This window comes from Gambusia affinis, linkage group LG02 (assembly GCF_019740435.1).
Source record: "Gambusia affinis linkage group LG02, SWU_Gaff_1.0, whole genome shotgun sequence".
NCBI classification, from domain to species: domain Eukaryota; kingdom Metazoa; phylum Chordata; class Actinopteri; order Cyprinodontiformes; family Poeciliidae; genus Gambusia; species Gambusia affinis.
The window spans coordinates 13,751,271-13,895,449 of NC_057869.1; the positions used below are offsets into that span (position 1 = coordinate 13,751,271).

Below are 144,179 nucleotides of genomic sequence, written 5' to 3' on the forward strand. Positions count from 1 at the left end.
AAATGACTTCGGTCATAATTTTGTAATTCCAAACAAGGAGGGACGAGTCCATAGTTTCCAGCCATCACAGTTAGCCTTTGTCCATTCAAGCAAGCATTCCCATAATGCCCACATGTTTCAGATGCCTTATTCTTCCTTGTTTCTTCAATTCTGTGCTTGTTTACTTTCTGAAGGGATCTCTCTGCCCTCTGTTTGCAGCTTTGCTTCCCACTGCTGTGTAGGAAACAGCCACCTTGGTTCCTGCAGACACTATTGATGATATTCAGATCTAAATCCTTTTATCTTATTGTGCTGGTATATTACTTTTTTTCTGGTCAAATTGTGCAGAAAATTGTTTTATTGTCCAAACATACTCAGTTTAATGATATGGACTTAGTAAGGATCTAGCATAAAAAGCATGTGACCAAAATGAGAAAAAGTATACGAGTAATGGAAAGTTTTAAAATATTATGCAGAATATACGTCATTGTTCTATGAAAAATAGGACTCAAAACAAATGGAATTATTTTGATATTACTGGAATTTAATAAATGAAATTGAGCTTTAGCTACATCTACAAATACAAGTAGTGGAGACTTCACCAAGTAAGGAGAATTGAATCAAAAATATGTAGTCAGGATCTTCTGGCTCTTAGAAAAGCAACCAATCTGAAACAACCCATACATGGATTTCATGTCATATAGAAACAGGAGAGTGGCAGTGTGTGATATGAAACGTTACAATTAGCACTAAAATTGTTCAATTCTTCTTGCTGATAATTTGACTGCTGAAATGCAATTTTTTTCCAAATGGATGTTAAAGCCTTATTGCTTTGAACTGTATTTCTAATTTTCAAAACTCTGCAACTGTTTTTATAATTGCTTAATAGTGTTGACTACTGCTCTGGTCTTGATTGGCTATTTATTTATAATGTCTTAGGTCTTCTTTCTTTCAATTTCTGGGGCTGTTTTTTTTTTTTTTTTTTTTTTTTTTTAGAATTGTGCAGGGTTAAATTAACTTTCTTGCTGCCAAATACATTTGTCTATAAAATACTTAATTTGATTCTGAATTTTGTAAACACACTAGAATACAGTGATTACTAAATCAATTAAAATATTAACTCCACAGTTTTTCACACATATGGGTAAGCTAATTTGAAATTTGCGTTAGTAATTTAGGAAATAACATTTTAGAAAACATCACAGCAAAGATAAATTTTCTTTGAATTTCGCCTCCAGAAAATGTGCTGGATGTGTTTGGTGCCGGACAAAAGTGCAGCTTATCCAAGCATTGTGTTTGAGACTGAACCAATGATGTGTTATCTCAACTGTGATGACCTCAGAACCATCATCAGATTTGCAATATATTGCCTTGAGATGGTTATCCCTGCTGGATATCCCTGTTCAACATCTCAACCTCAGCTCAACCTCATCTTCAAACCAATTCCTAAAACAACAATAGGGTGGACAAAAAAACCTCCAGCACTTTCTCTTCCTTCTGAGCACATATGGCCACTGCTATCTGAGTTATAGATTACAGCAGGATTTCGTCTGGGAAAGAATGAGAATGCTCTTAGCTAATCCTTGTTTTCTGTTTGTCGAGGGACAAGCATGACTGTGGAGAAAAAAAAAAAGGACCGCTGAGCTATCAAGATGAGAGCTGAACTGAGGAGCAGTTGAAGTGACAGCCGTTCAAACAAATGAATTGATTTTGACAGATCACTTTTGTGTATTGTTCTCATGTGTGCTCAATTATCTGTTGGTTTCTGGTTACTTGGCTTAAAAATTGGAACAGAACTGTGAAAAAATGCACTTTCAGATTACACTTTATGTATATTTCTTAAGATCATAGCCGACAGATCATGTTCTTGGTATATACCACACGACTGCCCTATTAAATCTCATCAAACAGCCCGTATCATGTCTTTTCTGTTTAGCCCTCCTCGAAGCTGCATGCTGCTGCGTTTATCAAGTCTGGACCAAATTCAAAATCTTCCAACAAAGTCTAAATTGGTGTAACAAGATCTGTACTTAGAGACACACGCGTGCCAAAACAAATTGCTCTAATGTTGAGAGACAGAAAAGAAAAGGGTTAGGAGGAATCTAACACCCAGGGAAGATGTAAGCCAGCAGAGGGAGGTAATCTTAGAGCTTCCATGGCCTGGAGGAGCGTACCCCCTGATGTTTAACCCAACTCAACTTGGCAGTTGACCAAATCGTGAGAACAAATGTTGTGTCTTCTTCAATTAGACACAAGTTTCTCTGTACAGCCAAAGCATGGGGGAGATTTTATGAAAAATGCAGAGTTTACATAAAAAAAAATAGCACACAGTTTTGTGGTATGTCTTAGAATTAAACTGTATTTTACGTGAACTTAATTCAATCATATCCCTCAGGTTGCAACTCATTTACAAACATCATTTGATCATTTGGCTAATGTGGCTAAAATTAATATAACCCTTTTTTAGTCTTTGCATTGCATTCAAAATGCAAACAATTTTAAGCAAATGCCATAAGTGACTTATAACAATAGTTCTACAAGAACTTTCTGAATAGACAAAGAATGAGTTTCCATGTTTCTCATTCTGTCTAGCAGCAGACATGGCAGTGAGATGGATACATCTTTGTGGTGCAGAACACAGCTGGTTGCAAATTCATCACTTACATTCATAAACCAAATACTGTATGTGTCATATCCAAGGCCAAAAACTCAAATCCATCGCCTCTCTTTAAAGCTTTTCCTTTCCTGGGTAAGCTGATATTTTAGGAAATCCCTTCCTTTGCCCACCTAAGGGATTACAAATACATAGCCCCCTCCACATAGACCTGTGTAGCCTTTATAGCGCTGCAATGTCAGAAATCTGTCCGAATTGAAAGTTTATTGCAGTGTCTTGATGATGTCTTGTGGCACAAGGCGAGGTCCTGAGGCTGTTCTGACTGTCTTAAATGTGCAAAAAAGACTGAACCTGTTACTCAGTGGTGATGACTTTTGAAGAGTCCAAAAAAGTGGCAACAAATGAAGCCATGTTTTTATAATTTCTAATTCCCACACACATCCATGATTTAAGAAACACACATTTACATTTGTATATTTCTGCATTTCTTTGTGTTGCATTACAGAATGCTCCATAGGTTTGGTCATTCACATGTAAAGCAATGAGTCTAAGAATCAGCATTTGCCGATAAACAATTTAACCTATATTATTCAAAATTAAAACCAAAATAGTAACGATTACTCCAGGTAATCTTGTGTGGAGTTGTATTAAATCCCCTTCAGCAAGTAATATTACTGTCATGAGCAAGCAGCAAAGAAATATTACTTCAGTCGTTCTTTTAGATAATGTAAGAAACCCTTTCCATTCCTGCTGTAAATGTATTTCACTCAATCATTGGAGTGCTCTGTCAAATATTGCCCCGACTATTGCTTCCCGAATAAAATGGGTTAAAACTAAGATTTCCTGTCTTGGCAGAAGTCTCAACTGAGAGCATGCCTCTGCCTGTAGAGAACCACAAAGACACATCTGCATCACAGCATTATGACACACTAACATACTACAAAACAAATTCAACCAAATGAAATGCACAGAGCTACTTGCCTTCACTGGGATGCAACAGTTGTGCTGTTAGTGTAAGTCATTAGTTTGTAGAACTAGAGTAATTAAATTAGGCTTATAAATAAGTTGCTGGAAAACCCCCGGAACTGAAAAAAAGAATATGTCATCATCAAAATTTCTAGATTAAATCCTCTTTTTTTTCAAAATCTCTCACTGAATTATCACATATAAAATCAAAAACTATATATATTATTATATTTTTTTTTTACTTTTATATTTTTCTTTTTCTTTTTAACAAATGTAAAGACATGCTACGTGGTGTGTAACATGGAGCAGGTGAAAGTCCCCTGATGCAGTTAGTGAATTAAAACATCAACATTTGAAAGCAAAAGAAGAGAAACATTTGTTGTTTGATGGGATGAACCAGAGAAATCTGAGAGGATGTTAAATCCTATTAGTCAGTGCAACAGACATTTTATTGTTTACTGCTTGTTAAATATCAAAGCTGATCAGTAATACTTACAACTACACCTTTCTCTTCCTACTTGTCACAAACAAAGGCTGTTGGGTTAGTTTAATGCCTGTAGGGATAAGGAGCATGAAAGGAATTACTACCCTGACCGTGCCACTTGACACACTCATCTCCTACTACAGGTGTGATGTCTGATATGGATGTCTGAGGAAGACAGTTTTTCTCTTTGTTCTCGTCCCCCATTATTTGGACTCTTCCAGGAAAGCTGTATGCCTCGCAATGCCAGTAAAGCTTCTTGCACAGAAGTCCCACCCCCATCCTTTGACCCGACACATCAACTGTTGCAGTTATGGTTCACGGAGCTACACAACTTTCCCAAAGACATTGTCAGCTGAAAGCATGAAAAAAAAAAAAACTAAGGTATTCATGCTGAACTTAACAAAATGATTCTACACAAGATAAACCCTACATGGTGCAATAATAATGAACAACTTGGTGTTTTGAATTGCTGAACAGCTTCTAAGCAACACATCCTAATTCTTGCTCCCTCTATATATATTGAGCAATATATATATATATATATATATATATATATATATATATATATATATATATATATATATATATATATATATATATATATATATATATTTCTTAAAAATTCTTACTTAAAGATGACTGTTTCACACTGAAGGGTACAGGAAATCTTGAGGTAGACGGATAGATTTTTTCAAAGTCACACACTAGAGTGGGGATCCCCAACATCACAGGATGTTATCTATGAACATGTAGCAGAACATCCTGCCTTCCTCTCACTACTTCACTACTTCAACACGACATTAAAGGAAAGGCACACTTAGAGGCGCTGAGGTAGTGTTCCAAAATCACGTATGCTTACATTCGTTTCCTGTGGTGTTTCAGTTTTGTTTTCTCTCCCTTTTGGGGTTCACAGATACTTTCTAGGCTTCTTGTCTTCCTTTGTTCTTATGTTTTCTCAGCTGGGGAACTCCTCCGTCTTCTGAGAAAGTGGAGCATTTCTCCTGAAAAACAGAGGTCAGTTGTGTTGCGTTTGTGTCTGACTCAATGCTCATAAGAAAGATATACCACTAATCAGAGGGATAAGGTCTCACACCTTTCTCAAGCTCCTCCTCACTCTAATTGATGGGTGTAATTTGATGGTGACAGTAACAGAGTTAGAAAGCAATTAGCGTCAGGGCCCGTCGGCACAAACACTGTGGAGAGGCTACCTGTGGGTCACATTTTAATTTGGTGAAGTGCTTAGTGCTTAGCAAAGGAGTCTGCCTTTGATATACTCAGTAGATGGTAAATCCTGTTAGTGCTAACTCCACAAACTACCCCACCAAACAATGTCCATCTAATCCACTGATTAGGAACACACTAAGAACACAACAAATTATTAGGGTGTCATCTGACTCTGGATTAAAATCCACACTTATTTGAAAAAAAAATAAAAAAATGGAAGGACAAGTAGAAATTACAAAGAGGGGAGCGAATAGGTGGAAACAGAAACCAGGCAATCATGGGAGGGGTTTAATTACGTAAAGCAACTGATTTGTGTTGTTTGTAGAAGGACTAATTGTCTTTTCCCCTGAGGAAGCTGTTCCCTAAAGCAGCATCTCCAAATTACTCTTCATACAATAAATCCTTATTGCTGGGGAATAGTGTTTTACCAACGACAAGAGAAAAAAGAGAGGAGAACCAAGGTTCATTTAAGACAATAACAGCACCACAAGGAGACTCATATTTTCACTTACATCCTCAAAAAAATAGGATAATCTGCAGTGTCTTGCGTCTTCTAATTAGGCCAGCACTGCTGATCTGGTGAGACAAAGTGCCATCCTTCTTTTTCCCTGAGGAGTTTAACATGGAGATTCCAAGCAAGATCATTGACCCATGACGACCTTTAACCTCCAATTAAATCATGTTTGATTTTCATTCACAGATCTTAGGTCAACTGGCCCAAATTTCAGGGTTTCACTGGATTTGAAAGTAACTTCTCCCTTGAGAAAAAAATTCATTTGACAGAGACTTTAGACATCCTTTTGAATGTCCAAAGTAGTACTTAGTGTTCTAGGGTGTTCAGCTTAAAACTTCTTGATGTGGTTAATAAAATTCTGCATATAAAGCATTTATTAAATATATTACACAGATACCCAACTGTACAGATCTTCATGTACTGATTGATATTTAATCCCAGTGTAATCTCTGTAAACCTTAAACTTAAAGTTTAGGTTCTGTGGTCAGTGAGCACGTAACCACAGAATTAAATTTGGTCACAAAGGTTTCCTAGAACCACTCTTGACCCAAAGTGCAAAGTCCATATTACATCTAATCTTCTGAAATCATTCAGATTCTTTTTGTTGTTGTTCTGCATGTCTAAAGTCTTTAACTATTCAGATAGACTGTAATCCTGTGGAAGTCAACTTGGTCATTTTCTAAAAATAGAAAATATTTGAACTCTGAAAAACAAAACAATCCAGTTGTGAGTTAATCTGTTATCCCACAACATGGTGTAATAATAATGAACAATTTGCTTAGAAGCTGCTCAGCAATTCAAAACACCAAGAGAGTTTGAGCACTATGGGTTGCTCCTTGACAGATTATTTTATGTTTTATATTTGTTTATGTTTGGTCGATATTTATTTTTAATAAAAATCAATGGTATGGTCTATTTTGATTAAAGAAATTCAACAGCTCTCTGTTACCCTCCATCCATCCATCCATTTTCTGTTCACCCTTGTCCCTAATGGGGTCAGGAGGGTTGCTGGTTCCAATCTCCAACTACGTTCCGGGCGAGAGGCGGGGTCACCCTGGACAGGTCGCCAGTCTGTCGCAGGGCAACACAGAGACATACAAGACAAACAACCATTCACACACACACTCACACCTAGGGAGAATTTAGAGAGCCCAATTAACCTGACAGTCATGTTTTTGGACTGTGGGAGGAAGCCGAAGAACCCAGAGAGAACCCACCATGCACAGGGAGAACATGCAAACTCCATGCAGAAAGACCCCCGGCCGGGAATCGAACCCAGGACCTTCTTGCTGCAAACTCCATGCAGAAAGACCCCCGGCCGGGAATCGGACCCAGGACCTTCTTGCTGCAAGGCAACAGCTCTACCAACTGCACCACTGTGCAGCCCTACCTATAACCCTCCTTTTTATATTTAATTCCATGGATGTACTTGAACATGAACACATGTACTCACAAGTAAAGACGTCTTGTAGCTCTCATCCTAAACTACTCATCCCAGCTATTGCATTTCATATCGCTGGGGTCCGAGCACCAAAACTCTAATTCACTCTAATCCACATAAATCTTTCTAACAGCATCTTTGTTCCATGTGAGTCTCTCCAGACTGAATTTACTGTGAAGCCAGTCCTGCACCATCATTGGCTCAGCCACTCAGCAAAGACAAAACCACCATTCAACATAATAGAAAATAAAACATAAAATTGCGCTGTGATTAAACTACATTTGAAGTGTGTGACCATAACTATAACATTTCAATAAAACAGGGGGAAAGTTCCTATCTATGAAGCATGGTGTTCATATTGTGGGATTGCTGCAGGATGGATGGAATTGGGGAAAATTTCAGCAAACTATATTGCTGACAGTGATATGATAGTGATATCTGAGGAAAGTGATTATATATATATATACTTTCATGAATTGCTAGAGGGTAACTTTTGATTTTGTATTCATGAAGATAATGATATTGTGAAATTAAATCATGTTTTAAGTGAAAGGGAAACAAAGAAATAAATGTTTTAAGAAAATCAACATTTTAAAGAGAAACATGACACTAACATAGACATGTTTACCACTTCAGGTAAAGCAGCTATTGCTTGTTTTGTTTTCTTTTCCACCTAAATCAAAGTACGCACCTAAGTCACATATTCAAGTAATCAATATGTTTGAGGATGGCTGAACTTTGGTTATTTGCTATGTTATTTCAATTATCTATGAGTATGACTATTAATGAACACGTGCAATCCAGTACACACAACTTCAAGATGTACATGTCCAATCTTCTTCCTTGTTCCAATAAGTGCTGGACGTAGATTTTGTGGATGAAAATGAAAACATAAGTTATGCAAGGCTTCAGATTGGTGATAAGCCAGTAATAACTAGGGCGTTTAAACTGGTTGGATTTGTGAAAATTCTATCTGCACAGACAGAGCCAAACCTCTGGCCCGCGCTAAACCAAACAAAAGAGGTGGGAAAGAAAAGACCAGAGAAATCACCAAAGATTGCACAATGACTCATTGTATGTTCGTCATGTATGAATGTGACTATGCAAAAACAGAGACGTGAGCCGTGCCAGCATTTTCTCTTTCTCTTTGACACATGTGTCTGCAAACAATGAAAACACTCCCCTTGTTTTTAAATAATTATTGGAGAAAGTGATTAAATGCTTCTTTTATCTAATCAATATAATTTGAACTACATGTCATAAAGCACAATAAATCATCGTGATGGTTAAAAACCTAGAATCTCCCTTTGTTTTAATGCAGAAGACAACACAAACTATAACTACATTTGATTCAATCTACACTTCATTAAATAAGTATAACATTCAAAGTAATGGTCTTTAATGGATATATTCTACTGTGGCCATATATCTGAGGTTTGTCTGTGAGTCTGCAGACATGTGAGTCTAACTGGCAAAGTAACAATATTTCCAGCCTAGACTAATGTCTTTACCAGCCAGATGCAGCCTGAATGGAGTGCAACAGGAAACACATAGCTGTCATCAAGACATGCTCCTGTGGCCAGGGGTTCAGATGACAAAAAAAAAAAAGATGCTTAATTTATGCATTGAATGAGCTTTCATGATTCCTGAGAAGCCTTCCAAGTCACAGTCCTAAAATTAGTGGACTTATAGTTGTTTTTTTTTCTCTTTCGGTAGGAGCGAGTTGAAATAAATAAATAAATAAAAAGGCAACATATTTTGAGCAGCGCTGTGTCTCAACTTCAGCTTTACATGGAGTGAGAGTAGTTTTCACAGATGGAGAACAAATGTTCTTTTCAGGGTGAGTTACACAAGACTGTGCTCGAGCACAGCCCGGCAGTCAGCTCACTTTGCTGCAAATGCTTTTGAAAAGCAGCCACCAGCGAACGTGCTCATGGCAAACATTACTTGTTCAATTGATTTGTGATGCAATGCACCGAGAAGATCGGGATTTGTGTTTGCTTTATTGCATTTTTCACTTTGTTTGCAGCTAAGCACTTGCCAAATCATTTTACACATTGATCAGAATTGATCAAAGAAGCTGAAGCATGGCCTACTTAAATGGGAACTAATCAGCCTCGATGTTTCAACATCATCACCCTTACCTCATTTGAAGAAGCTGGAGTTGTTGTAGCAGCGATTTTATATGCAAGGCCTAAATACGCAGTAAATCAGACCCACAAGGAATCTTTGTTTTAAGGAATCACTTACAACAGCACAACTGTGCCAGGTCAAAATGTACTGTTTGCAAAGGAATATTACCACTTGTTAAACAGACTTTAACAAACAAACTTCAGTCCAGATTATTAGCACATAATTACGTGGTGCACATAATGCTTTGTGTGCTACAAGTAAGCATTTCTGCCGGTAACTTTCTGAAAGTATCCAATTTGTGTACAAAGACTTTATCAACTAAGGACCATGACACCCACTCAGCTTATACCTTGTGTACCATCGGAGACTAAAGTGTTAGAAAGGTTTCATTATTTTCATTTCATTCTATTAGCAACTTTTCACTCAATTTTCCTTCTATTTTAATAAGTCAAACAAACTTGTGTTTCCATATGTGTTGTGAAAGTGTGTCTTTCATATTTTGTTGTCAGTCAGTGTGTGGGGTACTTGGTAAAAAGATGGTACACTTTTATGAAAGTTTATATGTCAAACATGTTGGTTTTGGCTGCCATGGATTTGAGCTAGCAGTCTCTGCAAATAAATGTAAATGTGCAAAGGTTCGTAGGTAACTCGTTTGTTTGCACAACAAAAGCAGGAGGGCAATGAGCCTGGAGGCCTGCATAGATATGTGCAGGCTTATTAGCTCCAGATATTTTTTCACCAGAAAATAAAAATCAAGATCTTGTTTTTTCAAGACCCATTTGCTCCCAACAAACAGATGTTGTCTTGAGATCTTGCTTCAAAATTTCCAAAAAATGCTTCCACCCCCCTCTGCAATCCTAAAATACAATCTAATTTGTGAAATGCACCAGAACCTCGTACAAAACACTCTTACTGTGAGCTGTGGGCAAATCACTAAGTTTTACCTTAAAATCATATCACAAATAGGTGAGGGTATTTATGCAAAATTTATTGAGACCTGTGCTGCTGTTGCAGTTGTTCCACTAATGTGCAAACATTAAATGACTGAGAACTCTTTAATGAATGAGTTAAGAATAATAAGATTGCAGTGGGAGCAGAGGAGAAAAGGAGACAGAGGAATGAGAGTTGCCCTTGTGTGTGAACACTATTGCCATTGTGTTTGCGAGTAGGTGTTTCAGTCTAGATTGGTGGGCCCAGTGCTGTAATTGTTGATTGGAATGTCAGGCAAGTTAGAAGATGTGTTTCGGACTACTGGGAGTTATTGTCCGTGAGCGCTCCAACGTCAGGATTCTGGGGTCACAAACTCCAATTTAGTTTATAGCCTTTTATTGGGCAATTTAGTGTCTGTGTGACCATGGGAAGTGCATTCAGAAAACACTGAGACATTTAACAAGTAGTATGACTGCTATGGACATACAATAACCATGTCACAGCTTGTCTGGAGAAAAAAAAAAAAAGCTAATTCTTGTTCACTGCCTTATGCCACATCCCTCTGTATGTAAGAATGTGTACATTTAAATAAATTCCCAAAGTGGCAACCTCATTTAGGGCATTTATGTCACAGAGATGTACAGTGGTTCTTAGGCAAGATCATTAATGTCAGCTGCCTATTATTATAATAACTAGGGTTAGGGTAGGGCTAGCCTTTGCTCAACTGCACATGTTCAGAGGAAAACCCTTTAAGTCGCACCACACCTGCCTTTTTTAAACATAACCTCATTATCCACTCTGTAATCTATGGCTCCTAAATAACATCTCCCTTTAGAAAGCAACATTGTGAGACTTCCTCAGTTTCTACCGTCTTTCCCGTTTCATTAGGAATCACTCAGCACTTCAGAGGAACATTCAATTACACCCCATTGGTAATTAAATGTTCCTCAAATGAGTTAATTTAAATCATCTTAATTTGGACTTCAGTTGGGATTTTATTGCAGAGCTCAAATGAACATTAAACGCAACACCCACTGGGAATGTTTGAAGGGCTAGGCTCACAATTACAGTCAGATGACATTTTAACCGTCTTAGCTGCATACCAACTGAGAAGACACCATTATCAAAAGGTGATTCAGACTCCAGCTTTAAAACATACAACAGCCCATATTGTTAACAGCACAGTGTCATAGGTCATGTAAGTTTATAAGGGAGAGATGATCAGATGATTCACATTATTGCATAACAATGGAGCCATAATGTGTTGTTTAGTCTTTTTACAATTAGAGCAAATGTGACAGAACCTCTGGTTATGTATAGTTAACATTAGGAGATTTTGTCTGAATTTAGGAACAAAAGAATCAGAGAACATTTTTGCAGTTGTGACCAAGGTTTTCAACGGAAAGCTTGAAATTATAAAAAGACTGAGATGTTATTACCGATTCTTTAATTTTATGTGTTATATTGTTGTATTGCATACAGAATAGCAAATATTGAAAAAGAAAAGAAGGTGTTTAATTCACAAAATGATGTAGAAAACACTAAAATGTCTCTTCCATTTTTCTAATGGTAATTAGGTGTCTTTTATAATAAATAGTACACATATCAGATGTAGGATTAAATATAAGTTACTGCTGGAATGTAGGATACTTTAAACTGTAGTCTTTAAGTATTACTTTTGGAATTGGACACACATTTTACATGCATTCAATTGAATTTTAATCTCTGCGAAATAGTAGTGTGTGTCAAAAAGGCCACTTCCACAATGGTCCACCCCTTTGCACTTCACAATTATGGAAGCAATGTCAAAGTCTTGCTGAAATAACTGGAAATAATTTACTCTGATTGTAAAACTTTAGTTTTAAATGGGGGTTCATATTCTCAACTGTTGTGTAGGAAAAGGTCAGATTACTGTTGTGTTAATATAATAATAATTTGATTATTACATCAAATCATTTGGTAGTCTGATGACCAAACCCATAAGATCATGACAAAAAGATATTACACTCTTTGAATTCATAAACCACAAATTCTACCATGTCATTCTTTATTAAACAAAAATGAAGCTGGGGTGCTGTGGTGGCGCAGGGGATAAGCACAACCCACATATGGAGGCCTTAGTCCTCGATGTGGCCGTCGCAGGTTTGATTCCCGGCCTGGTGACCTTTGCCGCATGTCTCTCCCCTCTCTCATTACCCACTTTCCTGTCAATTCACTATCAAATAAAGGCCTCTGGAGCCAAAAAGAAAAAAAAAATGAAGCCAAAATGTAAACATTTGTAAAAACTAAATAAAAACTACCCCAAAATTCTGAGATACAATAGAGCTCCCACTGAGAGGCCTATTAAAGTAGTATATACCTTCTGCTTGGCAAGCTGTCTGAATCTGAACATTTCAGATTTTTCTTAACCTTAAGAGATTAAAATCTCAGAAGAACATGTTTGTTCTTGTAAAAGTAACATTAGATCTTTATGTGCAAATACCTACTAAATCTTAAATTTGATATGTGTACATACATTAATGCTAATGAAGGGGAATATCTGACCAAAGAGGTAAGTAGTAATGTTGTCTCCTATAGAAGGTCAGGAACCAAAATGTTTCATAATATTTTAACCTAAAGAAGTGAAGAAGTCTTTCCCTCTGGCCTTTCTCTTTCTTCTTTTGCTCTGCTCTAACTAGCTTGCTGACTCTGTAATTGTGAATACCACAGTTTATTGTTACTGTAAGATCCAGGTGACAATAGCCCAAGGGCTTCACCAGAGACTTACCAGAAACTTGAGCAGAGTATGATTAGTTCTGAAAACATAACTGTAAAAGTGAAGGGCACATAACATCCCGAATAATATAAACTGAAATGTACCTTCAGAAAATTCTCCATTGTCAAACACATGAATTTACTGCAGCATTTCTGCCATACTCAGCAATGACACTGCAATATTTTAAAAATACACAGTACAACTGTGAGATTGTTTGTTTTGTTTTTTTTTCCCCTGGAAGATTCACACCTCTGATATGTTTTAACCTAAAATCCTATTAAGATTTGAATAACCAGTATGTGTGAATGCATTACACAAAGATACATGCATAAAGCCAGAGTTCCAGGGTCACTCTAGAGCATTGCATGCATTCAGTTAAAGATGAAAGTCTAAGTTGTGTGAAACCATCACAGAGAAAACTTGGAAAGCTATCCAACAGTTAATATATCATTTACTTGCAGTACATATTAACTTTACACATGACAGTAAACCAATACATTATGTTCATGTGAATGTAATTATGGCTAATATGCAAACCTTTCTGCCAGCTCTTGTGCAATATTGACCAGTCTTGTTCGATTACTGAACATGAGGTGAACAGTATAGTACACATTTACAAACCTCAAAACAGCAATTTGAAATTTGTTATTTGATTTAACAAATATTCATTTTGGAGGGGATTGATATTAAACCTTGAAACTCTGTGCCACCCTAGTGTGGAGTGTCACAGCCTAGAAAACGTGCTACACACAGGACTGTAACACTGGTTCACTGTTGCCCATTCAGCCTCTGAGTTGATCCTGCTTGAGTTAAACACCAGCACTCTTCTCTCACATAACTCCCATCAGCTGCAGGTGACTAAATATTTTCCATCGGTCTCAAGGAGGCCATCCAAAATCAACCTCAGTCTACAGATGTGATCTCCTCCTGACCTTGTTTTGTCTGCGCTGTCCTCTATTGCACCCTTCTGAGCCTCACCCTCCTTCCGACTAATGGATTAAGGTAATTATGGCATGGCTGTGCCCACATTCTGTTGGTAGGGTGAAAATTGATATTCCAGTTTTGCTGTTCTCACCGGACTGTTGATGAAATTGCACTAGGCTTGAGCAATACCACAATTTCTTGTCTGTAAAGATGTAAAGCATGGCTTGTATTTGTGCACTTTGATTTTATTATCAAGAATAATACTCAGAATAAGGCTGTGACTTCCTTTTACCAACTATGTGCTGGCAGGGAGCTATCAGCTGTGAGGAATGTAAAAAAAAAACTTGAAAAGAATTACCTTATCAAGTCTCAGCTAGAACTGAGCAACCCCCACAACCTGCATCCACGCAAACACCATCTGAAAAACAGAAAACATCTCAGTGAACTCTGATCAGGCTACTTGATTCACCTTTATCAGTCAACAACGCAGAGGGATTCCAGTTAAGGTTGCACTAATAAACTAATGAATGCTACTCCTTGTGCTATTTCAAAAAGCTGGAGAATCACCTGCACAATTCCTAAAAAGAGAATTCAGAACAAATGAAAGCTGATACATTTAGATTTTGGTTCCCATTTCATACTGGTAAAATGCATTTAAGATATAACCGAAAGGATTTTACCAATTTGTTAGAAAATTTGATTGTTAGAAAACCGGAGATGGAAGCAATATTAAGTGTGTTGCAGTGTATCACCATCGACTGACTGGGTCTTGAAAAATGTTCTTTGAAAAAAACTTAAAATCATATCTTGTCTCTCTGTGCTTTTTAGATTCCTGTATGCACCCTTTTAATAGTAGGCTCAATCATACATGTGAATGGTGCCAGTTTCTTTTAAGAAGATTCTTCATCTATTCATGAACCATAAGCCCTATACCAGTCCTTTGTGGTTAAGTGTATTTAAACTTAATTCCTCTAGTTCTTTTGCCTTTAAAATTTCTGGAAACTTTGTTCTATCGATGTTTTTGTTGATTTAGGGTGAGTGTAAAACATACCTCAGGTACAACATACAGGGCAGAAATATCCACAGCCCTTCAACTTCTCTGTGGATCAAATTCTGTACAATCATAAAAATAAAAAAAATGAAGGAATACTTTAAAGTGTTTCTCTCTGAATCTATGCATGACAGTATGAAGAGAAAGGGCACACAGAGATATGCTCTGCAGAAAAAAAAAAGTCCCATACTGTCTCATGACCCTGTTGTACACAAGTCAATTAGAAGTTGGAAGACCTCTGAACTGAGATAAAGTTCAGTGTGCTGGAGATCTTTTTATGACACCTAAAGCAACGCCTGGGCTAGAACTCAGATAAAGTGATTTTTTTATTTTTTATTTTTTTTTTTTATTACACTCGCACATCATAACAGTTTGAACCGAACACCGGGGTCACTAGCATTCATTTCTTTGGACATGACGTCTTGGACATTAAACCTTCTAGCAGGACTCATCTTAAGTTCACAAGGGAATGTCGCTGTATCTTCTAAAAATATGCATAGAAATGTATCTTATATATGTGTGTGTATGCGTGTGCTTCTAATTATGTCTAAGAACACATGTTTCATGTTCTTTCTAATCGCTTTCTTTCTCCTTGCAACTTGTGCATAGAACTGCCTGAGAGGAATGCTTACATGACCAAAAGGTGGCAGTGTTGAGTTTTGCAATTTTGTTCATAGCGGAGACGGGACAAACCTCCGAGTTCATTCGTCATATTATTTACATGACAAATTCATATTTAGCGCTCAGACGAAGACTTGTATCCGAGGACCGTTGACGGTTAATGTGTGGTGCGACATGTAGATGTAATTGAGAAAAAATATTTAAAAAAACAAACAAACCATATATTAAACAAATCTTAAAAAGGACTGTAATATATGTGCAGAAAAGATACACTAAAATAGAAAAGTGTATTTCTATTTTAGTGAAACGATCCGAAAAAATCTATCTATCTATCTATCTATCTATCTATCTATCTATCTATCTATCTATCTATCTATCTATCTATCTATCTATCTATCTATCTATCTATCTATCTATCTATCTATCTATCTATCTATCTATCTATCTATCTATCTATCTATCTATCTATCTATCTATCTATCTATCTATCTATACTTTTCATTTAAATGTTAGCATATAAAACTTTCTTGTGGTCCGTATGTCATATATAGTTTTGATGCATGGAAAACACTTTATTTAATAACTAAAATACTGAGTTATTAAACAAAGTTCAATCGTTGAAGCCAAAGAGAGTAAGTCGGGCTGACAGACAGCTGGTGGCCTCTGTCAGTTGAGAAAAGTTTGTTTCTGAGCGCTTCTGATATGTTAATTAGCTCTGCGAGTGTGCGACCCTATTGGCTCTTCGTCCGAGTCAATTTCCCGTTTCCAGCCTTACGTCAGGGCGGCTACAATGCTCTTAAACTCATCTGCTGTGTGATCCCAGTAAAAAATCGTCCCACTAGGTACTCGGCGGCATCAAACGTGCGAGACCGACTCTCGGCTTGTTTCCCCCTACACCGTTCTCCGCTCGCGCAATGTGTTCCTGAAGAAGGCGTAAAGTGTTAAATGTTTGAAACACAAAACCACCGTGTTTCACATGCTGAAAGAGGACTCCGCTACTCGTGCGCGCGGCACTGCTGCGTCTGTGCAATAGACTCCGCAAAGAAAAAACTCCTCTCGCACGCCTGCAACTCCGTGGCTGCGCAGAAAGGACGCTGCGAAACCTCGTTTTTTCAAGTTTCAAGACAAACGCTTAAAAAATCAAACTGGCTCACGTCTTTCCCAACCAGCCCAGTTTGACAGCTGCTCTTCACCCCGCTTGGAGGACTGTCAGCAGCAGCAAGAGGATGGCATCAGAGCTGGCAATGAGCAACTCCGACCTGCCCACCAGTCCCTTGGCCATGGAATATGTTAATGACTTCGATCTGATGAAGTTTGAAGTGAAAAAGGAGCCGGTGGAGCCCGATCGCAACATCAGCCAGTGCAGTCGCCTTATCGCCGGGGGATCCTTGTCTTCCACCCCGATGAGCACGCCTTGCAGCTCGGTGCCCCCTTCCCCAAGCTTCTCGGCGCCCAGTCCGGGCTCGGGGAGCGAGCAGAAGACACACATAGAGGATTTCTACTGGATGTCCGGTTATCAACAGCAGTTGAATCCAGAGGCGCTGGGCTTCAGCCCCGAAGACGCTGTCGAGGCGCTCATCAACAGCAGTCACCAGCTCCAGTCCTTCGATGGCTACGCTAGGGGCCAGCAGTTTACTGGCGCGGCCGGGACAGGAGGTTCCATGGCCGGGGAAGAGATGGGCTCCGCCGCAGCCGTGGTGTCAGCTGTGATCGCTGCGGCAGCTGCCCAGAACGGGGCGCAACACCACCACCACCATCACCACCACCACAACGGTAGTCACCACCAGGCACCCGGCGTTCAGTCCAACGGCACTTCTGGGACGAATCACCCTCACATGCGCCTGGACGATCGGTTCTCAGACGAGCAGCTGGTGACCATGTCGGTGCGGGAGCTCAACCGGCAGCTGCGGGGGGTCAGCAAGGAAGAGGTGATCCGACTGAAGCAGAAGAGGAGGACCCTAAAGAACAGAGGCTACGCTCAGTCATGCCGGTTCAAGCGGGTTCAGCAGCGGCACGTCCTGGAGGGGGAGAAAACGCAACTCATGCAGCAGGTCGAGCACCTAAAGCAAGAAATCTCCAGGCTGGTCCGGGAGAGGGACGCGTACAAGGAAAAGTATGAGAAGCTCATCAGCAACGGCTTCAGAGAAAATGGATCCAGCAGTGACAACAACCCTTCATCCCCGGAGTTTTTCATGTGAGTCTCAAACTTATCGCGAAAAAAAAAAAAGTCACCCCTCCGAAAAGTTTTGGTTATGAAACCTTTTTTAATTATCTTTTTTTTTTTTTTTTTTTGCGCAAAGCCAAATAGACAAAGAACTTATTTTGTCAAGTTTTTTTTATGATTTTATACTTTTTTGTTCTTGTTTTTTCCCCTCTTTGTTTAAAGAAGCAATTCCCTCAAGTCTGTGACTGTTTAGATGTGGAGTTTTTTTTTATTATTATTTTGGACAGGCATTATGAGGAAACTTTCATCCATTGTTCTTTGTTTTTGTTCTTTTATTATTAGCTGTATATAGCACATACGATGTCTGTCAGGCTCTTTTTCCACCGCTGTTCATAAGGTTTGCAGTGCTCTTTTTTTTTCTTTTCTTTTTTTTTTTGAAAGTTGACTCAACGTCCCGCTGTTCATAAAGTGTGCATGCATGCATCAAGCATACTGCTATGAAGTTTATCAGTGTTTCCTTTTACAACATTTTACTTTTAATTCAATGTACAGGTCCCTGTCAAAGCTGCAAACGGGCTATTTTTTATTATTATTTTTATTTGTTATTTTATTTACCAAACTTGGAGGATCGCAAGCTTGCCATTTGACGCCACCTCATCTCATGCGTTTGTTTCTCATTGTGTTGAACAACGAAAATGACTGTACTTTCATCACAAACTATCCATTGTTTTAAAGAAATTTGCTATTGAACTGCCCTGCATGCTGGACATGTATGGTTTTCCTTTCTTTATTTTTGTGCTTGAAGATGTTCTCTTTGTTCCTCTTTCTTTATATTTGGTCGGATGACTCCAGCATGTCATTCATAACTCCATCTTGGCCTCACTTTTTTGGGACGAACGCAAAAAAGTGACAGGACTCCCCCCATCCTCCCCTTTAAACGTATACAAGTGCATTTCAGCTGTGTTGAAGTGCTCCACCATCGACTGTCATTGTAGGCTGCAGAAAGTGCGCACAGCATTACCTGATGGAACTTTTGTCGGCGGAGATCCTGCAGCGAGAGGACGCAAAAAAAAAAAAAAAAAAAAAAAAGACTTCACAATTATAAGCAAATCACCAGTCCAGTCTCTGGAAGCCTAGTCTGTTGCTATAAGACTTTGTTATTTAAATATAGCTATACCATTGTGCATATGTCAATAATTTGAATAATTTTCAATACGTAATTTAATTCTAAAGTTTTGTGATGTAAGTTGCAAACAACAACAGGTTGAAACACAGATTGCCAAAGCGAGGAGAGGTTGTTTTGAAAAAAAAAAAGGACAAAAAAAATCGTTAAGAAAAAATTGGCTACGCTCCAGTTTATAAAGTGAGCAGCATTGTCCAGTTCAGAAACTGCTTTTGCAGCATGCATTAATAAACTGAAGTGTGCGCTTTGATTTCACCCACATATTTAATTATTATTATTATTTTTTATTTTACAGTAATATTTAAAATGATAAAAGTGCATAAAAATACAATTTGAAAAGAAAAAGAAAAAAAATTGTTTAATTGTTATTGTTGAAGGCGAAGTGACTTGCAATATTCTTTCGAGAAATGTGTCTCTTTCAAACTGACGTACTGAACTGCACTAAAAAAAAAAGAAAAAAAGATTTCGCCTATCGCTATGTGGGAGTCAGGGAAATAAAGAAGTTCATCTGGACAGCTCTCATAAAGATAAGATTGACACCCTGTTACGACTTAATCGTAACGCTTTAATGTTTAATGATCAGGTCGGAAGAGAATGTTGTTTGTCTTTAAACAAAGTCAATATTTGCAAAGCAATAACTAATTATTATAATTATAATAATAATTATTATTATTCTAATCGATGATGTCTGGACATTGTTGGATCTTCAGGGATTGTTACCCTGCATGTACAAAAACGAAAGCACCATTCGCTAATGAATCTTAGAAATATGTTAATTATTCTTTTTTTTCTTATACATAGTATATATATAAAAATATATATATAAATATTTTGCTGTGCAAAATTATACCACTCACTAACCTTATGTGATGTTCATATGTGCTCGTTTTTTTTTCCATTTCATACAATTAAAAGATATGCAATAAACGTATGTAACTGTCTTCATTAAGTTTCTCATCTTTTTCTCTTTTGATTTGTCTAGAGACGTTTTGTCTTCGTGACTGAAGCATTCATTATGGAAATTATAAACAAGCTGATGTGCCACATTGACTATTTAGTTTCAACTTTTTCTTTCTTAACTATTTAATATATTTTTTTTTATCCCACTAACAATTAAATGACTGGTCATGCCAAAACAGTGGTGAAAAGTTTCCAAAATATTTTGAAGCTATGAGCTTAAATGTATAAAATAAGATTTTGGACAGTAGCTTAGACTGATAGAGGCCATACCTTCTAATGCATGTGAGATACTGTAATCTGGATTATCCCAGTTGATTATAATAATTTTTTCCCCCTATGACAAGTTTAATGTCTTTTTTTAGCTCACGTAAATCATATTTCCCACACGTCTACCTTCAAATTTTAACAAAAAATAAATCTTCCCACTGTATAACACAGCTTTGTTCCCATTTGGGTTTCATATTCTGATTTTACATGTTCTATATGAAACCATTTCCCACCATCTCTATCTAAAACTGATTATAGGGTTTATTTAGCTGACAGTTTCTGTTAATTTTATTGAAAACTGTGATGAGTGTGTGCGCGTGCGAGAGTGTGTTTGCAGGCTTTCTAATAGTTTTTGAGCGTGTTCCTGTGTGTAAAGCTTGTGCCAGCATGTGTTTATATGGGTATGGATTCAAACGTGGGTGTATTTCCCTGAATGAGAGTTTTAATTGCATTTCTACATGCAAGTTCCTAGTGGTTTTGCATGTTTCAGATTTGCACCTCACTTTTGTTCTTTCTCATTGTCCTGTTTGCCTCTGTGCGGCATCCTCGCTTTAGAGCATTTGTCAGTGGCGTGTCATCGTTCGGCCTACCCAGTTTCGCTCAGCCTTGCTCTGTTAGTCAGTGGGTCTGATTGTTGGCCTCATGCGGACGTGCTCAGGTCGACGGGTTTCAATGAGGGCACAGCTGTGACAAGCATGTGAGTTGGCGCACGAGAAGGTATCAGTATAAGTCAACTGCTGTGGTGAGCAGGAAAACTTCTGCACTTCTCAACTAAATCTTTTGCCTTTTTTCTTCTTTTTTTTTTACTGCTGTTTATACATCTTTGGTTAACCTCTTTCAACATAGCTATTTTACTGCACCATAGTGATAACTGAAAATGCTTGTCTTCTGAAACACAAGATGAAAAGTGCTTTTGTAAGTTCTGGTACGAGGAGTAGCCTCTTGGGCATCTTGTTTCACCGTTCCAGAACAATCTGTTTTTCAAAACAGGAAAACCAATGCGCCAAAATACATTTTGAAGAAACACTCAGGGCTTCAGAGGACAGATTCATAAAAAGTGAACCACACTCTCAGTGTTAATAAAGCACTTAATTATCTAATTTTGTTCAGACAGTAGATTTTGCAGGTATACATTTATTACTGAAATTACACAGAGACAAAGAGATAAAAGTCAAACTACACCACCTGCAGATGATGATGCACTTACACACCTCCCCAAAAAACAGGGAGGGGAGGAAAAAGGCATTTTTAACCCACCACTTGTATCCCACTTGAGACGTGTGCTGCTGCTGCTGTGGTGGCTGATTTGCCCCGAGTGAGTGGAGAGGCTGAGACAATAGTCGGTCTTGGGCTGAATTAAATGATTTTGCTGATGATTAATAGTGGTGTGGGCCACTGGCTCCTGCGATGTAGAGATGATAAATCGTGAGTGCAGCTCCGTGCAGCTGTACCCGTTTTGGGTCTTAGCATGCACACACCATGCAATTTACAACCAAGCTGCTCTCCTTCTTCCTCAATTTATCTAATTACATCTATTTGATCTAAGCAGTAGTGCTGCTGTATTTTGATGTTTCATATTAAAGACAACACTAAACTAAATTACTTCAGGGAGATTAACTCTTTGTTATTTATTTATTTATTTTTTTACCCTTTTCTATTTTACATCTGTGTTTGACATTTCAGAGACAAAATTCGTTTTGGCCAGATGTTTGGCTTCACTCTGCTGAATGCCAGGCATTTTTGTGGCACGGCTTTTTAAGTCCCTTGAGTGGTATGTAAAAAAATAAAAGAAAATGCTTTAAAGTTAATTCTTCATTGTAGATTTTATTTTTTTTAAATCTATTTTTAGCCCTTTCCTCATTAGAATAGATACCGTAAATGGAGTCAAACTAAAGGGGCACGATGTGAAAGCTACCCAATATCTGAGTCAAGACAAAACTACTTGTCAAAAGATGCTGCCTTTTTAACTCTGGTACCTGTGCACTGTGGTTACATTTGTAATAAACTGATAGATACTCCAGAGTTGTGCCCATGTAAAACTTTGGTGCTTTGTGGGCTGACTCTACAAGATGCAGCGCAACGTTCACTGATGTAACCGTAGGTCAGTTGACAGAATAAAACTTCAAAGCTGGTTCTAGACGTGAAATATTGTACGGTTAAGATTGCACTGAAAGGAATGAAACAAATCTTTGCATTGCTGCAAAGATTAGTAATTTTGGCCTGTGTGAGATGCTGATTGGTGCTTGTGCAGACAAGTACAACGTGGATGTGTGCGTAAACTTATTTAGGTGTCTCTGCATGCGTGTAGCTGTCTCTCTTTCGGACAAAAGGATGAACAGAGGTCAGAAGTTACAGTGCACAAGGCTGCTCTCAAAGTCATTAGAGTAATCCTAACCCTGGGGACCTCATTCTCATTTCCTCTGCTCAGACCCCACTGAGTGAAATATGCATGCACATCCAACATGGAAGACAGAAAATTCAAACATTCCTGTCAAATTGCTATACATTTCCCAGACAGTTAAAAAAATCAACCTTTTAAAGCATTTTCTAAGTATAAACCACATTTTAAATAGCTTATTTGTGAAGCTTATTTGTGAGAGTAAAGCTAGTATTACGTGGATAATCTCCTCCATGAGGATGGTGGCATTAAGACAACTGTCCAACTTTTACTCAGTTTGGTAAAGGCAGAAGGGTCTTGATGGTTACTTCTATCCTCATTTCTATGCTTTTTCTCAACAGAAACAGTGTCACTGTCAAGTACAGGAAGAACATTGAGGATAACTTCATGCTAATCATACTGTATTCCATTTCCACCTTATGGATCCATCACAATCCTCTATAAATGAGGCCCCCACCACGTCTTTTCAGAGTAAAACAGAAGAAAGCAAAATCATTTTCCCTCCTTTCAAATTGGCAGTAAACCACACTTACTGACTTGAACTTTTGTGTGTCTTGTTTCACACTTTAATGGGGCTTAATCAAGACAACTATGAAATGTAGTACAATTAAGAACAAAAAACATCAGAGCAATTGCAGTTGTGCAATTTCTAGTAATGTTCTGAGTAATAACAATAAAGAAATGTTTTTTTGTCTTGTTCATGAGAAAAGGCATACCACAAAAAAGATTCCAGTAGATGTTCACATGGTTACCAGTGACACCAGACAATCCAACAAGACAGCAGTTACACTGATCACTGGCCTACTCTGTGTTTGAGCAGCCATAAAGACAAAAATAATTCAAAGACTTTCAGTCATTCAATGAATTTCAGGCATCAGTTAACATCTGTGACCGATCATCAGAGTTGACTTTGCACTTTGTACACCTTCTTCCTTTGTGGCAGAAAGCACATCTCAAATAGATATTAGGAGGAAATGCGTGGTGTCATTAGAGAATTGTCCTTGAAAGACTTGCTGCCGGTTATGTTGGTAATGAGGTGGTATAGCCACTTGAAGGGATAATTTTATATGTCTGTAAATAGACCCAGACTAGAAGCCTGTGACTCAAACAAATGCAAGATTATCTTTCAACCGTAGCGACACCATGGCTGATAAAATAACACAAAGATAAAAATATGATTTTAAAATAGTAGATAAATAGATAGATAGATAGATAGATAGATAGATAGATAGATAGATAGATAGATAGATAGATAGATAGATAGATAGATAGATAGATAGATAGATAGATAGATAGATAGATAGATAGATAGATAGATAGATAGATAGATAGATAGATAGATAGATAGATAGATAGATAGATAGATAGATAGATAAATAGATAGATAGATAGATTACAGTATTTGTTACAACATTGTTGACGGATTTGAACATTTTAGTAACTCAATCCACTAAGATAAATACTTTATATTGAATAATTACACACACACTCTGAAGTTTTCACTTTTGATAACTTACAGGTAAGATAAACATGGCATTTTACATTAGAATTCAGAAGACCAATAATTTATTAAAAGTCTGTTAATTACCTACTTTTAATCTGACAAGTGAACCTCATCACAGTTCATATCCTAATTTCTGAAATGTGAATGCATATATCTATGTCAGATTTAGTGGAAAAATACACAGCATTCCAAATGAGACATTTTAAATATTCCTATAAATGTTTACACCTGAATTTAAAGGTTGTATCTAAGCAATGTTAACCAAAGTGAGCATCCCCTTTTTAAATATACTTCTAATTCTTTAATTTATTTTTTGTGAATTTCACATCACATTCTTATGTTTCACTATCATAGTGGAGCATTTATATTGCTTTTCTGCAGCTTCTTTTTACTTTTGTAGAAATTAATTATGTGCTATTTATTTGAAAGTCTAATGTTTTCAAATTTCCTTCACTGCAGTGAACTGGCTAAATATTTCCACTGCTGTCACTTTTCAGGGCATTTTAAAAGGGACCCTGTTTGGCATACCAGAAAGTTACACTCATGCTTTCACATCTGTAGCAACATTTATAGAGGTTATAAATAACTGTGTTTAATCCCACTTTACACAACCTGCTCACCTCTGTGTAATTTACTGGTGAGCTTGAATGTAAGCTTCAGTCACAAGTTATTAGAAAAATTAAATCAAATCCCCTGCATAGAAAAAGCACTAGATGTTAAGAACAATGACATGTAATTTCTCAAAATAAGCAGAATTAAAAACCTTTTTACCTTTTCTCTGATGAAGTACTGCACATGTATTTTTGCCTCTTTTTTTTGCATTTCAGGGTCTTGATGCATGAGCTATGCCTGTAGAATCTATTTGCATGCAAATTTTTACATTTCCCCACGCCATCTATGATACATGCACTGTTTTCCAGCAGACAGACATGGAGAGAGTGAATCTCAGTCATAATGGCTCGACTTGTTCCTTTGTGATTGTTTGTGTGGGTCGGCATGTGCACTGAGCAGGATGGTAGAAGGAAGAGACTGAAATCGGCACTGAAGGTGACACAATGTGTGTTTGTATTTAAATTAATGTATCCATGCTGATATGTTGTGTTCAATCTTATCTGCTTCTTTAGGTCGTCAAGAAAATTCCTCCATCTGTGATTTCACGCCCCTTCTTCTTTGCCCTGGGTTCTTTGAGGTAAATTTCCCTCCTTTACATTCTTTTATTTTCCTTTTAGTCCTAATTTAGCTCAAATTTAAAAAAAAAACACTATTTGAATTACTATAAATCTAAAAACTAATTTTCTAACATTTAGATATTTTTCATGTATTGTCTTACAGGTAAATTGTTTATGCTTTTTTGTTTCACTTAATAAAAAAGAGCACATTTATTTTATTTAAAGTAAATTCTTAATGGAAAACCTTTTGGATTTTGGCAAAATCCGTCTCTGATGTGTTTCACAGTTCAGAAAATAACAATGTACAATCATGTATGCAGTCCTCCATTTGAGTTCACAAAAAAAAAAAAACACACATTCACAGACAACACAGTTGTAAAATTTCTGCCATGCTTGATGAAGAGTGTAGCCAGCAGATTATAGCCACCATTCAAATGTAAATTAAATATTAAGATTTTCTCTTTTGTCTCGGACAACAAGAGAGCGGAAGAGTGAAGAATGGGTTGCTGTGGCTGAAATCAATGCTGTGAGAAAGAGACTGTGTGTAGCTAACCCGATTGTTCCTTTACTGATTTCACTTAGCCATGAGACACAAGCATGACAGGATGTTAGCTTAGGCATGACTTTTCACTGAAAGTGCAGCGATCTTCTATATTAAAGGTTTGTATCTATTCTCAGTTTGTGAACTTCAGTTTAGTGAAGAACACAATTTGTGTGTTAGTTTAAATTTTTTATTTTTTATTTTTTTTACTTTGTAAACAACCATCATTCCTTTCACGCTTTCCACCAGATCTTATTTCAGACATGTAAACATTTATACAGCTACATTTAGACTGTTGATGAATTATGAATGTCATAATTTATTACTTCAGTTATGTCAATTCTAAATAAATATTAAAATTTAAACAAAGAAAAAAGAAGTCATTGATGCATTGCATTTAAGTGTAAATTTAGACATAATTTTGTTTCAGTTACCAGTGAGAAAACGAGAAGGAAGAGTGGTACTCAGTGACTTGTGTTGCTATAATTAGCAATGCAAGTCAGTAATTATTCATTTATCATCATCTTTTTTTGCATGGATTTAAACAATGTGGGAATATATCAACAAACTAGGTGGTTAAACAGCATTATGCCTGTGACTAATTTAACTTCTGACGCTATCACATTCATTTATACACGCGTCTATTCCATTTTAGAAATCTCACTTTTCTTGTTTGAATCTTGACCGTATCAAGTGTAACACTTGATTTTCCGGCAACTTTCAATATGAATGCACAGTGTCTTCATTGATGTTATGCTTTGTTTCAAATCAAACGGCCTAAATACATTACACACATAAACATGTTTGTGTTTCTACTGATTTCTTCAGAGACTAGATGCATAAAGTGATCGTGCACAAATATATCACATCCTGTTTTACACACTCACTGATAATTATAAAGACCGATGCTAACTGATATTTTTAAAGAAAATAGAAAAATAAATTGCATCTGTGTTCAGACTTATTGAATATAAATGCTTCACATAATTTAGGTGGAGTACAGCTAAGAAAAGCGGTGAACAGAGTAGAGGGAACAGAATTGCATACTAAAGCTTATCACAGCTCTTGCTTTTTTTCCCCCTCATTGTTACCTGAAATAAAAGCAATTTGTCGCAAGATTTTATTTTTTTTTTCCCACTGTTGAGGGAAAGTTTGAATCTGTGTTGACACAAGAGGAGTTTTAGCTGAGACGTTGCTTTAGAGTTGCTGCAACTATTTTTGTAGTGCGTTATGGACTGGGTCCACCAGCTGATCTCAGAGCTAAAAGCTTAACCTGGCACATCACCTTGAATCCTTTAGTGCATGAACAGAAATAAAAACGAGATTGATGGAGTGCAGCTAGTAGACAGACGTGAGATATTATTGTACACTCCATTTTGAGTAGTTTCTTTAGCCTACTTCCCTTTCTGCTGATTATGGGTCACTATAATCTCCCCCACAAATGGTTTGATCTGGAGTTAAAATAACACTGTTAAAATCAGTAATAATAATTTACTCATAAGTTAGAAATTATTATTTTTTCTCTCTTACCTTTGTACCATTTGTTTTCTGAATTCAAACTTCAAAAATGAATGTAATTTTTCCTCATTCAACAAGAATTTAAAAATTACATTCTGCAAGATTGTTTCATCTCTTCAAGTTGTTCTCACTGTTGCATACTTTTTAGAAACATCATGAATTCAATGTAGCGTTATTCTTTAATTGCTAAAAATGGGAGCACAAATTAGGCTTTTGTGAATAAACAAAATTTGACAAAAATGTTAATTATATGCAGGGGTGAGACTTGGTGTATGAGGTCATCGGTTGGAGTTTCATTCTGTCTACATGTTGGAAAGTTCTTGGGAAAGGGATTGACTGAAAGGAAGAAACACTAACAATATGTGATGTCACTTTGCGGCGTATTTGTGAAGAAAATATCAACTTTGGACACTTATGTGAAAAGGGGCAATTTATGTATCTATTTAAAATTTAACCACAATTTCAAGGTTTACAAAGAACAGAAAAAGATTAAATGATGTTGTATTCCATAGAATCTGAACTCCATACACAGATTGTTGTAACAGAAATAACAGAAATATTCCTCTCACAACACATAAAAAGATGGCACACTTCTCAACCTTAATTGTCATCATTTTGTCTTAAATGAAAGAAAAAAATCCTTTGGTTACTGTAGCGGTGCTAGATCTTGAAATAAGTGTGTTGGATTTCATGCCTTTTTTTTTGTCGTGGTAAATTTCTCCACAAAATCTATGGTGGTGCAACTTTCACTTACAGTAGGAGTAAACTCTCCATGCCCAATGTGAAAAAACTTGCCTTGTTCGAAATTGCTCCCCAATCAGTTAAGTGTAAATATAGAGTACTGCTCCCAAGTGTACCTCTAAAATTACCCAAGTGAGATTTATATTTCTGTCTATGTAATGAGTTAACAATGCCTGAGTCATGACAGGAAGGGAGACAGTGTGGAGACGAGTGTCCATGTGCAAGTATTTGTACTGAGCATTATTTACATGATTGTGTCCACGTGGGGTGTGGGATTAGTGGCTGGCCTTACTCCAGATTCACTTTACTTCAGAAGGTGGGGGGGGGGGCAGGACAAAAGCCATCCAGGATGACAAGGACAAATCTTCTTTAGATTAAGTGTTTTAAGTGCTGTGATCTCCCCGCCCCCACCTCGAAGTCATCAATGTGAATTAGGTGCCCTCTGGTCACTGCTAAGGGGTGTTGAATATAAACAATGCCAAGAGAACGGATGTTAAACGAATGAAAGTGGAAAACCATGAGTGTGTCTATCTTAGTCTGCCCCATAAATCTCACATTCCCAGCCGTGCTGCTGCACTGCTCTGATGCAGCGCTTTGACAACCTTTCATCTGAGCCAAGACAGAACAAAAACAGTGTGGTTTCGTCTGTCTAGTTGGCAGAGACCTTCTCCAAAGCGGATGCATCGGGGTATAGCCATCCCTTTGTTTTATTGAGATCCATGCATATTAGAAGCAAGGTTGGGTGGAGGTGGGCTGAATAGCTGATGTACAATCTGACCACATAGCTCCAGGAGGACAGGTTGAGAAATGTACATGGAGATCCAGGTGTCCTTGCCTTGGGAAAGAGCGTCCTGACTCCATCCTAGAAAACTGAGACCCCACCAGTGTCACTGTGTCACCATAGCTCCGCTCCTCCAGCTCGAGAACAAAAGTTAGGACTGGAGAAATATACAGGTATACAGTGGTGTGAAGCTGTCAACCTATTTCACCTGCCACTGGTTTAGTGTGTGTTATAAAGGCAGACTCACCAAGGGGGGTTGCCACACCAAGCAAAGGGACTGTAGACTTCAGAGCCCAGCAGGGAGTTGAAAAATCCAGAATTTGCTGACAAAGATATAACTCCAGGTGCACATGCACTGTAGGAAAGAGACTTTGGAATAGGAAACTGAACACAAATATAGATACATGCAAATTTTTTGGGTTAGAAAATGTACAAGCTTGTGATCACATTGGCATACAATACGAGGAACACACTGGTTCAGTTGTGAAAAAGCAGTGCATGTGATAACAATTGGATTTAAACTTATGAAACAATAAAAGCCAGGCACCACATGTCACCAAAAGAGAATTTTGTGTCTTTAGAAGTTTTTTTTCCTGTCAGTGTAGTCAGTTTATACATGTTGTAAATTAAATCCTACGCATGTTTCCAAAATGCTTACCACATGGCTGCATGCTAACAGTTATGGTTCCTCTAAGACATTTTTATTACAGGATGCTCTATTTCTGGGTGCCAGGATGTTGGTCTCAGTCATTGAGGGCAGATGAAATCGATCCAGATTGACCTGTCATGTGAAGGAGAAAATGAATGAGGTAGAGGAGAGGAATGCAAAGACCACTACAGAGTAAAGGGGCAGCGCAGAAGTATAAAAAACACCCTCTTGCCTCCATATGGGTCAAAAGTCAAGGGATGATTTATTCAAGACTGGGTGTTACACCTCCTACCCCCTCTTTCTTCTTCTTTGCTCCACCTGCCTCTTGGAAAGGAGTGAGAAACTGGAGACTGCTCAGGAGGAGATGACTATATTTAGCCTTGGTGACCGAAGACACTGTGGTCTAAGTTTAAAGTTTAAAATGCAGACATCCATGTTCAGTCAAATGAATCAGTTTTTGCATTTAGAGGCAACAGAGTATATAGTCTCATGTTCATTCAAATCAAATTCTGAAACAACTTCAAAACTTTAAATGCATTACTTTTTTTAGGCATCACACTAAACTGACCTATGTGTAACCTTGATCAGTATTTCAAAAGATTAAGCTCCTGGGATCAGGAGTACAGAACTTCAAAACATAAAACCTGAATTCTAAATTTAAGTGTGAATGCAATAATGGTTGGGAAAAACAATAAAGGAGAAAGCAGAAAGAGAGAGTTACAGCTTAATGTCACAGAGGAGAGGAATTAGATTTAGTCTCAGTTTGGACTGAGCTCCACTTTGTTAATTATTTTCCTGTGGCAGTGATCTCAGCATGGTGCTACTTTCTCACTTGGTGACGAAAGACTCAGTGGCAAGTGCTTAGTCAGCCCTACTCTGGGGTGTGAGATGCTGCGGGGTCTTTGGTGGACTATAGGGGAGGAAGAGCAGTATGGAACCACAACCATGGCAAGGTGAATTCCTGTAGATTAGGGCAGGGCCATCTAGCGTGAGAAAGCTGGGTAAAAGAAATGGCATTTAGTGCAATGACCAAGATTTGTTTTGGTTTTATCTTATTCTGTGTAATCATAAGTGACGATATTGGAATTATACTACATCATGCTTTTTTTAATAGATTGATTGCTAGGGGATGGCCCATGGATCTCGGCAAAAGCTGGTTTTGTCAACTCATAACTGGTAATTAAACTGATTTTCCTGAAACTATTTAGGATATTCATCTATTTGTTGGTATCTTTCTTTGAGATTGAAGGAAACATATCTTACTCAAATTGCTCTTTATGCAGGCTGCAATGACAAACGCCCAGCTTCTCCTCCTCCTTAGGATTTCTAGCTATCCCCCAAATGCTTATAATCCTTCTGTTCTTGTTCTTTCTAACCAGCGTCACTTTCTCAAACCCTCCCTCCGCCTCACACTGCACCTGCTTCCCTCCTTCTCTCCGTTCCCTCTCCAAACGTCACTTTTCCCCTGCTTTCCTCCCCTGCTTTATTCTCCCCCTCGTTAGCTTGATGAATGGCTTCACTGCAGGGAAAGTGCTGATTTTCATTCCTCTGTCTGATTTCTGCTGGCTGTTATTAATTTCAAACACTCTGAGAAAAGCAAGTGAGTCAATAAATAAGGAAATGAACACACTTCATTCTGCCATACTGCAGCCCTCACAGTCATTTACTCAGGTTGTGGGTGCTCATTGCAGGCCAGGTTTGCATTTGCACTGATAGAGTTCAGCATCACTCTTGAATCCAAATATGTTTTTTCTATTTTCTACACTGAAAGTAAAAATGGCAAAATATCAGATGCTTCTGGAACATTTTTAGTGTCTTGCTTTAAAAGATACAACTGAATGGAAACCAAATTGTACATAGTAAGTTGCTGATAGGAGCATCCTTCATAGTTCACTGTACTGGGCTATTCAAGAGATTTAAACAGAAAGTGGCAAAGGGAAGAAATATGGGAAATAAGAGAAGCATAAAGAAGTAGCAGCTTAGCAATGTTATTGCTGGGCATTAAACAATGCTGTCCATGGAGTGTGGATGGGACAGCAAGTCTAAGTGCACATTACTTACATCCAGGCCTAATGCATTGTTCTGGCTTGTTAACAATAGACACAAACAGCCTTTGAGAACAATACAATTATTTGATTCTCTTGCTGCCAGGAGAAAATCCTTGTAATGCTTCTTTTTATTCTTCGTTTCATGTATGTATGCAGTTGAACTGCTAAAGGTGTTGAATCATACGTAGCATTTTAAGCATTTATGTGCAGAAAAAAGATTAACAAGAGCAAGTGTTATCACTGTAATTACTGTTTAATTACACTACACACAAAGTAAAAAAAAAAAAAAAAAAAACATCTCAAATTTCCTTTCTAGGCATCTTATACTGCACCATAGGTAATATATTCAGTTTTACTGGGCTGGTAATCCTTTCAAAGCATGTCCAAAAGCATAGCAAAACAAGTGAGACATTGATGTCATTGTAAAAATCAGTTTAATCTCTAAGTTATATTAAATATGTCACTTCCTTCATCCATCTGTACATCCAGCATAAATGGTGAATCCCAAATTATTCACACCACTGAGAGATTTAGATTCAGAATATTTCCAGTCAATCCAGAAGTTTGTTTAGGAAGTGGAAAAGGGATCTCAAATTCAATTCTCTTCCATTTTCTAATCATAACTAATCAAAATCTACTGGGGGTACGGATAATTTAGGTATGTAGTGGGACATCATAAACAGTACACAAACAGTCCAGCCATTTGTGGGTTGTTGCATGTCAGCGACTCCAAACATAATTTGATAACAGACATGTTCAGCAGCCTTTACTGTCTTAGAAGTATCGTCACGGTAACCAACAAATAAGAAATCTGAATGAAAACCAAAATCCTCTTGTCAATTATTTAATGGAAGTTTATGATCGTGCCAAAGAGGGAACAAAGCAAAAAAAAAAAAAATAAAAAAAAAAAAAAGAGTCTTCTAGAAAGTATTTATGCTTGCATGAGTTTTTATGAGCTTTGTACACTTTGTACTCTATTCTTTAGAACAGCATCTTGATTTACTTTCACACAAATTATTATTTGCATACACAAACTACTATTAGTGGGCTTTTTGGACAACTTAGATGCATTTCCAGCTGTGAAAATGCCTTTCCAACATTAAATGTCCCTTTGTGAGGGGCTTGTGCAGTGGAAGAAGATCAGACTGAACTGAATCCATATTCTTTTGAAAATTTCACTCATGTGTGAATTGTTCTGGTAAAACAAATTACCAGACGTGTAAGTAGTTTTACATGAATGAAACAATACAGATGAGTTAAAAAGGATGTGAGAGATCCATTTCTAAACAATAACAGGCTCTGATCCAAAACATTTCATGGTTGGAAAGTATGTTAAAAATGATAGAATTATTGTATTTTCTTCAGAAAATCACAAATCCACATAAAACAGATTCAATATTAAGTGATTATGTAGACTATTCAAAGCAGAATTAAATTCCCACTTGTAAATATGTTGGGCATTTCTGTTTAAAAATGCCATACACAAAACAATGTGCAGCTCATAAGCCATCAGACAATGGTCACATTTTGTTGCTTCTATAAATAAAATAAAATCTATGTGATAGCCCAACAGAAATCGTGAGAATTTGTGAAGTGGAATAAAATAATACATATATTTTTCAAAATTCTTTATAAAAAAAAAAAAAAAGAAAAGTGTGCTATGCAAGTGTGTTTAACCTATTTTACTATCAAATCTATTCTGAGCAACTTCCTTCTGAAGTTAACTAAATAGTAAATTTGGAAGAGTGGCAAGAAGAGAGCTCCTTTTAGAAAGTCATGAGAATTTAATTTAAGTTTAAGTGTCATCTATCATCATAAATGCTTATTGCAGTGAAAACACTAACACTTTGCCTGAGCTTGAAAGGTCACTTTAACAGAAAAAACATGGCAGTGGCAGCATAATGATGTGGGGAAGGTGATGGGAAGTTAGTGAGAGTTGATGTGAAAATGGATGCAGCTAAAAATAAAAAATAAAGAGCATCCTTGTAAAAAATTTGTTACAGGCTGCACAAGACTTAGGGCGGGGCAGAAGTTACTAATATCAGCCATACTTTTCAGAATTTAACAGTAACCCCAGTACAAGCATGTGGACCTCTGAAATAAGTTAGATAACTTTGCAAGGCTGAACAATGACTGACACAATGTAAAAGAAGCCACAAGAAATCCATTACCTCCCAATAACCCATTGTTAGACATCAGTGCAAACAAGTCATTTTATCGGTTTCAATCTGAAAAACACTGCAAATTTGTAATATAGTGCATAATAAAGGGGGATATTAAATCCATCACTGTTACTAACCAGAATTACATGTAAGGTGGAAATAATGAACATTTAGTGCGGGTAGAGCTGGTGCAAATTATATCTAATGAGTTAAATATGTGGAGCCCAAGAGCAGTGTGTTTCACTTCAGTACAGATGCTCTGTTCTACCATCCTAGATGAGTTACACAAGGCATCTGTTGCGGTTTGATAATTTATTGGCTATCAAACTCTTAAAGCCATGCCCATTTTATGCCTTAGATTTCCTAATGTTTTATGTCCAACTTTAAAAAAATAATAATAATAATCCAGACTGAGCTTATGGTAGCAGTGTGAGGTAAAGAGGGAGAGGAGAACAGAGGGGAGCCAGTATTACTGCAGTTGTAGCTGTAAGGGTAGTGGAGCCTGCATGTCTGCTTCATGGCTCTGTAAGCGCAGACATAACTATTGTGTTTACAAGGCTGACTTGCTCTTACTGTTAAATTATTGAGGTGGGGGCAAGTTAAAGTAGGAGGAACAAAATGAGGGGGCTGGGGGAAGTAAATATTTGTTCCTCTCCCTCATAGTTCTGGTTAACCAGACTGAGGAATGCTCTTTGAGTTTTATAATTACAGAGTGTGCTGCAGTGTCACCCTCGGAGAGAACATGGCCTCAGAGACCTGAGAGAGCAGAGCTTTCTGTAGACAGTATAGAGAGTGGGTCTTGAAAGTGTTAGAATTTCAGAAATGGTACACTGCTACACTTCGCCACTGACAAAGTGGCATGTTTTGTTCATGCGCATATTGCACCCTTTGCCTTGAGCATGGACAGAAACGACGACTATAAATCATGTTTGTCTTCATCTTCTCCATGGCTAATTGAGGTTACCTTACAATCATCCAAAAAGTCAGGTTTTTGCCCTACTGATTTCACTTCAGACATTCCCAATCATGCCACACTTACTGTTGTATTTATTTTGTTTTATGTATTGTAAATTAATAACTATTTCCCTTATACTTAATTGAATTGCCTTTTACATAACCTTATTAGGGTAAAGGTTTTGGATGTTCTTTCATAAGCATCTCAAACATAGTACAATCAATCCAATAAGGATGTCAGTATGATATTGAAATCAAATTCATTCAAAGTCTGATTGCAATTCTGACTAAGATGTTAAGCTTATAAAAAAACTAAAAAAAACAAAACAAAACAAAAAAAAACATGTTTTCCCTCAGTATACAATGAAAAAGCTAGTTAAACAAAGAAGAATGAAGCTCTGGCCATGGCATCAGAAGTTCAGTCATGTATTGTTTTGTTTTTTTTACCATATGCTCTCCAACTACAAAGTAAAGAGATAAAAAAAACAAAAACCAACAATGTTAGAGTATATTTTCAACAGATGGCATGGTGCAACAATATTATTTATAAAAAGTGCCTTGAACTGGTGCCAATATTTAATGCCCACGGAAGATAATGAGTAATTTAATGGAGATGTGTGTAAATACGTTTATGTACATTTTCCAATGTCGCAGTGTATCAGACCTCTCCTAGTCACTTTTCCAGAGCCTTGGTATGTTGGCTCTGTTTTCAGAAAACTGTATCTTCTTTCTCACATGACAGTGCTGCTCATTTATTGAGCACATATAACAGCTTCAGTGCTTTCAAAGCTCCCCAGTTATTTTTTCCTCCTTCTTCCTCTCTTTGACCTGGTCTTTAAAGGAGAATGATGAGTTCACAGCTGATAGTGTCTGGTTGCGAGGAGCGGAGAACAGTATAGGATGACATTATCGGAAGTGGCTGCATATAGATGCAAAGAGAAAAAAAAAAGAGACACAAATAGAGGGAGAATACTATGGTGCACATCTCTGGGTATAAACTTCTGTCTACTTGGATTACATTAATGACCCCTGACGAACCATAATAACACAGATGCATAGCATTGAATTCGAGCCACAGCCAAAGGAATGACAGTGTTTGAGCTCAAGTTTGACTTACTGCAATCATAGTTTTGTCATGAAATAAATAATCACTAGTTATATATATATATATATATATATATATATATATATATATATATATATATATATATATACATATATAGATATATATATATATATATATATATACGTGTGTGTGTGTGTGTGTGTGTGTGTGGAATAAAATTAAAGAAAATGTAACACACAGTGAAACCCAGCATTCCAAAATTGCTATTAGTGACAGGAATGTGAAAGGGGAATGATGGAAGGGGACAAATCTCTTCCTCCGTCCCTGCAGCTAAAGTAAAATACTTGTGGTGACGGGTTGTGACAGCCTAGGGAGTGAGGGAGCAGGAGGGGAGTGTTACGCCAAAATCCCCAGAAAAAAATAAGAGAGGAGGGAAGATTAATTTAGGATGAGCTGCCATGAGTATGCACTCGAAGAAAATCTACCTCTCTTGTCTTTCTCACTTTTTGCACAGAAGCTCATGTCACTGCCTTTTTTTCCCCTCTTCTGACACAAATGCTTTGGTTAATAGATATTTAGTGTATAAATTCTTTTAGAAATTCTCCACTCACGACATTATCATAATGACATAGTCAATAATTATAACTACTGGTTCTCAGGCAGGGTCCCCTGGGTCAAAACTAGACATACGTCAAACACGTATGTCACACCAGAATTAGATGCACACCGGAGAAGCAGACTGACTCTCATTTCCTTCCCTCGTCTCTTGATAGTATCCCTAATAGACCTCTCTCCCAGTGGCACACTGCTATTGCAACACTCACCTACTATTGCTTTAATGAGATATCTCTGCTGTTTTCTGTATTTCTGGGTGTGTGTGTGCGCGTGTGTCTGCGTGTGTGTAGGGGTGTGCGCTGTTACATCTGTGTGTGCTTGAGGAAGAAAGATGTTAGTGATCCTTGTTGCCCTGTTTATCTCCACCCTTCTGTTGAAGTGGAGGGAGGTCAGAGGCAGGGCCGCCTGTATCCATCTCCATTCCCACGGCTGCCGTCTCACGAGTGCAGCGGTCATAGGAGGATGTAAAGAGTATGGATTTTTTTCTCACCCTCTCTCCACTCACCAAAGCAGGAAGATTAGACAGAAGATGAGCGCAGCCTGGATGCTTTCATAGCACAACACTACAAACATTTGACCCACACTGGGTCGGATGGAGCACATTAAATACGTGCAAGCACACATACGTGCACACGCAGATCAAATACAAGAAATTTTATTTTGTGTTGTATTGTATTGTTTGCAGCTGGGTTCATTTTTGCATGTTTGACACTGAAATCATGCACTCTGCTGCAACTACGAACTGCATTAAATTGTTTTAACGACCACAGACCAACCAGGTTCATTCCTTATCAAAATCAAATTGGTTTTATAGTGTAGCAATACAAGATAAATAACTCTCCTGAAGATTAATTCTTAACATTTTCAGATATTTCAAACTACATTCATAAATATAGAGATAAGATTGCCTTAAATTTTAATGATTATTATTTATTTTAAAAGTATGCATGGAAAATCCATCATTTTACTAAAGGTACTGGAGAAAGATTTTACTTAAACAAAGCCGTTTACACACAAACTCAAATTTGACAGGGTTGAGTGGTTGGGGTCGAACGGCATAACAATGAATTAACAAATGGTATAAGACACATTATAATAAAGTAACCATATGATGTAGAAGCAAACTGGATCCATCAAATGTTCGAGATATGTCTGTATTTTCTATATTTGCACACTTTGTTTCTGTTTTGATGCAATCTGCAGAGGTGTTTTGCAACATGTGAAAATGTTATGATTCTTTTCACTTTTTTTAGATATTCTTATGAGATATCATGATGGATCTTATTAAATACAGGCCAAAACCTGAAGTTTCTTTCCCATCAAAATTAAAAAAAGAAGGAGAAACAGCCTTTTAGGTCTTACACTCAGTGTGGTATTCATGCCTCACAATGTTCGTTGAATCCCCAAAGAAATTAGTTTTGCTCTTTGACCATTTCTTTGTCTTAAGCCAGATGTAAAAAACATAATAGCGCTGCTTTTTTGTTCACTGTCAGATAGAGTGCCCATAAAAAATTATTCACCTGCTTGGGTTTGTTACCCTTTTATTGCTTTTACAAATCAGATCATCAAATGTGTCTTATTTAACATTTTAAATAACATTTTAAAAGTAAAAAATTTAATAAATTAGACATATTTAAAAAAAAAACAACAACCTTAAATGTCAAAGTACAAACTGTTTTCCACAAAATGATGACCATTATATGCTAATATTTAACATAAAATAAGTAATTGCATATACATTCAACCCCCGTAGGTCAGTATTTACGAGGTGCACTTTTGGCTGCAATCACAGCTCATAATCTGTGTGTATAGATCTCAATCAAGCTTGGACATCTCAGCACTGCAATTCCACTCCATTTTTGCTTTCAAAACTTTTCAAACTCTGTCAGTTTAGGTGGGGATCAGATGAACAGCTCTTCTCAGGTCCTGCCACAAATTCTCTATGGGACTGAGGTCTGGGCTTTGACTGTGCCACTCCTGAAGTTCCACCATGTTGTCATCAAACCATTTATTTGCAACTTTAGTTGGATGCTTCGAGTTGTTGTCTTGCTGGTGAATCAACGTTCTCTGAATAAATAGAGTGCTTTATAGATTTTCCTTCCTATCTTTCCAAGCCTAGTCTGTGGCAGAGAAGAATCCCCTCAGCATTACTCTCCCACTGCCATGTTTCATGATGCGTAATGGTGTGTTTGCAATGATTTACATTATTGATCAGTTTTAGGTCTGATGAGACCAAAAAATTCAATTTAGTCTCATCAGCTCAAAGCACTTTCTTCCACTTGGTCATGGAGTCTCCTTTTGTCAAACTCTAGTGGAGCCTTGATATGCGTTTACGTCAGCAGTGACTTTCTTGTTGTTACTCTTCCATAAAGCTTTGAATGGTGAAAAACCCGTTCAATGGATCTTGTTTGCAGACTCTCTCAACTCTCAGCTACTGAAGCTTGTAGCTCTGTTAGTGTAGCCCTGTGTCCTGCTGGCCTCTCACACTGGTCTCCTTCTTGGACTGTCATTCGGTTTGTGAAGATGGCCTGATCAAGGTATAAATTGGTCCATTTTTTTTTTTCCTGACTTATACTTTTCAATAGCATAGCACAAAGATTTAGAACAATCAGAGAGCAGATTTTGAGCAGATTCATGGTCACATGCATACTTAAATATTAAACTCCCCCTGTAAAATTCTGGTCCAGTGCAGAAGGGGAACATGTCACTGGAACCTTCTGTTTTATTTATTTTTGGGTTTTTTTGATTACGTGGAATTAAAATGTGATTTTCCTTCATGCCAATTATGATTTCCTCCTCTTCCAAACTTGTGAGCTTGTAATAGTCATTCCTCTCGGCCATGATTGTTGTGTTTACTATGCTGTTGTAAATCACAGGGAAAAACTCCACGACCTTACTGAAGCGGGACGGAGAGCTCAGCAGATCCTGTAGTCCGTGAAAAGTTTGTGCAAAAACCACGACACAACAATTTGACTTTGGGCAAACCATGCTGGACCCTTAAAGATTAACCTACAACCAGTAAGAACATTCCCTGCCAGCGCATTGCCATGAACACAAAATGCAAATTTACTTCAAAGCACAAAAAAAAAGAAGTTTTTTGGGAAAATGAAATATGCACTGAGTTGTAGGAAGAGGCCTACGATGTCCTTTACCCCCAGGTTAAGAGATGCAGAAATGCATGCTATGCACACAAAGAAACAGGATGATGAAATCCAAACCTAGCTGGTTTCACTTAAAATTAAAAATGACTTGTGTTAATCAAAATAGGTCTTAGCCATCTAGGTTCAAGAAAATAGACTATTCTGTTCTCCTCCTACTCCTTCCTCTGTTCATTCCACATCAGAGGCCGCAATGACTAAGAAATTGCATCAATAACTGAACTTCCTTCATACAGTTAAATACAGATTAAACTTTTTAAAAAAAGGCAAAAAACAAATGTTCACACATTAAGAAACTGTTTGACAAACAGGTCAATGACGCTCTGCATCTTAAGCTGAACATCAAGACAGTTGTGGCATATCAAGGGTGATTATCTGACGCTCATAAAGAGAATGCTGTAAAATATGTCATTGTATGTTTTTCATTCTCTGTTCTTAATTTCTTAGATTTAAGTCCACTTTTTGTTTTCCAAAGTCTGTACTTGAAAATGTTGCTTAAAAAAGCCACACTAGATGAAAGAGAGAAGCACACACAGAGAAAGTGTGGGTGTCCTGCAAAATGAAACTGAACCCTAACGTTATTTGTATTTTTAGAGTTTTCAAACCCCAGAATAGCAGAAGATAAAACTCACGATACTTGTGTGGGCAGAGGTTTGACAAAAAGACATGCTTAAGTTCTTCAGGCCAGAGAGAAAGAATCGGTGAGAAAATTGTAAATGTTAGAAATCATGCAGGCTTGCTTTGAAACCAGATCTGTTGAAAACACAAATGACTGTGGACTACCTTAACAGCGTGTAAAACCGTACTCGTTGCTTTTACAATTGGATATACTTTTGCATGAGTCAACCTTGCCTACTGAACAACTGGATCACATGAAATGTTATAAAGGATAAAAAAATTAGTACACAAGACGAAAAAGGATAAGAAAACATACATGGTCATTTCCATGTATATCAAATACAAAGTTTACATAGGTACACATGGCTAGTTTTACTTTATAAATAAACTTATGACTAACTTTAATTTTGATCTAATGGAATGAATGTGATGACTAAGCTAGATAAAATAACCAATCGTGATATTTTGAAGTGTATCTGTTTCTTTTGTTTGTACACGGGGAAAGGTTTATGCCTAGAGCAAGGTGGAAGTGCATTTTTATCTTATAGGAGATTTGTTTGTGCTTTTTTTTTGTGTTTTTGTAGACACACAGAGGGCAACATTCCAGTGAACGCTAGGTGGGTACAGTGACATAAGCAGGGCACAGTGCCCCTTCCATACACGATGCTCTCGCAACACCTACATATGGAGAGGTCAAGGTCGGACATTGTTCCCACACACATCTTATTTTGCGCTGAAAAGCATTCACGTAGGAATACTGGCTATGCACCATCTTTTATTTTGAAGATGGCTTCACTTGCAACATTCCTTTGCATTGTCATTGTGTATGCTATTTAGGGTGAATGCATTTCTTCCCCCAACTGTGAGCAGCTACAGTACGTCTGGTTCCACACACTTGGCAGCATCCTGCACACACACTGTGTGAGTGCTGTAAATAGCCAGAGTGTGTCGTGCATCTCTGCTGTGTTTGGACCTATTTTAGAGCTGACACAGGAAACAGGGCCATTCTGACAGCCACCCTGCCAGCCGGTACAGCACACAGCAGCCCCAAAACCTTCTGTCTCTCTCTGTATCTCTGTCTCTCTCTCTCACACACACATTCACATGCACATGCACGGGCACGCCCGCACAAATGAGTGTGTGAATTCCCAAACACAAACAGGCGTGCAAGCGGACCAGATTTCTGCATGTTAACAACTTATCTGTGCTTTATCCCCTTAATATACTTGAATAAATCTGTTCAATTTCTTTCTCAACTCCCCAGAAATGTCCTTTGTAAACCTTCCATTTTGTCTTTAGAGTTGTCCAGTTCCATCATTGCTGTAAGGGGAAGAGAAGAATTTACCTGTTTCTGAGTGAAATTTCACTGCATAATAATAACTCTGGCAGGGAGGAGCTCAATTACCCAAGACACAGGTTTCTTCTCTCATCTGCATGAGGCAGCTGGAGACCAAGTTAATTTAGAGTTAATTTATGTGTGTAGCTAGTTTTGCTTCTTTAGTTTTTTCTTTTTCTGTCCACCAAACTGGTGTAATTAAATATAGCATCTTCATAGTTCATCTAATGTGTAAATAGTTTGGCACAGTAAGTAATATAGAAGCAAAAAGTGAATGGGTTTAAACCTAAATTAAGCTGTATTGCAGTGATATGACAGTGCTGGCTCATTTAGGGACTGTTAGCATACAGACATAAATGCCTCTTCAAAAGAGGGAGCACAAACCTCTCTTATTTAGGGCGAAAGATAAATTCTGCAGACTGCCTCTGCCTTCGCAATGTAATTATGCTCACAGCAATGTCCCTTTACAGCCTGCCTAACATTCGGAAATTATCTCCTTGGAATGAAGTCCAATTAATTTTGGCACCTACAAAGCTTACCTGTGCACAGAAAAGCTGTAATGACACTTAGAAATTGGCTCTTGCAGTAATAGTTTATAAATAACGCGAACGGTGAGGCAACTGTGCGCTACATGATACAGACAAATGTCGATTTTCTTTCTGTACTTTTTGAAAACATGCACACAAACATTCACACACTTTACTTTAGTGTTACAAAAATAAACTTCAGTTCAGTTTGTCAAAAGGTGGACGTTTTTTTTAATTACCCAAAGGAAATAGGCTATAGGTCCTCCTTATGGCCTTTTATTTCTTTGACATTTATAGAAAATGTATTAAAAAATATATATATATATAGACATGTTTAGATGCCTTGTTAAAGTATCCATAAACCTTTAACTTTTTGCAGTAATGGATTACATAGTTTCAATATGTTTTATAAAAATCTAAAATGTCTGCTTTTCATGTGGGATGTAACTATGGAGAAAAAACAGAAACAGAAGCAAGTTGCTGGAGCAGAAACTGAGGGGAAAAAACCTAAAAATAATCAATTTCCAAAATAAAAGGACTTTGGTGTTCTTGCCAAAATATAATTAGTCACAGAGAAACCAGCCATTTTTTTAAAATATCAGTGTTAGAAGTTTTTAAATGGTAGATTTTGTTCTTGAATTTAACTTGTTTATAGAATAAATCTAATCCAGTTTAGGGTGTGAACTTTTAGCTCAGTAATTATAACTGGCTTTGTTTGGCTATTCACAAGTGTTTGTTACTAGTTTTGGCCAAAAAGATGAAGGTTAATTTAACGTGGCTAATTTGCATCACCAACACATCATCCAACCCCACACTAGTAACGGATCCTTGGAAATAGAGACCCCAGCCCAGGTCCATTTATGGGTCTGGGACAAATGCTCACCTATACGAACTATGGAATCCAAAGATCAGTTCACGCCACATGAATTGATCTTGTGGCATGAATTAATTAATTAAATTAAAGTTATTAATTTAATTAAATTAAGAATTAATTATTCTTAATTAAATTTAGGTTTGGACTTTGACTGAGCCACCCTAACACATATGCTTAAATCTTAGTAATTTTGTTGTAATTACCAGGCTGAAAACTGAGCCTTTAACAGGTTTTCATTCTGTTTTGACTTCTATTTAGCTCCATCTACCTTTCCATCAACTCTAGCTATTTTCTCAGTTCCTGCTGATGAAAAATATCTTCACAGCTCAAGTGCTGTCATGACCATGTTTTATTACATGATGATACTTTCAAGGTGATGTGCAGTAATAAGTCTCAAATAGTGCTACATATGCAGGAAATAAAGTTAAAGTTTAGTTTTAAAAGCTCAGAAATTGTGTGCAAGAATTAAGTGTAAGCCAGGTATCTGACACATATTTGTAAACTGTAGGTAGAGACAGTGGTGTGCGGTCAGGGGAGGCAGGTGAGGTAGTGCGTTGCGTCACCTGTAATCCTGACAAGTAAAATACGTACATGATCCAAACAGGGATGTGAGAAAATTAATTTGTCTTTTTCTTTGCTCCATATATATTATTTTTTATTAGTGGTATTCTAATTTTTATGGTTGAAAAAGCTGAATTCTTGCAAATACATGGTAGAAGTACGGGGAGAGGCAGTGCAGTGTTGTGTCTCACCTCTGGTGACGCTGTGTCACACATAGTGACTGAAGCCGACAGTTGGGGTGTTCCTATCACTGTCTCTCTTAATATCACCAATATAATTGCTTAATTATACAGTCTACATTAGTGTTCCACAGTCCAATATATTTTATGAATGTGAGTGACATATTTAGTCTTTCTGATCGGCTGTACAATGAAAATGTGTAGGGTGAGGCAGAAAGTACCGTACCTCACTGATGCTGGTGCTGAGCACCATAAGAACAAAAGGGAACAGGTGCATTTCTTCTACGCATTGAAAAGACTGAAAATAATATTTAAAAAATACAAGTCGTTCAATACCATGCTTCTCCCGAGCGGTCGTCACCATTAAAGCTGCCAGGTTTCCAAATATTAAAGGAAAATGAGAAACAAGCATGGGCATTTTTGCACAACAGAGTGACAGAGATAGTGGTTGAGAGGGAGCTTATCTTTACAACTGATCTTACTAAAAACAGAAAAGTCTGTAAAAGGAAACAGTGGTCTTTTCGGGCCAGTGGCATATTTTGCCACACCACAGTAGCTCTCTATTGTAGGGCACTCTGTGATGAGTCAGCGCTTTTGTAGAACAGCAACTTTAGTTTTTGTCCCTGGGAGTCTGGATGTTTTGTACAGAACTACTACACAGTCACAAGTCATTCATAAATTATCTTTCACACCAGAAATATACAACTATTTCTTTCATCATTATTGTAAATATTGTACAGGCTTTTCACCTGGTTTGTTCTTATTTTAAGGACTTGAATTAATTTAACTGATTTGAAAAATTATTTCACTAAACTTGTGGCCTTTTAAATATCCAGTGTTTAGGTTTTGTTGGTATCTAGTGGTACAGCTACACAATATGAATAGACAAATATCTCAGTCTCACCCTCTCATCTCCCAACTGGTAGTATCAGTTTTGGTGACTATGACAACACAAAACAGTCGCCCAGAATTGGATATTCAATTACCCTTTGATAACCTACTGACACAAACTGAAAGAGGAAGATTTTATACAGAGATAACTTATGTGAGCTAAATACTTGTCTGCCATTTCTCTTCATAAGGACACTAATTAAAAGGAAATCAAATACAAATTTTTATGGTTGCCTTCCCATCAGCTGCAAGGGAGTCAAGCATTTTTACCAATTATAGGGAAAATTATTAGCAGGGATCCCATGTCCTCACATTCTGGTTCTTGGATTAGCTAAAATGCTTTTTGAAAGTAATGGCTTATCTGATATCCATAAAATCCAGTGTTACACAAAAGCATTCTTTTGCTTGATTAAGCTAGAAAAATCGCGTTGGGTGCAACTGGGTGCTCTGAGATCTTTCAGCTGCATGTTATAGGTTGAAAAAAATTTGTCACTTTTTTCTGGAATTGAAAGGATTCAAGCGTAAAGTCCCCTGATCTCAAACATAATTGTGCACTGATTAGACTGCCTTTGCTCCATCAAAGTTCTAAGCAATGCTGGTTCTATCAGTTCTATCAGTGTTAGGTTATATACAGGTGCTGCTGTTAAATGGTACAATTTATCCACTTTCAAAATTAATATTCAAAGATTTTTATTGGCAACATCTATGTGTCAATTCTCATTTGTGTAATTGCACATAGCATATCATTGACCAGTGTCTTGCTGCATGAACACCAACTATTTAGCTTTGCAATATGGTACATATATGGCAGAGGAGTGGTGTACTGGAATGTGAGCTTGGCAGACTGTGGCTACGCTATTAGCAAGCGCTAACAGTTTTATTATTAGAAAATAAACTGTGCGCTGCAAAACTGTGAATGTTATTAACACCTCGCCATCTGGGGCTGACAGCTGTGTTCAGCCGTCACCATGGTTGAACTGCTAAAGTCAGTATCTGAAATCTCCGGGCCTTATCTGCAGCACTTTCATTCTGTGTGTATCTGTCAGTGTGTGTTCTCCTCTTTCTCTCGTTATCTCTCTTTCTTCCTCTCGCTGTTTTTCTTGCAGATGCAATGATAACGAGCGAGTTAAAACTTTTTATTTCACAATTTCTCACGCACATACAGTGAACAGGCAGCAGAAGCATTTACTGCTTTTTATTGTTTAATTGTATCATGTATGTGGTCTGTGGGACATTCTGTTGGTTTTGCAAAGCTATGTTTTATTAGAGTAAGTCAATTTAGACTTCCTAAAATCAGTTTTCTTCTTTATTTGTGCAGAAGCTTTCTATAAAGTTTTTTTTTTAATTATTATCCAGACCTTTCTTTAATGGTGCAAATACAATGCAAACATGCTTCATAAAAGATAAATATTGTATTTAACCACCAGTGTCTGACTTACTGTATGTGTTTATCTCTGAAGTTACTTTCTTAGGCATGTCCTCTATAGTGTTTCTGCAGGGATTATTTAAGTTTTTATTCTTCATGTGTTTTTTTTTTTTTATCCCCCATCAACCAGCTCTTCAAAAGCCATCATCAAAACCCTCCCACTCCACTCCACTCCTTGGCTTCTCATCTTTAACAATAATCCTTTTTCTAAAGAAATGCCAAAACAAATGGACACATTTAATTGTAGACACTGCAGAAAAAAGAATCATTCTTTCTTTGTCTTTGTCTAGACCTGTAGAAAATACTTTTCTCTCCTTAAACAGGCCAAATGTTTCATCACCCATGCTCCAGCTAATCTACATGGATACTTACCTTCTTTTAGATTTAGGTACATTGCAACCAAGCAGCATGAAGGACTCTGGATGGCACAGTAATCTATTTCACATGTAGCTGCACAGAGTTAGTGCACCAGCAGAGAAATAGCATGCTTTCAGTTTCACTTCTTGTCTTTTTCATTACTCCATGGTTACCCAGTGTCTAAAACTATTTATCTATCTGTTTCCTCACTGTCTGCTTGGTTTAAACCAAATCAGACTTTTTTTTTTTTTCAATTAAGAAACAGCTTGAAGATAAGAAAATATGTTTCTCTTGAAATGGATAGGAACCTTTAGAGAAGTAGAGCAAAAAGTCTTAGACACAAAAGTGTGTGGTTGAATTTTCTCACTCCATACTTCAGACTTTAAATCAATACATCTAACGTAAAAGGAAAAGTGAAGAATGATCTCATAGATATCAGTGTACTGACCACAACTCCACGGCACTGCATTATGTGGTGAAGTCATTTAGTTTGTTAGATTTATATGCTGGCGCCACATTGGTGTTGCCAATCCCTCATCATTTAGTTTTGTTCCTGATCTTTATCGTCAAGGAAAATAGAGCACTCATCACGTTTCCACTGTTTTTGAGCATCCAATATTTAATTTGGAAACACAATCATGTTGGAAGCACAGGAATGCCATGTTCAAGTAAAAAATATACTAACATCCTCCTCGACAGGTGAAGTGTTATCTAACACTCATACCTAAGACCTCAGCTGGTAACTGAACCCAGGACTGTCTGGACAAACCTCTGCTCTGCTGTGTTAATTTATGTTTAAATGCCACGTATTAAGAAATAAGTCCCAACAGTTATCAATTTGAATTGTTTCAAGACAGCTTGAAGAATAGACAGTTTCATTCTAAGTCAAAGAATTCTGGCTGAATTGAGTCATCATTAGCTCTTAATGTTCATTACTGAAATGCACAGTGGTTCTGAAATGTTCAAGAGATGCGTTCACACCCACTTTATCTTGAAGGCGCTGTGTGTTATGAGTACATCTGATAATTACCAATGATTATTTTTGTAAAAACTGCAAAGAGTTTTTTGTTTGCATTTCAGGATATGCACTGCACTTACACACTATTTTAAGTTATGTCTAAGCCTTAAAACAACACCTGCATTGGTTGTGATTTCCAATAGTATGCTTTTCTTTATTCTGCTATTCAGAAGCTGAAGAAAGTTTAGAGAAGACAATTTGTTCTAGTTTATAATCATTACAAGATAAGACATTTGGTTGTGAGGAAAGAAAGCAAATTAGTTGGTTAATCTGAGAGAGAACACTGAGTCACTGAGTCATTCTGGCAGCAGCAAAAAAAGGTCCTTGTTGAAATACTCAACACAGTAACAGCAGAACAGCGTGTTGGTAATTTCTTCAGCAGCACACGGCTGAAGCCTAAACAAACAAACACCATTTGAAGTGTCATTAAACTCCTGACAAGTTAGCACGCTCATTCCCCTCCTTGTGAGGTTCGCAAAATTACCATTTTGTTCTGAGGGTGTGCCTATTAATGTATATGTTTGTGCAGATAAATGCCTGCATCTGTGTTCTACATGGTTAATGCACTTCACTCAAGCCTGACCACAAATCAAAGTGATGGTTGTTGAGTACCACATAAGAGAAGAGAAATGAAGCAGATGAGTGTTGAGATCAAACAGACCATCCCCCAGTTGAAAGCTCCTCTAGAAGGGTTGGGGGACTGCATAGCGTCAGTCAGTGTATTTCTCTTTTAGTGGAGCCGATACCACAACCACTAATGAGGTGATAACACAGACAGACGATAAGTTGTTATGAAGATGAAATGAGATTTGTTAAGTCACTTTGCTCTCTTACATTCTGTCTCTCTCTTTTTTTGCTGCGCTTTCTGCAGTACTGAAGCTTCTTTCAGGGAAAGTCCTCAATGTAAAAACTGTTAAAATGCAATACTTCAGTTAATGTATTACGTGTTGGTTTGTACTCGGATCAGAACTTGAAGTGCTCCAGATCCAGCAGACAATGGGCCTCTGAGGACAGATGAAGTGTGGCACTGATGAGACTTAGCCAATTCTGTCACTGGATTGACTTGCAGCCAGTTTCCAATGTGGACTGTGTTGGAGTTTGACGAGACTAATTTTAGTTTGTGGAACAGCCAAGTTACAGTTTTGTATGTAAACTCAGATCACAACTATAAAGTTTTTTGGGGGTTTTTTGTCTTTTTTTAACTGGTCAACTTTGTGATTTTCTTCTCACATACCAATAAGTCCTCACATGCCTGTTATTGTTTGCATACTGAATTTATCACCAAAATATCGGTATAGAGTCAAAGAACACTCAAAGAACAACTGCAGATATGTTTGGATATCTGGCAATGGAACATTAATGTTATTCTGAAATTGGGGATAGACCCCATTATATGCACATGTGTGCAAAGTATTACACCTAAAAAAAAATCAAACCCACCTAACTACGTGCACAGTTTCTCTAACTGTTGTACTGTACATGCATGCAGGTAATTTGCTTTCGTTTGAGAATCAGAGTTGTAATTTTTTTTGCCTTATAGAGCAATTAAAACCCTTTGGACATTTTCACATTTTGTGAAGTAAAAACTACAAACTTCTTTGGACTTGACTGGGTTTTTATGTTAGGCCAGCAAAACGTAGTGGGGATAGTAAAAATGATGCATGATCTTCAATTTGATATTCAAATAAAACATAAATGTAACATGTTTGTATGTATATGTATTTTGCTCAAAACTAAAATTTTGTAGAAATGTTCTTCATTGGGGTCATGGTTGCCAGTCATTTTGGGGAGATCTCAACTAGTTTTTATAATTCAAAATTGTGACTCGTTAATTTTCTTAAAATTAGCTCAAGCTCCTACAAATTTAATGTAGGTAAGGCTTTACATTTGTTCATGTTTGGTGTAGTGGTCCTACTGGTAGTGAACTTTTCCCTCAATCTCAAGTTTTCTGTTGTCTCTCTCTTTTTTTAATGTTCCTGTCTCTAGCTCCATCCATCTTTCCATGAATTCTGACCATTTTGCCAGACATCTGAACTGTCTAGCTAAAGAAAAACATCTCTACAACAAGATGCTACCATCACATTTCTTTATGGAAACACTATGATCAGGGATCAACTTTCCAACCAGGTATAAAGGAGGTTTTTGGCCCACATCTGACCAGACCACTATCACTCATCTGTTTTCGCTTTGCTTACTCAACCAAATTGTAGCTTTGACTCCACAGTCCAACAAGACTTTCAACAGGGAAGTAATCTTCCCACTTTTTTATGAAGGCCAGATCTGTGAAGAGCACAACAGTTTTCCTATAAATAGATTCAAAGAATATTAGTACTTTTGCAATGCATGAAATCACACATCTGTTTCACATCCACAGAAAGGCTATTAAACGTTCAATTATTTAAGACCATCTGTGGAAATAACTTGCCTAGCAATTAGGCATTAGTTTAACATCAAACCTTTTCCAACATGTGACCTCTTCTGTTATTGTCTATTTTGTCTCTATTTCAAGTTTTTTTTTTTTTTTTTTTCTGATTCTAATAATGACAAGGTGGGAAAATCAAAGACTACTTCATAACTGTTTTTCTTTTTTACTGCCAACTAAATTATTCTTTGGGACAATTGCTGACTAATCTTCCACGTTGTCTCTGTGTGAAAAACTCAGAGCACTGAATACAAAAGCAGACTCTTGCACTTGAAATAGTTTATGCTGAGCGCCTTCGCCACATGTGCTTCACAGTGTAATAATCTAAAAACCCCCTTAAGGTCTCCAAAGAGGCTATATTTGATAAGCTGTGTCTCTTGTGAAGGAAATGTGGCATGTGTGTTGGGTATGAAGGGTGTCATATGTCAGGGGCGCTGCGTTGAGAAAATGTTATTATATAAATGGACTATGCACGACAAAGACTTCGATATTATCATAATTAAAAGTGAACCGCACCATATGGTGAAATGAAAAGCTGCGCATAAACAATCAAACTGAAAGCCTCTCAATGAGCAGAAATACATGAAATGCTCATTTTTCAGCTGCAAGAACTAACAAATTGAATATACACTTTTCCGTAACCTTCTCCTCTCCTCATCTTATGTAGGAGTGAATGCTTGGTTAGTGCCCTGGGCCTGTTAGGGGTCTACTGTACTATCCCAGAATAGTCCTGTCACGTGGCAACTCTGTGGGATCTGTTCCCCAGGCAGGAAGCTGTTATATGGTTACAGTTATTTTTGTTGTCTGTCTGAGGATAGTTTTTACTGTGCTCCAAAGGATCAATAATCGTCATAAAAGGACTGCGTCACCCAGTGCCCTCTTTGAGCAGGACAGTCCGAGGGTGTGAGTAGGTTAGAAAGGTTTATGTGTAAGTGTATGCAAGTATGTAAACAACCATATATTCTAATGTCTTGAGGTATGCAAAATTAATTGCACCGGAGTGTGACTGAACATTTTTGTGTTTACTGTGAGATGGCAATAAATTTTACTTTTATATGGACAAACTCACTTTGTGGATATTGAGAAATGTCTACGCTATGTGAGGAAAAATGAGTTGCAGATATTCTGGATTATAAAGTTCTGTGGTGGTTTTAGAGGAATTACAACATTTATCATCTGAATCTGACCACATGCAGTTTTTATGCACGTTAAAATCCCACCTCTTGACCCGTCCTGACTCTCTGGTCTCGTCTGTCCCCTTCTGACTGAAAGGCAAAACGGCATCCTTGCCTTAGCCATGTCTGTTGACCGTCTGCGTCTAACATACAACTTGTCTGCTGTACACAGCCTATGCGCTACCAGGGCCCTGAAGCTGCAATCTGCCCCAAGAGACTCGGAGAGAGGAGGCTCTGTAATAGTCTAGGCAACGGAAGCCGTCTTCTAGCTAATTGGTTCCTGTGTTTGTGGCACACACAGACAGTGTCAGACTCAGCACTTTCAGCCCCTATTTCTCTTCTTTCCCCCTTTTTCATCCTTGTTTCTGCCAACGATAGATGCTGAAGGTTTGACACCCCTTCCGGACCCATGCATGATCTAATATGTGCATTGCTGAATGTTTGCATGTGGCCAGACAAATGAGATGTTTCTGATAGTGGACTGGCTGTTCCAAAGTGAAAAAAAAATAAATAAAAAAAAACAATTTATGAAGAATTACAATTAATGTTCAAAAATAATGAACAAAAATAGCACCATATCTGTTCCTCTCAATAATAGTCACACCCCTTGAACTGTTAGTTTTTTTTTTTTGTCATGCCACAGCAATAGTCTTATGGTTGCGACAGGTATCTCCACGACTGTGGAACCTCTGGAGATGATTATGCAAAGAAGGATTCTTCATAAAATCAAAAATTGAAAATTCTCTTCATGAGGCTGTCTTGGGAAGAAAGAATTTCTTCAGTCAGAGACTTCTTCAAATTTGCTGTGATACAGACTGTTACAAGAGATTTTTCCTTTCAAAATTTGTCGCTGTCTTCAACAATTCCTTGAAGAATTTGAATTAATATGAGATACAACAACATCTAATTTCTCTGGGAAATCAGTAAAAGATTTTGAATTTGAATTTCAATTCTATTTACTTTTCAGTCATAGATCAACACAAACTACCACATAATTGCAATGTGAAAAAAGTGATCAATGGTTTTACTTTTTTTTTTTTTTTTTACAAAAATAAAAGATGTGATGTGCACATGTATTTAGTTCTTTATACTCTAATATTCTTAAATAAAATAGAGTGTCACCAGTTCCTTTTAGAAATTATATAATAAATGAATCAAGTCCCATCTTGTCTAATTTATTGTAAGTAAAATAAAACTAGAAAACTTCAAAAACACTTAATGGAGAAAATTAGTGGGCAAACAGCATCATAAAGACCAAGGAACATATACAACCTGTGAAGAATTAAATTTTAAAGTAGGGCTAGGGCTGCGTAATCCTATTTGGAGAGGTTCCACTTGGGGATTCCACCCAAACTCCAAGATGCAAAGATTGGTGGGTATGAGTGTTTGGTGCTTTTTGGTACTCTGTTGTTCTGAGTTGGGGGTTAAGTAAATGTCATGGCTGAACTTTACTCCTCTGGCAACCTTCTTTTTCTTAAACATTGATGTTCCCTGATGCTGTCAGACTGTGAAGCCAATTCCTCCAAAGCGAAATGTGCCGCTTTTGAACCTCCACTTGCTTTTCCAACTTCATTTTCTGAGCCTTATGTCTTCACGAGCATTCTTACTGGTACATCCACATTGAAGCGCAATTTGCTCTTCAATTTCCTCAAACACAAAATGCCATTGTGTGGTTCTCTATTCCTCCACAACCCTAAACAAACAGCCAGAGTGACAATAGAATAGTTTAGATCAAAGGATATCCAGCACTTAAAATCACATAGTCAAATCAGAGAGATAAAGTCTTGTTACTTATAGATTTTGAGCTATTTTTTAAAGAGGAATGGGCAAAAATGTAATGCTACAGTTGTACAAAACTACTACTGACATACATTCAAAGTTTCTCCATAGTACTGACTTATTTGTAGTCACCATGGTGACTGACTACAAATAAATGCAACACTTTCAGATGTTAATTTGGATTTTAAAAAAGTCCCAAGCTTGATTTCCGTCCTCGGTTTCTTTGCTGCATATCTTCCCCCGTTCTTTCTGCCCCCTTCTTGTTGGACTGCTTTCAAGTAAAGGCCACTAGTTCCAAAGAAATTAGAAAATTAAAAAAAAGAGTAACATGTTCCTTCCATTTCCAGGTTACCGTAATTAGCACTTTTTTTTAGGCTGTTACATAAAATTCCATGAAAAATAATTAGAACTTGCAATATGTCAACATTTGAAGAGTTAAAATTGCATGAGTACATTTGCAGTACCACTTTAAAAACAGTGCCATCCTTCTCGTTGCTTACCTACTCTACACCTACAATTTTTTTTCCGTCCTTTATACAAAGGACCCACAGACCAATAGGCACAGTAGTCGAAGGTCACCGTGGTTCTCTCCGTATGTTGCCCATCCCCCTAAGAATGCTCTGTCTTTTCACGAATGGCCTCAATGACAGAGGAGGCAGACTCTGGTCCAGGTAATCACAGCTTGTATCTGTTTGGCCACTAAAATGTGCACTGATGCTTCCACTGTGAGTGTGTGACCTGTCACAATGTGAAATGAGAAGACTATGAAGTGAAACCCACTGGGTTCGAGTGAACTGGCACACACAGGCTTCTTCGTGCTCTGATCACAGAGTAGGTCCCTGGACGGCCACTGCCTGATGTTATGTGTGTTTATCACCTCAGGATGTCCTCTCGTAAACAGGCTCAAACTTTGCCAGTGCATTCTCATATATAGTATCCTCTTCTTTACTGTCTGCACTATAGGTACTGTGTGTGTGTGCATTGCTTCCTTGCAGTTAACTTAATGGAAAATCATTCCATACACTTTGTCTTCACACAGGAGGCTTGTAATAGAATGAATTTGCATGACAGTGAAGTTTGGTAAAAAAAAAATAATAATAATAATAATGTTGTATCCCACAAACTTTTATCACCTAAGACATTTCTGTGGTCACAAAAACAAATCATAACAATGTCAGCAATGTCTCAAGTGAAAATATTTAACACTGTGTATTTCTGATGAAAAATTTGACTTTCTTTTGTTTTCTACTCTTTAGCTGAATTAAGAATTATGTGGAGACATTGAATCAGACAGACTTCAGTTTCTTAGACACTGTAAAACGGAACTTCACATGTTGGATTTCAGCAAAAGATTAGAATACAATGGAGTATAATGTGATCATTTTTAAATTCAGTTAAATCCTTTGTTTTTTTTTGACTGTCAAAAATTAACTAAACATATATTTGAAGACTTGTCTGAACTCCGTGGAAACAAAGCTGTTTGTACAAAAGCTTTGTTTGTAAGCTAGCACGTCTCCTACGAGACGCTTTGTGTGACAGACTCTTGTCTCCTGTCAAAGCCTTTAAAATCGCTGCGTTCGCCCTCTAGCCAGTCAACTCCAGAAATGACCTCCTCTGTGTGGGTAGCTGGCCCAGCTCGGCCCTTTCTCTGCCCCACTGCATTAAACATTGATGGATCTCTAAGAGAAAGCTGGAGCCTGTCTTCTACTGTGGTCTGGCCTTTGCCTATAGGAAGTCTCTTCTCTGGCTGAAACATGTCTCCTTTCAACGTCTCTCCCTCCTTTTCTGATTTGATAACATTTGCTGCTTCTGTGGTTATTTCAGTGTGGTCAAATGAGGCTGTCTGCACCAAGTGCTGCTCAGTCTTAGGAGGCACATCAAATCTCAAGAAACGAGAATGATAAGTGTCTGCTACTGCGGCAGCCTGTGGTCACTTGCACAACTGTGAGAGATGACTTCCTGGAAATGACTCTGTGTATGTATTTGATTCCTGTATTTGCATCATTGTGCACTTATGTTATGCATTATGACTTACCACAGAGCACAGCTATATGAAAGGAAGTGGTAGGAGACATAACACGGTGATATTTCCCTTCCTTTATCTGTGTGTGACTGTGTGTTTCGGTGCTGCATGTTCTTAGCAGTGTTGTCATATTTCTTTTGCTAAAGCTCTACAGATGTGTTGATTTAGTATTTTGAAAATATTCAGAAAGTTTAAAACACAAAATCCTTAGTAAAAATATTCACACCCTATGAATCCTTTCACAAGAGTACCGTCAGACACTTTACTGAATGGTAATTTTTTTCTTGTTAATTACTTTATTTTATTTTTGTACATAGACCAAGACAGAGTTTCAAATAAAGGAGAAGTGAATGGAAAAATATACGAGTTGAATTATTATTATTATTATTATTATTATTATTATTATTATTATTATTATTATTATTATTATTATTATTATTATTATTATTATTATTATTATTGCTGCAAATAAAACAATGTGACATGCATTTGTATTCAGTCCCACATGAATCACTTCTTTGAAAAACCACATTTTATTGCATATATAGCCTGACATTTGGGGAAAGTCTTCAGAGTTTGTACATCTTTATGGCCATTTTCTACAAAATACCTCAAACCTTACCAGATTGGATAGAGAGAATTTGTAAGTAATATTTTTAAAATCTTGCCTCCGAATCTCAGGTGCATTTATGTATGGACTAACCTCTGAATGTGCATGATTCAGTCTTTTAATTAATTAGGCCTTCATAGAGCATATGTATGTAATGAGACTAAATTACACATGGGGTAGTCTACTTGTTTATTCTTTTAAAGCATGAGACTTCACAAGGGGACTAAGTAGAGAGCAATTCCCAAACTTTTTATATTTTGGTTTCTAAAGTATTTTGAAAACTATATCCTTTTTATCCCACATCACAAATTATGGGATTCTCTGTGTTGCACTATCCCATAAAATGTTCTCAAATACTCTGTCATTGTGAGCGGAAAACATTTGAAAAAGTTCTAGGGTTATGCTTACTTTTGCAAGACAATGTAAGTGTTCAATTGCATATCAGTTAAAATATATGAAACAAGGTAAAAAGAGAGACCACAATCAGAAAACACTTATTCTATGACTTTTCCTTAACACATATCAAGTAGTGAGGTTTGAAAGCATTAAGAACTGGTTAGTCAAGTTTAACAACATGCAATGTTACCAAAACTTGGGTATTTGTGGGTGAGAAAATGAAATGATGTATGCTGCTGTATGCTCAGTGCAACCTTTGACGGTATTTTGAAGAAATCTTATTGAAAGATCTAATGTGGCCCCTGCACCACTAACCTACTAAGCAAAGCTCAAGACGCAACTTCAGACTGTGGATAATATCTTTTCAGAATTTCCGCAAACAAATATGATTCATCTGCCAAGCAACATCTTTAGAAATCTAAGGTTGTGATGATAGAAAAGAGAAAGCACGTGAGATTGAAAGAAAAATAAAATCTTTCCTCAATGTAATGTAATGTAAGACTTCTCGGAACAATCAGACCAGGTTTTGGTTTTAAGAAATTTGAACCTCCATTGCTCGGCTTAAGGGTGATTTTTACTTATTTTCAGCCTCTCTGATGACTTATGTGCTTTAAGAAATGAGAATGACATGAGAATAATGCTAAGTGAAAAAATCACAGCTCTGGGCAAAAGCAAATGGGGATGAATAAATAAGACTGACTAAATAAATGATCAGTGATTGTTTGGCTCTAAGTAATGCTGCTGTAGCTTAGCATCCTGATTTAGTCGAAGCCTTCAGCCATCCCTCAGTGGAGCCATGGTCTTAGCGGAAGAGAACTGGCTAAAAAGCCCCATTCTTCTTCATACCTTCAATATTCAATGAGTTCGCTAATTGCACCGTGCTGAAAGAAGGAGAAAAGGGAGGAGGGGAACCAGTAGGGAGGTGGAAGGCATCTGCTGGTTAATGGTCGCGAGGGGGAAGGGGCGTAAAGAAGAGAGAAAAAGAGGGGGATTTAAAAAGTTAGACATATCCTCAGGAGGTTCCTTCCTCTGTGTTTTTACCTGTGCGTCTCTTAGCTATAATGTTAATGCTCATTAGTCAGTCTGTGTGATATCCGCTGAATCGTGGCTACAGTTTGCGACCATCACCAGGAGCATTCTGGCAAAGCGAATGCATTGACTGGTTACGCGCAGGGCGCTCTGTTGTCAGCTGGAATGCTCCTCTTTTTTCTACATTTTTTTTTATTTTACCTCAAAAGTTGGAAAGCTATCGTGACTATTTTTGCTCAAGGTGCACCCATTTGTGAAGAGGAATTGGAGGATGCATATGCATTAAAAAAGTCTTTGTGTGCATAAAGTGCCAGCACAGCACTTTAGCTTTCCCTCATCCTTCCAGTCCTGTTTTTTGCTTTAATCTTTTCCTTGAGTTATAATGCAATAAGCTCATATAATCATTGGATCTCTTTGTCTTGACTTACTTGGAATGAATGTATGGGCTGTGAGAGGTAAACAGGAAAAGGAGGAAGTGGTGAAAACAAAAAAAAGGTGTAAACATAAAAATGAATCACGATAAAACAAATTCAATTGCATCTTTAATGGATTTTTGAAATTGAATATAATAGTTCTGAGCAGGAGCCTCATCATGTACAGCATGTTTTAGTTCTCAGCTTTGCTGTCTCCTTTCCCTCCCCCTTGCAGTCAGCCCTTTCACTGTCCCCTGGCATGCGGCACCTGAAATACTGCTGAACCAAAGTTTTTCTCATAAATCATGCCATCCACCAAACAAAGCAATAAAGATGTTTGTTTGCATTATTGAAGGGAATGTATTGCCTTGGGTCAGCTCTTGTAAGAGATGTGGGTGTGGATGTATGTGTGTCTGTGCATGCAATCTCAAAAATACATATTCACATGTTTCTGTGCATTCTGCTTGTGCAAATGTAATTTGCTGTTAAAAGCATATTTTGTTGACTTTCCTCTCCTTTTCCAGACAAGTTAGAAATATTGTTTCTGATTGCCCAGCCAGTCAGGGATCAGCTGCATGAGCATGTGTTTGATGATAGACAGCGCTGAGAGGATGGTAGTGTACACATCCAGATGGAAAATATATGTTTGGCTTGGCGGTACATCAGTGTTTGTAGGAGTTGGAGTTCTTTTATGTCCCGGTTTTGTCTTTGGGGATCATTTACAAGTCTTGACAATTTTAAAACAACCCATTTGCTGCTATTTATATTGATCACACAAGCTGCCAAGCTGCAGCTTGGAATAAAGGCTTCTCTTGAAATGTACTCTCTCTGGGCTTTAAGCTTTTTTCTCCCTTTCTTTCTCTCTTTCTCTTTCTTAGATCTGTTCCTAGACTTGTTTTTATTCTTAAATCATGACTTGTGCATTTTTTAGTGGGACATTTTGAGATGGAGGAATACAAAGTAGCGTGTGTGCTTGTGAAGTGGAAGTAAAATCACAGATCAGAAGCATGTATACTGAAAATGAATTACACAGATAAACCAATTACTAATTAGTGAAATGTCAAAGGCAATTGATTACAATTGCCTGCGCTGAATGTTACATGGGGGTGAAAGAGGAGAGGGCTAAATACATAAAAATGTGGTATATATATATATATATATATATATATATATATATATATATATATATATATATATATATATATATATATATATATATATATAGAAACTTTCACCTTTAGCTGTCATTTATTCTCCCCCTCCTTAACATTCAGTGGACTAGAAAACCCTCTGTGGGAGAAAGGGATATATATATATGAAAAAAAAATTATTAATACTTCAGAAAGGCTCTGTATTTCTAATGTGGTCTATCGTGGTTATTTAAGTCACATAATGATATTGAAAAATTTGATTCAGTCAGCGCTATCTCAAAAACTAATAAGTCATCCTAAAATAACTCAGTGTCGCAGATAATTAAACGTAGAAAACTTTGCAGCTGTGCCTTTGACATAAAATTTCACTCCTCTTTCTGTTCACTGGTGTCGGTCAAAACTTTCTCCCTCACCCTAATTAAAGTGCAACTAGACCCAGGTCTCTATCCATAGAACCATCTGCTCAGTTGGTCACTCAAAACAAAATCGTACAGTAAACCTGAACCTGGTACACTGATTAAAACCAAACCCTAGTCTTTGGTTTGCGGTCTTGAGGCTTTCTTACAATTCAACACTGTATTTGTGTGTGTTTGTGTGTGTCTGTGTGTTGTTTAACTGCTAACTTTGGTTAGCAAAGTCCCCCTACAAGTTTTCATCACTTTATATTTGTAAATCATTTAATTTGATTAAGCACCAGTCTTTAACAGTACTAATTTCATAATGATAAAGAAAGGTCTTAATATCAGTGGCAATTCTTGCCTTGTATATCTGGGTCCTCTCACAAAAAACCCAATTCCCAATCGTTGCCAATATCTCCTCCGTCAAAGTACAACCAAGTACTCCCAATACTGAAACAAGAACAGCCAAAACAGGTCACAAGTATAACTGTAGACTTTTAAACTTTAAGTAAATCATTGCTTAAATTGTTTAAGTGTACTCCAACATTTGAAGGGGATTCTTTCCAGACAGACTATCCTATGACCAACACAAAGATCTCATTTAGACAAGAATGTTGTATCACTGCTTTAGTTTAATATATTTCCCCTAGTTTAAGACCAAGGAAATCTGGACTGAAAGTGGTCTAAGCTTGGACTTAGAATTGTTAAAAATACACAAAGCATACGTTCATTTGATTTAGTTATTTTAACATTTTTAGGCGCTAGTGACCTTTATTAAACAGTTAATGGACAGGAAGTAGGGAGGAAAGAGAAAGGGAAGACATTTAGCAAATGGCCTGAGACCAAGAAACAAACCCAGGGCAACAGCGTTGAGGACCACAACCTCCACATGTGGTGTGAGCTCCACCAACTGAGACAGCCAGTGTCCCTTTTATTTGATGTATTGACAATTCAATGCTAGTTGTTGTAATAATGTAAATGTGCAGGAAAAATATCTCTACATGTTTATTCTTGTCACGTTTCAATCTAAAGTGTCAGTACAACGTATAAGTTGAACAGGGTAGGCGCTGACAAAAATACACACTTGTAGAATCTTCAGAGAGAATTTGTTGCATTTGTTTCTAAAAAAAAAAAAATTCCAGTGGTTGAGCATTATCATATTCCACAACCATAACTACTTTCTGGTAATAGAGGCGCCTATGACTGAGTTGTTCACAACACAGCATGGGCAGAATGTGTCTGAAGTAGGTAAGAAACACAACTTTTTTTTATTGTTTTCTAAGAAAAATATAATTAATGTTATTCCTAAACTAATAAATATTTGAATAATACACATAATAGTCCTAGATATGTATACCTTACACAGCATATACTAAGGTGTTGTTTAATTAATAAGAAATTGGGTCAGAGCTTTAGAGTTTCAGACTCTATTGCCATTTTCTTTTTTTACAGTTGTCAGTCTTGTTTAAAACATGTTTACATTTAAACCCCTTTAGTTTATTTTTTAAACATGACGATAAATATATAGATTTTTTATCTTCTGGTCTAATATGAATCTTCTCTAAATGCCCTGAAGGCTCTTAGGGAATTGTGAAAGCAACAAGCAAATCATGAAACTGTTGGCAAAAGGGGGAGGGTGCTCTCTGGGGTGCTCTGAAAGACATTTAAGAGAGACATTATCTGTGTTCCATCCACCTACTTTTAAACTTTTTATGATGTTGTTTATTCCGCTTCCTCGTCCTTCCTACTCCTCCTGCCTTTCTGTCATTCAATGAGTGATAGTAAATGGCTTCCAAGAGGATGCAGCAGAGTGAGGGGGTGAGAAACTACCTCCTTTTGTTATCTTAACACCCCTCGGCACACGAGACGACCATTAAACATCCCGCAGCACATTTGACATGAGCAGACTCCACTGATATGGAGAGACCTGAGAGTGACATGGTTGGTTGAGTGTGCTGCATCCTGGGCCTGGCAGCTTTACGAGTCCAGAGGGACCATAAAGACACATGGCGTCAGACCCGCTGCTGCTCGATGGGCCAGTGTTAGAAAAGCATGAGGGACAGTGACAGAATGTCTGTCTGGTAAAACTGAGTCTTATATGAGTAAGATGTTCTTGAAAATGTATTACATTGTTTTTTTTCATTATTTTTCTAAAGTAGACTAAGACTTGAATTTGTATAAACAATGACGCAGTTCTAAATGTTAGAAATAAGCACAGTATTTTCCTAGTAAAAGGAAAACAAAGCTGCAGTCTCCACACAAACATGACCAAATGTCTGCATGAGCAGAGTATAGAGAAAGACTATTTCCTGGACTTCACATACCTGTGGCATGTCATTACCCAACGTTCGGGTCAGTGTTTGTTTTAGCAGGCAGGTCTTTAGATGACAGTGGGAAACTCTGGAAGAGCTCTATCAGTGTTTAGACAGACACCAAAGAGCCCTCAGGCCTTCAGGATGCTTCTCATGAAACAACAGAATAGCTGCAAAATATGACAATTAATAAGTTCATGCTGTTGAACAATCTGAAAACACAAACGATTTTTTGCTGTGGATATTTTGTTGTTTTCCCAGCTTTTATTGAAACTGCAGGTGGCACTTGGCAATCACACAAACATAATGTTTTATAGAGTAATCCTTACTGCACCAATCTCCTCATGAAAAAAAAAGGCTCAATGCAACTTGGAGACAGTAAAATGCCTAGGAGTATTGACACAATGAAAACATTCACACGGCCCAGCATTGGAGTCTGTTTCTACTGATGAAAAACAGACTTCAGGACTGACAGTGTGCAGTAGTAGCAGTAGATATGCACAACACACATTGAATGCTTTCTTGCATTCAATGCATATGGTCAAGTTCAGTGTATGTCTTGCAGGAAATGTTTTTTTTTCTTTTCTTTTTAAATCTCCTTAATGTTTAACTGGATATTTTAATCCAAAACTGTCAGGTTGCATGTCTGTTGATGTGACTTAATGCAACTCGCTGAAAAGTAAGTGGAGAATATTTGAGTCAATGTCGATGTCTCAGTTGACAAAGGTTTCCCTTTGTATGAGTGAGTGTTCCCTTGACATCCTCTGACAGTAAAGTGTGAATCATCAGTTGTTTCATCATCATCACACTCCTCCCTCAGGGATACGAGACGGGGGTTGCGACCGCTGCAGTCTTGTTTTCTAGTAACGTGTGAGCCGAGTAAGACAAGTGTGCAACATTCACATTTTACTGCCGCCTTACCACCATTCCCCTAGTTCTCTGTCACTGTCTTGATGTCTGTTTAGGCTTGCATAAGTTTACATTGTATTCTTTAAGGAGGATGCATGATAAGAAACAATGCTTGCGGATTTGATGTATTGCAACATCAAATCCGATTTGAATTTTGAACAGGAACCCTTTTTTCTCTATGAACATTTCCTTCAAGAGGCCCTTTACTTAAAACGAAGTTGGCGAGTAAACAGTGTAAACAATATTGAGTGTTCGCAGGGGTACTCATAGCAAGTGAAAACCTAGTTTATCTAACTGTTAAAATCTGAAGCCCAAAGTAGGAAGGGGAAGGGTGGTGGCGGTGGGGAGGAGGGGTCTATAAAAAACTTGTGGTAAAGGTGGTCACACTGAGGTTCACATATGTGTCTGAGAGTGTGAGTGCTGTATTGTTTATCTGAACTTGGGTGCAACAACAGGCGCAAACCAACATCCGTGGGGGGCCGAGGAAGCAGGGAGAGAGAGACAGACAGAGAGAGACAGACAGAGAGAGACAAAGAGAGATAAAGAGAGCCAGAGAGAGGGAGAGAGAGAGAGAGTGGGAGGCATGCAGTCAAGTTTCTGTTGCATATAGTGTTTCATTTTTCAACACCTCAAAAGTCACCGGAATGTGAGACTGCTGCAGCTTCTGCCACTGCTGTGCAGAAGAAAAACACTAACAGACTCTGAACATCTAAAATGCCCGCTGACATGTTCCGCTGAGCGGGCTTACATAATGAATGTAGGTTTTCAGCAAACTGTCTTGACAATGCATTAACTGGATTTATTGCAACAGTACGTGGTGACCCACGCTCTCTGCTGTTAGGAACAAAACACTAATGCATCCGGTTATGCCGCTGCGTATATTGTGGGAAGGTGCTTTACTCATGCTTACAATGTCTGACATTTCAAAGATAGATAAATAAATAAGTGAATAATAAATAAATGGTTGGATAGTAAAAACGGGAATGAATTTGAAACACTGTTTTCTTTACGTGTAAACAAGTGTTTGTACAGTGCGTTGAGAATGGGATTAGGATGGTGGTATGATATTTGCTTGCAAAATATCATCAAGGATGTTTAGTTGGTTGCTATGTGAAGTCAAATAAATGCATCTACTTTACACATGCAGAAAAGAGAGATTTGTACCTCTTTCATACTTCCATCTGTATACACTTTCTGATTTAGTCATTGGAACATATGCAATCAGGTAACTAACACTCCAGCATCATCTTCTAATGCATTTGACACTGTAGCAGACATATGTTAACAGACTACACCAAAGTTCTTAGACAACTATTTATATATTGCAGCAATGACACAATATCATTTTTTTTTTTTTATCTCATGCAACACTGTTCAGACACACCTTCTGCGCTGATGAAGATTATATCCCTTTGACATGCTGAATTTTTGAACTGGTAGTGAGATCATTACAGAATTTCCCCTTCTTGGTGCAACTGAGCAATATATTCCCTTGATCCCAATGCATATGCAGAACTAAACCCAGGATGAATGAAAATGGATAGACATTCTTTAAAACAAATGAAAGGCTTTGATGTTTTGCATACTGTGATCCATGTTCTCACTTTTATATAATTTTCAGAGCATCAACAAGCAGTAAGGCAGCAAATTGTGTGACAGTAGAAAAGAAATGCATGATTAAAGGTTAGAGAAAAAAATAATAATTAAACAGATTTAATACTGGTTCAATGACTGCTAAAATTAACTTAAAATACCATAGGGAAAAGAAAGGAGTGAATGCTTTAATCACCAAAACAAAAGAGTTGCACTTGTGTTGTTTTCATTTTTGATTACAAGGAATTGTCTATAATTAATACTTTGTTTCAGCACTTTATCTGTCACATATAGCAGATGAAAGAAATCTCATAGCCACCCAAAAAAATGTCTTTATATCCACATTTTGCTTAAATGAGTCATCAGATGTCTAATTTCTTGTCTTATAGCTGTTTTTGTTCACTTAGGCTATGTGATTGTAGGATATGAGGTGCATCTTTCAAGCAATACGAATGGTATCTATCACTTCTTCCTGCCACAGCCTATAGCAGGCACGCGTATCTTGACATACCCGCATCGCTGAACTCTCTGGGCCAATATCTTTGTCAGGCCTTGCAGAGTGGAACACCGTTTCCTGTTTGGTTGTCCGATCTTTGCCTTCTCTCTTTTAGAGGCTGATATGATGTTCTCACTCAACTTTGACCCTACTTAACTGAAACCATTGTTCTTTTCTTGCTCTGCTCCAGTCACAGGAAGTCATTTTCTGAACTTGCAGCTTCGGAGAAGGCAGCAAAGCAAATTTTTCCAGCGTGTGCATTCGCAAAAAAGAAGTGTGCATGCCTGTAATGCGCGTTGCGCAGGTGAAATTTTGCAGCCCCTTTTGGCCGACAGTTTCAATGTCCTCTGAAGTCAGTCTCAGATACTCACTTCTTCTTTCATTCGCTCTTTATTGTAAAACATTGTCCTTATCATTCTATGTTCCCCTCCAGTACTATTGTTTTATTCCCCACCCTTTTTCTTCCACATAGTGGGATTTAAGCCAGCAGAAGGGTGAAACAACAAGCATATTAAAGACAAAACTCAGATATCCATTGGCTTAATTACAAGGCAAGTCATACACAGCTGGTAGAGGGTAAGCCTCATGCTGACTCTGAGCACAGAGGAAGTGAGCTCCTGCAAAGCTCGTTCTCCTTAGCTATGATATTAAAGGTCTGTTCTCCTGTTCCAGATCCCAAGCTGAATTACCTGACAAACTATCTATTGGGAATCTTTGATGAGGTAGTTCTGTTAAAGAGATGGAAAAGAGCTGGAGGAGGTGTGGCAGGAACCTTCATGAGAGCATCTCAGTGGGAGTGTATAAGGGACAGTTTAAAAAGATGAAGAGGCTAAAGATATGAAGCAAGGCGCACACGTTACTGCAGACCAATGAGTGTCTAAAAAAGTGAGTGCGGCACCGTCACTATCCGCCTTAATAGAAACATGCAGCAGCCCGTTATGGATAGGTGTTGGAGAATAAATCATCTAAGAGGCCCCTTTTCAAAGCATTACCCTGTCAAGCCTAATCAAACCTACCACTGCCTGCTTCCCCCCTCCCATTTGGCTCCATGTTCCCTGTCCTCCCTCCCTCACTGAGCAAAGCCGTTTGCTGCCTCAGGCAAGGGCTGGGAACATAAGAGCAAAGTCAGAGCAGAGTCACGAATTCAAGTCACCACCACAGTGTCTCCTCTCAGACTGCAGGCTTCACTGTGCAGAAGAAGGTTAATGTTGTGAGCTTAACACTCCAGCTTAACTCACTAATATCCATTTGGTCCCCCAACTTTGGCCTCAAGATTAAATTAGTAAAGAAAAATGCTAGAGTCTTTTGGAGCACCAAAGGGAAAACAAGTTAATAGTCTTTGATGTGACCACTGCTGCAAAGAGCATGGATGAGAACCGCTTTCCTTCTGTCTCCACTCTGTCTGTCACAACGAGTGGTTTTCACCGCAATACACATCTCTTATCCTTCTGGGAACCATAAGGCCATCTTCTAAAATAGCATGCCAAAGCAACAAATATGCCAGCTTAAAAAATTTGACTGTTGGAAAAAAGCCTTTAAAAAAACAAGAAGAGAAGTTGTGCTTTTAATATTACTTAAGAAGGAACTTATTCTTGGATTTTTATCGGAAGCAATTAGGTCTGAGGTGGTAAGGTTGTATTTACCATTTTATCTACATATTTAGATTTAACAATGTAATGGCTTGGCAGTGCATCTGACACATGAGAACTGTTTCACACAGCTCTGTACTTCCTTTCTCACTTAAGGACAAGCCCCATTGATCGGTTGGGATTTGGGGCAATAAGCCTTGTGTGTTTTTCCATGACTCCCTTCACCGCTGAAGCAGACTGATGTTCAGGGTTGCTATGACTGAGATTGCTCAAGCCACTGACTGACAGCACTGGATAAGGGATCATGTGTCTGTCCTCTGTGCCAGCGCAGCTAGAAGTGATAAACACTAGCAACCCGATCCAGAGACAAGAGACGCCTCTGCCTCCGACAGAACTCAAACTTAATGCACTTCTCTTCTTCTTGGCCAAGTCCAGATTTGCCAGCCTCGCTCATTCTGAGTTCAACACATCCTGACCACATTGGTCAGTGGGAGCAAACCTCTATGTGCCAGTTTCTTAGTACCTTTCTGATTTACGCTCACATTGAACACCTGGTATAAATAAAATACTGAGAATATGTCTGCCTCTATCTTATTATAAAAAGCCACCTCAATATTCATTCTGCACCAACAGGACCTGGGCATTCTTTTGGGTCTGCAATATTTATGTGGAACATTTTTTTTTTTTTTTTTTTCTGTTGTAATATTTTATATATATATATATATATATATATATATATATATATATATATATATATATATATATATATATTTTACTCTTGTGTAAATAGGCCCCCATAGAGTCTCTGGTTCCTGCCCTTGCAGTAATGGCAATGTAAACATGGGGAAAGTAATTTGAATTCTAACAAAGTGGAGATTAGCTGGTGACAGTTTGTGGCATGGGCGATTATTCCTAAAATAATCCTGTTTTGATATGCATCTGCATCCCGGCAGGGATTTTCAATTTGTTTTCCCATTGCTGCATGTAAACAAGCTCTAGTGTCTCCTTATCGTTGCGTCACATGGACAAGGAAAGAGCATATGCCCCCCTCCGCTTCCCCCTCCGTCTTCCATCTCACTACACAACCTGTCTCCTTCAGCTTACATCTGGTAAGAGTCGCTGAGCAGCACCGCTTGTCTGGGTTTCAACAAGTCTCTTTATCGAACGACGTGGCTGTGGGGGGTAGAGGAGCTTTATGTGTGTACTTGCAAATCATTTGCAAACATGAAGTCCTCAAAACGCACCTCCTGAATGTGTTCTGCTTGAGGGGTTCTGCCCATTCCCTGTCTGAATGGGCAAATTTGCAGCATAGCAAAATGGCCTCCTGTCTGCCAAAGGAGCCATCCTTCTCTGAGGCCTGGAGCAAGTGATAAATATTTACACCTTAATTGTGAAGTAGAAGGTATAAAGAGAATATGCTGTTTATCAGAATGACTTTGCATTAAAAATCCACTTTAATTTAAAATTTCAATCCTTCAAACTATTTCTGAAATACACAGCTTAATAAAGATTTATTGCGTCCCCTGTATGTGTTAACAAGCAGTATTTCATGTGTTATAATTTGAGCTGGTGAAACCACATGAAGTGTTAAGCAGCCAAAACTCTTCTGTTTACCCTATTTCTTGTGCATAAAAAGCCAAAGGACTATTTCTCGCTTGTAGATGGATTGCACCTGCTGGAAGCTAATCAGTTTGTAGCTTATTGTATCTTGATGTTTATGGGGATTATTGAAGGATAAACATGTTAATCTTCCGGTGTTGTGCAGGACTTCTAATTATGATGCTAACTCACCCAACATAAGGTCGCTAAAGATTTAAACTCTTAACGCAACCCAAACTCTGAAAAATCTCCCCCGTGTAGATTTCACCGAACTTCAAATCAGACACAGGACCTGGATTTAAACCCACCAGAACCTGTCTAGATGTTAGCAGTGGCTCGTTTGCACAGCTGCAGGTTGTGACTGGATCTGACTGGTGAGGTTAGGCTGTGGTCACTGACGTGGCTGAAGCAGGCTTCCTTACAGAAAGAGATAACAGGCAGAGGTGAATGTCTAGTCCATGCTGACAGTCTGGATCGATAAGGGATGGATCACTTACAAGCAGCAATCGTTACAACCCCACCCCATGGCTCAGGTGGAGCCATGTGGTGACTTACAGTACCATGAAGAGATGACGGTCTTGACTGGACAATGCCCTTGCATGGATTACAGTTTCTTGTATTTTTTTTTTTTTTTACTACATGCTTTATTCCATTTCTTTGTTAGAGTTAGCATTTACGTCAAGTTACATTGAAGTGTTTGTGTCTCTGACTGACAAAAACTGCATGATTGATAAACCATCCCTTTCCACGCCATTAAGGTAGTGTAAAAAGAAAGGATGCGGAGTGGCCTGGCTTTCAGTGCCAGCCACATCTATATCCTCCCCTCATTAATCTGCTCTAATATATTCACTGCAAAGAGCTGCTTTCCTGGGGAAGAGCAAGCAGGCCTTAAATTACAATACAGAGGAGTGGAATCATTACTACCTTTAATGTTCCCAATCTAATTGAGGCATTAATTTAAGCAGAGTCTCTAGTGAGGATTATTCATAACTGCTTTTTAATTTAGAAGGGTGATCAGAAGAAATATTCCCAGATCATGGACAAAGTTTTCCTGTCCAGTTTTTTCCCCTGTTTGCTGTGACTTAAGGCTGGGTGTGAGTCACACCAAAAGCACAATGAATCTCCTCCTGTGTCATAAAATGCAAAGAATCGTGCACTTTTTCCTAAAGGTAGTATGTATGGCTTACAGCCAAATGAAACACTGCTGCAGGCTGACAGTGCCCCTGTGAAATCTGTTTATTTAATCATGACTGGGTGCCACTAGTCTCTTGATTGTAAATGTGTTTAATGTGTCAAGACAGAGCAGTTAGTAGAATGGCAAATTTTGTGCTTTACCACAAGGAAATCAGAAAACAAAATCACAACAAGGCAAAATAAGTAACCTTTGCTGTTAAACACTGTGGATCAGCAGGGAGAATTATCAGTAATTATCTGTATTGAACCGCAGCAGACAAATTTAGCCAAAAGGGAAATATCAGAAGCCCATGAGATAAAATCTTTTTATTATTGGACTCCCTAAAGCACACAAATAAACAAGAGCATTTTATGGACAAGCACACACACTTATGTGCACAAGTTAAAACAAGCCCATACTGTACATGTGTGTTCACGGACACAGAGCGTGCCCCGAGGCATTGAGTCACACCAGTCCCCCCTGTGGCACCAGAACCAGGCATGGCATGCCATCTGGAGCTGGGAGGAGGGTTTGTTAGAGGGTTGTTGAAGCCGAGTTGTACATGCCTCGACCGTACGGCTGGCCATCTGGCTTGGCATGCTGCGTATCAGTAACTTTGAGCAGTCCTAGAATAGAGGAGCAGGGGAGATGGATGGAAGGAGACAGAGGGGTGGATGGCTGTAGGGTTAAAAGCAGCCAGAACACAGTGACACCAATCGGATGAACCTACACTATCCCCTATCCTAATGTATTTTGGTCACTTTGTTTCTCTGTCCCTCTACTTTCATTTTACTCAGGAGCCACACTTGTCAGTTTTTCAAACATGCTATGTATATTTTTACAGTTTTTTTACAAGTAGATTTCCCTTGGTAAAAATGTGCTGGTATGATCAGAACACGTATTTAGTGTTCTTGTTTTTTGTAATTTTTCAAATCGTTTGCTGAAGATCAGGTCCTCAGTCAGCATGATTGAATAGTTTTAAACTATCAAGAATAAAAAGACAGGGTGTAGGTTAATTTCCTGACAAGCATTTTCCCCAGGAAAAAGGCTAGGCATTAATATGTGAAGGTTTAGTCTTGCTTCAAACTTTTGATTTAAAAAAATCTGGAAAAAAAGCATGCCGGGTATTTACACTGGTGCCCAATTACTGACCAGTTAAAAGGGCAGAGGGTTTCTGAGAAATGGATGAGATCTGATATTACTTTAACTTCAAAGCCAAGCTAGAGTATAAAGTTCCTAAACACATCATGAATTTTGCAAGATTGTAAAGTCACTCTTTCTGATCTGAAAGAGAAACTTTTGAAGAACCCTAACTCGCCTCTTTAAAGCCTGCAACTTACAGTAGCCAAGCGGATGGGCAGTCCATTAACTATTTAAACGCACAGTGAGATACGAGAAGAAGTGGCCAGCATTCTAATGAAAAACAGAAAGCGAACTGGCTCCTGACGGGACCACTCTGTTTCTGATTAACATTACTACAGCCAGAGTTACATTTATGGGTCTGGTTGTGATTAAAGTTACATTATCATTTTCTTTTCGTCTTTCTGTGTCTGCACAAGCACTCTCTTACCTCCTTAGTCATAAGTGTTTCTTTAGCATCAAGGGTCTGCGTAGCAGCTCCGTATTTATATCTGCAAGTCAAGACAGTGACAAAGTGCTAGTAAATCAAAATAGGGCCTCAGTAAACGCCAAAGTGTCATCTATCTTTTTTGTATTCCCAGAGGGGTTTGTCACCTACACAACACTCACGGTTCTATCTTTTGCTCAACAGTAATGAAGAACGCCCCATATTAAGGCTGGGTGAGGCCCTGTTAAGGATTTTAGTTCAAGGCTATGCAGGCATTCAAGGAGTCGCTGTCAGACTGCAATGAGATATGGGGATAGAATATATCACAGCAACTGCAGCTACGTATAATTAAGCACAGGACGCTATAGCATATGGTCTAGACTTCCTAATGTAAATAAATGTAAAATTAATATCAATTCAGCCCCCAAGCAAAAACAACAAAGCACTACTCATATACATTGTGATGAACATTTTAAATAAAAGCAAAACAGAAATTCTTTGGGTTTACATGCATTGTTTATCCCATGTTGGGTGACAATGGCGACTTTAGCCCCACAGTTTCAATTAGTTCAATGTTTGGGTTGCAAAAAACTTTGAATGTGAGAAAAACTTTGTGCAGTTTAACATTATTTATTTAACAAACAAACATGTAAAGGGACTAAATAAATCCATCAACATATAATTGAGTTTTATTTGTGTGTATTTGTTGCTTTGACTACTGTTCAACACAACTCACAAAATAATTTGTTTGATTTGGGAATAGGCTTTTTACGTCTAGTGCAAATTGTGTAACCAAGGTGATGAGAATCGAATAAAATCTGTATTGCTGTATCAAATTTTATAGTCTCTATTTTCATGGATCTTTGATGTTTTCTTGATGTAAAACATTTCAATATATATGCAGAACAGGGTTATTGTCAATGCTCAATGCGGAGGTGTTCAACATGTGATCCAGCAGCCACTGCACAAAACCATTAGAATAATTTTATGCATCCCCCCTCACCAATTCAGGAATGATAAAAATTTGGTCCACTGGCACAGGTCGTTAAAACAAAAACAACCTTTTTTAACCATTTCAAAGACAAATAAAAATCTACAATGCAGTCTTTTAGTCACCTTTTTTTTGCTTTCACCTTAACTCTATAGTCAATTGGACCAAAATCAAAATATATGTTATTTTTCCAACAAAAATTTCCCACACTCTGGTTTACTTGGTGTGAAGACAAAAGAGACGTTTGCTTTATTTTTATAAAACAACAAGCTTTTCATTTTTTCAGATCTATGATAATGGACAAATCATTTTTCTTCAAGAATTCGTCTACCTTTATCATTTAAAAAATAAAATAAAATGTCACAAAAAGTAGACTGTGGCCCCTCAAGTATTTTATTTTATTATTTTATTTTGAACCATGTCTGAGAAAGTTTGGTCTAACCAATGCAAGAGGGATGACAAAAAGTAGAAAAAGTAAAATGTATCAATAAACATAAGAAGGACATGCAAAAAATAAAAAGGCTGGATCAAAATTTTACATTTTGGCCATTATATGACGTTTCTATATGGAGATTTTAATATTTAACACACAGAACTTATAATAAGTAGAAACAACAAGATGCAAACTTTGGTGATGATGTTATTTTGAGTGATGACAGCAGGGCCATGCAGTGTGGCAGAGACACTGCAGTTTCCTCTTCTTATCTCAAAGCCCTTACTCAAGCTTTCCTGTTGCTCCTGCTTTTTTTCTGTCACAGTGGAAACATCTGGATCCTACTTTTTTTGTATTTGTACTCCAGTAGAACAAAGGTTTAGTATGTTACTATGCATTTGCTATCTCACACACACACAAATAAAAGGAAAAAAAATACTGATAATCAGACCTTGTTTTGTAGAAATCACAACCGGCTTCTTCTTCATACTGTGTTTCACAATCAAGTCATAAATTTGCTACAATTATTACACAACAACAAAAACAAGATAATTGATGCAGCATTATAATTTACGTCCGTCTTATGACTCTATCTACCTGTCTTTCATTTACTGAAGTATGCTAAATATGATATTTTTGAGTCATTGAGTTGTCATAAAACTAAGGGTGCACTGACTGTAGATTTCTGGTTGATTATAGATTACCAAAGATGACCAACTGATGTCGATTTGGGTCAATAACATGTTTTTTTTTTTTTTTTCATGGAAAAGTTACTCCAAAGTGTCTAACCTGGCAACAGTGGGGTGGCTTCTTCAATGTGCAAGGAATGACATAACCTAATGGGAGGGACAGTTGGGCGGTCTTCTCTCTTATCAGAGCAAAAGGGGACAGTGGCTGATTTTCAGACCTGAAATTGGTGAATAATATTGATTTCTCATGTATTTGTCGGTCGATTGTAGAAATTAAGAAAAAAGGAGCTGATCTGAACCAGAAGTGCAACTTGGTTTGGAGAAAAGAAACAACTTTCTCCTGATCCAAAGTATGGCAGTCTTTATCTATTGGATTCTGGTATTGTGAACAGATGGGCCCAGACTGAATTTGTCTCGTTTACTTCTCACTTTTGATTCCCACAATAACCCCAGTAATTTTAAGGCTGCGAAAGTCCTACATTTACACCCCCTGGTTGAGTAGGTTTAGTATTTCATCTGTCCCACTATTAACTTGTGGAGTTTGAACTTTTTTGTGCAGTCTTTTTGAGCATGGATATCATCAACTATTTTCTTTTGACAATTTTGTTTATGATCCAACTCTTCCCCTACTATCAACATGTCAAAAAAAAAAGTGAGTTTTATATATTCCTGATCTGACAATGCACTTATCTTACCTCGTGAATGTCATGAGACTGAAATTATTGATACTGTTTGTCTTGAAAGTGTTTAAATCTAGAATGTTTGTGTTGTATGAAATGAGTACCATACATAGAGACATACACTTAAAGTTTAGCTGTAAATTCTCCTCTTTTTCTGAGTAATGTGGTGCTAAGAATTTAAATCCCTTACATGACCTTTGTTAGCATAGGGTACTTTTAGATAATCAATAAACATAACTTGCAGTTAATTGCCATGTCACAATGTCATGGAGACCACAGACTCCCCATTGAGGTTTGTGTGTAGAGTAGGGGTGGGATTTGTAAGAGGATTACAGGGACCAGATGCCTCCCTGTTTAGTTTTGGCTTTAGCCCAAACAAGTTCAGGTCAGACTGACCGCTGCAAGAGTTCTCCCAATCACAAAAGGATGGGGATGGGGACAGAGTGGGTGAAACAAAAATCTACATAACTTTTTATTCTTGGTCACAGTGTTGCCAGGTGTTGATAGTTTAAATAATGAAAATCTTAACTTAAACATGGAGTACATAGATAGACATTGATGGCATGGAAAAAAATTATTAATTTACACCTCACTTGAAGTGTTATATTACCTGGTTATAAGCTGTTTTTTTTTTAAAAGGTCAGGGTCATCCTTATGCACTTTGAGATAGGTAGGTGACATCATGGAGGAGCAAAGATTCTGAGAGCCTTGCAAGGTTCAACAGGATGCCAGACAGGATACCAGAATATTTCTTGGACAAAACATAAGAAAATTTATTTTTTAAATTATCGCTGGTGCTCTGAGAGAGAAAATGTATTGTGAAGAAAAAGGTCTGCAGAGAATATTAGTGAATCTACATTATGAAACCCAAGGAACACATAGAAAAAAATCACGGGGACACAGTAGTGGAAAAGTTTAAAGCTGGGCTAGATTATAAAACCTAGCTTTGAACACCTGAGTGTTCAACTCTCTGTCTGAAATTTGAAAGAATAGCGATTTAATCTATTAAGCTTGCACTCTGTAAAATTCAACAATCTTGCCATTCTTGCATAAAGAATGGCAAGATTGTTGAATTAAGGAAAGGAAACCATAGGATGTTTCCCTTGGAGACTTTCAAAGATATATTCCATCCAATCTGACTGAGTAGGAGCTTTTGTGCAAAGAATCATTGTCCCTTGATAGGCAAAACTCATAAAGACATCCCAGGTTTTCTTGATGTGCAGGTCTATTCAGCCACCTGCATGCCAACTGTGAAGGATTTTTTTAAAAGTACCTGTAATTTTATTTTCTCTCCAGAAAATATGCGCTACCTTGCTTATTGAAGTTTGGAGATTTTTAGTGTTATAACAAACCCAAAAGGATATTGGTTAACTGGCTATGTAACAAAATGCAAAGAGGTTCTGAAAATATGATTTGCTTTGGAAGTCACAGTATTATCACAAGCTGTTCAGACTTAAACCTATTCATGTGATAACAGAGGTGGCTGAGGATACAGCTGTACTGGACACAGTGAATGATTAGCGACTGGTGTGACTCCTGAGGCTTGGACCTGAGACTGAGGGCACATATCTGTCGCCTTTGTTACCCTGTCACCCTTTCTTTTTTTTTTTGCGAATGATGCCCCCTCAGGCATCTGTGGACTACCATTACCTCTGTCCGCATTGTGGGAGTCTCCTGCCTATTGCTTAGGGATGTAATTCACATTAGATTGATGTGCAGAGGTCTAACAGTGACCTGGATGACTTTAACTCTTAGCACATGGACTGATTTACTCACTTCGTGTAGGATAGAGGAATCTCTAGAGACATGGCGAAAGACAGAGACTGAGATGACTGCTTTAAAAGCATGACTTTTTCTAAGTCAAAAAACATCCATCTGTCCGTCCATCCAGATCGCACGAGGGTTAAGCTTCAGAATTTTAAGACTTTGAGGGAAGCATGGATGTTATTCTCACAAATGAAAGTCCACTCTCAATTCTTAAATGTTCCCTGGCCAAAATACATATATTATAACTCTGCTAAGTTCTGTGACTGCCTTAAAGTCCCTTTTGAATAAGATATGACTTGAAGACCTTTAAAACAGAAGGCCAAAGGAGGTATTCGGATCCTTTCAATGTAGAGGACCAGCAGCTCTACTCCAACCTCTTTCCATGTGACAGAGATCCTCACCCTATTTTTAAAGGTAAGCTCAGCCACCCTACAGCAGGAGCTTATTTTTGTCTTTTTTGTTTGTGATCTTGCTCTTTGGGTCATGATTAATTTCTTATGATCATAGCAGGTGAGGGTTGGAATGCAGAGAGACGAGTACAATATATTTTTTTGCTCAGTTCTTTCTTTACCATAATGGACCAATGCACAGCCAGCTGCAGGTGAGGCTCCAATATGTCTTGCCCTCTCCAACTCCATCTTACCACTACCTTATTCACTACTTGTGAACAAGGGGCTTAACCCTCGTGTGATCTTAACATTCTGTCCTACGGGTTGAAAATGACCCGCCCTAACAAAAGCCCCAAAATAAAGCAAATTAATTCAATTTTGAAGACGAAATCTGTTTGGCATGATGAAACCATCTGTTATTTATCAATTCAACTCAATTTAATATTTTTTTTATCATGTATTTTTGTTATACAATATAAAGAGATGATCAACAGTATTTATTTTATCTTTTTTTTTTACCACAAAATGTTGTAGCAGTTTTCCTTTACATAGTAAAGGTTTATTATTATAATTATATAAATGTGAAGTTATTACTTCTGGATTAATTATACTGAAAGGGAACAAAAAGTCAACAATTTGGAACTTTTTGTCAATGGTTTGTCCCTTTATAGTTTTTCAGGAAGTGAATTATAAAACTACCTCTCGTAACACAAGGAAACAAAATGTTGCTTGATTTTGTGAACAATTTAAAATCAGCTCTTATGTTGTGTCTCATAATTATATGAGATGTTCAACACAAGGACATCTTCTTCTCAATATAAGGTGTTGAACACAAGATGAAGAACATCTTGTGTTCAACATAAGGTGTTGACCTTCTAAGATATCATTATGTTGAACATCTTCAACATAAGTCGAAGAACATCCTATCCTTCCCATCCCACAATGAACTCAAACTGAAGAAAATCCCCATGAGATGGAGAAGTTCTTCATCTTAAAAAGATGCTGTCATGATGAACATCTTCAACATATGACAAAGGTCATCCTATCTTTCCTACCCTACGTTGAACATAAGAAGAAGAAAATGTCACAATGAACACAAAATGATCAACGCAAGACAATCAAGAAAATCTTCATAGCATGAAGATCTTCTTCATCAGATGAAGACTCTCCTACGTTGAACATCTTCAGTACAAGAATTTGTTCAACATAAGATGTTCAACTTCTTATGCTAGAGGTCCCATGTAGGACGTTACCTGTTAGTGAAACGTCAACTCATGGCTTCAGCAAGGAACCATCTAGAGGTTTTCAGATTCAGCGAAGCTTCACATCCTCTATACCAAATCTGTTTTTATTATGTCTCAGATGGTTTTTTGCTGTGTTTGGGAACTTGATGTGTGAGTGCAGGTGCAGGTCAAATACAAGTTCAATTCATACATCCATAAATCAATCAATCAATCATTTCAGTATCAATGCATTTCAAAGTGCTTTATATCAAATCAAACACAGAAACACAATGCAACATAGAATCAACAATCAAAACACGACAATAAGTCAAGTTTCATCAATAAATTTGTAATTGATTACGTTTCAAATACAATCCTAAACAGCTTGGTTTTTAGTCTAGTTTGCATCCATAAAAGGTTTACCAGTTACACTCCTACTGTGTTATATGGAACAAAATACCTATTGCTATTTTTATTCCCACTCACGCTCACAATCACACAGTTTAAAATGATATAAACAGCCTCCAGTTTCTTTGATATGTGTGTGTGTAGGCGTGAGTGTTTCTGTGGGGTGGGGCGTGTGTGTGTGTATTATAGAGAGTTTGTGTACGGCCTTTGAACTCTTTTTCTTGTAAATGGTTTTACAATTCACGGGTCCAAAATAACAGTCCTTGCACCCTAGTAGTGTACAGCCCACATGGAAATAAAAACAAAAACAAAGTATCACTTTTTCTAATGGCAGGGACAATTTAGGAAAAGTCATAAAATTTCAAGTTGGAAAAAGATGGTTTAGGATATTTTTTGTACAGCTAAACATACTAGTGGGTCACTTTTGACATTTATTAGACAACACAAGGGTAACTTGGAAGGAGCAGTCCATCTTTTTCCAATTGAGTGCCTCAGCGTTTGAGGCACTGACTGTGGTCTCGGTCACTTCATAGCTCCCCGTGAACTACTTCAGCACACTCTGGATGGTTATTTTATAAAGATGCGAAGAGAACCACTTTGTTTGCACAAAGCAAAGATGAGACCCAGAGGCTTCCACAAAAAAAAAAAAAAAAACACAAAAAAACCCCCAAAACACCTGGTCTCCGTAACTATATATTGAGAATCTGTCCATGACTATTATAATAATGAATATGTAATGGTATTTATATAGCACATTTTCAGCAATAAGGCAATTCAATGTGCTTTTTATGAATTAGAAGGAAATCCAACAAACCAAAGGAAAGAGCAGAAGAAGAAAAAAACATAATCTGTTTATAGTCTGTGATTTATAAACTAGTAGGGGTTTCTCTGGATTCTTGTTCTGATAAAGTTGATCTAAGGTAATGAGTAATAGGGACAAGGGACAGTCCCAACAGAGCCCAAATTACACCAGAGAGGAAACTCTTGCTTAAGGTATACCCTTACAAATATTTACAAGAAGCACCTCAATGATCATAAACCATTTTTTCTAGATACTTGCAAACAGGACAGGGGAACTTTGATTCAATTAAATTTTAAAACTACTTTCATTGATTCCAAATGGAAATTAAATGTTGTTTTAACTCATATTAATTCAAGGCCTTCAGTTTTGCAAGAGTGTAGATCTGGTCAAATGTTTTACACACCGAAAGCATATTAATTCATATGTTTAGATATAGCAATGAGGAGCTGTAAGGCAAACCTGTTTTCATTGTGGCTTTTTGGTAGGCAATGAGATGTCACATCTCTTTGATGGGGACTCCATTGTATTGTTCAGAGAATACAGGCCACATTTGTGATATTTAAAAAAGCAGAAGCACACTCATTACATGCACAAGAATGTGTTTTCATCTAAGATATGTAAATCTGCTCCCTCTAGTCAGGGAGTTCTTGCATTCCTTCTGACTGAACACAACCAGTTGTCAGTTTTAGGGGTTAAATTAAAGTCTTGCTTTTTTTATTATTATTATTTCCATTGGAGAAGCACTACATGCCCCTTTGGTGAGAGCTAGGGCTCTGTAATCAGTGTCCTGTCTCTGCTTCTACATTTCCCTGTCTTATGTTTTAAAGGCAGCAAGAGCTGACAGCCTCTTACTGGAAGAATGGGCTTAGAACCATGGGGCTCCTCTCTGTACCAGAGGCTAATTGCTACTTCATAACTGGAACTGCCTTGAAAAAAAAAAACAACAACAACAACAAAAAACATTTACTACTTGTTGTAAAGAGAGGATTGGCCCCTAACAATTTAGGTCAAAAGCAATGTTTTACAGCACTGGCCTTTATGGGAGCTGGTTCCAGAGATGGACAAATAGGAGAGCAAAACCTGTCAGGAGTATCAGCAGTAGCCAAAAATGGGGATGTACTTTAAACACCATTTCTTGGTGGTGAGCAAGAAGCTCATAAAAAGCACGTTTGACCCGGTGTGTTTTTATCACAGCTACGTTTGACTGTACAGAAACAGAACCAGACCAATCAGGGCTGTGGACGGATTGCTCTGCATCTGATATACTTTCTTTTGCCTCTTGTCTCCACATAGCATGTTATTATGGGTGTCTTTGTATCAAGCACAATTATATGTCATTTGTCAACAATCTGAATGTATGGTTTGATGACTGAGAGCTGTGATGCTATAATTTTTGAACCAGTATAATAACTAAATCTAACAGGGTGTTATTTGTGACGGCACTGACTGTTTCTCCGCCTGCGGAGGTAGGCTCTCCCTCTACACATGCTCACACCTTTAACGACTTCTTAAATGTCACAGAATGTCAAGTCAAGGGATAAAAGCATAAGACCTCGTCTTCCCTGCCAGTGATCCTGAGTAGATATTTTACTATGTTACGTTGCTGGGCAGGACATATCCACTCAGGTGTGGCCTAAACTTATCCTGATGGGTTGGTGACATGATTTAATACATCTTATACTAAAGAGCCAAGGGGGGTAAGAGGGGGCCAGCTTTCTCCAGTGACAAGGCATTGAGTGAGCACATGCTTTGCAAATGCTAGTCAAGAGAAAATACCCTGTCACTCAAGTTTTAATTTTCTCTGAAAATCTAACTTTAAATTATTAAAAGGCATATTTGTAGATGTCCAAGAAAATTCATAACCTGAAGTGCATATCTCATTCCTTAGGTATAAGTCATTGTAAGCTGGCTGTTATTTTATTTTTTTCCTTAGGTATAGAGGTTGCACTACTGCTGTGGTGAAATGAGCTTTAACTGCTCAATTTTCCATTCAGCTATCCAGGCAGCGCTTCTCCATTAGTGTTAGTCTAACTAGCTACGCTTTGGCTTCTTTAGCTGTGATCTCGCTCAAGCCTGCTGGGTGTTATGTGTATGTGTGAATGTCTGTTATTCTGCGAGAGCTCAGCGCTGTGAGCCCTACAGCCGTGAGAGATCTGAGCGTAAGGCCACGACGGGGCTCTGTTAAACTCAGCAGTGTGAGCCTGTATCACTTATGCTGCCACAGCGATACCGACACAGCATGCAGTCCTCAAAGACAAAGACTTATGACCATCCAGCTACTCAGTTCCTCTGGCCACAGTCAGCAGGATAACCTTCAGAGAAAGGAGACTAAAGTACTGGGGGAGAGATTTAAGCAGACATTTTTAAGCATTTTGAGCTTTTAATGCCACATCTTTATAACTAATCTACACCAATTTAAAGTTAATCCTTAGATGTAATATTTTGATTGAATGAAATTAAAGTCTAAAATCAGAAGTGAAGAATAATTGTTCTCTTACCCTCTTTTCTTCTACTGTTTGTCTTGCTAACTAAATTAAATGTTCTGAAAACCGAAGGCTGACTCAAAGAACAAACGCTCTCAGATGGACTCTCTTGTTCCATTGTCTGGATCAGTTCTTACTCTGTAGAATGAATCCATGTAGTTCCATTTTAGCCTTTCCAATGCTTTTGTACGTCTACATTCAAAAGCTCTCGAAAGGATAGGTGGAGTCTTTGAGGACTCCACAGGGTTTGAGAGAAGTTGGAAGAAAAACTGTCATGCATAATTTGCATGGTATTTTCCCTCCGTAGACTCCCGATTCGAGAAATGACTGCCATATCAACCATACAGCTGTGGTCTGTAGAAGATGTGTAGGTGTGTGTGTGGGTGTGTATGTCGTGGTAATGAATGAAGGTAAATGGCAGGGTATGAAGCACTTCCTATCGTAATTTCACACTTGTCAGCTCTCGTGAAGAAATTTCACCTTTACACAAGGATAGCAGAACAGACCAGGCTTCAGAAAACACAGAGAATACATCTTGGTGTTGTGAGAGGAATTCTCTTTGCAAAGAATTTCCCTTGCAAATATATTCCTCTCTGTGTTCCTCTAAAAAATATGTCGAATTTTCCCCAAAATATGCAGCCTAAACAATCCATCCGATCCACCTATTCATAAAAGAACAGTATTGTTTTAATAAATTATCTACATAGATCAAATAACAATATTGCTTTAGTATTAGTTGAGTGAATAAATTTGTACATCTGCATTTATTTACATTATTTGCAATGTGTTTGCTGAAACACACCTTGCACAATTAATTGTCTGGTATGTATTAAAAATTTAAAAGGGCCATTATTGAAACACTAATAGACTTTATATGACTAAAAATATAAAACACACATAACCCACACGTCGGGTCTTTTCTGCTGTAATGTGTCCATGTCAACAATTTTGTTTAGGCTTCATTTGCAGCAGTAGAAAGAAGCAGAACAATTACGCCTGAAACTTGATTTATGATAAAGAAATCCTGTTAGTTCAGAGTGTGTTTTTCTTCATCCTTTTTGTCTTCTTAGTCTTTATATATTAATCCTGAGCAGCATGTTAAACAGAAACTGTAAGTAAAATATGCAATAATACATGTTAATGTTAACATGTTTACACATTTTTATTTTCTTGTCAACTTTATTAACTTGTTAGCTGAAATGTCCGTTGCATGAGTTGCTTATCTGTAAAAAGAGAAGAGTCAGGGAATGTGTGAAAAGACAAAGGATATGAAAGCTTTCTTAGGAGACCTCAAACAAACTGAATAAAGTGGTCCTGTTTTCTGATCAAGCACAGAGCGAGGAGAACATTTAGCACTGCTGGCGACACTTTAAACAGTCAGTGGAATTAGCTTCTTACTGGGAATTGAACGGCTTCTGTACTGGGCCACGTACCCAAAGTCACACTAAAATAAAGCAGCCAATAAAGAGCAACTGTCAAATGCACCTCAGATAATATCCTCCAGCCACACTCACTTTTTTGCAAATGCAAGTGTACAGAGATGTTCTGTACAGTGTGTAAACCAATAAGCACGACGCTCTGCGCAGTTGTCTCAACCCGGCACAAAGACATAAACTCACACAACCCGAGGTACCAGATGCACTGCTGTGTCTCTCAGGAGAAGCAGTGGATAATGAATGGGCCCCTCACAAATTCCAGAAAAGTGTTGCATGTGACTACAAGGAAAATATGTTTCCACTAAGGAAAAGCTGTGACCTTATTCCTTCGCCGTACTTATGCAAAGTTTGTGTGCATCTCCAGGTTTGGCTCAGCAAGGATGAGCTTAAATTTAGACCCCATGATGTCAACACAAACACAGAATAGAAAGTTCTTTTCTAATTAGATATCCCCATCCCATTCCCCCTTTTTTCCTAAAGTTCATTTCAATTAGTCCCACCTCGGCCCCACTTTCAGGTCTCAGCGATTTGTCAGTGCCTCAACTTCTACGCGGTACATTGTGGTCACAATGCAGCGTACTGTGAATGTGTGTGTGTGTGTTTTGTTTGTTTTGTTTTTGCAAGCATGCTACTGTTTATTTATGTGTGTGACCTTGACAAAAAGTGACTCCTGTGCCCTTGACATTTACTTGTTGTTGTTATGATGAATTGCACAGGTTATTTACTAGTTCACAAGAGAGATTGCTGTTTCAGGCCCCAAAACTCATGCAGGATCCAGAGACATTCTTAAAAATAACCACATTTGCCATGCCATTTCTTTTCAATTAACGGAAATGTTATGAAAAAAGTTTCTAAAGTAAAAAAAAAGAAAAAAGTATTCCACTAATACAAATCCTTTTGTCTCAAAACACTTTACGAGACCTATTTGCATGAAAAATAGAATCAAATTACGTGAGATCATTTTTATTTGAATAGTGTGTTATTTTTCATTATTTGTTTAATTTAGGATTGTTAAACTGAGTTCTACCTGTAACAGATTATTTTAAATCTAAACATGTAAAATCTCAAAAATGTAACAAATGTCATCTAGAAGATGTGCTGTGCTCACCTGGCTCATATCTGTGCCAGTGATAGATGGCCCATGTGTCCAATGTGAGATGCTGAAAGCATTTCGTCTCTCTCCATTTCTTGACACCCTCACGTAAGCTGATCAATCAGCTGTAATGAAACCCATCAGGTCACCTTTAGAATTTATTATTTTTGTGTATGTAAACTGAAACCTTCCCTTGATGGTATGAAAGCTAAATTTAGGCTACCTTTATGCTAACATATCTTTATACCTCCTCCCCTTGAAAAAAGCAAGATATATAAATTATGCTGAGATGCTGGGAACACATACATCTGCACCTGCTTGCCGCTGAAATGTAATAGTATTTTCTACATGGTTGTGAGTTTGCAGGATTTAATAAATGTATCACAGAATGTAAAATATTTCAATGTGAACCCATTTTTGTTGCTCAAAACAGACAGTGGTGTGTTTTCTTCCATGTTTTTGAGGTGCTTAGCGTCACTTGTTTGCACACAATCTGGCTATGATTATTGCCCGTTTCAGGCTTCACACACACTGATGCACCCCCTCACAAAAGCTGCTTCATTTGCATTTTTCAAGATCATTGAAAGTGTCCATCTAGACATGTTAAGATGAGTAATCATAAGTGCAACTTGTGTTGCAGATGAGATAAATACCAGGTGGATATAAGGGGTAAATTGACTCTGAGAGTCCGACAAAGACGCAAAAGTCCTCATGAATTTATTTTGATGTGTTTTAGGGAGTTTCAGGCACTCAGTTTTCCACAGCAGTTTTGTTTTTCTTTAGTTTTGATATCAAATCTTATTAATTTAACTTCAGGTCAGGCTATACTTCCTTTTCTGCAATCGGCACACAAAAAACCTTATTCAAGTGAGAAAAAAATAAACTGCTTCTTGTTAGTTTATTTATTTATTTATTTATTTATTTATTTATTTATTTATTTATTTATTTATGTTTTGTCGTTGTCATTTTTTTTCTTGCTGAACACAGCTGCTTGGACCCTACCATGCAGAAAGCTCCAATATGGCTCAGCCTGTAAATCTGTGTCCAGGGGCCAGAGACAAAAAAACAAGGGAGAACCACCAGGCGAAATTTAGCGCACGATGGCTCCCAACGGACACCATTTGGGGACCGGAGATCTTTTTTTTTTTCCCCTCACTCTCTTATTTCTTTTTCCTGCATGGTGAGCAACTTGGAAAGCACAGCCCCAACATTGCTGCTGACACAACCACTCAGGGATGGCTGTAACAGCTCTCTTAGCGTGGCACCTGTTATTGAGCTATCAGAGAAGGAGTGAATGAGGAAAAAGAGAATCGAGAAGGAAAGGAGAACAAGGGAGGGAGATAGAAGACAGAGAATGTGGCAAGAAAGAGTGAATCACTACTGTAATGTCAGAATTAGTATCTAATAATTCACAGAATGGCTTCCTTTCCTCACAAAGATTATATATTTGCTCATTGTATGAGTTTAATTTTTATATTTTTTTAAGTAATTTGAATATAATTAGATTCTTAACAGGTTACTTGTTTTTGCAGAGTGATCAGACCTTAGTACCTTGTGTTTGGTTCCCCTGATTTCCTCAATTGTTTCCTTTCTTTTTTGATTACCGGTAAACGTAGAGTTATTTTACAAACCAGTTTCTATGCAGCCCATTTTTATTTGTCTTCATTCTCTGAATACAATTGGCTTTTGATTTGAAGTGATTCATAATACTTTCAACAAACTGGTAATGATCTTAAACTGTCCTCTCATCACCGGTCTTACAAAGATAAATGAGCCGAGTATAGTAGAAGGGGAAATATTAATAAGAAATGACTATGTTTTTCTATTCTCCGTGAATTTTCTTTGACTTGATTCCCAGACATAAGGGCAGGAAAATTAAAGATGTTTTTTTTACGGACTACTGTAACTGCGCTGGTTGTGGAAACAAATAACCCTAATACAAGAAAACAAAGGAGAAAAGGAAAAACAGTGCAGCCTTTTTTTTCCTCTCTCAGCTAATCATCGGAGGTACACAGCAAGCTGCTGTCCATTCAAGCAGAGCAACTGAATTCCTCTGCAGAGCAATCAAAATGGATTAAACCGACCACGCTCCAGCTGCCTCCGCGCAAATCAGATATGCCTGTGATGATGATAATCAATTCATAATAAAATAACACAACATAAATCTGATAGTGTTGTTCCAACAATTTTAATAACATAGATTTAAATATTGCCATGTGCACTGGAGTGATTTACCGGTGAAAAAGTGCCATCAAGCTTATATACAACCTGTTTCTGGTGGCCCGCCAATAATACCATTAACTGCATTGTTCAGACTCATTATGCGATGAGAAACACAATAATAATCACAGGACTACAAACACACAGCTTCTCCTATTGAACTAATTAAGCTCTCTTCCTTACCGTCTCCGGCCAGCTCAATTTCATCATAAATCCTGTGAGAGGCTGCTGTGTAAATCCCTAGAGCTGAATTAGTATTGTAATTTCTGGTATCCTCGCATGCTTCACTAACACAGACCTTGAAGTTATTAATCTGAGGGTGACAGGTGTCACAGAAACAATATGCTGAATAGTTCGATACTGGGTTAACCCCACTCTGTGCCAAAGCATTCAGTGCTTTCCAAATTACGAAGTATGGATTAAAGCCAAGTTTTAGTAAGAATAGATATATATGTATATATATATATTTTTTTTTTTATTACATAAGTTTTCAGCAAAGTTCCAGTAAAGTTGGGAGAACTGTGTAAAATGTGACTATATACACTATTTATTTACTTGACAATCTATACATTTCAGACCAATATATTTCATACAAGTTTTGTTTCTGTATTTTAATATACAAAGAAGGGGAGATAAATATCCCACAATGAAACTGAGAATTGTTTCTTTTTCTCTTTTATTTTCTATGTGACAGTTTTATGGTTAAAAAAAAAAAGTGAAACTGGGTCAAGAAAGACAAAGAAACAAAGTGGATATTTGTAGTTTGTTCTGATTTTACTGATTAAAGGTAAGGCCTTCAGCACATAACGACTCCACAGCATAAGCCAAAAGGGAATTTGTCTTAATGGGATCTTAGAATACTTTTCTGGCATGGATCAAGAATTTTGTATACTCTCTAGTCTTCTATAACTCATGGAGCATGTGTTTCTACCTAAGAATTGCATTTTGAGTTTGTAGCGCTTTATTACCAAGGTGTCAGTAAATTTGGATGTGGGCCTGTGCAAGGCCATCAAAGACTTTAGAGCTACAAAGGCCATTTTTAGAGATAATTCCCAAGCTTTGTTACCAACCAGCTGAAATTACCAATCCACAATCTTCTCGCCAACAAGTACAGTGGCATTAGTGGCATCTACTTTCTGGAAGAGGATTATAATCTGTGGAGCAGCACACACAAGGTGAGATATTTTTATATGAAACATTTACTCAGGCAACAACAAGGTTGCCACAGTGAGTGCATCTGCCATTGGTCTTTTGAAAATAATTATACAGGAAGGCAATGCTGATGTCAATGCTACTCATCCTGTTGTCCGGTAATATTTTTTGTGAAGTCACAGCTCTGCAGGATAACACTGTCTCCACTTTAGATTTATGAATGGACGGAGGGAGCTCAGAGGCAGCTAGTGTCCACAGGTTTATAACTGAAATGTCTCCACTTTAGATTTATGAATGGATGGAGGGAGCTCAGAGGCAGCTAGTGTCCACAGGTTTATAACTGAAATGTTTCTTTGGGGTTTTTTTGTAAGATGTTTCAATCTGATATGAAGGGCAATTTAAATCTTGTTTTTTGTTTTTTTTTTTACTGAATATTGCAAAACTGTGACTTTTTTAAAAAAAGTCGAATGGATGTAAAAGAATTTATTCTCAAAGATACACTCCTCCTAACATTTGGTAAAAATAGGTTCATAAGAAAGTTTAAAATAATGATGGACACTCCCTAAATAATTTAACTGTTATAATTTAATTTTACGTACCCCAGGTGATAATTTAACTCAAATGTACACAAGAATTTAATCAAGAATAACTGTATTTTCAATATTTCCAGTTTCTAATTAGGGTTGTTAAGTACCATGCTATGCAATATCATATGATTACTTCCCTTTTTGAGTAGGCAAACTTTCAAAACACACTTATGGCCCTCTGACGGACATGACAGAAGAAACAGTTTGTTTGTCTTTGTTTAAGCTTTAGATCCTTTACTAATACAGCCTTTAAACTGATCAAAAAGGAATGGTGATATTTGATGTTTGTGAAGAGATGGTGGGAGGCAAAGGAGGTGTCATCTCATGATATACAGCTTGAGTCCTCTGTCACACAGCACAATGTCTGTTGGGAAATAATCTGACATCTTGAGTTTGACATATCCAAGTGAAGAATAGGGAAAAATGGGGAAAAAGGGAGGAGGCAGAAGACAGAGCGATGGGACAAAGAGGGGAGTTGAGGGAGTGGAAAGAAAGAGCTAGAGAGAACACAATCAATCCACTAACCCAATCTCCATCATGTCATTGCCTGTCGGCATACATTTAAGAATAAAGCTTTTGAGAGACCTACCAGAGTTACAGTCTGATCACTGTCCTGCCAGTGTTGGCCCAGATGCCGCTGACATGCATCACACCATTCCTAAAAACACAATTGACACTTTTGTGACTGAATCACTGAGAACTACTCAGACCCAGGAAAGCTCAACAAGATCACAATTGGGAATACACCCAAATCTAATTGGAATCTTATTCTGTACAATTAATGTTATGTGCAGTGGTGGCAAACTAATAAACTACAGCAAATAATAATAAAAAAAAAATAAAAAAAACTTCTGATAAATAAAGTTCTTCTCAGAAAAGGGTTGGTGGAGGCGACATAGGCGTAAGACACATAACTCATTTACAGAGGCCTTAGTCCTTGATGTGGCAGCTGAGGGTTCGAGTCCCATCCTGATGGCCTTCGTCACAGGTCTTCCTCCTCTCTCACAACCCTCTCTCCTGTCTGACAGCTGTCAAGTAAAGATCTTTAGAGCCAACTGAACTTTAAAAACGATAAAAAAGAAAGAATGGAAACTTTAAAACAGTACACATTTAATACATACGAAAGATAACATAAACGCACAATAGGACAGCCACAAATTATTTTCTGTTCATCTACGTCATCTATGTTTTATTACATACATTAGTGTGATTCTACAACTTGAGTATTTCACTTAAAATGTTACTTTTTGACAAGAGAGATGACAGGCTTTGGACCAAGAAACATAGCCAACAATGTTCTAAGAACAGTATTTTTACTATAAATACAATATTTACCAGCTAAAAATCCAAGATTGCCTTTTTCTGTTTCTTGCAGCATTTTCTCTTTTGCACATTACAGATTGCACATAAAATGTTAACCCTTTCCCCTATACTATCAATGCAGATGGAAAACCGGAAGAACATATGGACAAAATCATTTGTAAAGACAGATAGCAAGAAAGAGATTGTGACAAAGTGAATAAATCGAGTCATTAAGCATGTATTTGTAGGACCTGGCTCCCATATGACAGCAAGGGGTGGCAAGAAGCTTCTGCCTTTTTACGATCAGCAGACAAACAGATTGGCTCAATTGCCTTTTCTCCTCTGGGCAACTCTTACATTCTGCTTTCTAAGGGACACTTAGTATTTTCTTTTCCCTCAGGCCTCTGCATAGACAACTGCTTGTGTGTTGTTTCAAATTACAGCACAGCCTTAATGAATCAAGCCCTCTGCCAAAAACAAGCCTCAAATGAAAGCTGATCTCAACATGTTTAGACAGGAAATATGTAACTATGACAAAAATGTGTCAATTTATATACTTTTACTGTTTGAAATGTTCAAACAGTTGAATGAATTGATATATAGTTTAGATAAAAGAAAACCAATTTGGCGAACAACTCACCATTTGGTGTCCACTTTTGGAGGAGAGTTGAATTTGCCACTCTTAAAACAGGATTCTTTACTTAGACTGTAAGAAAAGACATAATCGTCTCTGCATTTTCAGAAGTGGGGGAACTAAACTTTTTCTAGTTTAAGTCAGCTAAAATGTTATTTTCTCATCAAAGACATGTGAGTTGTTGCTTAGATTCTTTCATGCATGTTTGAAGAATCACTGAATCTCCTATGCAGCCATTTGGGATCACCTAAATATTTGCTCTGACAAAGCACCGCCATTTTCCACGAAGCTTCTCCTTGGAGCTGCAATCTCCAGCCAAGCTTCTGCCCTGCTCTGCCCCTTTCCCACACAGCGGTTCTAGAGTAGCACCAGCAACAATTACCGTAGCAAACATCTATCATGCACATCTGCTTATTTTGCAGGTGTGCAGAGCTTCTTAAAGAGACGGATGTTAAGATGCAAATTGAGAAGTCAAATTTCTTTTAAGTTACGGTTGATATGTGCAGCATTTGTATAATGGTTGAATAAAATGAAAATACATAATACCTCCCTTTAAAACACTTATTTGTTTACAGAACACTGTTTGTGTATTCAGATATATCTGCATTAAATGTGTTTTGCACAATTTGTTGTGAGAAGCTTGCAAAAATTATCCATAACATTTAATGCAAGTTATGCTATCCAAAGGCAATTCTCCCAAATACAAAAAATAAAAAATAAAGAAGAAATTAAAGAATCCAAATAAGTGTCTAAAAGTCAAACAATTTCATGATATTCAGCAAACTAAACAATTTTGGTGATCCTCAGAGGCAAAATATAGGAAAAGGTTAGCTTTATTTAATGTTATACTTTAAGAAAAATAGGGTTTGTCTCCCTATTGGTTTAGGCTGCATATCAAGTGACCGAAGGGACAGAGAGGATGAAATTAAACATACACAAATCTAGGCCTTGTAATCATGTTCTAGGACATAATGAAGTTTTTTAAGTAGTAATATCTGCCTGTAGGGTGGAACAAATTTTTCTTTGGTGAGTGGAAAGTAGATTTTCCTCTATGTGGCAGAGAGAGGAAAATCTACCTCTGATCTCAAACCGATTTTTCAACATGATATTTTTTTTTTCAAATATACACTACCAAGTTTCATAGATGATATTGAAATTAAATACCCATTTCCTCTCACAATATTTGTCTTAGGCATGCGTGCTGTTATTTTCACTCAACTGTCGTTACTTTCGCGTATGCAAACCTCTACTACCCACTCTCTCTCTTGTCTTTTGATTTTAGCATGGAGGCCGATCGTTACATGAGTGATGGTAGCCATCAGTGTAGTGCATGTGCTGTAAAACTGTCAGCTGCTGACAGATTGACTGACACCGTCAAACCTTCGATTACCAGCACAAAGCAGGCTGGGTCGGAGGAAAAACTTGGTACAGTGAAAGATATGAACCGAGTAAGAAAAGGAAACACAAGTGCGCTGAGATGGTTATGTTTTATTTTTGCTTCCTTCTGTGATCACAGATCAAATCTGGCACTAAATTTAAACCATAAAACAAACAATGTTGGTTTTTAAAGAGAGCGCAATGAAAGAGATAAAAAGAATATTGATATAAAGACAAGAATCATTCCCTGTGTAATTTCCAGCAGCTGTTGATTCAAAGGAAAAAACTTTATTTGGTCCAGATGGTCTCTGTCAGTCGCAGAATGAGAAAGCTGACTTCATTGGCTCCAGCCATGTGTTTTTCCTCCTGACAGAAATTAAACTGGTCGTTCGTTTGTCACAGCTCACTACGCAGCTTAAAATGTAGCAATGAACGTTCCTTGGTGATAATGCACCATAATTACTCAAACGCCTGTTCTTTATCTGCAGCACAGGAAGGGCATGGGGAACGCTTTTCTGACATGGGATTTTAAAACCTTAAAAATCTGTGTGATCTTCAGAAAAAAGTCAGAGACAATGACAAGTATTGTTCTCTTTGAGGTGGCAGAAATCTGTAAGCCTATCACTTTCTCACTCAGGACTTTACAAGAATAAAGTAAGGGTTAACAGGCTCCTTCTCATGACGATTTTAAGGTCGGTTGTGCAAAATAAGTACTGTAAAAATCTCTTTACCTTCAATAATAGCACGGTATACAAATTATTGATAAGTGATACATGAATTTATTTTAGCAGTGTGATGGATATTGATTTCCTCCTGGTCCCTTTGCAAATGAACCTTACTGCACATTGCAAAGAAAGAGCCTGACCCCTCACGAAACAGGTGAAAAATCTCTTTACTGTGTGGGTGTGGAAAGCTTAACGGTGGCCTCTTACAGCCAGTTCAACAAAAAAATCTGTCATTTATCGGAAATAAAAATAAGATCTTCTCAGCAGCTAAGTACATGAAAGACAGTGGCTTAAAAGAAGCTGAGTCACAGCAGCTGAAACCGACAGAGTTGAAAAAAAAAAAATAAATCCACCAGCAGGCTTTTAAAGCCTATGCTGCACATCCAAAGGTGCTCATGAGTAAGGCGGAAAGAGACAGACATGTATAACTCATGTCCGGATGTGACCTGTAACGCTTTGACGCAAATTTCCACTATATCTCTTTCCTGTCGCTGCTTGGTGAATCATGAAAAGCTTTGTTTGAATATGAATGCCCCAAACTGGGCTAGAAGTTCAGGCTGGTCATGCTACTTTTTGACAGAAATGACAGACACCTGCTTTATAGCACTCCAAAATTCTCGAATCTTTTGAACTCCGCATCAACTTACCTCCTACTCTGTTAGAATAGAGACTGATGATTCATTTCAGATGGCTGTAGTTCAAAAGCTGACAAGAAAAAGATTTGGTTTCTAATCAGAAAGTTAATGTTACTTCAAAGAAAATCACATTCATGCTTTCCTTTGACATATTTTTTTTTTAAGTCAAAAATTTGACATATATATCAGTCTACACTCTTGATCAAAAGAATATTTATGCTTATTATTTGGGCCAACACAAAGTAAATAGGTAGGATGTGTGGTTTTAAAAACCTCTGGTTCCAATTGAACTATTAGAAAATCATAAACACCATGTATCATTTCCCTTCCACTACACAAGTTAATTAAATTTTACATTTACTTTTTTTGGTTGTAATCTGACAAGATTTGAAGAGGTTCAATGATAGTTTACATGCTTGTGTGTAGATGCAAATATGTATGTAAATACATCAACTCAAAAAGAAGAACATGACCGATGGTAATATTTCAACTTAACTCTTCAGTAGGTGTAGTGCAGCCCCAGATTGTGAAACACTAGTGTCGCTCACATTGTACCCTTTCTAAAAACACAGGATGTGATTGGTTAATTCTTTCTTTCCACTTGTCTATCTTTAGCACCGACTTACCCTGATGACCTACGGATCACTCGCTAGAATAATTCTCAAAACATCCTCCAAGATAAGACCTGACTGTCGTTAAGTCATGTTTAACTTTTAGAAGGGAATTTCCATGAAAAGTTCTTTATGACAAGCATTTATAATCTCTTGCAGTTCATAATTTATGTTCGATTAGATTGTATAGTCAGAATTTACATCTCTGTTAAAAAATTTACTATTAGACACCAAAATGAGAAAACTTTTAATCTAAACCATGGTGCATGGTGTATTCCTTTTATAACAGGGACAGCTGCATATATGTTGATAGAAATGAAAATATGTATATGTATCTTTTGTTTAGGTAGACACCTTTTTGCCCCCAATTCTGTTGCTTATTTTATCAATTTTGAAACATAAACAGCCAAGACAAAGCAGTTCTTAAAACTCTTTATTTATAAGTTAAAGACAATACGTTATCTTTCTCTTATCCACTCCTTTCGTTGAGTATTAAAAAATTTAACTGAATCAGTGAAAAAGAAAAACATGTTAAAGGCTACTGACAGATGAACATGCATTTGCATCTCAGGAAATGTGTCAGTAAAAAGGGACAGTCCCCAGACCCCAAGCTTTGGAACATTTTAACCTTATTTCTTTACTGATGCTGTACAATAACAATTGAATAACTGTTGAAGAAGAACATTTTGACTTTTTCATTTTAAGTTTGAAACTTTAAGCCTCAGCAGTTTTTTTTTTTTGTTTTTTTGTTTTTTTTTTAATCCTTGCTATTTTCCATCATGTTACTCAATGTTATATTACCTGTTTCCCTTGTCCAGGTTCATGGCATTAGATTTCCAACAGTTGTGATCTGTTTTTCCATCTTTCACAGATCAAGAGTCCACAAGCTCTTTTGATGAAAATATATCTGTACACGGTGAAGCATCAGCAAAAAAATGCATGACACATTGCCAACGTGCTCTTGCTCCTGTTGTCGGTATTAATAATTCAGCTACTAGGTCATAACTTTATTTTTAATGTATAATTGAGGCCGCCAATCATGACTGTTCTTCGGCCATGTATACTGTCAGTGATTTTTAAACAATAAGCAGCAAAGCCATTAAGCTTTTAACGTCAACTGTTTTTCCCACTCTAGAAGATGGAAGAGTGGGAAGTCTAGGTGGATTGTGGCCTGTGAACTGTTTCAGTTCTGTGCCTTTTGTATATTGATGTGAGCACTGGGCTGCTTTGGGGTGAAAAAGTCTTTGTAGTTGTTGCTATTGTAAACATGGAAATGTTAAAATGATATTTGTGGGGAAGCTGCGGTAAGCAAAGGAAGCAGTGTAGACTCCACATAAAAAAAAAAAAAAAAAGTGTGGCTTGAAAAGGAAGAGGATCTCAGCTGAGGTGTAATTTTAGTTCATGGATTCCTGAATACATCTGAGGCAAGGCAGAGCTTTTCAGTTTACTTGGGTGCTTATTATTTGATTATTTTTAAAGTTTGGTGGATTAAAATATACTGTCTGTGAATGTAAATCTTTAGTTCTCTGAGCTTTGCTCAAAACAACTTTAAAGGATACTTCCTCAATCACACCGACATTTCTTTTTTTCTGCCACTTAATAACACACATGGACACAAAAGCAATAAATGGCTGGCCAAAGTGAGAGTTCATTTAATATAGTAACTGAAGCTGACTGTGTTTATGAATACACCAACTAAAAACTCAACTATAGACACTTTTTTTATGAGTGCATTTCTGAACTTCTTTATCATTAAATTCAATATAATTTCAGATTTTTGTAAATTTTTGTCCAGGTCAACTTAAAAATTGAGCTATTATTGTTATAGGTTAATTTTCTAATCTACAGAAAAAGTATATTGTTTATGTACAAATATGAAGAATTGGGCCGATATTCATGTACAATATTAATTCTGCTGTTATTGCAGTAATTACCAACATTTTATTTTATCAATGTTTTATTGTATTACTCCATTAATCGTCAGAATAATCAATAAATCACTTGTTTACAACAGCCCTACTGTCAAAACAAGGTTTCATGCTTTTACATAAAATTCTGACACTCCTATCATAATGTCACTGTTACAATTGATACTCATTTATCCCGTCACCTGATATGATTTGACTAATCTGTTAGTATTTGACAGTAGTGTTGTCTGGATTGGACTTCTTAAGCTGTCTTAAGCTTTGCACATAAAAGTCCAATGTGTTATGCATTCAGAGATGGTATGTATTCTGAATGTCTTTCATTGTAGCAAGTGGTTGTTTAAACTATTGCATCTTTCTAATGTCTCACACCAGATTGTCTGTTTTCCTCTTACCTATGACTTCAGCAAAGCATTTCCGTCCACATATTGCTGCATAATTAGCTTTTTTCCTACTGTGAACTGTGAATTCAAGAGAAGGTTCTGCGTGAAAATCCAAGGAGCTCAGCTGTTTCTAAAATATTCATACCAGCTCGTCTGGAAGAAACAATCACGATAGATCGAAAATCACTCAAACGGCCTTTTGTTTTATTGTGATACTTGTCTTACATTTCAGTAAGTGATCTTCCCCACCATGATATCTAAATGCATGGAGTTGTGGTGGTTGGTTGATTCATTAATACTGTTAAATGAGGAGCTGAATAGGTATACCTAATCAAATATCTGCTGGGCATCCAGTTTTTCCTTCGTATTCTACTTTTTTTTTTCCCCCCCCCCCACAAAGACAATTTTACTAACTTGTTATTAAAAACAGAAAGAAAAAATAGCTGCTTCTTCAATCACAGAGAAAAGTTGGTCAGAATTCAGAAGTTTACAAATAGTTTTAGACTGAAATTACATGTTTGTTTCTGTAAACGTTTTTTTTTTTATATTTGACATATCAGATAATCAAATTTAGACAGTAGTAACAGCAATGATTTCCCATGAAAAAAGGACTTAAGAAGTGTTTCTCTTTAACTCTACTCAACACCCTTAGTAACTGTACTAAAATATTCATAAACTGATGTTATGTGAAGTGTGACTAACTAATATACCAAAGGAAATTCATCAAACTTTGCAGAAAATTGAGTTCAAGAGCTTAAAATAGGGATTAAAAGATATGATAGACAGCAGTGCTATTTATGTCTCTTTGTTACATTATTGCCAGTTACTTATCAGTGTACTCCAAGAATATACTGACTAAGTAGAATTTACTTTCTTTTATTTCTTACAGTGCTGTATCATCCTGTTTATAAATGTTCATGCAGTCATCTGTGTGAAGTCATCAAATCACCAAATGAATGGCTTTATCAATTTTGGTATTTTATTTATAATTTTACTGTTCTTTTTTTATGTGAAATGATAAGAGGTACAAGAACTGGGATGCGTGCTTTTAAATTAATTGTGGATTTTGAAAGTAGAAAGATGAATAAGGATATACCCCAAGGCCTTAAAATACACACACATTTTCCTAAATTGTTTTTTTTTTTTTTTTCCAGAAGTCTATTTCTCAAAAAATGATGTCCAGCATGTTTTAGATGTTCCCTTGTTCACCACCCCTTAACTAAGTAAATGGTTAATCACTAGGAAGTTAACAGAACTCAACCCTCTCAAGACCATGGACATGAAGGTCGGCTTCCTGTGAACACCCACCATGCCACCGCCCCTCACCATCCTCAACAACACCGTGTCTACTGTGGATCATTTTCGATTCGAGGATCCACTCTTCCTAGGGAGCTCAGATAGTCCACACGCATACACAGCCACAGTAGAGACTGCTACTAATCTTCCACACTTCCAAACACTGACGTGTGTCTGTGCCCATCACTGAGGCTCAGCCACAAAGCAGGACAGGTTCAAACTGAAAGCCAGATGTAGAAAGCCTACATCTGTACAGACATAAGGTCAGGAAAAGGGCACCTAAAATATCTGCAGACCCATCTTCCACAGAAACTGTTCCTTCAAACTTTGATGGGATTTTTTTAACATGTTCAAACTCTCTGTCCAACATATACAGTTTATTGTTTTTTGTTGTTTTTTTTAATGCTGACAAAAAGGCTAAAACTGGATAATTATAAAATAGAAGAAGCAAAAATAAGACATAGACCAGTGAATCTCTCCTATTTATTCATCTTTTGTTTGACACTGATGTTATTACTTCATCTTTTGTTTTAGACTAAATACTGAAGACATTCCCACTACAAATTCCTTTATATTTTTTTTATAGTCCTGCAACATACAGGAGTGTGTGTTTGGGAATAATCTATGCTGTATCCTGTATTCGCTTGGTTTGTTCCTAAGATCAAGGTGGCTGGTTTAATTGAGCCTGTACTGGACCTGGGCCTAGGAGAACAGGCAGATGAGCATTGATAAACTATGAAATGGTTCCAATATAACCAATCAATGAGGCTTTGTGAGCAGCTCCCACAGGGCTTTGAATTCTTTCTCAAACAACAATCCAGGATTTCTGTTCATCAAAGGCAAACCCTGTTTTCTCCATTATTGTTGTTCCTTTCCCCATGTTTGAGTGATGTCACCCAGGTCGATTTCATCCATGTCCATAAAGGCTCTCCCACACTTGAGCCACCCGGGAGACAGCTTCTGTCAGTCCGTGCAGTGGTAACAACAACCAATAAAGGTCAATCTCCCATTGTAATGGCCAATTGGGTTTGTTCCCATTATTGGTCCTCTGAGTTGTGGTCAACAGATGGAGGGCTGGCATCACTGCACCAAGTTGCTTACCAGCCTTTAGAAAACAGCTCTGTATCTAGGCACAGCTGTGTGGTTGTATTCTGTCTCTCTTCTTGTGTGTTTTGGCCTGTACATTACTTCATCATATGCAGCTTCTGTTTAAGCCAAACAATCGCAGTGAAGTCATAGGAGTTTTGCTACTGAGGGCTAAGCGTCTAACCATTTCATCTAATTGCCTCATTAATGATTCACTGGTGTTAGGCTGCTCTAGCACTTCGCTGTGGGGAGCAAATTGTTCTGATTGGTTTGCCTCTGTCAATTATTGATGAAGCAGAGAGCTGAAGTGCTAACACCTGGCTTTGGAGGTCCAAATGGCCCTGCAGTTCTATAACACTGCTATTACACAGTCTGAGAGAGCATTCTGTTTTGAAAGGCTTGAGACCTGCCGATTGTTGTTCTCAGTCAGTGGTTGGAGAATGCCCCATGTGAACAGCAAACATTTTGTCAGTTGAGAAGATATTAGATGACCGAACCAAGCTGGAAAAAAAACACAGTAATTATTGGTTGGTCCCATAAAAACCCAAAGACTGCTGTGACACAACAACAAAATCTATTTGGATAACTTAAAGGTTAGGTTACTTTATTCCTACCGAAAGGTAGATTTTTTGTATAGCTGTACAAAGCATACATATCTATGCACAGACACTGTAAAATGTAAGAACACATCAAATAACTATTCACATATATTGGTGATAGAGGCTCCACATGTCATAATCAAAATGAAGCAGGACAAATGAGAGGAGAATAAAACCTGACATTTTTAACATAAATAACGTGTTAAAATAAGAATTGTACAATCAGGTAAAATTTGCTGAGCTATTGAGAGCATCAATGTCACTTCAATTTGTTCATTTCAATAACAGCAGTGGGAACAAAACTGTTTTTAAAGCATCTTGTCCAAATTTAGGGACTAGGGACTCTGTGGTCAGCTTCTTCTCTGACCACAGAGAAAAAGCAAAAACTCCCAGTAAAGCTGGTGAAAATCTTTCAAGAGAGAAAAGGCCATCTGCTATACCTGGCTGATGTACAGGGATGTAACTGATTGTTTATCTTAACAATCTGGCGAAGAGCACTATTTTCACTCAGTGCTGCTTGACCAAACCATGACACCAAGGGAAAGGATAAAGCCTGATCTAATTAAAGAACGGTAAATCGTGGTAATTATGGTTTGGTCAAAATTAAATATAAACTACATAGTTATGGCACCTAATCTTATTATGTGTTATAACCTGAGTTACCAGGAGCATGCAGATATCAAATAGGTGGGGTTCTAGGATTGAATATTGAGGTACCCCGCATGAGTCCACGCTGATGAGAAGTTACCTATTGCACCAAAGAAGATACTGCTGTTTAGATGAGATTCAAACTAGTTATGGACTGTACCAGAGAATTCTGTTGTGGTCGACACAAATCTGCACTGAGGTCCAACAGTACTGCCAGGGGATAAAATTAAACACTTACACTGGGGCGTTCTCAGTACTGCCTCAGAATTGGTCTCTCTGAGTACTGGACTAAATGAGATCCAAGCAGTAGTCTTTGCTAAGAAACTATTTGACTGTTGAAACAGTTTTTTTTTTGTTTTTTTTTTTTGGCAATTGGTTGAAAATTGGTCTTTAATTCTGCAGTGGTCACTTGTCCTTTTTTATCAGCCCTCAGACTTTGAGAGAGAAGGTGAGAAGAGGGACATACAGCAAAGATCTCAAGGTCTGGGATCAAACCCCAGACTGCTGCATCAAAGATTAACAGCCTCCATATATGAGGCCCACACTCTGCCTCTACACCACCCTATCTAGTCTCTTTCTTAATGGTCAATGCTGAACACTGACCTCACCTTAGCCAGGTGAGACTTGCAGTGCAATATAAGGTGTTCTGAATTATTTTCTGACATCCTTAACAAGTTACTGATGTGATCTCGAAGTAATTGTGGTTGATCAGTATTTCTTGTGATGGTTTAGTACTACTCCTTTTGTGAATAATTATTATGTGGTCTGCTGGAGTCTTAAAGACAAGTACATCATTATTCAAAATATAGAAAAAAGGTTCACAGAGAAGAGAGAGGGCCTTTACCATCTTTTAGTTTGCCATGTGTAGTCAAACACATTGTGTTTAATTTCTTCACTTTACTGGCCTGGAAACAATCAGGCCTGGATGCAGCTCATAAAATTTCACCAAATAATTGGATTCAGTTGAGTCCTAATTTCACAAGGGGGATAATATACTTTTTCACATGGGGCCAAGTTGTTTGGGATTGTACTTTTTCCTTTAATGAACGGTATTACCACTTGAAGACTACTCTGTATTTACTAAGGGTATCTTTATGTTAAAATTTATTTGATGATCCAAAACGTCTGACAAAACAAGCAATAAAAGAAGAAATATGTATCGGGGGAAATACTTAATCAGAGGATTGTACATGTTTATATTTTCATGATTTACAGGAATGAGGGGAAGTGTAATAGTATGCAATGCAGTGTCAATAGTTTCTTTGTTTGTGGTGATTTATAATAGGTGCAGGATGCACCTTTACAGTAGGGTCATGTAATTGGATCTCCAGTAGGCAGTAGCTGAATTCCACTGCAGTCTCTGTGTCTAATAGCCCACCCACAGGCAGAACTCCTGGCAACATGAATCATCCTCACACACTGTGTGTTGTTGAACAATCACACTGAACTTTGTATGGTTTCAAACACAAATCTAGGAAAAAAAACCCCGTACTTTGGCTTTGTATTTGGATAAACCACAAACAGATTGAATGATATACAGTAGATATAAAGTAGACACGCTGTTCAGGAATTTGCTCGTCTTTCTTTGGCCTTAATTAAAGCTGATTAAGGAGTCACCCCCCATGCTGATACCACTGTCACCCTGAATCTCAGCCAAGCTGGCTCGCAGTGTACACTCACAGGGTGGTCACTCTGTCTTTGTTTTTAAACTGGCACTGGTGACAGCAGAGCCCACGTCTTTCTCAAAACGCAGTGCTTGTGACTCACTGTATGTGTGTGAGCATAAACCTTGAAGACAAGACTGAATCAAGGCAATTGTCCTGAATATCTCATATTTTGGAGTTCACTCACTGTGTCACAGCAGATCAGGGGTGGCCAACCCTGGTCCTCGAGAGCCGGTGTCCTGCAACTCTTAGATGTATCTCTACTTCAACACACATGAGTCAAATAATGAGGTCATTAGAAGGACTCTGGAGAACCTGACTGCACTTGGGAGATGATTCAGCTCTTGGATTCAGGTGTGTTGGATCAGGGAGACATCTAAGAGTTGCAGGACACCGGCTCTCGAGGCCCAGGGTTGGCCACCCCTGCAGTAGATCTTCTGAATGTGTTTATTTCTATGAGCATGCATAACAGCACAACTCTATAGTGTGAATCTCAATTTAATGTGTTTCCCTCTTTCTGTTATAGATAACACAACAAGGATTATGATGGCATCCAAGTGGCTGACCAGTTGCACCAAGAAACCTACAAAGCACAAAGTTGATAATGAAGAACTTCAAAGAAGACCAACTAGATTCTCTCAAAACCCCCACATTGAAGATCTTGAAAGTGGCATTTTCTCTGAATTCCCTCCTTGATATTTTACCTGCAGCTTTTTGTACAAAACAAGACAAAAGAAAAAAAAATAAGAGACTCATAATCATGAGATGATTGAGAACACCAGATAAATACTTTCAAAAGACTATTTTCTTTTGAGTGCGAAGATCAATGATGCATGCTACTGTAAATAAATCATGAAAACAACCTTTTTCCTGAAACAGGCAGCATACTCAGTTGTTGTCACCAAATTCATAAACCTTATTACTGTGGAGTGAGTGCTCATGAATTGATTTACCTCACAAAACCTGAATACATTTTATGAGTCAAAAGCCCATGAAATGTTCATTTTAAGTATAATTTTATTATCTTTGGTATCATTATTTGATATGTAAAAGTATCGCTCCTATTTTTATTTTTTAAGCAACAGCCTAGTCTTCCTATCTAATATCCACATTAGTATATGTAAATAGAAATGAGTGAAAGCAGCAGCATGGACAAGACTATAGTTTGCATTCCCCAAATTGGTAAGCCATTCAGTATCTCAGTATTTTATAATAGAAATTTTTTTCATTGTATTTGAGTAGATGCATAAAGGTATTAATTATAGGTCTCTAACACCAGAAATACATTTGGTTTTGTCTCTATCTTGAAATGGGGAAAGACAAGGTGAATGGGAAATACCATCAATCCACTGGCCTGACAAAACCACAATGTTCAGCATTTCATATATGATTTAATGTTAGTATTGGACATTTTCTCCTTGTATGTAATTTGTGTACTTCCAATGCAATAACTGTGCCCTCCTTCTAAATGCCCATAACTGCTGTAAGCAAAGCTGCTGTCTTATTGGGACACATTTTTCTTTGCACGGTTCCAAACTGTGCTCTATACCTGAGCCTACACATGGGGAAGCAAAACGGAATTCCTGCAATGTGGACATGAGGAGTTTTCCTCCGTCTTCCATGAACTTCGATGATAACCAAATGCACTGACAGATGAAACACCTAGCCAACGAACAGATGACCTCAATGATTAGTCCCTCACTGGTGAAGGCAGATAACATTTGCATGGACAACAGAGGAAAGCTATTGTACCTTTTTGGACAGCAATTCTCCGCCACCGCGCATCCTCTCTACCTCTTAAGAAATTCATGTCCATCCGGTGACTCCCTCTGTTATCCCCACAGTCCACAATTTTGCTGCATGAAAAAAAAATGACAGCCTCGTGAAGGAAATTCAGCACCGATTCCTGTATAGCAATGGAGAAAACATCAAATATTCACTTAAAAACTAATACACTCATTGCTTGTTGCTGTATATATGTACACTAGGATGAGTCTGTGTAGTCTCAGATGCTGTACTCTGCATGTTAACTTGTAGATGGAACATAACAACTACTCATAGTTGAGTACATGCACATAGTCAATCAGTTGACTGACTGAACCAATGTACACTCTTTCTTAATTTTCTATCCCCTTTTTTCGGTTTCTGAAAATGTACAGTAGTGTACAAGAAACAATTTTTTTGTTCCCCCCACACTAACCTGCAGAGCTGATAAATCTAAACACATTAAAGGAAAGCACACCCTCCCTTCTAATGTCAGGCTGAAACTTGGCCATGGCAAGCATGAGGAGGAGAACAGAAAGGGGAGGCAGACTGGGGTGCTCCAGTTAAGTGGCAGCAAACAAAGTGGCATGCGGCGTCCTGCCAACAACTGTCTATTCATCTTGTGTCAAAAGGATTTGCACATTTCAATGAGTCTACACACTGACAGAGAGGTCCAAGAGGAGAGAGTAAGAGGAAAGGCAGGGCTTTAGAGAAAGGATAGGGAGGAAAAGAATTAAATTTACTTAGACAACGTTGAAGAATTTTAGCGGTCCAAACAACTACATGATCATTTTTTTCTGACCTCCTTGGAGAGCTCAACAACCCCATGACCTCAAACTGTTACACCATAATGTAGATCTCTGGGCTGCTATGACCTCACGTCCTGTCTGAGGTTAACTTTCTGTTAATGAGCAGACCCCTTAGCTCAACCAGATGTTCAGCCTTGTGGTCAAATACCTGTTACCCTCTGTTGTTTTCTTTTTTAAAACCCTGACAGCTGCATTTGCTTAAACATCTAGAAATAGTGACAGAACTTCCCCAAGTAAAAACAAAAATTACTAAAGAAAATATAAACTCTTAAGACTCTTGAGATCAAGAGTGTTTCTTTTCAGACAGAATATGATACAGGTATGACTTTAATTCCTGCGCATTAATTCAGAACACACTCTAACTCACAGATGTTTCTTAAGCAGAAAATGTGGTTAGATGTGACGTTATGTCCTACTGTTGTGATCATGAAGGTACACAGTTTTAGTCAAATTTTGCACATTGAATTACAGGAAGTATTTACAGTCAACTGGTAAACAAATTTGTGCTTATGTCTTAGCAGTGATTAGTTAAAGAAGATTTAAAACACAAAAAGGATGAACATGTCAGTCAAACAGGAAACAGTGAGAAGAAACAAGACACTGAGTGAGTCTCTTAGACTCAAGCCTTCCACTTTTTTAGACATTAAACAAAGTCCCATTTCTTTTAATATATGCCAGTATGTGACAGGATAAGATGTGTTTTCTAATACATTTGGATGAAGTGCGTCACGCTTACATGGATAATACATGGTTGGACACCTCCACATGTAGATCTGGGTGCACACAAATACACAGTGAATATTTCCCTGGTCTTTGGGTTACACAATCTCATATACACATGTTCAAACCATGTTAATCAAAACAGCAAGACTATATGTAAACAGATCGCCTACATAATGGGATTGTTCAGTGTGTAAACAATAGGCTGTTAGCGTAATCACAGGTCAAAGATATATTACCCAGAGAGCTATGCTGTATGTGTATTATCATGATGGATATTGTAGGAGGGAGGAGGGGTGCAAGGGTACTACGATATTGAGCCTTACTGATTCCGATTTACCCCCCATTGGGCCCCATCCGCTGCCTTCTCTCGTCTGCTGCCTTATTCAAGCCTCACTTAATCAGCCTCCCGTTTTTTCTTTGTATTCTTTCCCCCTATTTCTTAGAAACTTGGCTCCCCTTTTTCTCAGCCACCATTTTTTTTTATAATACCTCATTTCTGTCCTTATCAACTATACCCTTTATCCTTTCATCTCTTTTTCATCGCCCTCTTTTCCAGGACAGATATAATCGGCTTCAGCAAAGTCATCAATCCCTCTCTTTAGTCAGTGGGGTACCAGGATAAAGAAGCCCCTGCAATCTTGTTTTTTTCTGATTAAGCTAACAGAAGCCTGAGGGATATTGACCTTTTTAACTTGCTACACCCATGTCTCAAAGATAAACAAGCGCAAGAAGCAGAAAGATATTTTGTTGTTCCATACTTGATGATTAGGAATTATTTTTACAGGCAGCTACTCTTTAAGCTCAGTGCTGATTAACTCATCTCCACTTTACTTGACTACCATTTTCCTCATATATTTGGGTAAATAAGGCCATTCTGTGTGATTATCTCTGAACTGTTTAACCTATGTGCACTTTATGTTTCTGTGCACCTTGAGGTAGACACAACGGGCCAACATATAGAGTACACCTGGAGGCATGAATACTAGAGCAGAACATCACAAATCTAGTCAAGGCTATTTATGCTTTCTGTTCAGTCAGGAATCAGAAAGTCCAAGGTCCAGGTCAGATATAAAACAAAAATGTTCCTTGAAGTTGCAGCTTGAACTGTGAAGTCAAAGTTTGCACATTAGCTCCCAGTATATAATCTGTTGTGGCTGGGGAGAATATATAATTTAGTAAAATTTGTAAGTAATGAATATTTTTTATCTCAATAAACCAGTGGCACGCCTATTACCACATACCTTTGTTGGTGTAGTGTATAAAAAAATGAAAAAGGAAAAAAAAATAATAATAAAAGAAATATCTGTCATAAATGCTAATTTGAGTTAGCGGCAAAATGCTTTCTGCCTTGCAAATAGAATGTGTCCAACTCAGGTGTAATGTAACTCCTACAAACTTAAGACAGCTTATGTTCCACAATGCATAGACCTAACCAGTTCAATGGCAGTTGTTTACGCGACAGCAGTGTAATACTAATCTTGAATAATCCGTTTATAACATAATTTTTAACAACATCCGCCACTTAATACTGCTTGGCCACAGTGAGGTAGTGGGAGGGGAGTCAAAGGTGAAAGGATTACACAGAGCAACAACCCATGTCAACCGCTTTTGTTTAATCCTGACCAATAGACTGAAGTAAAACTTCTGATAAATGATTCACATAAACAATCTCTAAACAACCCAGGCACCTCCAACTGTGTGAGCTGTAACTCATTTAGCTGTTTATGGAAAAAAGCAAAAAAAAAGAGCTTGAGTGATAGATCGTGATGCAGAGATACTATGGGTTAGAGCTGCTTTATTAGACAGGCCAAGAGAAAGAGAGAGAAGGCCTCCTTATGTCACAGAGCTAATAACAGGAATGAATAATAGACATTGTAAAGCCCTTACTCCCTCCTTATTCTGCCCCATGCATAAGCTTGAGCTATATGTGGGCAGAGAGCCACCAAGTCCTTCGCAAAAATGAGATGGGCTCCCAAGAAGATTGGGAGGTGAAGGTGGGGGTGGAGAGAATCGGATTAACCAAAATGCCTCAATTGTAGGAAATGCTTGGGGCTGACCTTAGTGTAATGCCACTGACAAATGCTGTAAACTAAATCCTTAGTTTCTGATTAGGCAATCATGGAAACCAGAATTAACTGTGGTGAAATTGCTCAAATCTGGACGTATGTTTTATACGCAAATGTTTATGAAAGACTTGGGATTTATGCTTAATACCCTTATTGCCTCTGGAGAAACAAATGAACAGTAGAGCAATAAATTGCCAGAAGCTGTCAAAAGGTACCGTTTCAGTCAGCACAGTCTAACTGTGCAGTCTGGCTTCTGACAGGTTTATTTAGTCTTCAGCACCTGAGCCAGAAAGCAGAGAGCAAATTGTTGGCACAAAAAGTAGCTTAACTAGATTCCAATCTGCCTTCTTTGAGAAACAATTGATGTAGCTAATGCACATGAAAAACAAGGAGCAGGTTTTTGGTCTGTGTTTACTTTACTTGAGGACCAAACACAAAGGGCCTGGAAGAAAGGTAACAGACTAGATTTAATTTTAATATTTTCCTGCTATCTGAACCCGATCAGATGGCATGACTATTGAAATGATGTTTCAGCTTGTCTTCAATGTGTAAAATACAGATTAAAGGGGCTCAACTGCTTCTTTAATGGAGGCATGCTGTTCTCCCTGCTGTGATCAGGGTGCAATCCTTCAGCTTTTAAAGAAGTGAAAAGTTTGTGGTGTCCAGAAAGTTACAAACATGTCCCTTCTGGCCCCCCTACAGAGCGGAGAGTGGTAGATAGCAGGGGATAACCATATGTCTTCCAACTGTGTTTCAAAGCTCCCATCTTTTGCTAGCTAAATTGTATGATATCATCATATACACCTGGCAAAAAATAGAGAGATACTGTTACGCATCTCAATGTGCAAAGTAAAAGGTAATGTTTTCAAAACTTAGGTTTCTTTAAATAGCAAAGGGATGTAACTTTACTTACTTTATGTTGATCAGTCAACTCATCACTTTGTTGTTACATCCTTTTAAAATACTGCTGCTGGTGAACAATTAAAAGTTTATGATATCCCACCACTACGAGCCCCTTTGCTGTTGCTTGGGGTTAATTTGTGCTCACCCCTCATTTCAATTGTTCTGTGGTAAATGTCCACATTATTTCCCACATGTGCCTGAATGAGGGGTTTGATTATCAAAAGGTAGACCTTATGGGTAGCTGTTATATTATCAAAGGGGTTGTAAGCTGCAGTAACAGATTCTGGGGTCTTATTGCTATGGCAATCAGCCCCTTGCCACTTGGCCTTTCCTGACCCCAGTCAGAGATAAGCTTTATGGGAAAGCACATTAACATACTCTGGCAGTCACCTCACTCCTTGATAAAAGTCAGTCCTGTGAAATCAAGTGTTTATGGACCCCTAGTGAGAGGACAGTGCTGCTGATTGCCCATATTAGAGGTTGACTGTAAATGAGCTGGAGATGGACAAAGGACTCGTAGCAGTGGGGAAAACTGAGGACGGGATACTGATGTTCTTGCTAAATGAGCAATAATTTTAATGACCTCAGTGTCCCATGAGCAGGATACTCTTCCCTAAAAATACTGTCATTAGAATCGCTAGATGGGAATTTTTTATTTTTTATACACTTTATGTTCCAAAAAATATTTCATTCATTCTTTTGGATAAAAACAAAACTTTTTCTTTAGCTAATATGAAACAGGCATATACTGACACTTTGGAGCCAATGTATTTTATTGCAATTTCAAAAGAAATAATTTTATTTTGCCATTGTCTTTCTTCTATTAAGATACACTGACGCTAAAATATCCTTTAGATGTTTTTTATTATTATTATTATTATTATTATTATTATTATTATTATTATTATTATTATTATTATTATTATTATTATTAATTTACATTTTTACTCTATTTTAATACAGGCATTTTACTGTGGCTACTAAAAAGGCATAGCATTTAAGAAAAGAAAAAAAACAAAACAATGCTAGCTGCTGTGAGTGCCTGCTTACAGCCTGATCACTTGTGTAAAATCCTCTCAGCGTGTCTACAATGATGGATGGTGATAGCCCTGTGTCTTTGTACACAACAGGGGGGACCTACTGTTGTCACCGGACAGATACAGGGAGTTGCAAAGAGAAAGATGTAACCACAGCTTAATGTCCTTCTCTGGTGCTGTGCATGCTCTTTCCTATTTGCTTTTCCCTTCACGGCGCGGTTAACATCGTAAATTAACCTTTCCAAGCCCCCTGTGCTTACAGGCTGGTGCACAATACAAAGGGGAAAAAAAATAGATCTTTGTTATGCAATGCGGATGGTGCTGGTCAGAGACACAGCCTGTTACAGTGTTCAGTTATTCCTTTTTTCAGTGATGGGGATAAAACAATATACGTTGTTCAGTCAAGCATACTTTATGTGCATGTCCTGTGTACTCTGCAAATCCATACGAGGCTGGTTTCTGTTCTCCATCTTGGAAATGTAAATGAAACTCATGAAACAAAATGTACTCTAGGTCCTTCTTTTCTTAGGTCAATTTTGTAAATAAAATGTAAATAACAAACAGCTATGCATGCTAATATACACGCAATTTGTTCAGGTACTTTTGTAATCCAGACTGCTCATATGGCATGTAATAATGACAAAGCAAAAGTGGAAACAGCATAATAAATTGTGAACAATATGGTTTGTAATGATGTCAAAAAGGGAAAAATACGTCTTAGCTGGTAATGTTTTCTTACTGATAAGTATTGCATTGGCCTGCCATTTACTCCAGTGCTGTGCTCATGTTACTTTATTTTTTATTTTTTTTATTTTTTTCCAAGAGGTGAGGTAAGGGCAAATATGATAATAAATTACCACTCTGTGGAATAGTGTGATTAGCAATCAAAATGAGGACAAGGCTGGTGTACTGGCTGTTTTGTGTTTAATTCTTGATTGCCACTGCATGCTGACATGCATACTCCTATTAATAGCTGAGTATGAAACACAACAAATAAATTTTTTCAAAACTGAGCTGCCATTGGAGTTGTGTCAGCAGAAAAGAAGGCATATCACCAGCTATATCAAGTGTAGTTTTGAAAGGATACGCTTCTGGAAATAAATGCAACTTACATGAATAGAACAATTATTTTTGCTGCTTCCAATTTTTTCAATAATTACTAACATGGAAAGAGTACTCAAGTAAATTATGTTTTGTTTTTTTTTCATTTTGGAATTTGTTTCTGCTTTTGTAAAACAATGTTTAGTTAAAAAAAAAAAAAAAAAAGAAGATGTATATCCAAAATTTCTGTTTGCCCTAGAAGCTCTATTGTGACATTGCATGTAGGGAGCAATGGCGAAAACCCGATTTTTTTGCGGGGGGTGGGTGGTTGGGGTGGTTTTTAAGAGTGTTTATTGTAAGCCATTTTAGAACCATGTTAAATCCCAAGGCACCCATGGTAGATGGAAGTATCTAATTTCTAACCTGTGCTAAAGATATTTTAAATTTAATAAATAAGTATTGTAACAAGAAAACATGTCAAGCTGTGTGATGTTTTCTCTCACTTTACCCTTAAAATGTTTCCATGTAAAGAAAAGAAGAAAAAATAAGTTACTGAACATGAATGAAGAAATTGTAATCAACCCAAGCTTATAAAAAGTCAATTTTATGCTTTTTTTTTATTTTACTTTTTTAATCAAATTTTGACTTAAGTTTAACCATTATTTAATTACAACTACAACTAAATGTAAAAATTGAGGAATATTGCATTTCATATCATCTCAAAATATTGTTGCATATTAGATTGGACAGTACTGAATTAAATATACCATCACACTGTCATGCTTAAACATGACAGTGTGATGGTATATGAGATGGGCTCCCAAGAAGATTGGGGGGTGAAATATAATCACCACTGTTACAAAACGCTTATTCAAGGAAAGTGAATTTTAAAAATGTTTTTCTCAAAATCATTGATCAAAGGTGTTTAACGACATTGTACTTGTGATCAGTTGCTGATATTTCAGAGTGATATCTAAACAGCAATTCCTTTTTCCTTTATTCTCAAGGCATATCTCTTATGGTTAAGTGAAGGTTATCAGACACAGACTTCAATCAGTTAAACCATTCATGGCGTGGTATGTTTGTGTTTTGCTCATTCCCACAAATTGTTCACAAGAGGACACATTCAATTAGTTATTTCATTATTGCCTCGGGTGAAATCAATCGACAATGCCGATAACAAAGCCACATCAATTTGTGAGCGGACTCCAGCGCATTTTTCAAAATGACTGAGGACCACATCTATTCAGGCACCCACAAGTCTTTGTCTGACAGTTTAGCACACACTCTCACCATGATCTGTTTCATCCCAAACTCTCAGAGTCTCCACATTTTTGACTGTTGTGACCACAAATTCCACATGTGAAGTCCGTCTTAAGTCCCTCAGCGATATTTGGCATTTTTCTGTCATCCTTACCTCTCCTCTTCTGCAGCATAGATAAACAATACGAGTGACAGTCTCTCATCACTCAAGAGGCTGAATATCTGGCCCTGACCTGATAACATCAAGTGTGTGTGTCACCTGTCAAGTGGCTTCTGTCACACTTCAGTGGGAACTCAAAAACAAGACTGGGTGTGCATGTGTGTGCCTTAGAAACGGACTGAGTGTGTGAAGTCAAATGGGGGATGGGGTGGTATAGGGTTGTGGGTTTAAGAGTGCCTGTTGGCATGCAAGTGGAGGCGTCTTTAGGCATGAGTGGAGTTGAGAGAGTTGAGGGGCTGGGAGGGCAGTGGTGCTTGTGAAGGTAAGCCACGAAACAGAAAAAAGAAATAGGGGGGGTGGTGTAACGACCCAAATGGGAAGGACTTGTGCAGACACTGTGAAACTATCTCATTTTGTAGGCTCTGCTGGTCTCATTCTCATGTTCGGAAGGGGCAGGGTGATGTGGGAATGCAATTATTTTCACCTATAAAAGGCAACATATGCCAAGATCATAAAACTTCTTATTGGACAGTAATTTATTAAAGCAAGTAATAGAAATGGAGAGTGCAAAGACACAAGCTATAATATGAAGGTGTCGTTCTGCTTCTCATTAATGACCTAGGTGTCAGGAAAATTCAATATTGTAGGTGTCTGACATCTGAGGGAGAGATTAGCAGAACAGAAAAATATCCTTTCTTCACAAGATCCCAGACAAATGTCCCAGTTCATTGTGTAATACATAAAATCTAAATCTCATTTTCAATTCTTTCCCTGTGTTTCTCTAACTCACATCATTAAATAAATCATTTGACTCCTTAATTAAACATTTATTTATTTCATGGTACATTTAATTAATGATTTAATAATTTATTTATGCATTTAATTGTGTCACTTCTAACCCTCCATATTTTAGAGGTGGGATTCACTTAAAAATTTTAATCAAGTTATTTTCAGGATTGTAATTAATTACAAAAACATATAACATCAATATCAGCAATATCTTCAATTTGAAAATCACTTTTCCTGCTAAATTTAGCAAATAGATATATGAACATAAATATTTATCCTGTTAATTGGGTTACTCAAACATTCAGATTGGTGCAAAATGCTACAAGAAGTCTTAATCATTCATGTAACTTCTTTGAAAAAATCTTTGAAATTTGGAACATATTTGCTGACATTAATGTTGGGGACATATGTGTTTGATGCTATAAGTTTTGCATTCAGATGGTATTATAGGCTTGAATAGATTCGGTGACAAGCCAACTCCTTTTTCCACAATGTGTACACAGTAATAGTATTTTCCAGTGTCCCATCAGATATCACATCGTTTTTTTTAAGCAGAAAAGAAAACTAGTGCTCTACAACAAGTGGCCATTTTTTTTACAGATGTACCAGAAAGAATAAAGAAAAAAGAAGAATGTTCTGGTGTGCACCAGATGCTATATAATGTGCCACAGATACTTTCTTGTGCATTCCAGATAGTATCTTATGCTTACCAGACTCTATCTGGTGCACACCAGATACTATCTAGTGCACATGAGAAATTTATTTTTTAAAACTTCTCTCCAATGTCCCTGTAGAGGCTGCATAGTATTTTTAAATCGTTATAATTAATTGGTCAAGATTATATTATATATAGACCGGTAGATATTATCTATCTGGCCCAATTACATGTGGCCCATGAGTGCAGACTCACTGCACATCAGGTGGCTTTGGTGGGTCTCCTTTTGGTATTTTTGGTTAAACGTGCCTGCAGCTTTTCAGTCGTATTAATGGTTTTAGCTTTGATGCCAACAACAGTCAAAGCGGTCCAAAATAGCAAACAGCTGCTACCAAACAGAAAAAGGCATAAATGGATGAGTGATCTGAAACAGCATCCTTCTTTGTCTGCTGAAAATGTTTAAATCATTGTTGAGCTCTGAATGAGCCATAATAAACTATCATTGTGATGCTAACAATGCTAAAAGATGTGGATTAGGCAGAAGGGGAGAAGGCTGTATTGAGGAACTTATCTGCATCATCTTATTATCTAATACACCAAGTGGAGGAGGAAATTATTCTACCATGGCACGTCTTTAACCAGAACAACGGAAATGAGTGCAAATGAGCCAGGCGGATATATTCCATTGTCTGAGGGCATTGTAATGGTAAAATACAGGTTTTGTGGTTGTAAATGACTCTTCATTCAGACAGAGCGAAGGATTTTGTATCCGTTTTTGAGATAAATACCAACACAAATGAGGCTGGAGAAAACAAAAGCAGAAGAGAGAGAAAATGGCAATTGAGTTAGAGAGAGGGAAGGTTTTGTATAGCCCCATTGTACAAAGTCTGGCACACACCTTTGTGTTTGTTGTCAACTTCATGGTGACAACCATGTTCTGAAAAAAACTGCACAATGGGAAAATAGGCTCCTCTAATTGTTGTAAACAGATGTCATATTGCAGTGAGTTTGTAGAAAAGTAAATAATTCCTCAGTGGTGGAAGGCTAACAAGTACACAGAAACACCCTATGTTAGCTGATTTTGGCAATTCGAAACAACCACAATTGAAAAGTTTTCAATGTTATCTTAGATTTTAAACCAGGTGCTTTCACAAAAGACCATTTTTATGCATATTATTTTCACAACAGAGCATCCATCATTATACACAATGTTATGCTGGTTAAGATTCCAGTTGCATTAATGTGCCTCAGCCTTCCAAGAATCCAGTAATATTTTTGATTTTCTAAAAGGCTTTTATTTGTGAAATGTTTTCAAAGGTGGTAGATATTTGTGCTTTTTCAGGTCTTGTAGTTGTTTGGAAATTCCATCAGATTTTTGATCAGCAATCAATTTACTTCAGTATACACAAAAGTTGTTGGGCTGAAGAAAAGGTAAAGAACAACAATACAACTAACAACATTTGTTGGGGAGAAGAATAAGTATTTATGTTTGCTGGTAAAGCATTGTGCCATAAGGGTATGACATATTTCAGTTTGAGTTGTTTAGAATTGCTAAAATCCAGTAAAATGTAGAACACTGACTATATCTTGAGCTTTCCACCACCTACAGAATTTCTTCACTTTTGTACAAACCCTAACATCTAATAAACAGGCAAATAGCTGGTAACTTCAACCAAAACTTTACTACAAGAAATTCAGATGTCCCCTTTGAAATCCACTGATGTTGTTTAGCTGTTTTAAATATCTGATTAGGAGCTAGCTTTTCATCATGCCGATGGTGTCTTTATTTTCTACTAACTTACAATGGTATGATGGTTTTTCATGATCGTCACTTTAGAAGACCTTATTTCCAATGATTCCAAACAAGAATACCTCTAAAAAAAAATCTAAAATCACTTCCAGATACAAGCACTGTTTTGCATTGCAGCTCCTACATTACCTGTTGTAACTACGTAAGCAGACAAGTTTCACTGCTTAAAATGAAATTCAACCCTAAATCAACTCTTTTTTTTCTTTTCTTGACAAACTGTCTAAATAGATCATCTTTAGGGTTTTCTCTATGTTTCTGTGCCAACACTACTGGCCTCATGGTCAGACAGTCCGTATAAAAGCACAGCACTCCCTCTACCCCCACCTCTTTCCTGCCCCCGGATGGCGAGTAAGGGGTTGGAGTAGCAAGTGGTGACTGGCAACCAGTGATCGATAGCATTACTCAGCTTTACAAATGCGTGATTTATTTGCAATGTGAACAAGGAGTGGAATGAATCTTTTCTGTTCTGACTATTAGCAAAGGTATGGTGTGTAAAACCGCCTGCTGTGCTGAGGAAGTGGGAAAAGCTAATGGCTGGCGGGACTCGCTGCTCGCACAGGACAGACAGGTCGTTAGATAAATCTCTAGAAGAGTCTGAAACATTGATAAATATAGCGACAAAGTGGATAAGTTGTCAACAGTGCTTCTTTCATCTTGATCACAGCTCCAATCACTCCCACCTCTCATCCCCACACTTGGCTGTCTCTTGGCTCCGCCTACTTTGCTGTAATTTTTCAAAATTTGCCACAGCCAGAGTTTTGCTTTCAGAGGAGGTAAAGTAAAACCACCATTCAAGCAAAAAACAAAATGCTTAAACCAATATTTAAATTTGCATTGACAGAATGTTAAAAAATACATTTACTTTTGTAAAATCCCAACTCCACATTTTCCCATAACCTTTGTGTTCTGTTCAATCAAGGATTGATCCAAACCTGGTCAAGGTTCTGCAGGCCAACTGGTCAGTCTGTCGAACATGGCCATATCATGTCCGCCAAACAGAATAGAGAACACAAAGGGGTCCAATCCCTTGTTTGCATTGGAATCAATATCTAATTGATCATGGACTAATTATATAATCACACCTGAATTAATAAGAGATGGAATTGAATTCCAGATAACCTTTCCTTTTGTAAAAGTAAAGTAGCTCACATTGCGAGGTAAATACAGAAACTCCTCTCTAATGTATGTATGTATTGTTTTTTTCAAAAGCCAAATGAAAGAGGCTATTTGAAGACCCACAAAGAACTTCATTAGTCACAGGCATGCACACTTGAACATACAGATGCACATGCAACACACACAGTTTCCCCTATGTTTATATATGGACACATATGCAAAAAATTCATGCAAGCATACAGTTCCTTGGACATGTCTCATTAAATTCAGGTGAGCAGATTAATTAAAATGATATTTAAATCCCTCTGGACTGTAATCTACTCAGCTCAGGTGTGTCACACACACACACACACACACACACACGCAGCCACACAAATGAATACATTAATTTACAGATGCCAACAATGCATGTGAAAAGATGGTAATTATGACACAAATTATTTATGGAACTAAAAACCAAAAAAAAAAAAATCACAAAGGAGGAATTTCAAAAAGTAAAAAGAAAATAACGTTTTCTGACAATTCTCCAGGATTTTTGATTTTTTCAACTCAGTGAATAAAGTAAAATTCTTTCATGCTTGACCTTGTCTAATCCTTCTAAAAGTCTGTAATCAGTCAGGCTGTTTATTCACATCTCTGACCTTAACTGGAACAATAATCGTGAACCACAGGCATGGTTTCTAAAAATCCCACAGCAACAAACATAGTGCAAGAATGTTCCAGCAGACTGAATGGTTTGGGGAAGGAAAGTCAGAGGTAAGAAGAGAAAGCGTACATCAGGCCTTTGTGAACATTTCAAGAATCTAAATGTTGGCGACATCAAAGAAGGCTGCGTGTCATGATGATCAAGAAGGATTTCATACAGGTTATATTCGCTGAATATGTAACCCACTTAAAACTACATCACTGCAATTTCTTAAAGGAAAAGAACGCTGACATCTACTCCAAGGCATCTGCATTCTCATTCTCACATAATATTGATAGAATGTCACTGCATGTTAACACAGGGAACAAAAGTGTTAAGTAGGAGGTGTGTTTCACATAAAAGCTTGCCTACTTTCCCACCAATCAAATCAAGATAAGAAGGAAACTGAAACCAGAAAGCAGCTCTTGTACGTGTTTCTAATCAAAAGAGGAGTGATGACAGCAAGCCATTTAAAAATATATATTTTTTGACCTTAAAGAACGTTTATTTTGTTATACAGTTGCCAGATTTTTGCCTCCCACTGAGAGCAATGCTTGAACATGGACACAAAGAGGAAACAGAGATCAAGTGTGAATTCAAAAGAGGAATAAAAAGGGGAGCCATCCAATGTTGTGCTGCAGGCCCCTTCTTGACCTTCACCTGGTAGAGAGGCAAATTGCATTAGAAAATGACATGTCATTCATCTGGGCCATACTCAGAGGATCATTTAGCTAATTTAATGATTAATAAGTTTAACACCTCTTAATAATTTCATTTGGCCCTGTGATTGAAATCCTGGGCTGAGCACGGCAGGAGGCAGATGAGGATGTCTGGGACTAAGACTGTCTGTCTGGAGCTGAGCAGAAAGACGTAGAATCTCCCTGAGGACTAGAGATCAGTCTATTACCACCGTGACCTTTTCTCTTCACTGGATATGCCATTAGAGAGGAAATCTGAAAGTAAAGCCTTGATTAACACAGTTATTCAACATGTTGAAAGAAAAATGGAAAAGGAAAAATATGTCCCTTCATTAGGAAAATGTTCTGCATTATTAATGTCAGAGAAGCCCAGCTAAGTGGACCTCGGAGCATTATAGATTCTTGGTTTAACCAGATGTGATCACTGTCGAGACTCACAATAGGCTTCTCTAAACGTGCAAATGAAGTGTTTCCTGAAACCTTCCCGTCAATGAATGCACAATGATTCACCTTCGTATTGTTGTGACATTCATACCAATTTTCTGATTACAATGACCTTTGTGATAATTTTTTTATTTGAATAGCGTCAAAATGCACTGGAAAAGATGAGAATGTTCATTTTCACCTGTTGTGAAATATAATTTAGTACTCAGAAGTTTCCACATCATTGGTTCATTCTTTCAAGCACGTTTTTTGTTTCCACCTTCAGCACGCTGAGGAAGTGATGTGTAACTACATTAGCATGTGAGTTCTCACGATCTCAAAGCTTTCTGAACGAGAACTAGTTAGGCAACCGTATTCTCCACTGAAACTCATGACAATTTCTTGCGGGGGTGAAATCAAAGAGAAGCCAACCTGAGTTGTAATGAGAATACAGTCAGACCTGATCATGCAACACAGCAGATGTTGTAGGTGGGGTGAGTTAAGCTGTGAGCCACATCCAAACACACACATACACCCACACGCGGCTACGCACGCCGTCACACAAGCTATCAATTGCCGCTCTCTGAGCTTTGCTTCAGAAGTCACAACTTTAAAATCCTCACATATCCACTTGTTGACCTTGTAAGGTGATAAACTTCCTGCATTCATATGAAGTAGCCACAAAAAGGCTTGCTTTTTTGGTTGATATGCAACTTTGGGGAAAACAAAAAAAACATCTATTACACCCTTACTTTAAGACCAAATTGAAATGCCCCTCTTCTCTTTCTTACCTCTGTGTCCAAATCTCCACAACTCATGTGCAGAGGTTCTTTTCAAGTAACCAAATAGCACTGCCCAGGCCAGAGAAACACCATGACCTTGTCCTTTGCTTCTTTGAACCAAATGCTTTCCCTCATCTCCATCCAACTCCTTGTGGCTTATGGAACACAAGGTCATGACAGATCCTCACTCGTTTCTTTGCACGTCCTCTGAGAAGTCAGCTCTGAGGTATGTGTGCGTGAATGCCGAGCTGAACATAGAAAGACCTCCAGACAACCTTGAAGAGCACGCTCCAATCTATACAGCCACAGTTGATCCTTATCTACAGTATGGCAGGAAGGAGACCTTTCTAATTGTCTGAAGCCACATATTGTCACGGTGGACAAAGAGAGTCTATTAAGTCCATGCTACAATGTCCAGGAGAGGCAAACTAAAGACGTTGACATCTGAAAACCAGGCTGTCCGCTATTAGCTTTATAAACACGTGCTGTTCAACTTTGTAAACATATTTTTAGGAAAAAACGATGAGACTTATCCTTATACGAATAAAGCTCTGAGACATTGTCCTTTTCTCATAACTATGTTGATAATAACATCAATCTGAGCCTGAGTACCTAGAAGCTAAAACATTTAGCAAACTCAAAATGCTTTGCTATGTTTCTCTCTTTTTTTCTTGTATTTTTTCCATGTCTCACAGAGAACCTGACCTGCAATAGTATCATGGTCTTCAAAATAAACCAGCTTCCCTGAAACATGCAGGTCTTCGGAGAGGGGAAATGGCTAGGATCTCTGTGATGATTTTCATTGGCCGTTGCCACACATCATGTGTGCACTTAAAAGCGCTGGTGAAACTCAAACCTGTTCAGAATCCACTCAGGAAAACAAACACAGCTCCCACTCCAAATAAATGTCCGTTTGAAATAAAATGCTGGACCAATATTTTGGATTTGGTTAGAAAGAAATGAATACGTTTTGAAAATGGCCTTTTCATAGAGCTGGGAATTCATTTTGAGGGTGGCGTAGATCAAAGGTTGTGCAGTGCCTGTTTGTTAGGGCGATCTACCAACAGCCACATTACTCTGGCACCAGTGGGGGTTTTTTTGCAATAGGTTGCACCTGGAGAACACTAAGGCCAGTGTTTTGGTGAGAGATGTCTGCAGGGTTGCTTTCAGTGCCTTCTCCCACCGTTTATGAGTCCAAAGAAAAACCTGAAACACCTTGGAGAAAAGTCAGAGAAGTGGAAAGTCATGTACATCAGCGGATATGTGAAAAGATATACGACAAAGAGATGCATATAAAGGCAAAGAAAAAACACACACACCTGTCCTGTAGATTTCCATGTCATTGAAAGATTAGAGGTTATGTCTCAAGTTTTGTATGTTTCCAAAAATTCTAATAAGGATTTTACTTTGAAAGTAAATTTTCCCATAAGCCAATTTTCCTATTATGTTAAGTTTTTAATGGTGATTCACCCAAGTCATCGTAGCTACTTGGGTTGTTTTTTTTCCACATCTTCACCACTATTTTAATTGCTTGTTTCCACCTGTGGAGAGAGAAGAGGAGAGGTTTTCCCCTCTCACTGACAAACACCGGCAAGCTTTGAGATGTCTTTCTAACGGGCCAATGACAGTTTCCTCCTGTCACAACTCTGACTTCCTGTATAAGCATAACCTCATTAAAACTGCCACCCGAGTCTGTGGGCGGGCCTCGTGGCCCTCCCCTCCAATTAAGAGTAGTACGGGATGTCGCACTGACAACTCCCACTTTGAGTTAAAATCCTGGAGCTCTAGGGGCTAACGCCATGTGTCAAAACATAATTATGATCTCACCCATACCTCTGTCCAAAAGAGAGGAGTGAGTGTGCAAGAAGTAAAGGTAAAACAGTGAATTGGAGGTGGAGAGGGAGACAGCAGGCTTGGGGTCAGAGATTGGAGGCTGTGGAAGGAATAATGAACTGCGCTGAATAATGAGACTATTTGACCACATAATCTTATTCCTCTCCCTCACATGACTGTGCCTTAAAAATAAAGGGTGATATTTATTCTGTATACATCTACGCTGGGCAAGGGCATGTTCATCACCTGTCTGCCGATGCTCTTTCCACCAAGCAGCGAGAGTGAAGTTCAGCAGTCGAAATGTGCAGAGCCTGCTGGTGTTACACATGTCTAGAAATGACACAAGATGATACACCTTTTTTGCTCCCTTATTCTTTTAAATTTCCAACACACACATGCCCACACAAGTAGAAATGTGCACTGCAATGGATCTGCAGCTACACCATTATAGGTAAACCTGTCCAGTTACCAAGTATGCATGATGAAGGTGACATGAAGATCCAAACAAAACATCAGAATGGTCAAAAAAGGAGATATTAGTTACTGAGTGTCATGTAGTTGTTGATCGCAGAAATGCACATCTGAGTGATGATACCAGCTACTACTGGATTTTTTAAAGAAAGCTATATTATGCATTTTCCAGACACAGTGTCATTTCATATTCACAACCAAGCAAGTATTTTGCCATTAAAAGTGCTGTATACATCTAACACGATTTAAAAGAAATTGGACTTTGTGACGTAGCACCTTGAAATTAGGCCCTTTCTTTCCCTAAGAAGCTGCTGCTCTGTACAACACTTCACTTCAACCACAGCATTCCTCTATTACACCTTTAATGTTCTTTTTTACCAGCATTGCACCGAGAAGTTGTCTGAATGATGAGCTGAGCAGATGTGCAGTTCCATGACATGTTTGCTACTTACAGCTGGTGCTAGTCTGAAGGAGTAAAGTGGGAGGATAGGGGTGATGTGGAAACTCGACTTGTAACCTGCAGCTCTGAGGAGCTTTGTGGAAAAGACACCGCCTGGTGAGATCAAACATTTCTGCAAACAGAATGGCTACCAAAGGAGATTAAAGTATTTCACAAAGATGCATGAAAGAGTCAAATCAATAACCATGTAGGTTTTTGATGAGGGAAGAACATTATAACAAGACATAAAGCTCAGAAAAGTTGATTTTACATAACGCTTCCCCTTTAAGAACAACCATTTAGAGAATGGCTCAAAAATCAGAAAGTAACCATGGAACAGCAAATGTGTTGTCAAAAATTCTTCTTTGATGTCAGAGGTCAGAGGACCAGAGGACAGAGCATACTGATTAAAGATGGTAGGAAAGGAAATGCACCACTTGTTAATGCCATAGAGAATACCATCTCAAACACATAATATTGACGGGAAAATGTTGCTTGGCTATACGAGTCTCAGTTTCATAAACATTGAGATAGCAGAGTCAGAAATTGAGCTGATAACAAAAGTTGAAACCCTTCTGCGTTGTGTCAATGAGTTGGTGGTAGTGTAATGGTATGAAGAATATTTGCTCGGCACACTTTGGCCATCTTAGCATCTTAGATTAAATGCCACAGCCTGGCTATTGTTGCTGAACATGTCTATCTCTGGAAATGAGTTGACTATAATCCAGCTGATTCATTCATTAGAGCTGGTTAGACATGTGGTGCATGTCTGAACTGACCAACACGGTTGTCCAGCTGATTGATCTGCAGCAACTGTACGATGATTTAATGTCAACATGGAATATTTCTGAGATTTGTGCTGCAAAATACTGGGGGTTCTGAAGACAAGGTTCCAGTCTGGTACTAGCAAACTGTACCTAATAAGTACAGTTTTTTTTCAGGAGCTTCAGAAAAAAAAAAAAAAAAAAAACCCTTTCTGAACTTTTATCAGCATCCATCCATCCATCCATTTTCTTTACACCCTTCTTCCCTAAATGGGGTCGGGAGGGTTGCTGGTGCCTATCTCCAGCTGCGTCCCGGGCGAGAGGCGGGGCTCACCCTGGACAGGTCGCCAGTCTGTCGCAGACTTTTATCAGCATGGAAGACAATGTTTGATTTCAAGTAATCTCTCCCACGGCAAAGCACACAGAGATGAAGGGGGTAAAGAGGGTAAATGGAAGAAAGAGGTCACACAAGATTGACACTAAAGATGACCTCCTGTCTGCAGTGCACAGTGTCCCAATGAGGCTTCTGTGACCCCACCAACAAGACTCTGCAGGAGCCAACACACTGCAAGCTGTGCCAACTGTCATAGCTGCCAGTCAGCTAGGTTTGATCACTTTAAAATTATGTCACCTTACTCTTCTACTTGAGCAACACAATAATGTTTGCACTTGCACCTTTGATGTAGAAATTTAAAAACTGCATGTGGTAAATGACCCTACACTAATAAATTAGCTCTCAATATGCACAATGTTTTTATTAGATTTTCAAAAACATCTAAGCCAGTTTTGGCCTCCATCTTGCTCTTTTTGTTATTTACCCCACTTTTTGGATGATGATGGAGATGCAGGCTCGCAGATAGGAACAGGCAGGTGTGAGGTGCGAGATGTTTGACATGCTCACACAGCATGCGTTCATCACAGAGACAAGACGTGTTTGACAGCAGTGACTCCCTGACCATGACTACATTATCTCTTGGTGTGTTGCTGAAGGTCAGGAGAGAATCCTGCAATATTGAGGAAAAGGAAACACATGATGTGTCTGTAGAGGACAGATGAATGAAAGCCATCCTAAAGGGCAAATATTTAATAAACTTTTTTATATTTTTTTTGTTTTAAGCCCATTAAACACAGAAAAGGATTTTGTTTTTGCTGAATCAAATCCTTTAACTGTATTTATTAATCATTTTGCCTTTGAGGGTGCTGGCAACTTTAATAAACCAATATAATGTGAAGTCATTATTGACACCCTTAGCAAAGATGTGTTGTTGCTGTGGAAACATTTTAACCCCCAAGAAGATCTGAAGGTTCATACAACCTTTCTGATCACACTGACAGTTCATTGTGAAAAGATGAACTTGGCTTCTCGTCGAACCTCGTTACTGAAATCTAACAATAGTTTTTAACTTGTTGTAAACATAAATGTAGGAGAAGAGCTGTTCCCAGACTTATTCAGTTCAGTTCATTTATTTATGTCATGATTTGTAGAGGTGAGCAGTGGATCAAGGCGGAGACGGCAGTGGAAGTTGTAATAATAAACAACTTCTTCGTTAGCCAGAATTGTAATTCTTTCTTTATTTTTTTTCCTCTTGAAGAATTTCAGTATTTCACTGAAGCATTAATGTGTTCTGGGTGACGGTCCACATGTTAAGTTTTAGATGTAGGCCAAAAAGTTCACATCTCTTCCACGTTTGGTGCGCTTCCTACTTGGCATTGAGAAACTGAATTTTGTTTGGCTGTTGTTGAATAAAATTTGTATTTGATTTGTGGAGTCAACACATTTTTCTCAGCAGATTCTTGCATTTGGGTTATGGATCTTTGCAGCTCCTCCTTAGTTACCAGGGCCCCATAACTGCTCCTCTAATCAGTGCTTTCCTTGATTTAGTTGTTGTCTTGGTAAGATTGCTGTGATGCCATATTCTTTCCATAGATTTAGCACCATGAATCATGTAACTTCCATCTTCAGAAATATGCAAAACACTCTTTTAGATATTCAGATAGAATATCAGTAAAATAAATAGACATATGTGCTTGCAGCATAACAAAAGGTTCAGTGTGTTTGAATAAATAGTAGTTGGAGTAAAAAAAAAATCATCTGAACATTTAATACCAACAGATAAAAAAAGCCATATAAGAAAGCCCACCTTACAGTTTAGACTCAGTATGAATGGGAGTTATGAAGACCAACATATCTTTGTTTTACTTAAATGACATTCTCTTTTTTTTTTCATTCCAATTTTGAAGAGTGACTAAGACATGTGGGTCTTTGTCTCGCATCATTTTAATGCAACATGAAGTCAATAATTAGCAATGAAAAAATACTTAGAGGAATAGTTACTGATAATCAAATACATTTTTGATAATGTGGGATTGAGGTTCCAAAAGAAACTCCATCTTCATGATGGTGTTATAATTGGCTTATACATTCTAAGGACATGGCAATTTTTTTTCGAGATACAAATCAGGCAGAGCAAAACAAACATTGTTTGAACAAAGATGTCAATTACAGCAGTACACAGCCATTATGTGGCATTTCCTCTGGGGTGGCAGCATGATTGGAGAGGGAGAAAGTGGGGGCATGGGGATAAATGGGTCCAGTGTTTGTAATGGAGAGGAGCATGGCCGCCAGCCAGGGATTTGAGTTAGCAGGCCTTGTCCTGGAGAGGAACACTTCACACTCTGCCAAGTGGGGCTGCCCATGCGGGGAATGACATGTAGAGACCTCTCTTTTCTCCACCGTCTTTCCTTGTGTGTAAATGCGTTCACATTCTTTGCCATGTGAGGGTGTGCACCTGTGCCCTTGCTTGAAAGTGATTAAGGAGAGTCCACTGGAGCACGTTACTCAGTCCTCCTCCCTTATGAGCATTGACAAAGAAAGCTCGGCTGAAGCTTGCTTGCAGCAATTCAAACTCGGGCTGCAGCGTAGCCATGGCAAACTTGTGGAGAAATACCTCTTTCTGGGAGATGCTATATCTCTGTTGAAAAGGGCTTTATTGGCTTTAAAACAACTAATCTCAACCATTTGTTTTTCAAAAACAGACAGACCAGTTGGATGCTTTTTTCTGCATACACACACCCACACACATGTAAGCAACCCAGAGAACACAAATGCACACACCCTAATTGCTGTAAATGAGTGAACGTTTGAAGCGGGTGGACAGGTCTGGCTGAGTGGACGGTTTCACGCGTTCATGCACTGCTGCCCCAGCAGCATAATGAGGTGTGACGCATCAGACTAAGTGGCTAATGGGGTGTGAAGTCATTAGAACACTGCCTGTATCCCTCTAACCCTTCGCTGTCTCTAACTTGATCTTTCTGTGCAACTCTGTCTCATTTGTTTTCGCTTTCACCACCGTCCTCCATCAGTTTTACCATATTTTTCTTTACTTCCTTTCTAATAATGTCATGATAATCTATGCTGTTTTCTAATTCATCATTAACTGTGACTAGGTTTTATATCAAACCTTCCTCTTCTGTTTATGACCAACACATTTAGAGATTATGCCAGAGAGCTAAATGCAATGCTTTTATTCTGGTAATAAACAACAAATGGATGTTCACCTATAAAAAAATCCCTAAAAACCTCTCTATAGTTAGTGGTTATTTTGCTGAGAATTGCAAGTTTCAAGATATAGAGTAAAACAGCTACATTTTAATCTAAATAAAATTTTAAAGAAGGAGCAGCAGAAAATACAATGCACGCATATGAACGCTGACAAATGCAAATAGTTCAGCACATGCCGAAAACCATAAACTGAGCAGGAGACATCTGTTCACTGGAATCAAACATGAACATGGTACAGATTGTAGAAATTAAAAGAAGGAATCTCTGTCCTTCTGTCATTTTGTATTATTGGTCTTTTTAATCCTTTGTCCTGTACAGTTTGGCTCAGACAAGTCATGGTCACCCTCTGAAACAAAGCGACTATCTTTTCTACATCCAGATTTTTCCGTCAGAGTTACAGGTGGACCAGTGCCTCTCTGCAGTAGTCAATGTGCAAGAGTTTATCATAAACACACTGGACAGGCAATGTATGCACATAGCCACACCTAGGTGTGATTTAGAGTTGTAATCTAATATGATCTTTGGACTTGAGGGAAGTAAACGTGCCCAAAGAATACATGTTTATGTACAGAGAAAACTTCATACAAAATGCCCCTGGCTGAGATTTGAACCCAGGATCTTCTGGCTTTAAAGCAACCAGTCTTTCTGAGCCAAACGTTGTCATGTAGAGAAATTTTCATGATGGGTTCCTGGACATTTTTTCTTCTGTGAAATTTAAAGCAGCACGTAACTTTTATAAAAAAAATATGTAGTTTACACAATTGTTAAAAGTGTCAACATGTCATGACAGTATAATATGAGACAGGTAATCTGTGACAATATCAAACTCCTTCACCTCTTCCCAATGCTGTTAGTGCCGTCTGAAGAAATCCCAAAAACAACCGATCAGAGCCAAGAGGAGTGTCTTAGCGCAGTCAATCATCCCAGTGTATGCACCACTAAATGTGCTAATGGCAGAGAAACAACTTACTGTTCCAGGAGAAATGTTTATTCGACTTTATTGGTGGCCATGCTAAAAACCCTGATAATTCAAAGCAGACTTTGTTGTTGCAAAAGAAAGGGGCAGGGTGTGAGCAGCTCATACATGAATATGATTGACAGCACAAAGACCATCATCCTGGCTGTGACTGGATGCTTCTGGTGGAGCAGTGTGGTTGTGTAGATGACAGCAGGTCATTAGGAAGAAGGCACAACTTTTCCTCAAATTAATTGTCCCCTATTATGCTCTCCTGACAAAGTGATAGTTTAAAAAATCTGTAAAAAATATAGTTTTAGTTTTGCAGCTCCAACAGAACCTTTTCATCTCCCTGTATTTTTGTTGTATACGTGTGTGTGTGGGCATGTGTGTGCATTTCGACTGGGGTTGTGAAATCTGTACTCCACCTCTGGGTTACTCCAGTGATCTGGTGACACAGATCTCTGCACACTTCGGCTATAAAGTTTATAATGCTAAAAAAATATTTATTTATGTTATAAATTATACACCAATCTTGTAATATAATAAATTAGTTGCACAAAATAGCTACGCCTATAAAGAAACTAAAAATGAGAGAGTTTATAATATGGCATCTTGGCTAAATTCTGAAATTAAGTAAAACTAAATTCAACTTTGAAGAAGTTTGTAAAAATCCACATTTCTTTGAACCTGCAAGATATGCTGTGTATGAAGAACCACACAGAAATCTTGAGGTTGCTGCAATGTGTCTTCCTCCACTGAAACTTAAAATCTAGATCTCGCTTTATCCCGTATGTCAAAGCACAAATTATGAAAATATTTTAAATATGTATAATTTCCAATTTCTCAAATATGATAAGAGCCTTACTCTGTCTTTTCCATATTTGTAAAAAATATTGGGAGTGGAAGTTCAAGCCTGTGAATAAATATTTCCACGAAGTTTGTTAAATTTTTATAGATGTGTTTCAATATTAATTTTGTGAACACTGGTATTTGGCATGGGTGGGTGGGCTTAATTATGCTTGCAATAACAACAACAACAACAGAAGTCCATTCAGACAATTCATTTGACAGTGATACAAAATATGAACTACAAAGGAGTGTAGACTAGAAGATTCATAAAAAATGCTAGTGAAATTCAGTCAGAGATAAATGCCTAGCCTCATCCTGCCACAGTGCTCCATCTTTAGTGGAAATCAATCCATTTCCAGGGTAGATTTATATTCATCGTTGAATGATTTGGCCCTGGTTTCAGCAGAATATGCATAGGGAACTGACTACTCTCAGCCACTCTCTGCAGTGGAAAGGCACCTTCCGTTATTTCTTGTGTAACTATTAAAATAATGCAACACTAACTGTGCAATAGTTTTGGTCTTGTTACATGGTAATCTTAGTCTTGTAACATACTATTATTTTAGTTGGGTTCAGCAGTGACAGAAAATGTTTAACAGGGTTAAGAGAAGGTGTAACAAAGCAGTCTGGTCTTCTGAACTCCAAGTACAACCTATCTAATATTAAGAAAAATAAAACAGTAAGTGTATGGATTTAAATTGCAAGCAAAGGACACAGTCTGTTCTGTTTTTTGATGCTCAGCTCCTTGTGTGTGTGAGAGAGCACAACACCTACCGTGGTGCCAGCCCCTTGTGTAATTTCATTAACCTTTACACAAAGCAGTGCATGTACAGATCCTCCCAGCAGATTATAAGAAGCGAATCCTCCCACACATCTACTGAAAGTTATAGCTGTGCTAAGTCAGAGTTAAAGGTGATAATCTGCAACGTTCATTTTTCCCTTATGATTCTAGGTGAAGTCTGCATTTCTGAAATGCATACACAATCAAAATACAAAGTTAAAGAAACAAAGTAAACATCTTAAAAACTTAGTGTAAGATCTGTCTATCTGAACTAGTGGGTATAGATTTCTTTTTTTTTTTTAAATAACATTAAAAAAGTTTTAAGCAGTAAATAAAAGGGATAAATTAGAAATATTACATAATAATATATGACAAATTGTCATGCTAAGGCTCTCCATATACAATTATATGATATTGTGAAGCCTTTCTGACTCATCCATCCATCCATTTTCTGTTCAGCCTTGTCCCTAATGGGGTCAGGAGGGTTGCTGGTGTTTATCTCCAGCTACGTTCCGGGCGAGAGGCAGGGTCACCCTGGACAGGTCGCCAGTCTGTCGCAGGGCAACACAGAGACATACAGGACCCACAACCATTTTCACACACTCACCTAGGGAGAATTTTGAGAAACCAATTAACCTGACAGTCATGTTTTTGGACTGTGGGAGGAAGCCGGAGAACCGGGAGAGAACCCAACATGCACAGGGAGAACATGCAAACTCCATGCAGAAAGACTCCGGGCCAGGAATCGAACCCAGGACCTTCTTGCTGCAAGGCAACAGTGCTACCAACTGCTCCACTGTGCAGCCCTCTATCTGATTCATTCTTATTATTTTGAAAAATCTCATCCGTGAATTCAGCTACATTTTCACACCCTATACTTTAGTCAATCAGACAAGTATTCATGTCAAACACAGCTTGGAGATCAAAGTCTTTCCTACAAATATTTTGACATGGAGGACATCTCTGGTCTTCCATTTGGAAGAAGGCCACTGCCACTTCTTTGGCAGGGCTCCAGAGCAAGCTCTCCTTGGCTCCTCCATGGGTTCCAGTGTTCTCTGATCCACCCACTAGAGCTCCCCTGTGGGTTCCAGTGTTCCACAGTGTCCAGAGCGCCATCGTGAAGTTTTTTTCCCCCCCATCTTCCTCTTTTGACAACATTCTTCTTGGGCTCTCCATGCCTCCTTTTGACCCCAGGAGTTCCTCTGCCTTCACCACAACCGCTAGCCTCCAGACTTTTGCTGCACACATCCTGGTCACGTCCTACAACTTCTTGACTGAAGGTCCCAACCATTCCAGCAGAGTTTGGTTTTACCTCCCAGTGCTCTAGTGTATTGGTGCACCAATGAGCTTATTGTTAGAAAGGTTTTACCATATCCAGTAACTGTTGTTGTTCTTCCTTGTTTGGTTTTTCACTTTGTTCCTTGTGTTCTGTTCTTTGTGCATTTGGAAAATTTTTTCTTGGATCAGTGCTGTTCTATTCCCTTTGGTTTGTAGTTTATTTGAGTCTTAAATTAGCTCCATTTGAGTTAGTCTCTCTCTCAGTTTTCCTACTTGCATTCTGAAACAGTTGTTTGTGATTGCCTCCTATTGATCTTGTTTCTTTGTCATTTTACCATGTTTTTTTTCTGGTGGATGTTGTCATCTCTGAAGTAAGGATGTACGCCTGTTGGTTTCAAGACAAATTCTCATGTCCTACTACCCTATTTCGGCTGCTAAAGAATCCATCCACATGTCGTACTCTGGAGAAAGTCTGCAAGATAGTGTGGAAAATGTTCTTTTCTTCTCTCGTAGCATTAACCTAAAACATTAGATCAAAACAAGAAATTCATGTCATTTTGGTTAAGTTCTATAACTAAAGTAAAACTAAACTCTGCAAAAATGCAAACTTCTTCAAGAGGTGACAATGTAATGCAGGTCTAAGTTGATTTATGAAAAGTTTGATCTGGGCTGAGAGGCAGATGAAACCAAAAGGTTCTTCTAATTGAAGTTCTTCATTCCTTTTCCCTTTAAAATCATTCCTTAAAAGTTAGGTCAGGTAGGCAGTGAAATGGAAGAGTCCAGCAATGAACATAGAAAACCAGTGAGCTCATATACTGAGGCAGGGAAAAATGTCATGGGACTATACTTATGATCAAAGGCAAGTCTGCATTTTTCAGTTTCTCAAGGAGTGAGTTTCATAACTTTTATTGTTTTTATAACTTTGAGCTCACAGAAATCTCCCCAATGTTATTAAGTACCGTTCATGGAGGAGTTTCGAAAATATGTGTTTGTTCCACATAGTTCTTTCAAGGGATAAAAATAATCAAATATTCTTTCAAGTTATTTTATACGCATCTTTTTTTATGGGGAGCAGCTTAGTCAAAATCAAAGACATGAACTAAAATCTTCTAAGCAGGAAATCCCAAGAATGTATTAGTTTCTACACCAACAAACCCAGGAGAGCCCATCATATCATCAGCGGGGTCTTTGATTAAAAAAAAAAAGTTCTGTAAAAAAAAAAAAACACCTCAATTAATAAGCAACATTTTAGTGCCAAAGCTACCATAGAACAACTCCAGATTTTCTCATTCATGACTTAAAAAGGCTACACAATAAAATGCTGGTGGGTTCAAGGTTGTAATTTTCAGTGTATGTGTGTTTTCTATGTTCCATCTTAAGTACAAACTTCAATACTGATCCAATGTGAACACAGATCCAAAGAAGCGATTTTACCATAAATTCAGAGACTAAATTATTTTTATAGGGTGAGGGATTTTTTTTTTTAAATTGTGACTTTCTTTTAAATTTACTTTCCCAACATAAAACTATTTCACAAGAGATGCAAAGAATACAAAAAATAAAGGTGTTCTCTTTCTATGGCAATGTGTCTGACAAAAACCTAATTGAAAGCAGGTAAGTTTTCTGTGCACGTCTTGCACATTACCTTTGCCTACAGGCAAAGAGAACATGAACTCCATATTTACAATATCTTTTATTTTAATAGCACTCAAGAGAAATCCATTTGTAATTAGATCAATACTCTCATTTTCTTGTTTAGCATTTAATATAGAAAGATTAGAGCTGCTCCCAGAAGGATTAAGTGTTCATTTCAGGACACCTTGTGTGTGGGCATTTTTCTTGTAAGGATTAGGTACGCTAATTAACCAGAATTAGCATCTGGTAGTGACTGGGTGTTTACAGTCAGAAAATCCTCAAATCTATGAGGTCATTTTTTACCCTTTCTTAAAATTCAGACAAAATAAACTGAGCATTAAATGATAAACGAGATGAAATGATAGGGTCACATTCACAAAACACAATTACTAGAGCTTGATTAAGGGTATGAGAGAAAGACTAAAGGCCTTGACATACTTAAGTGCTGAAATCGGTTCTCACTGACATACATGCGTGAAACCACCTGCAGAAAGGTGTGACACTCTCTCCCTGACGGTTTTGTAAAAGCAAAACCAAATACGCAGGACGGGAATGAGGAAGAAACCCCTACGGGTCAGGTGGGTGATATATCCAGAAGTCGGAGGGGTTTCCCCTAAAGGGTCTGTGGCGTTGTATGAAAGGTGTGTGCCAAAACAAACATGACAAAACCATGTGACTGTGCTTCAACTGTTCTGCTACAGATGAAGCATGTTGGAGCCTTATATCCCCACAATGAAAATTTTTTTTGAAGAGCTGGGTCAAATATGACCAGCCACTACTGTGGAGCAGGTGTACAATCATATGCTTTTGGCTGTCATGGTGTGGTCTAGAAGTAAGACAGGAAACCAGTGCGTTGTCCGATTGGCACTAAAACCAGGGAAGCTTCACAGAAGACGATTCCTTGACATGCATGTGGCACTGAAGCCAAATGCTGCCAAACCCTTGAGAGCTGATATCCTCCCCAAAATGTAACCATAACAAAAGAATGTGACAGATCAAATCACATGATCGTCCATCTTCTCTCTGTTTCTTTAGCTTTGCATTGCTCTAGCTATAGCTAACAGACACCAATAATGGCAAATGACTCGTACTTCAAATCTATTACACCGATGGTTCCCCATTCTATTACATCTCTTTCTATGATATCCTTGGTCATAACAGGCAGAGTGAAATTCACCTGCCATCACAGTCTTACTGTAGTCCATATGTCAGAAGAAAGCTTTATGGCCTACCTATTGCAGACAGGTCAATCTCTCAACTCTAATGGCTTCTTTGGATCACGTGACAGCCAAATGCTCTGCAACACTCGTTACAGCAGATAGAAGCAGGAAATGATTATCAAGAGGTCAATTTATGCAAGAGAGAGGCAGAATGACAGAGTGAGAGGTCAGACCGTGTCCATATCTCTAGGCATTAAAGATTGACATGCAGAATCTGAGATGGCCCCTACACTGCCTCACTCCTCAGCACACACGCACTTCTCCATTTAAATATCTGACAGACGATGAAAGTGCAGCCATTAAAACGTCCGCTGAGTGCTTCAGGAATGAAATGGGGGAGATAAAAGAAATCCCCTGGGTAATCAACAGGGCTATGAATTAACCGTGAGTTTTAGATTGGGGGGGTTAGAGGATTTGGTCCATGTTTTACTCATTTGTCATCATTCCTTCTCAAAACATCAGACCAGGCAAAATGCTAAAACCTGTATGATTTTTAACCATAAGGTCAAAAGAGACAAAGTTGGTTCAATTACAATTGCATGTATTTTATTAATCTTAGCATTATAATTCTTCATGAGGCAATGTATGATAGTAGTGTCAAGTTTAGAAAAGATATTTTAAAAATATTTTAAGAATATTAAAATACAGAGGAATTGGTTTACAGACTGAATTTTGCATCCGCTTAGAACTATTCAGTTGCGGTTTGAGATCGAAGAGGAATGCATTCCTAAAGCAGACAGCTTGTATTGTCAATCATTGAATAATTAAATATTCAGAGAGAATTTGAACTGTTGGTTCACAGAAAAAAATACTTTCCCCAACTGGTACAGGTTTCCTCCTACAATCCACATTGCTACACTTTTAAATCCTTCTAAATTTTAACTTTAGAAGTTGGTTATGTAAATGTATCATTATGGCATAATTATTAGCACTGTTGACTTACAGCGTAATAGTCCTGGGTTAACATCCCAGCATGGGATGTTTCTGCATGGAGTTTGCAGTGCTTTCCCTTGTATATGTGTGTTTTCTACCTGGGTGTTTTGGCATCCTCCCACTGTCTAACTGTTTGTTAGATTAATTGAGCTCTCTAAATTGCCCTTTAAAATGAGTTATCCTGTGTGTGCATGATTGTTTGTCTTGTGAAGGACTGGGTATCTGTCCAGGTTCTTACCTCTTAAGATGTAAAACGGTACATGTAAGGAGACGCTAGATCACAGAAAGTACTCTCCTGAACACAACATGAAATGAAGCAGTTGGCATAGCCCTCCCAGTAAGTTGAAGTACTAACCATTGGTCATCTAGCCAATTGTTAACTTGGAGAGTCATAAATTGATAACGTTTTGCTTGTCAAAAAAACAAAAACAAAAACAAACAAAAAAACATGAATACATTTCTCATATAAAATAAATGTAATACAGTCTCACCAGTCCATATTCTGATAAATGTAACTGCTGACACCAAATAACCAGAATCGTTTGTAGCATAACACTACTGTAAAATATTGCTAAGCACAAAATATGCACTTTCAGAACCAGCACTTATGGTGTTAAAGATGAAGCTCGTCTCTGAGGTGGGCTGGACTGATGCTGGCTGTGGAGGATGACTGAGGTGAAGGGGTTAGGATAGGAGTGAGCACAGCTACAAGGGCCTCTGTCCCAGGCCAGTCTGCGAGCTGCAGCCCTGTGCTGATAAGACTGTAATAGTCCTCCTTAGAGGACCCAGGGCTCTGCTCCCCTTATTAGTCATTTATCACACCTGGCAGCCTCACTGAACCATAATTACTCTTCCCTTATCCCCCTGCACTGTCATGTCCATAAGCGCGGACAGAGCAGAGGGGGGAGGGAGAGAAATAACTGTAAGAAACTGTGTTTAGAGAGAGAGTGGACTGAGAGAAGAATGAGAGAGACGGAAGAAGAGGGGCCGGGGGAGGAAATAGTAGTAGCATTAGTAGAAAATAATTTTGTGCGAACTGAACAGACACATGTAACACATGGCGGAATACCAACCTAACAGACACAAAAGTCCTGTCTCAAAAAGTGAAGAACACCAAGAAAAAAAGAGAGAAAAAAAAGAAAAATGGTTGCACAAACCTTTTAAAACCCCTCTTTAATATACCATATGCATGCAATGATGGAAAGGAATGTAATCTCACAGATACACCCCTTGCAAACAGAGCAGCCCCTGTGCAAGAAATGAGAACCAGTTGTTCACACTAAAGCTGTCCAGCTAACTATTCCAGCAGACAGGCTACAGGCGAGAACATGTTAGGAAACTCTCCGAGCACAAACAAGCTTTATGAGCTCTAAGTGACACAAATTCATTTTCAGCTAATCAAGTTTAAACAGGCAAAATAATTGTTTTTTTTTAATACTCAGTGGTATGTTTAGATATTAAAACAGTGTGAATTATTCACAATTATGTAACATTGTTTTGATGTTTGAAAATGTTGCATCCAGTTTTGCAAATATAATTAATTAAGTAAGATAAATCTATTATTTTTGAACAGATATAAAACAGAAACTGGCAGAGATGGAAATCAATACTGACATGCTTGCATTAGCAGTGGAAAACTCTCCTCCTCTTAACACAAGCTCTTGAACTTTGCACAGGCTCTCCTTGCCTGTCTGGTACAAACACAATACTGAGCTTGTCAAAACTGCTTGCCGGACTAACATTTCTTTCATGATTGAGCTACAGGGACATTTTCTCTGCAAAAGGTTTTATTTTGTTGCCACGTGCCTGGCTGTCATGAAGGTGCTCCCCCTGACACTGTAAGCAGATCCAGATGTGAGCCACATGCTTCCAATCCCAAGCTGAGGCTTGCCAACTATACACCCCCAAACCGCCCAGACCTTAACAACTGAAATCACCTCTCACACAACAGTTAGTTTCATTAGCAAACTGGTTTCGCCTTTCACAAAGACAACAAGGTGAATTTCCAGTTATTCTGAGATTTCTTGCTATAAAAATCTGGTTTTAATTGAAAATACTTTCTTTAAAATAACTTGACGCACTCTTGAACAGTACACTAAATGGCCAGAAGCCAGTCCCTGCAAGACATCACTGTCAGCACCTTGGTGAGTTGTTCCAGTCTGAACTGAAACAATCTGGGGGCTGTAGAGAGAGTGTTTCACTTATATACATTCATAAAGAAGCTTTTAAACTTTTTTATTGCCTTAGATTAAGCATTAACATAAACACTTTGGTTCAGGAGGAAAGAGCAACATAGAAACACAACAAAATAAGCATTTAATAACAGTTTGGAAGCACACACTCCCTGGATGCCCTGTCCAATTGTGGATGCGACCAGGGAGATACGTGCCAACAGTTGTATCGTCCTTCACAGATGGGGACCACATCAGGACACACACAGAAAAGTCCAGATGTGTGAAAAGAGGGGGAACAGAGGGACTGCGACAGGCAGGGAGGTTGGGAAAGCGGAAAGAGAAATGGGATTGCATGAATTTTGCTGTCATTAAAAAAAAAACCTAACAGATGTGTAAGTCCCATAGGAGAAACATCTGGCTTCTCGCTCTCTCCCTCAAACACACACACACACGCACGCACACGCACACCAAAACTTTTAAACAACCATGTATGGTGAGAAAATGGATAATGTGCTTAAGATCCGTACTGCTGCCTTTCTCCATTTTAACAGGCATTTTATGAAGCTGCTTCCTTAATAGCCACTCACTTATAAAACAAAGCGGTAATGACATGCAAATGACTCGCAGGGAAACACTGTAAAGAGGATGTGATGTATGGGCCGTCTGTAGATCACAAACACGCGCACACATACTGAACAGAATTACACAAACAACAAAGAAATTTTCTAGAAATCCTTTTCTTTTGTCCTTTTGCCCATTTAATTACACATACAAATGAAATATGTTACCTGCAGTTTGACACTATATAAGGTGTACTATATAAAATTCTTAAAGTGTATGAATTTTACTTATTTTAAAAATAGTGGTTATTGTTAAATTGAGCAAAATTCCTACAGTCTTTTGTTGACTACAACAGTGTCCTAAAAACACAGTCCCGAATGGCAAAAAATGCTCTCTGTGCAGAAGAGAACTTTTATATACTGCAATAAATCACTGTAAATAAAACACAAAGAAAATGACAGGAAATAACAGCATACCAAACTAAAAGCTGAAGTGTTTCAAAGAGGAACAGCATATGTGACTACTACTGCAGCTTTTACATCATCCAATTCAACTGACTTGGTGAAACAATGTGAGAGTTGTGGAAACAATTTTTACCTTAATCTACCAGAGCAATTCATTGATAATGATAACCATTGTATTGTAGTTCCTAAACAAAAAAAAATTATTAATCTTGATACCTTAAGGCACATTCATACGTCCCAGTCCACTCTACCATCTGCTCGACCTTGAAGTCATTGTGATATAAATGCTGGACCTCATCTGCTTGTCCGCCAGGACTGTTTGCTAATGTCAACGTGCAACCCACATTTTTCAGACTGTGCCCACCGACATCAATGAAGCTCCCCATCAAATGATGCTTCGAAGCCAGAACATTGTTTTTCAGTTTGTTTTATATATTCCAGAGTTAATTTTTTCAGATCATCTAGTCTCTACTTTGGGAGGTGTGAAAGCTCATCTGAGCTAAGGTGGAGAAACACACTAAACTGTCTCAACCCAGTTGGAAGAGAATGCTGTTCTTACAATGGAAAAGCAAACTAAAACTAAAGAAAGAAAAACTAAGCACCTCTTACTCTATTTCTGTCTTTTTCTGTGATGATGCATTCACCCAATGCTTACAAACCAAAATGTGGATAGCTTGCTTTCTCATCTTACCTTAGCAGGTAATAACCAGGCAGGATCTGCTAGTTAAATATCTATAAATCAGTTTTTCCTGGTAGAACTGAATGAAATATCCAGAATTGCATCCCTCTTACCTCTAATTAACATTTCAGATTTCTTAGACATTCTTGGACAAATTGGAACAAATTTTTAATTTATTTGCACTGTGGATACAGTTGCTCCTTTCCAGAAAAATAACATTCTTCCTATCTAGAATAAACACTTGAAGAGATTAAATTTAATTTTAATGAGGAAAAACTCTCATACCAGATGACTGTAATTGGAAATTAGATATAAGTGAAGTCTTTTTAATTAAATGTTAAAATGTTTTACCCACTTCATTTCTGTTAATACTGGACATGTTCTTGTGATTGTTTTCTAAATGAGGAGTTGCTGTAAGTGCATGCCATTGTCCAGGAAGTCTGATCCACCTTCAAAGGTTAGTGTGAAAATGAGCCAAGCTGAATAAAAAATGTTCTGCAGCATTCTCCACCCAATCAAAGCAAGTCTGATGTAAAAGGTCCAGGAAATTTGTAGTGTATATAGATTTTCTGTTTTCTCAGTTTTGGATAAATTATCTGCCAGGTGTCTTACCAGATGAGATTAAGAGAGCTCTGATTGTTTTGAATTTTGTTTCTTTTGAGTTCCTTTTTATTTCTATTTTCAGGGCAGAGTTGTACTTAGATCTCAGTTCAAGTGCTGCCACATTTTCTCAGTGGTTGTTTAGGATTTGTTGTAAACTGATGCAGCATACATCTGACTGCAAATATAGACATAGCAGTAATTATGGAAGGTAAAATAGGAACAACTATGGACACAAAGTGCTTTTCACAAAATTATTTATTATTAATAAATATTTATTATAATAATATTATTATTTATCACAAAATTGGCAAAGTAGATTTTAATTGATTTCAAGAAAACAAACACATTCACAGATATCTCCATCATATTGTGATTTTACACAAATCAATTAATGTAAAAAAAATAAAATAAAGATTTAAATCCCACGTCTTCAGATCTCATATAGATTTCCTTTATAAATAGACTTCCCTTCATTTATCCTCCCCCCTCCTGTGTCAATTCAGTCGCTAGAAATAAAGGCATGAGTATATATGTTGCTCTCAAGCTGCCAGAGCATCTGCATCCTGACTCCAATTAGGAGAACAAACCACAGGGAGGCATATCCACCATCAGGAGTTCAAAGGTCAGCTGACAGGAACGAAAGAAAGAAGGCAGCCAGAGAGGTGGTGTGTACAGTAGACAAAGTGGCAATTCGAGTCTTCTCTCTATTGTAAAACTGAAATAATAAGCCAAATATCTCCCTCTCTTTCTCTGTCATACTTGCGCTTTCACTCTGCATGTCCCTGTCACCTCTTCAGTCTGCTTCCTCGTTCCTCCTCTCTTTTTTGTTCTTGTTCTATTTATGACTTCCTCTGAAATCTCGGCGTCTCTTGCACACTTATGTGGTCCATAAATCAGGCTCTGAAAAGGACAGCGGACAGGGGGAGGGAGAGGGAGATGGAAAATCAGAGGGAGGCCTTCGCTGTTGTCTGAGCAAACGTTTAAAGGCCCACCTGAGAGCTTTAAAACTGAAACCTGCTGGAAATACAGTAATAACCTAGGTACGCAGGTGATAAGACCAGCAGCATGCAGCATTAAAAAATGCCACTGTGACAAGCTATAAGTGTCAAAGCGTCTCTGCGACATTACGCAAGTGCCATTAATTCCTCTCAGATGGGATTTAATTACAATACATTTCAGATAATAAGAGCCAGATCTATTTTTTTTTCCTCTTTCACAGCTTATTAAAATGCTCTGCAGTGTTGCAGCAGTGTGCTCACTGGAATCAGTCTCCAGCATGACTGAAATTGGCCAGAGCGGTTCCGTAGATGCATGCCAGAAACTTGTATTGGACTCTGGGGTGATTAATTTTTGAAGTATGTTGTAAAGAGCTATGAGATCCATAAACAGGAGAGTACACAACAGGCAACCCCTGGATGGCGACCGGAACAAAAAAGCCCACAAAGCGCTATGGTCACATATAGCCACAGCCAAGAATCATTTCTCCCAAGCTACAGTTAAATCAATAGCATTGTTAACACGGGAATTAGAATGACATTGTATCGCATCACATTTTGTATAAATTGAGGGTTTAAAGATACCTATAAAATGACTATTTGCCTTGTTTTTTGTAACTCAATTGCTGACTTGATGTACCTATGGGACAACATTATTGGATATTAAATTCTTAATCATTAAAAGACATCTAAAATCATATTTTTGACCAAAAAAAGCTAAAAGTCTAGAAAGTAAGATACAAATAAAATATAATTAGCATTTTTATTGGTTCTCAAAGTTATAATTATTTGTTGTTGATTTTTTTTAAGCCCTTTTCAGAAAGAAACATGCCCACAAAAACAGGAAGGTTCTGCGATCGATGGATGATCACTTATTATCTGGAAATATCTGATGGCAACAGATCTGATTATTTTCTTGACCTTTTCAATGAGAATGTGTTGAATAGTTACTTGTTTTTGAGACAGAAAAAGAATAAAGTGGATTTTTTATTTTCTTTATTGAGCCACTAGAAAGTCTCTCCATTGGAAATACTGTTTTGTCCCAAAATAATGAAGCAACTGTTAACAGACAGCAGTTATTTGATAACAAAATTAAATTTATCTATCAAGACTATACATCATTTTATTAGAGAGCAGTTTTTTTCCTCTCTCTGAGCAAAATGAAGGAGAAAACATTTGCTGCGACATGTTTAGTCATGTTTGACTCAATATTTTAACTTCCTTTTAAATCTCTAATTGTGTGAGCATGAAAAGCTAAACGACGTGTTGCTTTAAGAAAACCAACAGTTGACAGATTTACAGAGTGGTGAGACTGATGGTGTTTTATGACCAACATTTTGATAAGTATATTGCTGTACTGTATTTAAATCCTCACATATAAAACTTGGATTAGTTATATGATAAAAATAAGACATGGCTGCCCTTCTATGAAGCATTTGATTGTTTACAAAAATGGAAGGACTGCCAGTGTAACAGTCCTGGCCAGAACTGGAGAAGAAATTGCAATATGTAACCCAGCTACTGTCAGAATTTTGGTGTTTTGAAATAGACGTTTTGTCACGAGCAGTTAATCAATAATGTCATGAATTACAGGCAGACTGAGTTCACCATGAAGGATTATCAAGATTCTTTGTTGGGTCCTGACTCTTCAGTCCTGTTGTCTGCTGTCACTCTTTAAACACTCACTTTATTTACTACAATCTGAGCTGGACATGTTGCTAATACTGCTTTTGTTTTGGGTGAACATCAAGTTGTGCACTGAAGCCCCAGTTTGACCGTCCAGCCATGACGTCATCTGTTTTTTGTGTTCTTGACAAAATAACACTAAAAATAAGCCATAAGCATGGCTTTCCATCCATGCTTATTTACATATTTGTCAGTTGCTTAAATAGAAATAAATTTTACTATTTCAAATTATAAGCCTGAACATAGTCAAAAACGTGAAAACATGTTAAAAGAATGATTAAGTATCCCATCTAAGCATTACTTAACAGTGCAGGTGACATGAATAAATTTCAAAATACTAATGTGTCACTGTTTTATTCATTCATATGCCCTGGTGACTGATGTAGAACAAAGGGAGAGGGGTGTTTATCAGCTTTCACTAAAAGCCCCTCCCAGCTTCCCTTCTCTCACTAGAATGTGTGTCCATCAGGCCTCATTACTCTAATGGCAGTGGCAGTGATTAAGGTTTCCTGGCTGCAGACCCCTTTGTTTGTTTGCCTGTGTTTTCCCCTCTTGAAGACGGCTTTCAGGATGCCTGCAGAACCGCTCCCCCTTCCACCACTTTGCTCTCCTGGGGATGTAGTCTTGCCAGAACAACCCTAGACCTTGGAGTTATCACATGGGTGCTGGGACAGGTTATCACATTTGGAGAGGAGGAAGCGAGCAACTGTTCAGGTCCTGCACACAGGCTGATAATATGGTTTACTGAAGGTACTTAGCTGCAACAATACTGGTCCTGTATTCTTTCTGCCTTTCATCCAGGCAGTATCTAAAGCTTCCTTCAATATGCGCATATAGTAGCACACAAACACACACGATACTTACCCATAAAACATGCAGCAAAACATACACAGGAACGACCAAAACTGAAAAGAAAATGTGAGAACAATTGATTGAAAAATAAAGTCTTGTTTTACCAATATTTTCTTTCAAGTTGTCGCAAAAGTACAGTAAGATGCAATGTTTCAAACCTCCTCTTTTTGATTTCTATGTTTGAATCAGTTCTAATGCTTTTGATTCATCAAATAAATAAAAAAATAAAAATCTTTTGAAATAGCTCTGCAATATTAGATGTTTTAATCTGCGCCTCCCTAACCCCCCACCTTCTATCCCATGCACAACAAAAAGGGAAAGTGTAGACATTTATTGTTCTTTGTACAACATTACTAAAACAATCTTGTCTCAGGACTTAGTCAAGTGCTCAATGAAGTGGGGCACTCAACTCTGCCTTCTTCAGTTTCACTCTATTCAGTCATCTTTCTTGCAGCTTCATTCATAATGGATAGCTCTTTGGGTAGCTGTCACCAGAAGTCTATCAATGGCTTGCCAGTAGTCAGTCATAGGCACAAAATCCATGGTGAGGAAAGACAGAAGAAAAAAAGGGAGGATCAAATGAAAAAAGTTTTACTCTAGTTGTATCCTAATAAATGTAATATTAGGACTAGAGTAAATTTACACTTTTCAGGAGTTTAAATATCCATCACATTTTTATGAATTACTGACTATAAGCAGTTTTACTAAATGCATACAGCAGGAGTGTCGAAGTGATTTTTATTTCAGGCCCCATCAAGATCATGAATATTCTCAAAGGCCTGGTTTTGCAGAATGGATTGAAAACTACACATTAACAACAAAATAAAATACGTGACGCACCAAGAGAAAACCAATAAATAAAATAAGAGCAGAAACCGAGAAAAGATACCACCAATTTCTAAGAAAAGTTACTTATTTTTTTTCTCGGTAAATTTTACTAGTTGAAGTAATTTGATTTGAATGATAAAATAATTCTTAAGCACTCTGTTGTCTTCTACAGTCTTAAGGACCAGAATAATAGCTATGGTGGGGGGATTTGGCCCATGGACCTCAAGTGTGGCTTACAGAGTGGCAATAAAAGAAATCATAGTTCTACGGACCAGAAAATATTTTCTTGCTCCAACTTTATGTGAGGTTACTATCAAATTCAAAATATATATTTTATAATCACCTTTATTCCCCCCAACTCTTTAATTTTCAATAAGACTAATTGTATGAATTTTTGTTTGTCTACACTTTTCACAACATGTCATCTTAAAAAACCCCCAACTAAAAACAAAAAAAAACAAAAAAAAAACCAGACTATTACCTCTCTTGTGGAAAAGCTACAGACCCAGACATCAGGTGCAGTCTTGCTTAATACAAAAATTAAAACGTAATTGTCTCATAAAAATGCTTATTGTGGCGTGACCCAAAACACCCCAGGAGGACCATCAGCTGCCAGACACAAAAAGTTCATTATGATGACCATGCAGAATAATGTCTGTCACAGGAGACCATCAAACAACAACATGTACTCAAAAAGCAAGCAGACAAGCACAATACATAGAAAACAACCAAGTGTAAACAAAGAGCGGTACATGTTTGTCGCACATCTGAGCCGTCAGCGGCAGAGCCCAGGACCTGTGCACAGCTGTTCTCCCCTGTCCTGTCAGTAGGCTTCACCAGACAGGGCCTGTCCCAAAGGCCTGTACTGGGAGGCCTGCACACAGTCTGACATCTGGACTACACAGGAGGAAGCGATTGTTCCCATTCTCAGGTTTTCTTTTTTTTTATCTTCCTGCCTCTTGTTTCATCTTATTCTATCCATCTTTGTCTGCATTTGCAACTCCGATCCTCATTCCATTCTCTTTCTTCATCTCTCTATTCTGTTACAGGAGGGTCCACAGGTCGCAGTCACCAGGGAAAGGATGATGAACAGCTCTACAGTTGAGCCAGCTGACTCTTTAACACAGTGCTTTCCCCTTGTTCCTTTCATTCTCTCCTCTTCCTCGCCATCACTCTCCACTTTTTCTAACTGCATCTGCTCAACGCACACATCCCTCTTCCCGTCCTGCCAGAGCTGCTGAAGCAAAATGCTACATGTAAAAACCTTAAAGGAGCTTGAAAGACGACATGAGTGCAAGCACATTCAGGTCATAAATCATAACCCAATGTTTTATAAAAAGCAAGCAGCCAGTAAATTAATGTATTTGATCCATTTTACTGGGATGTTCAAACCTCAAGTTTTTAATGTTTTTCCCTTTTCGTTGTTCCTAAAATTATTTATTGGAAAAAAAGGTATTTTCTTCCTCGTGATCAAGTTTTTTTTTCAGTTATTTTTTCCCCAAACCAAAAGGGGGAATAAAACAATATAGTTGTAACAGTGTAAACACATTGCAATATACATGAAAGCAAAAAAGGTGACAAATTAAAATGTAGAGATAATTTCCCTTTATCTCTGAATTCAACACATAAAAATGTCCCCCCTAAAAAGGTTTTTTTTTTTCCTTTCTCTTAGATTAAATCAATTTTTATACTTTCACTTAGGCTAATATCCCAAGAAAGCAGACATATCCTTTTGAGGGACACAAACGCTGCATCATGTTTGGTGTACTCCAGAAGCCATGAGGGTTTCACGGCTTCTTGTGAAGGAAAACTGATAATTGAGGAAATTTGCGTCTTTGGCCTTTACTGACATCTCTGTAAAGGTCCAAAGTCCTGTGCTTCCTCACTAGCTTTATCTAAAGATATGAGTTTCAGTGGCTACATTGACTTTGTTTTTTACTTCCACAAGAGACTCAACTTATGCTAACACCACTGTAATGCTTTAAAGAGCTGCCATAACCTTCTGTTATTCTTCAGGTTCTTTGTTCTTGTCTCTTACTTGATAAGGCATGGCAGCCGCCAAGGTCACAGAGGCAGGAGAAAGAAGAAGAGAAGAAGAAGGAATAGAAGGGGGTGGAGGGAGTATTTCTCTGGTGTAAATGAATAGTTCTATCTCTCTCTCTAGATGAAGAGGAAGAACCTCATCAAAATGTTGTCTCATCTCTTCACAAAACAAGACCACATTCAAGTCAGATAAATGAGAATTGTCACGCTCAAAATCATAATTACAAGCCAGCGTATTCCCTCCAGCACTGAGGAATGACTTTATCAGGCACCCATTGGTCTGTTAGCTCGGGGAGGATCCTCTAAGCTCTTCTCTTGTCTGCAATCTGTGATTGTTGAATTCCAAGGGGGGTATCAGGGCTGAAAGGACTGAATTTAACAAACCTAATTATCATGCTTTAATTAGTATCAGGGGTAAACCTCGGTGGGACACCTGCAGACTTAATTTATATCCTGACAAGCGGGGAACAAGTGTTAATGTGCCGTATTTATGATGATGCCCCAAAGTGCGCAGGAGGTGCTGGAGGAACCTCAGCTCAACTCTTCCAGAACAATGTGAGAGGCAGGTAATTACAGAGAAAGGGTCTGAAGTGCTCAGGGATCAGCTTTGTCTCATTGTGTGGATATACTGTCATAAAATCACAACAAGTGTGTTCTATAATAAAAAGATTGCTTCTTTATTGGGAGCCGTGAATTTTCATAATCTTGGAAAATCAGAAAGTCAAAATGATGGAATTACTTTGAAAAGATTGAAAATCGGTTATAGACAATGAGATGCATGATACAAAACGGATACAGATTTCAGACAAAGAGGGATCAGGCAGCGTCTCTTGCAGAGGCCTAACTAGAGGCCCTTCATTGTGAGAAATGCTGGCCTTCACAGAAACTTCTACTCGCACAAATAAATGGGACAATTGTTGTCCTATTAGTCAAAAATAGATGTGCCGTTTGTCTGTTTTGCTACCACAAGCAAAGCTTTGCGAATGATAAAATAGGTTAGCAGGGCGGGGAAGAAACCTGGAAAATTATGCATATGCTGTATAGAGGTTGTATACACTGTTGTTAACCACTGCAGACATCCGCCTGGCCTGAGCGAAAGTAGAGGATGTATTCAATCCATTATGGAGGTCACGCTGACGATGTTCTGACAAAAACATGCGATGGAGCAAAAAACAAGAAAAAAAAAACAAAACTTAGATTTGAGGTAGAAAGAAACTCATTGAAAAAAAAATGAGAAAGGTAACTACTGATTTATAGACATCATCAAATTCTGGTTTAGAAGAAATTGAATATTTGGTGAAGCACACAGTTTATCATCTCCTTTTAAGTGTTTTTTATTATTATTTATTGAAAAGGCTATAATTTTCCATTTATAGATTTACTTAGCACGTTGCTAACATAGCAATTATTAGCTTTAATATATTATTTGAAGTTTAAAAGTAAATCTCTATCTTAGGTGGGATGTGAAGCACATCAAGAAAAACAAACCTTTCCTATCATTAAAAAAAAAAAAAATGAAATGGCCTTTGAAGTAGCTCTTGTGTGGGATAATGTTGCGCATAAATAGAAAGGTGTGCGAATGCTGTGATAATACAGTAATTATTCCAATTATTTTCAAAAATGCTTAATGTTTCTTTCAGTATGTTTCATCCGAAACTGTTTTGTCTCTTTGCAACTTCTGGCTGAATGTGTCTGATTTTATTTCACATTCTTCACATTTTCTAAGCTGTGGGTTTTCTGACATGTCACCTTATAAAGGAACCACAAAGAAGGCGTTTGTTTTTACGCACCGTACAGTGACCTAATTCAAAAGTGTTTGGTACTTTGAAGTATAAATTAGTTTTTAAGTGAAAGAAATGTATACATGTCAAATGAGTGGAAATAGCATAATGACTTTCAAAATGAGTCATTATGTCAAGTGCGTAATAATGCATAACACTTGTGTGAGTGTTTTGACATTTCTAAAGTGAATCTTTGAATATTTTATGTTTGACAGAAGTGGCTACTAAGAAGGTCTGCCTGATCTTATTTCCAGTTCTTTCTGACAAATTTTGCATGTAGATTTTTGTAGTTCAGCTGAACCTCATGCATTGATCTAAACAACATTGTAACCTTGGGAAACTTCCCATCCTTTCAAAGCTTCAACCCAAGATCTGAACCTAAATGTTCTAGGTGAACACTGTGATTTTAGTCTCAGCAGGAAAAATTGATGATTTGGAACTGTGGACGCTGAACGTAGAGGTCATCAGAGATGTGATCAAAAGCAAGAATGATTTCCATTGGTGCATGTCTGGGATTTGTGTATCGGAAGGATTAGGGAATAAAAAAGGAAGTTTGTGAAGATATCTCATCAGCCTTGAGAACTTGAGGAAAAAAAAAATCAGTATAATGTAATATAGATCACTCTTAAAGGGGTGGTGTTAGGTATTTTCCAGGAACATAGTGTCATTTTTACAGCACAGTGTCTCTTTAAGAAGCTCTTACGCTGACACTTATTGTCATCACAACATTTCTCATTCTGCTATTTACCAACGTTCTTAGGAGCGTTGGGCTGTGAGGTATTGTGAATGTTAAGCTTGGCTGATGCATAGTTCCTTTACGTTGTCCTGAATGTTCGGAATGCCTGACTGCAAAACTAATTTCCCCTTTGATGAACAATAAGGGATCTGAACT

General features: G+C 37.8%; 1 protein-coding gene and 2 long non-coding RNA genes across 3 annotated transcripts; 1 reads left to right on the top strand and 2 right to left on the bottom strand.

The window, feature by feature from the left end:
- The first annotated feature begins 16,438 nt into the window (after positions 1 to 16,438).
- On the top strand, positions 16,439 to 107,990 carry mafa (v-maf avian musculoaponeurotic fibrosarcoma oncogene homolog a (paralog a)). The gene is made up of 3 exons (XM_044137205.1): positions 16,439 to 17,830; positions 25,237 to 25,301; positions 99,701 to 107,990. The coding sequence occupies exons 1-2, from the start codon at positions 16,863 to 16,865 to the stop codon at positions 25,262 to 25,264; spliced, it is 996 nt and encodes a 331-aa protein (XP_043993140.1). The 5' UTR covers positions 16,439 to 16,862; the 3' UTR covers positions 25,265 to 25,301; positions 99,701 to 107,990.
- LOC122842919 lies at positions 86,564 to 88,301 on the bottom strand. The gene is made up of 4 exons (XR_006372650.1): positions 88,232 to 88,301; positions 87,213 to 87,317; positions 86,879 to 86,947; positions 86,564 to 86,653 (listed from the first exon to the last, which is right to left on the bottom strand). It is a non-coding gene; the product is annotated as an uncharacterized LOC122842919 (long non-coding RNA).
- Positions 95,830 to 101,033, bottom strand: LOC122842915. Its single transcript, XR_006372649.1, has 2 exons — positions 100,927 to 101,033; positions 95,830 to 96,764 (listed from the first exon to the last, which is right to left on the bottom strand). It is a non-coding gene; the product is annotated as an uncharacterized LOC122842915 (long non-coding RNA).
- Positions 107,991 to 144,179: the final 36,189 nt, after the last annotated feature.

Bases quoted from the DNA above. Each gene is read 5' to 3' on its own strand.
- mafa (XM_044137205.1), top strand. From the start codon at position 16,863: ATGGCATCAGAGCTGGCAATGAGCAACTCCGACCTGCCCACCAGTCCC. The intron at 17,831-25,236 runs GTGAGTCTCAAA...CTGCTTCTTTAG, and splicing joins TCATCCCCGGAGTTTTTCAT to GTCGTCAAGAAAATTCCTCC.